Genomic DNA, 144179 nt, shown 5'->3' on the forward strand with positions numbered 1-144179 from the left:
TAAACAAAACTAACAATGACAGACTGATACAGAGAGAAGACGACCCTGCCCTTGCGGGCTTACATTCTACAGGATTATGGAGAAGGAGGCAGTAGGTCGAGACTTGCAGCAGTAGCTCCAATGGTGTTGAAGTGGCGGTGTGGTCTTTACAGGCTGTAAGCTTCCTTGAAGAGGTGGGTTTTCAGGTTTCGTTTGAAGGATCCAAAAGTAGTGGATAACCGGATGTGTTGGGGCACTGAATTCCAGAGGATGGGCGATAACCATGGTCACATTTTATATCTGTACCTCCCCTGGGTGGGAGGTGTGTGTGTGTGGTTAGTCAGACCCGCCCAGCTCTCCAACTAACCCTGCAAGCCTCCCTTTACAAACTGTACAAATACTTGTGGGACTACAGGTCCCAGAACAACAACATTACTGGCTTACAGTGCAGATTTCCTCTGCGACACATACCGGCCATTGACAATAATGCCAGTCACTATTTCATTATCACCATTACAGTTATGCCTCCATGCGTATCCTGAGCAGCACACACAGCACCCCTTAGTTGTAACAGTGGTCACTGCATCACAGAGTATATTATGGATCTGTTTATTATACAGCTTATATATTATGTATATATTACTGTTATGACCTGGTGGTCAGGACAATAATGGACCTGGTGGTTAAGAGCACACGGAATGACCTGATAGTTACTGATAATAAGGACGAGCTCTGGGACGTGGGAACTCTGCTGACCGCAATCCCTAAACCTATCAAACACACTAGAAATAGCCGTGGATTGCGCCTAACGCTCCCTATGCAACTCGGCACAGCCTAAGAAACTAGCTAGCCCTGAAGATGGAAAAATAAAGCCTACCTTGCCTCAGAGAACTTCCCCAAAGGAAAAGGCAGCCCCTACATATATTGACTGTGAGTAAAGATGAAAATACAAACACAGAGATGAAATAGATTTAGCAAAGTGAGGCCCGACTTACTGAACAGACCGAGGATAGGAAAGGTACTTTGCGGTCAGCACAAAAACCTACAAAAAGACCACGCAGAGGGCGCAAAAAGACCCTCCGCACCGACTCACGGTGCGGAGGCGCTCCCTCTGCGTCCCAGAGCTTCCAGCAAGCAAGACAACAATCCAAATAGCAAGCTGGACAGAAAAATAGCAAACCAGAGAAAAACAAGCAGTCACTTAGCTTCTGCTCGGAAGACAGGTCACAAGAACGATCCAGGAGTGAACTAGACCAATACTGGAACATTGACAGATGGCATGGAGCAAAGATCTAAGTGGAGTTAAATAGAACAGCAGCTAACGAATTAACCTAGTCACCTGTGAAACTCAGAAACACCCACCAGAGGAAGTCCATGGACAGAACCAGCCGAAGTACCATTCATGACCACAGGAGGGAGCCCGACAATAGAATTCACAACAGTACCCCCCCTTTGAGGAGGGGTCACCGAACACTCACCAGAGCCCCCAGGCCGACCAGGATGAGCCAAATGAAAGGCACGAACCAGATCGGCAGCATGAACATCAGAGGCAAAAACCCAGGAATTATCTTCCTGACCATAACCCTTCCACTTGACCAGGTACTGGAGTTTCCGTCTCGAAACACGAGAATCCAAAATCTTCTCCACCACATATTCCAACTCCCCCTCAACTAACACCGGGGCAGGAGGATCAACGGATGGAACCACAGGCGCCACGTATCTACGCAATAACGACCTGTGGAACACAGTATGGATGGCAAAAGAAGCAGGAAGGGCCAAACGAAATGACACAGGATTGATAACCTCAGAAATCTTATACGGACCAATGAAACGAGGCTTAAACTTAGGAGAGGAAACCTTCATAGGAACATAACGAGACGACAACCAAACCAAATCCCCAACACGAAGTCGGGGACCCACACAGCGCCGGCGGTTAGCGAAACATTGAGCCTTCTCCTGGGACAATGTCAAATTGTCCACTACATGAGTCCAAATCTGCTGCAACCTATCCACCACAGTATCTACACCAGGACAGTCTGAAGACTCAACCTGCCCTGAAGAGAAACGAGGATGGAAACCAGAATTGCAGAAAAATGGCGAAACCAAAGTAGCCGAGCTGGCCCGATTATTAAGGGCGAACTCAGCCAACAGCAAAAAGGACACCCAATCATCCTGATCAGCAGAAACAAAGCATCTCAGATATGTTTCCAAAGTTTGATTAGTTCGTTCGGTTTGGCCATTTGTCTGAGGATGGAAAGCCGAGGAAAAAGACAAATCAATGCCCATCCTAGCACAAAAGGATCGCCAAAACCTTGAAACAAACTGGGAACCTCTGTCAGAAACGATGTTCTCCGGGATACCATGTAAACGAACCACATGCTGGAAAAATAATGGCACCAAATCAGAGGAGGAAGGCAATTTAGACAAAGGTACCAAATGGACCATCTTAGAAAAGCGATCACAGACCACCCAAATGACCGACATCTTTTGAGAGACGGGAAGATCCTAAATAAAATCCATAGAAATATGCGTCGAGGGCCTCTTCGGGACCGGCAAGGGCAAAAGCAACCCACTGGCACGAGAACAGCAGGGCTTAGCCCGAGCACAAGTCCCACAGGACTGCACAAAAGAACACACATCCCGCGACAAAGACGGCCACCAGAAGGATCTAGCCACCAAATCTCTGGTACCAAAGATTCCAGGATGCCCAGCCAACACTGAACAATGAATCTCAGAGATAACTCTACTAGTCCATCTATCAGGGACAAACAGTTTCTCCGCTGGGCAACGGTCAGGTCTATCAGCCTGAAATTTTTGCAGCACCCGCCACAAATCAGGGGAGATGGCAGACAAAATTACCCCCTCTTTAAGAATACCCGCCGGCTCAGGAACACCCGGAGAGTCAGGCACAAAACTCCTTGACAGGGCATCAGCCTTCACATTCTTAGAGCCCGGAAGGTACGAAACCACAAAATCAAAACGGGAGAAAAACAGCGACCATCGAGCCTGTCTCGGATTCAACCGTTTGGCAGACTCAAGATAAGTCAAATTCTTGTGATCTGTCAAGACCACCACACGATGCTTGGCTCCTTCCAGCCAATGACGCCACTCCTCGAATGCCCACTTCATGGCCAACAATTCACGATTACCAACATCATAGTTACGCTCAGCAGGCGAAAACTTTCTAGAAAAGAAAGCACATGGCTTCATCACCGAGCCATCAGAACTTCTTTGCGACAAAACAGCCCCTGCTCCAATCTCAGAAGCATCAACCTCAACCTGAAACGGAAGCGAAACATCTGGCTGGCACAACACAGGGGCAGAAGAAAAACGACGCTTCAACTCCTGAAAAGCCTCTACAGCCGCAGAAGACCAATTGACCACATCAGCACCCTTCTTGGTCAAATCAGTCAACGGTTTAGCAACAGTAGAAAAATTAGCGATGAAGCGCCGATAAAAATTAGCAAAGCCCAGGAACTTTTGCAGGCTCTTCACAGATATTGGCTGAGTCCAATCATAAATGGCCTGGACTTTAACAGGGTCCATCTCGATAGTAGAAGGGGAAAAAATGAACCCCAAAAATGAAACCTTCTGAACTCCAAAGAGACACTTTGACCCCTTCACAAACAAGGAATTCGCACAAAGGACCTGGAACACCATTCTGACCTGCTTCACATGAGACTCCCAATCATCCGAAAAGACCAAAATATCATCCAAATACACAATCAGGAATTTATCCAGGTACTCTCGGAAGATGTCATGCATAAAAGGACTGAAATACTGATGGAGCATTGGAAAGCCCGAATGGCATAACCAGGTACTCAAAATGGCCCTCGGGCATATTAAATGCAGTTTTCCATTCATCGCCTTGTTTAATACGCACAAGATTATACGCCCCTCGAAGATCTATCTTGGTGAACCAACTAGCCCCCTTAATCCGAGCAAACAAATCAGACAGCAGCCGCAAAGGATACTGAAATTTGACTGTAATTTTATTAAGAAGGCGGTAATCAATACAAGGTCTCAAAGAACCATCCTTCTTGGCCACAAAAAAGAACCCTGCTCCTAACGGTGATGACGACGGGCGAATATGGCCTTTCTCCAAGGATTCCTTTATATAACTCCGCATAGCGGCGTGTTCTGGCACAGATAAATTGAACAATCGGTCCTTAGGAAACTTACTACCAGGAATCAAATTAATTGCACAATCGCAATCCCTATGAGGAGGTAGGGCACTGGCTTTGGGCTCATCAAATACATCCCGATAATCCGACAAAAACTCTGGAACTTCAGAAGGAGTGGAAGACGAAATAGACAAAAATGGAACATCACCATGTACCCCCTGGCAACCCCAGCTGGACACAGACATAGATTTCCAGTCCAATACTGGATAATGAACCTGTAGCCATGGCAACCCTAAAACGACCACATCATGCAGATTATGCAACACCAGAAAGCGGATATCCTCCTGATGTGCAGGAGCCATGCACATGGTCAATTGGGTCCAATACTGAGGCTTATTCTTGGCCAAAGGCGTAGCATCAATTCCTCTCAATTGAATAGGATACTGCAAGGGCTCCAAGAAAAAAAACACAGCGCCTAGCATACTCCAAGTCCATCAAATTCAGGGCAGCGCCTGAATCCACAAATGCCATAACAGAATAGGATGACAAAGAGCAAATCAGAGTAACAGACAATAGAAATTTAGACTGTACCATACCAATGGTGGCAGACCTAGCGAACCGCTTAGTGCGCTTAGGACAATCGGAGATAGCATGAGTGGAATCACCACAGTAAAAACATAGCCCATTCCGACGTCTGTGTTCTTGCCGTTCAGCTCTGGTCAAAGTCCTATCACATTGCATAGGCTCAGGCCCATGCTCAGATAGTACCGCCAAATGGTGCACAGCTTTACGCTCACGCAAGCGTCGATCGATCTGAATGGCCAAGGACAGACCAGCAGGCATGGGAAACCCCACCATGACATCCTTAAGGGCTTCAGAGAGACCCTTTCTGAAGATTGCTGCCAGGGCACATTCATTACACTGAGTGAGCACAGACCACTTTCTAAACTTCTGACAATATATCTCCGCTTCATCCTGACCCTGACACAGAGCCAGCAAGATTTTCTCTGCCTGATCCACTGAATTAGGTTCGTCATAAAGCAATCCAAGCGCCAGGAAAAACGCATCAACATCACGCAATGCCGGATCTCCTGGCGCAAGGGAAAATGCACAGTCTTGAGGGTCACCACGTAACAAAGAAATAATGATCTTTACTTGTTGAACAGGGTCACCTGAGGAGCGAGGTTTCAAGGCAAGAAACAATTTACAATTATTTTTGAAATTCAAGAACTTAGATCTATCACCAAAAAACAAATTAGGAATTGGAATCCTAGGCTCTGACATCGGATTCTAAACCACAAAATCTTGAATGTTTTGTATCCTTGTAGTGAGATTATCCATCCAAGAGGACAGACCTTGAATGTCCATGTTTACACCAGTGTCCTGAACCACGCAGAGGTAAAGGGGAAAATAGAGACAAAACACACTGCAAAGAAAAAAAAATGGTCTCAGAACTTAACTTATCCCTCTATTGAGATGCATTAGTGCTTTGGGCCACCTGTACTGTTATGACCTGGTGGTCAGGACAATAATGGACCTGGTGGTTAAGAGCACACGGAATGACCTGATAGTTACTGATAATAAGGACGAGCTCTGGGACGTGGGAACTCTGCTGACCGCAATCCCTAAACCTATCAAACACACTAGAAATAGCCGTGGATTGCGCCTAACGCTCTTTATGCAACTCGGCACAGCCTAAGAAACTAGCTAGCCCTGAAGATAGAAAAATAAAGCCTACCTTGCCTCAGAGAACTTCCCCAAAGGAAAAGGCAGCCCCCACATATAATGACTGTGAGTAAAGATGAAAATACAAACACAGAGATGAAATAGATTTAGCAAAGTGAGGCCCGACTTACTGAACAGACCGAGGATAGGAAAGGTACTTTGCGGTCAGCACAAAAACCTACAAAAAGACCACGCAGAGGGCGCAAAAAGACCCTCCGCACCAACTCACAGTGCGGAGGCGCTCCCTCTGCGTCCCAGAGCTTCCAGCAAGCAAGACAACAAATTAAATAGCAAGCTGGACAGAAAAATAGAAAACCAAAGAAATACAAGCTGGAACTTAGCTTCTGCTGGGAAGACAGGTCACAAGAACGATCCAGGAGTGAACTAGACCAATACTGGAACATTGACAGGTGGCATGGAGCAAAGATCTAAGTGGAGTTAAATAGAGCAGCAGCTAACGAATTAACCTAGTCACCTGTGAAACTCAGAAACACCCACCAGAGGAAGTCCATGGACAGAACCAGCCGAAGTACCATTCATGACCACAGGAGGGAGCCCGACAACAGAATTCACAACATATTACATAGTCTCCTTTATTATGTATATTGCCGTCCCTTATTATACAGTGCCCTCTCGTTATGTACAGTACTGTCCCTTACATATTGGATTATATAGAGCCCTGTTTTATATTACATACCGTCCTGTCTTGTTAGCTGTATAATGCAATGATGGCTGATGGCGCATGGGAAAGCTTCTTTTCTAAAGGAGGAGTAGATGGACTGGTCGTCTGGTCACCGACTCCTCCATCAGTAGTCATTTTATGTCTAACAAGAGAGGCGACTATGTAATAAAAGAGGGCATTGTGAATAACAAAAATAACAAGAGTACACTATGTAAGAACAGCACTGTACATACCAGCAGGGGAAGCTATAAAATAAGGGAGGGCATCATATATAACTAGAGAGGATGGTACGTAATAAGGGACGGTGTTATACATAGCAAAAGAGGAAACTATGTAACTAAGAATAGTGTTAAACATAATAAGTGAGTACACTATACACTAAGGGACTGTGCTATACATAAGGGAGGACACTATATACTAAGGGACTGTGCTATACATAATTAGTGAGTACACTTTATACTAAGGGACTGTGTTAGACAAAAGCTATAACATCTTCCTCAACTTTCCCCTGTTACTATATCCATTATAAATCCCCCTACCTCCCATCCCAATCCCCCACACCCCTCATTGTCCTCCTCCCCCGCATCCCATTATTGCCCTCTTCACCAAGTCCATTGTTGCTTTCTCCCCACCACCCCATTATTACCCATTCCACCACCTCCATCATTTCCTCCTCCCCACCACCCCATCATTGTCCTTTCCACCGCCATCATCATTGTCTTCTCCCCCACCACCCCATCATTACCTCCTCGCCCACCATCCCCATCATTGCCCTTTCCACCACCACCATCATTGTCTTTTCCCCCACCACCCTATCATTGCCCATTACACCGCCTCCATCATTTCCTCCTCCCCACTACCCCCATTATTGCCCATTCACCACCTCCATAATTTCCTCCTCCCCCACCACTCCTATCATTGCCCTCTCCGTCAACCCAATCATTGCCTTCTGCCCCATCACCTCCACCATTGCCCTCTCCTCCACCTACACACAGACACACACAGCACGATACACCTCTCTGCACACATACACACACACCTGCCTGAGCTTCCTGTCTTGCACAACCATGGTGCTGAATGATGTCATTCAGCTGCTCTGTGAGACAGGAAGTGCGGGCAGGAAGCAGGCGGATACCTGTAGCTCCGCTGCCATTTTCTCTTGCAGGCAGCTGAGCTGCAGGGATTGCTCCCTGCCTGCCGCACATGAGGGCAATCTGGCCAGGGACCCCCCTGGAGCCTCAGGGCTGGATAAACTGGCCAGATTGACCTCATTATTAGCCGCCCTGCAGGGGGCCACAGGAGCCTCCGGGCCCAGATGCAGCCGCAACGGTTGAACAGGCGGTATGTCTGCCCATGCACTACAATAAAGGTCAGGGTTCACCACCACAGGACTAAGGTTAGGCTCCCTGCTGGCTGAGGGCACTGAGGATCAGTAGAGTTTGTCCTTTGCTTAGATGATAAAACAGGATGGGGCAACTGGTTTATTACCATTCCTGAACTATTTTTCCAGGCAACTTGTGCTTATAAACGTATGCCTGGCAACCTGGTGACATCACAAGTAAGTTTCAAAATTATTCGCAAACAAGTGTTTTAGTCTAACATGACAATTCAGCTACAAGACTGGTCATTATCAATCATGAAAAAGTGCACATACTGTATTTATACCAAAAAATGACACGTCTGAGTCACAAACCATAACATCAAAAACCGACCATGGTTAAGAAATAATGAATAAACAAAATAAAGAATAAAATAAAAACATCATCAAATATGGATACATAAGGCTCACAATAAAGAAACACTGCTCCTCCCATCAAAGCTTTTATCCTCTCAACATATTGCAGTCATCATATTATATAGCACTGTGTGCTTCAATTGCTTATTTTTTCCTTCTACCCAGTTAATTGCAACATTTTTGAGTTTTTCACAAATAAAGTCATATCGAAGAAATGTTACCACTATCATGAAGCACAACATGTCATGAAAAAAACAATCTCAGAATCAGTGGGATACATTATTATTATTATTTATATAGCACCATTAATTTCATGGTGCTGTACATGAGAAAGGGGTTACACACAGAGTTATAGATATTTTTTACAGTAAACAAGTTTACAGTGACAGACTGGTACCGAGGGGACAGGACCCTGTCCTTGTGGACTTACATTCTATGGGATAGTGGGGAAGAGGCAGAAGGTAGGGGGTGAGGCGGCAGCTCTGGCGATGGCGAGGCGGCAGAATGGTTATTGCAGGCTGTAGGCTTTCTTGAAGAGATGGGTTCTCAGGTTCCGTCTGAAGGATCCGAGGGTGGTGGATAATCAGACGTGTTGAGGCGTGGAATTCCAGAGGATGGGGGATATTCGGGAGAAATCTTGGAGGCACTTGTGTGAGGAATGAATAAGTGTGGAGGAGAGTAGGAGGTCTTGGGAGGATCGGAGATTACGTGAGGGAAGATATTGGGAGATTAGTTCAGAGATATAGGGAGGGGACAGGTTGTGGATGGCTTTGTAGATCAGTGTTAGTAGTTTGAACTGGATTCGTTGGGGAATTGGGAGCCAGTGGAGGGATTTGCAGAGGGGAGAAGCAGGGGAGTACAGAGGTGGATTAGCCAGGCAGCAGAGTTGAGGACAGACTGGAGTGGTGCAAGAGAGTTAGGGTACCGTCACACTATAACATTTTGATCGCTACGACAGTACGATTCGTGACGTTTCAGCGATATCTTTACGATATCGCTGTGTCTGACACGCAGCAGCGATCAGGGATCCTGCTGAGAATCGTACGTCGTAGCAGATCGTTTAGAACTTTCTTTCATCGCTGGATCTCCCGCTGTCATCGCTAGATCGGTGTGTGTGACACCGATCTAGCGATGCGATCCAGCGATGTGTTCGCTTGTAACCAGGGTAAACGTCGGGTAACTAAGCGCAGGACCGCACTTAGTTACCCGATGTTTACCCTGGTTACAAGCGTTAAACTAAAAAAAAACAAACAGCACATACTTACATTCTGGTGTCCGTCAGGTCCCTTGCCGTCTGCTTCCCGCACTGTGACTGCCGGCCGTAAAGTGAAAGCAGAGCACAGCGGCTGTGCTTTCACTTTCACTTTACGGCCGGCAGTCACTGAGTGCGGGAAGCAGACGGCAAGGGATCTGACGGACACCAGAATGTAAGTATGTGCTGTTTGTTTTTTTTTTAGTTTAACGCTTGTAACCAGGGTAAACATCGGGTAACTAAGCGCGGTCCTGCGCTTAGTTACCCGATGTTTACCCTGGTTACCCAGGGACCTCGGCATCGTTGGTTGCTGGAGAGCTGTCTGTGTGACAGCTCCCCAGCGACCACACTACGATTTACCTACGATCACGGCCAGGTCATATCGCTGGTCGTGATCGTAGGTAAATCGTATAGTGTGATGGTACCCTTAGCGGGGAGGCCACAGAGGAGGGTGTTGCAGTAATCGAGGCGGGAGATGATGAGGGCATGCACAAGAGTTTTGGCAGATTGTAGGATGAGGAAGGAACGGATTCTGGCAATATTTTTGAGTTGGAGGCGACAGGAGGTGGCAAGAGTTTGGACGTGCAGTTTGAAGGACAAGGCAGAGAGTTACCCCGAGGCAGCGGATTTCAGGTGCGAGAGAGAGCGTGATGCCGTTTACCATAACAGATAGATCAGGTAGGGGGGATACGTGAGATGGGGGAAAGATGATGAGTTCGGTTTTGTCTACATTAAGTTTTAGGAAGCGGGAGGTGAAGAAGGAGGATATGGCTGACAGACATTTCGGGATTCTGGATAGCAGAGAGGTGACATCTGGGCCAGAGAGGTAGATCTGAGTGTCGTCCGCATACAGGTGGTACTGGAAGCCATGGTACTTTATGAGTTGTCCTAGGCCAAGGGTATAGATGGAAAAAAGTAGTAGCCCTAGGACAGAACCTTGAGGGACTCCAACAGAGAGAGGGTGGGATTAGGAGGTGGTGTGGGAGTGGGAAACGCTAAATGTGCGGTCGGAAAGGTATGAAGCAATCCAGGACAGGGCAAGGTCTTTGATGCCAAGGGAAGAAAGAATCTGTAGCAGTAGGCAGTGATCGACTGTGTCGAAAGCCGCGGACAGGTGAAGAAGGAGGAGGATAGAGAACTGTCTGTTAGCTTTGGCTGTAAGTCATTAGTAATTTTTGTCAGGGCAGTTTCGGTGGAGTGGTGGGGGTGGAAGCCAGATTGGAGGTTGTCAAGGAGAGAGTTAGATGAAAGGTGGGAGGAAATTTGAGCATGGACATGCTGCTCAAGGAGTTTTGAAGCAAACGGGAGCAGTGATATGGGGCGGTAGCTGGGCATAGCAGTTAGGCCAAGGTTAGTTTTTTTGAGGATGGGTGTGATGGTGGCATGTTTGAAGGCAGAGGGGAAGGTACCAGAAGATAGCGATAGGTTGAAAAGATGGGTTAGGGCGGGAATGAGCATGTTAGTGAGGTTGGGGAGCAGGTGGGAGGTGATGGGGTCAAGTGCACAGGTGGGGAGGTGTGATTTGGAAAAGAGGCGAGTAAGCTCTCCTTCAGTGATGTTGGAGAGGGAGGTTATTAGGGAAGGGCAGAGGTCTGGTATATGGAGGGGTTGGGGCGGTGGAACAGTTTGGGTTTGCCTTGTTTGGTCGATCTTGTGTTTGAAGTAGGTGGCCAAGTCCTCGGAAGAGATGAGGGGAGTTGGAGGTGGCAGTGGTGGGTGGAGGAGGGAGTTAAATGTGCTGAATAGTTGTTTTGGGTTGTAGGATAGTGAAGATACAAGGTTAGTGAAATAGGTCTGTTCAGCGGACGTGAGGGCTAATTTGAAGTCAAATGTAGCTTGTTTGAAAGCAGTGAAGTCATCTGGCAGGCGTGTTTTCTTCCAACGCCACTCCGCAACCCTGGATGCTTGTCAAAGTTTTTTTGTGAGATTGTTATGCCAAGGTTGCCTATTGGTTCGTCGCACTGTGCCATGCATGAGAGGGGCGACTGAGTCTATGGCTGATGTGAGGGTGGAGTTATAGAAAGCGGTGGCGCTGTCCGTGTCGTGAAGATATGGAGGACAGGGGTAGAAGAGAGTCAGAGTCTGTGAATGTCTAGATGTGCGAGGTTTCTGCGAGGATGTGGTAATGGCTTGACATGGGGGCAGGTGAGGAGGACAAGGTGAGAAGGTGAGTAGATGGTGGTCAGATAGGGGGCAGGGAGAGGTTGTGAGATTAGATAAGGAACAGAGGCGGGTGAAGATGAGGTCTAGTGTATGTCCGTCTGTGTGGGTGGCTGTGGAGGACCACTGAGTGAGTCCAAAGGATGAAGTAAGGGCCAGTAGCTTGGAGGCTGCTGGCTGGTGGGTGTCAGTAGGGATATTAAAGTCACCCATGATGGTGGTGGGGATGTCAGCAGAGAGAAAGTGAAGGAGCCAGGTGGAGAATTGGTCGATGAAGGCAGAGGCCAATTGGAGATTGGAGGGAGGGCAGATACGGACAGAGTGACCCTCGAAAGAAGGGAGGATAAGGGAGGGTGGGGGTTGGATAGGGTTGAAGGAACAGTTTTTAGAAAGAAGGATACCCACTCCTCCACCATGTCTGTTGCCAGAGCGAGGAGTGTGGGTAAATTGGAGGCCAACGTAACTCAGTGCTGCAGGCGAGGCCATGTCAGGGGGCATCAGCCAGGTCTCAGTGAGGGCCAGGAAGGAAAGGTTGCGGGAAGTAAAGAGATCGTGGATCACGTGGAGCTTGTTGCATATAGAGCGGGCATTCCAAAGTGCCCCAGAGAGAGGAAGCAGGGGGGTGGGGGGTTAGTGGCACAGGTTTTAAGTGTGAGGGGTTGCGATAGTTTCTCATAGTGTGAGAAGGATAGGGTGAACATTAGTGATGAATGAGGTGGGGAGGGGGCAGGATTGGGGGGGGGGATGTGTCGCCAGTAGTGAGAATAAGCAGAGAAAGAGAAGCAGGTGGGTGAAGGAGAGTGATTGGCTTATATTTTGGTAGTAAGAGGTCTGAGGTTAGAGAGCAGGTCTGCAGATGAAGCGAGGTGGGGGGGTAAGAGAGAGGGGGAGATAGTTATGTGGTTTGAGGGTGCGAAGGTATGGGGTTAGTGGAGGAGAGTGAGGATTAGTGGAGCAAAAACGGTGGGGGAAATGTGAGCATGGTTAAAGAGCAGGGGAGAAAAAGAAAGGCAAGTAAATTTAGAAGACAGTGATTAGTCTTACCGTCTGTGTGATTTCTGGGCTAGTTCTAGTATATTTCAGATGATACACTTAAAATATGTCACTTGAAATTATGACACATCTGACTAAGGTCAGATCTGACCTGCTCCATGCAACTTATACCATTCAAATGTCCAAGAAATGAAGCCATGTGAGAGGGGGAGGGGAGGAAGGAGGTGGAGGACAGTCCACAGCAGGGGGCAATTAGCAGATTGCAGTTAATACAACATTTGACTACCAAAGATGAAGACACAGGCAGGATAAGATCAAAAGATGGGGCTAGGTGTGAGGAACACAGACATGTCAATATACAGTCAGAAAATTTTCAGAAAGATACAGGAATTAAAGTCAGGGAAAAAGAAGCAACGTACCACTTAGAACAGAGGGAGAGAAGTACATGGGATTCAGGAGTGCAGTGGCTATTCCAGAGTAGGAGATAGTTCAGACGAACCATTCAAATGTCCATACATTGAAGTGTTCCACAGCTCATAAAATGACACTGGTCAGAATTGAAATAATTTGGCCTGGTCAGGAAGGTGAAAACAGGCTTGGGGGGTAAAGGGGTTAAATATAATAAAAGATAAACTGCAATAGATGCATAGAACAAAATGAATGCCATCATCATAATGTGCAGAGAGCAGTCATCGCTCCTGATCCATCTTTTTGTGATTTTTCACATGACAAAAACTCGGCATTTTATCAATATATGCGCTTGTTGACACTGTGCACGGTCAGGATGGATGTTGAGACAGCTGTTCAACATAGTGAGCCGCTATAAAAAAAACAACATATACTGCTTGGTATGTTTTTTTGCGGCGTCCCTCTGTGCAGGAAACGGAGAGCTGCTGCACTTTCCTATAGAGTTAAACAACGGTACGTGGCAGGAGAACCTGCCTGCCAAGATCCTTCATAAACTGTGTGTAAGCGTACCGAGAACTGATGTTGTTTTGAAGACAGTAAGAGGTCACAGTAAATATTGATTTCTCTTTTTATCAATCAAAAAAATACAAAGTGAACGAACAAAACATTTACACCATTATAAAAAAGCTATAAAAACACATAAAAATGCATACATTATGCATCCCATCATTTAGAATGCATTCCGCAATTTTTGTGCACATGTTGCGTTTTTTTCCTAAAAAAAAAAAAACGCATTGCGATAAAAAAACGCATCATGTTCATTAATTTTGCGGATTTCTCATGTTTTTCCCGCTATTTAATGCATTGGGAAGCTCCAGAAAAAAAAACGCGAAAGAAAATGCATCAAAAACACAAAAAAAAAACACATGCGGATTTCTTGCAGAAAATGTCCGGTTTTGCTCTGGAAATTTCTGCAAGAAATCTTGAATGTGTGCACATGGCCTAAGGCTAGGTTCACATTGCGTTAATGGGTAACCGCAGGCGGACTCCGTTACATGGCGAAATTGTCGCAATTAACGCCATGCAACGGATCCGTTAGTGCACCCATTGACGGCAATGTGCTAACGGATCTCTAGCGCATCGCTAGCGCATGCCATTTTCGGCACGCGCTAGCGATGTCCCGTTAGTTAGATGTCCCAGCGTCCGAGGTCCGTTCCTCGCTAGCGCAGATCGGGTGTCTGCGCTAGCGGGATCGCCCTTTTTGGACATTGCGTTAGCGCAGTCCGTAGCGCTATGCGCTAAACGGACTGCCCTAACGCAATGTGAACCTAATAGTCAGCACACTACGATTAACGAATACATGAACGCCAATATTGCTATAAACGATAATGTAAGGTACTTGCCATTTTTTTAATCAAAGAATGCAAAAGTCATCCAACCATGTGAAGGTATACCCAACTATGCATGGTTCCTAACCAATAAATGCACTACCTCTCCGAGTCCAATCAGGCCCCATGTGAATGGGGAGGGAAAAGGAAACCAGGCGTAGCTCGCAATAACACCTTGTGTGGGAAAGATGGGAGGATAAGGGTGCAGAGCCCTGGAGTGCGCTGACGCACCATGTATGTATATGTCAATCCTAAAGAACAACAGCTGACAGCACCACCGCTCCAAGGAAAACAACACGTGCCTGCTCACCTGTGATGGGAGTCCTGACCGTCGGATCTAAGGTGCTTTGGCCACCGAACAAGTCCAAATCCAAGCAAAGAAGAAGAAAGAAAAGGCAGCACTCATAGATCCACTCCGAGCGGTAACTTTATTTGTTAAAAGCCATCACAGCCGGGAGTGCCGAACAAACTGTTTGTTCGGCACTCCCGGCTGTGATGGCTTTTAACGAATAAAGTTACCGCTCGGAGTGGATCCATGTATGTATATGTTCCTATATTGGCCACATAGCGGATTTGTGAATCTGTACATTAATTTAATACTAAAGGTGTGAGAGCCCTATTTTTTTCTTTCTTGTGCAGAACATTCTATGCATCATTTTCTCCACACGGTACTGTACAGCAACCATCTTCATCATCAACACGTGGGAATACAAGAGCAGTACCTTCCCACACAATCCCTGATTCTCTACCATCCGACCGTCTGCAAGACTTTTACCAAGTACCCCCATCCTCTGAAAACCTATGTCCCAACACACCTGATTGTCTCCACACTTGGAACCTTCAGACACAACCTGAAAACTCATCTCTTCAGGAAAGCTACAGCCTGTAATGACCCCGCTGCCAACTCCAAAGCTGCCGCTGCCCCCAATTTCCTGTCTCCCTCCCATTACCTTGTAGATTATAAGCCTGTGATGGCAGGGTCTTCTCTCTGGTGAATAAATGGTGCTCCAAAAATAATGAGAATAAAAGAGCAAGGCAAATCAGGGAGGTCATAGTATAGATCCCAGCGACATCAGCTGTCTGCTAAAAAAAAAGTCCTTCTGCAACATAAGCCTGCAGCTGTTGTATACTCCAAGGGAGAAGTTTTAAACAAAGCCAACTCATTTGGTAGTCCTGATAATTTAAGCGCTGGTCTCGGGGTCATAAAGGGTGGGCCAGTCTCGGACAACTCCTTCTCAATCCTTATGTTTCCCCCTTGTAAAATAATAACATCTATACTCATCTCTGGTGCTGTTCCAGTAGTGTCATCTCTGGATCTCCCGGGGGAAGCCCTCACTTCCCCCAGATCTATGTGATTTGTCTGAAAGGGGCGAGAGTGAAGCAGAGCAGGGATTACATGACATAATGTCATACAAGCCCCAGGAGTGCCAGTGCCGACACTGCTAGAACAGCGCTAGAGGGGAGTGTGCTATTATTTTACAAGGGAAAAACATGAGTATTAAGAAGGGGTTGTCCAAGTAGAGGATAATCCCTTTTAGGCTGTGTTCACACGTTGCGGTTTTTTCGCGGTTTTTCCCGATAAAAACGCTATAAAACCGCAAAAAAAACGCATACAATAAGCATCCCATCATTTAGAATGAATTCCGGATGTTTTGTGCACATGATGCGTTTTTTTCCGCAAAAAAAACGCATATCGCACAAAATCCGGACATGCTCTATCTTTTTGCGGTTTTTCTGCGGATTTCCCACTCCAAAATGCATTGGGAAGTGTCCGGAAAAAAACGCGGAAAAAACGCGTCAAAACCGCGGCAAAAACGCATCAAAACCGCGGCAAAATCGCGGCAAAAACGCATGCGGTTTTCTTGCGGATTTCATGCAGAAAATGTCCGGAATTCTCAGGAATTTTCTGCATGAATTCCTGAACGTGTGCACATAGCCTTAATGTTCCAATTTGGTGGTCTGCAATGTTAGCGTGCATATCTCAATTGTCAGAGATTATGAAGAAAAAAGCCTCAGTTGTGTCTGGGGCAGCGTTCAGACCACAGTGCAGTGTTCCTGACTCTGAAGGGGGCATTGATCTGGATTCCTTTTTGTGGATTATTTCAGGAGCCACCAACAACAGTAATGGGGACACAGACATGGTGGGAACCCGGGGGTCTGTCACTTGCACCAGTGTGGTTAATTTTCCACCAATGCTTTAGAGCTCATCAGAAGCAAAACAGAACATAAAGTAAAAAGTTACACAGACACAAAAGCTCAGTGTGACAAGATACAGTGTGAGCACTGATCACATGGGCATAGCGCCTGCACCTATTACACGGCCACAGCTCCTGCACGGATTACACGGCCACAGCTCAGGCACCTATTACACGGCCACAGCTCCTGCATAGATTACACGGCCACAGTTCCCGCATAGATTACACGGCCACAGTTCCTGCATAGATTACACGGCCACAGATCCTGCACCTATTACAAGGCCACAGCTCCTGCACAGATTAGACCACCACAGCTCCTGCATAGATTACACAGCCACAGCTCCTGCACCTATTACATGGCCACAGCTCCTGCATAGATTACACGGCCACAGCTCCTGCATAGATTACACGGCCACAGCTCCTGCATAGATTACACGGCCACAGCTCCTACACCTATTACACTGCCACATCTCCTGCACCCACTACACGGCCACAACTCCTACACAGATTATATGGCCACAGCTCCTGCACAGATTAGACCGTCACAGCTCCTGCACTGCACCTAGGCTACTTTCACACTAGCGTCGCACGACGTACCGACGCATGCTGTGCAAGCGCAGCATAACGGGGGCAGCGGATTCAGTTTTACAACGCATCCACTGCCCCATTGTGAGCTCCAGGGAGGAGGGGGCGGAGTTCCGGCCGCGCATGCGCAGTCGGAAATGGCGGACACAACGCACCAAAAAACGTTACATGCAAAGTTTTTTGGTGCCGACGGTCCGCCACAACACGACGCAACCGTCGCACGACAGTTGCGATGTGTGGCAATGCGTCGCTAATACAAGCCTATGGAGAAAAAACGCATCCTGCAGACAACTTTGCAGGATGCGTTTTTTCTGCAAAACGACGCATTGCGACGGAGGCCAAACGACGCTAGTGTGAAAGTAGCCTTACATGGCCACAGCTCCTGCACCGATTACATGGCCACAGCTCTTGCACTGATGATTACACGGCCACCGCCCCTGCACTGATCACAGCTCCTGCACCTATTACACAGCCACAGCTCCTGCACCTATTACACAGCCACAGCTCCTGCACCTATTACACAGCCACAGCTCCTGCACCTATTACACAGCCACAGCTCCTGCACCTATTACACAGCCACAGCTCATGCACCTATTACACAGCCACAGCTCCTGCACCTATTACACAGCCACTGCTCCTGCACCTATTACACAGCCACTGCTCCTGCACCTATTACACAGCCACTGCTCCTGCACCTATTACACAGCCACTGCTCCTGCACCTATTACACATCCACTGCTCCTGCACCTATTACACAGCCACTGCTCCTGCACCTATTACACAGCCACTGCTCCTGCACCTATTACACAGCCACTGCTCCTGCACCTATTACACAGCCACAGCTCCTGCACCTATTACACAGCCACTGCTCCTGCACCTATTACACAGCCACAGCTCCTGCACCTATTACACAGCCACTGCTCCTGCACCTATTACACAGCCACTGCTCCTGCACCTATTACACAGCCACTGCTCCTGCACCTATTACACAGCCACTGCTCCTGCACCTATTACACAGCCACTGCTCCTGCACCTATTACACGGCCACTGCTCCTGCACCTATTACACGGCCACAGCTCCTGCACCTATTACACAGCCACAGCTCCTGCACCTATTACACAGCCACAGCTCCTGCACCTATTACACAGCCACAGCTCCTGCACCTATTACACAGCCACTGCTCCTGCACCTATTACACAGCCACTGCTCCTGCACCTATTACACATCCACTGCTCCTGCACCTATTACACAGCCACAGCTCCTGCACCTATTACACAGCCACTGCTCCTGCACCTATTACACAGCCACTGCTCCTGCACCTATTACACAGCCACAGCTCCTGCACCTATTACACAGCCACTGCTCCTGCACCTGTTACACAGCCACAGCTCCTGCACCTATTACACAGCCACTGCTCCTGCACCTATTACACAGCCACTGCTCCTGCACCTATTACACAGCCACAGCTTCTGAACCTATTACACAGCCACTGCTCCTGCACCTATTACACAGCTCCTGCACCTATTACACAGCCACAGCTCCTGCACCTATTACACAGCCACTGCTCCTGCACCTATTACACAGCCACAGCTCCTGCACCTATTACACAGCTCCTGCACCTATTACACAGCCACAGCTCCTGCACCTATTACACAGCCACTGCTCCTGCACCTACTACACAGCCACTGCTCCTGCACCTACTACACAGCCACAGCTCCTGCACCTATTACACAGCCACAGCTCCTGCACCTATTACACAGCCACAGCTCCTGCACCTATTACACAGCCACAGCTCCTGCACCTATTACACAGCCACAGCTCCTGCACCTATTACACAGCCACTGCTCCTGCACCTATTACACAGCTCCTGCACCTATTACACAGCCACTGCTCCTGCACCTATTACACAGCCACTGCTCCTGCACCTATTACACAGCCACAGCTCCTGCACCTATTACACAGCTCCTGCACCGATTACACAGACACAGCTCCTGCACCTATTACACAGCCACTGCTCCTGCACCTATTACACAGCCACAGCTCCTGCACCTATTACACAGCTCCTGCACCTATTACACAGCCACAGCTCCTGCACCTATTACACAGCCACTGCTCCTGCACCTACTACACAGCCACAGCTCCTGCACCTATTACACAGCCACAGCTCCTGCACCTATTACACAGCCACTGCTCCTGCACCTATTACACAGCTCCTGCACCTATTACACAGCCACAGCTCCTGCACCTATTACACAGCCACTGCTCCTATTACACAGCCACAGCTCCTGCACCTATTACACAGCCACAGCTCCTGCACCTATTACACAGCCACTGCTCCTATTACACAGCCACAGCTCCTGCACCTATTACACAGCCACAGTTCTTGCACCTATTACACAGCCACAGCTCCTGCACCGATTACACAGCCACAGTTCTTGCACCTATTACACAGCCACAGCTCCTGCACCTATTACACAGCCACAGCTCCTGCACCTATTACACAGCCACAGCTCCTGCACCTATTACACAGCCACAGCTCCTGCACCTATTACACAGCCACTGCTCCTGCACCTATTACACAGCCACAACTCCTGCACCTATTACACAGCCACAGCTCCTGCACCTATTACACAGCCACTGCTCCTGCACCTAATACACAGCCACAGCTCCTGCACCTATTACACAGCCACTGCTCCTGCACCTATTACACAGCCACTGCTCCTGCACCTATTACACAGCCACTGCTCCTGCACCTATTACACAGCCACTGCTCCTGCACCTATTACACAGCCACTGCTCCTGCACCTATTACACAGCCACTGCTCCTGCACCTATTACACGGCCACTGCTCCTGCACCTATTACACGGCCACAGCTCCTGCACCTATTACACAGCCACAGCTCCTGCACCTATTACACAGCCACAGCTCCTGCACCTATTACACAGCCACAGCTCCTGCACCTATTACACAGCCACAGCTCCTGCACCTATTACACAGCCACAGCTCCTGCACCTATTACACAGCCACAGCTCCTGCACCTATTACACAGCCACTGCTCCTGCACCTATTACACAGCCACTGCTCCTGCACCTATTACACATCCACTGCTCCTGCACCTATTACACAGCCACAGCTCCTGCACCTATTACACAGCCACTGCTCCTGCACCTATTACACAGCCACTGCTCCTGCACCTATTACACAGCCACAGCTCCTGCACCTATTACACAGCCACTGCTCCTGCACCTGTTACACAGCCACAGCTCCTGCACCTATTACACAGCCACTGCTCCTGCACCTATTACACAGCCACTGCTCCTGCACCTATTACACAGCCACAGCTTCTGAACCTATTACACAGCCACTGCTCCTGCACCTATTACACAGCTCCTGCACCTATTACACAGCCACAGCTCCTGCACCTATTACACAGCCACTGCTCCTGCACCTATTACACAGCCACAGCTCCTGCACCTATTACACAGCTCCTGCACCTATTACACAGCCACAGCTCCTGCACCTATTACACAGCCACTGCTCCTGCACCTACTACACAGCCACTGCTCCTGCACCTACTACACAGCCACAGCTCCTGCACCTATTACACAGCCACAGCTCCTGCACCTATTACACAGCCACAGCTCCTGCACCTATTACACAGCCACAGCTCCTGCACCTATTACACAGCCACAGCTCCTGCACCTATTACACAGCCACTGCTCCTGCACCTATTACACAGCTCCTGCACCTATTACACAGCCACTGCTCCTGCACCTATTACACAGCCACTGCTCCTGCACCTATTACACAGCCACAGCTCCTGCACCTATTACACAGCTCCTGCACCGATTACACAGACACAGCTCCTGCACCTATTACACAGCCACTGCTCCTGCACCTATTACACAGCCACAGCTCCTGCACCTATTACACAGCTCCTGCACCTATTACACAGCCACAGCTCCTGCACCTATTACACAGCCACTGCTCCTGCACCTACTACACAGCCACAGCTCCTGCACCTATTACACAGCCACAGCTCCTGCACCTATTACACAGCCACTGCTCCTGCACCTATTACACAGCTCCTGCACCTATTACACAGCCACAGCTCCTGCACCTATTACACAGCCACTGCTCCTATTACACAGCCACAGCTCCTGCACCTATTACACAGCCACAGCTCCTGCACCTATTACACAGCCACTGCTCCTATTACACAGCCACAGCTCCTGCACCTATTACACAGCCACAGTTCTTGCACCTATTACACAGCCACAGCTCCTGCACCGATTACACAGCCACAGTTCTTGCACCTATTACACAGCCACAGCTCCTGCACCTATTACACAGCCACAGCTCCTGCACCTATTACACAGCCACTGCTCCTATTACACAGCCACAGCTCCTGCACCTATTACACAGCCACTGCTCCTGCACCTATTACACAGCCACAGCTCCTGCACCTATTACACAGCCACAGCTCCTGCACCTATTACACAGCCACAGCTCCTGCACCTATTACACAGCCACTGCTCCTGCACCTATTACACAGCTCCTGCACCTATTACACAGCCACTGCTCCTGCACCTATTACACAGCCACTGCTCCTGCACCTATTACACAGCCACAGCTCCTGCACCTATTACACAGCTCCTGCACCGATTACACAGACACAGCTCCTGCACCTATTACACAGCCACTGCTCCTGCACCTATTACACAGCCACAGCTCCTGCACCTATTACACAGCTCCTGCACCTATTACACAGCCACAGCTCCTGCACCTATTACACAGCCACTGCTCCTGCACCTACTACACAGCCACAGCTCCTGCACCTATTACACAGCCACAGCTCCTGCACCTATTACACAGCCACTGCTCCTGCACCTATTACACAGCTCCTGCACCTATTACACAGCCACAGCTCCTGCACCTATTACACAGCCACTGCTCCTATTACACAGCCACAGCTCCTGCACCTATTACACAGCCACAGCTCCTGCACCTATTACACAGCCACTGCTCCTATTACACAGCCACAGCTCCTGCACCTATTACACAGCCACAGTTCTTGCACCTATTACACAGCCACAGCTCCTGCACCAATTACACAGCCACAGTTCTTGCACCTATTACACAGCCACAGCTCCTGCACCTATTACACAGCCACAGCTCCTGCACCTATTACACAGCCACAGCTCCTGCACCTATTACACAGCCACAGCTCCTGCACCTATTACACAGCCACTGCTCCTGCACCTATTACACAGCCACAGCTCCTGCACCTATTACACAGCCACAGCTCCTGCACCTATTACACAGCCACTGCTCCTGCACCTATTACACAGCCACAGCTCCTGCACCTATTACACAGCCACTGCTCCTGCACCTATTACACAGCCACTGCTCCTGCACCTATTACACAGCCACTGCTCCTGCACCTATTACACAGCCACTGCTCCTGCACCTATTACACAGCCACTGCTCCTGCACCTATTACACAGCCACTGCTCCTGCACCTATTACACAGCCACTGCTCCTGCACCTATTACACAGCCACTGCTCCTGCACCTATTACACGGCCACAGCTCCTGCACCTATTACACAGCCACAGCTCCTGCACCTATTACACAGCCACAGCTCCTGCACCTATTACACAGCCACAGCTCCTGCACCTATTACACAGCCACTGCTCCTGCACCTATTACACAGCCACTGCTCCTGCACCTATTACACAGCCACAGCTCCTGCACCTATTACACAGCCACAGCTCCTGCACCTATTACACAGCCACAGCTCCTGCACCTATTACACAGCCACAGCTCCTGCACCTATTACACAGCCACAGCTCCTGCACCTATTACACAGCCACAGCTCCTGCACCTATTACACAGCCACTGCTCCTGCACCTATTACACAGCCACTGCTCCTGCACCTATTACACATCCACTGCTCCTGCACCTATTACACAGCCACAGCTCCTGCACCTATTACACAGCCACTGCTCCTGCACCTATTACACAGCCACTGCTCCTGCACCTATTACACAGCCACAGCTCCTGCACCTATTACACAGCCACTGCTCCTGCACCTGTTACACAGCCACAGCTCCTGCACCTATTACACAGCCACTGCTCCTGCACCTATTACACAGCCACTGCTCCTGCACCTATTACACAGCCACAGCTTCTGAACCTATTACACAGCCACTGCTCCTGCACCTATTACACAGCTCCTGCACCTATTACACAGCCACAGCTCCTGCACCTATTACACAGCCACTGCTCCTGCACCTATTACACAGCCACAGCTCCTGCACCTATTACACAGCTCCTGCACCTATTACACAGCCACAGCTCCTGCACCTATTACACAGCCACTGCTCCTGCACCTACTACACAGCCACTGCTCCTGCACCTACTACACAGCCACAGCTCCTGCACCTATTACACAGCCACAGCTCCTGCACCTATTACACAGCCACAGCTCCTGCACCTATTACACAGCCACAGCTCCTGCACCTATTACACAGCCACAGCTCCTGCACCTATTACACAGCCACTGCTCCTGCACCTATTACACAGCTCCTGCACCTATTACACAGCCACTGCTCCTGCACCTATTACACAGCCACTGCTCCTGCACCTATTACACAGCTCCTGCACCGATTACACAGACACAGCTCCTGCACCTATTACACAGCCACTGCTCCTGCACCTATTACACAGCCACAGCTCCTGCACCTATTACACAGCTCCTGCACCTATTACACAGCCACAGCTCCTGCACCTATTACACAGCCACTGCTCCTGCACCTACTACACAGCCACAGCTCCTGCACCTATTACACAGCCACAGCTCCTGCACCTATTACACAGCCACTGCTCCTGCACCTATTACACAGCTCCTGCACCTATTACACAGCCACAGCTCCTGCACCTATTACACAGCCACTGCTCCTATTACACAGCCACAGCTCCTGCACCTATTACACAGCCACAGCTCCTGCACCTATTACACAGCCACTGCTCCTATTACACAGCCACAGTTCTTGCACCTATTACACAGCCACAGCTCCTGCACCTATTACACAGCCACAGTTCTTGCACCTATTACACAGCCACAGCTCCTGCACCTATTACACAGCCACAGTTCTTGCACCTATTACACAGCCACAGCTCCTGCACCTATTACACAGCCACAGTTCTTGCACCTATTACACAGCCACAGCTCCTGCACCTATTACACAGCCACAGCTCCTGCACCTATTACACAGCCACTGCTCCTATTACACAGCCACAGCTCCAGCACCGATTACACAGCCACAGTTCTTGCACTGCTGATTACACGGCCACAGCGCCTGCACAGATTACATGAACACAGCTCCTTTACAGATTACACGGCCACAGCCCCTGCACTGATCACAGCTCTTGCACTGATGATTACACGGCCACAGCTCCTGTGCCTGCAATGGTGGTGACACTAACAACCCCAATCACTGACTGCAGGGATAAACGCAGGAGCATTGTGGTTCCAGCACGTGACAGAACGTAATGGAAGGGCGTGGCACGTGTCTACAGAATACTAGTCAGGGAGTGACCCGGTGTAGTGGGCGGGGTGTCATAGCGCAGAGGGCGGGGTTACATACCTACTCTGTTGCCTTTGGCTGGGCGGGGCTGGACGTCTTGGGGTGTGACTCGCGCGGTGGGCGGGGCACTCTGCGGTTGGAGCCGCCACAGTTGACGCGGTTACGTCGTGTTTTTGCGCGGCTCCGCCCCTCTCGTTCGCTCACAGTCTGTCAGTCGGTAGAGGCTCGTCTGGGTCCGTTCAGTCCAGTGCGCGGTCCGGGCAGCAGGGTTTTTTTGCTTCCTCAATTTGTGACAGGCCGCAGGGCTTCTGTTCTTATCATGCCGGACCGCAGACTTTTCGAGCGGCTCCCCAGCGACGTGAGGCCCGTCAACTATGGGCTGTGTCTCAAGCCCGATCTCATAGACTTCACCTTCGAGGGGAAACTGGAGGCTGCTGTGGAGGTAAAAGCTGCGGGGGCTGTACGCATGCGCTAGTAATGAATGTGTATGGATGGATGTGTGAGCTCTGTGCACAGGTACATCCATCTGTTCTCTGTTATCAGCCCCAGCTGTGGGGTCTCAGCCATGGCCCTCTCCATGTACGTGCTCTGTGTGGGGTCTCCTAGGTGGGTGTGTAAATCATGTATGTGTCCTCTTCTCCCCCCGCAGTGAATCATGTGTTACTCATGGACTTTACACAGCAGAAGTTGTAGGGCAGGGAGTGACCGAGCCTCCACATGGAGAGTCCTGCAGTGCTCTGTGTGATCGGTGCAGCTCCCTCTCCTTACATTGTGAGTGTTGGCTGCCCCCCCCAGCACGCTGATGCCCCCCCCAGCACGCTGATGCCCCCCCAGCACACTGATGCCCCCCCAGCACACTGATGCCCCCCCTGCACACTGATGCCCCCCCAGCACACTGATGCCCCCCCAGCACACTGATGCCCCCCCAGCACACTGATGCCCCCCCCAGCACACTGATGCCCCCCCCAGCACACTGATGCCCCCGCCCCAGCACACTGATGCACCCCCCCAGCACACTGATGCCCCCCCCCCGCACACTGATGCCCCCCCCCAGCACACTGTGCTTTCCCCCCAGCACACTGATGCTTTCCCCCCAGCACACTGATGCTTTCCCCCCAGCACACTGATGCTTTCCCCCCAGCACACTGATGCTTTCCCCCCAGCACACTGATGCCCCCCCCTGCACACTGATGCCCCCCCCCAGCACACTGATGCCCCCCCCAGCACACTGATGCCCCCCCCCCAGCACACTGATGCCCCCCCCGCACACTGATGCCCCCCCAGCACACTGATGCCCCCCCCGCACACTGATGCCCCCCCAGCACACTGATGCCCCCCCCGCACACTGATGCCCCCCCAGCACACTGATGCCCCCGCCCCAGCACACTGATGCACCCCCCCAGCACACTGATGCCCCCGCACACTGATGCACCCCCCCCAGCACACTGATGCCCCCGCACACTGATGCACCCCCCCCAGCACACTGATGCCCTCCCTCCCCAGCACACTGATGCCCCAGTAATTGGGCGGTCAGCAGACGTGTGATCATATTAGGACATCTATTGATCATGTGTAGCCCTACATGCAGGTCTAGTACTGATGGTGACTGGTCTTCTCTGCTGAAGCATCTTACAGGGAACCTGTCCTAAGTATAAAGTGCCTGATGCAGAGGCACATGTCCCAGAGCCTGGCATGTGTGTAAACGGGGAAATGATACCAGTGTCATCCGTGTGTCCTCAGTGGTTTTAGATATAAGTAAATTACTAAGCTTTTTCCTATACTTTACAATGTTGTCCGTCATGCTGTGTCCATGGTTTTTACTGACCCATAGGCATGGCCTTTTTCATTCATGCTGCCAGAAAAATACAGACATGTGAATAACACCATGGATTATAGTGGATAATAGAGAAAAAAAAATCCAGGTATCCCATAAAAACAAACTTACTTGTAAATCATAAAAAATATCTCAATCGGCATAAAGAGTCACCAGCCCCCAATGCATTGCAGTGATTGAAGACCGCATGGATTGAAACATGTCTGCCGCAGTGTATAACACTTTTGGGGGCTCGAGACTCTTTATGCCGATTGAGATCTTTAATGATTTACAAGTACATTTGTTTTTATGGAATACCTGGATTTATCGATTCTTGTTCCTGCTGCACGTGCCTCGGATCCCTCTCTATATTTGGGTGAGCTGACAATACTTTTTCCTTTCTACTTAATAAATCATAGTGGTTACGTGTTGTATCCGAGAAAAAAAACAAAAGCGGATGCAACGTATATGTGCGACAGACATGTGTATGAGGCCTCACTCTGAGATGCCCACTAGGGACCACAGGAAAAGACCGGACTAGTCCAGCCCATCCAGGTGATAGATGTGTCCATGTACTCACACAGGAGAGACCTGTCCGTTACCTGGAGCGGTGTGGGGAGAAGCCGTCTGGGGACCACATTAGTCCAGTCATGTCTCTCCCTACAGTTCCCAGCTGGCATTTCAAACTATTTCCTGTGTTTCTGAGTAAAATATCCCTGGCTGCAATTGTATAGCCAGGTTCTGATTCGTGCTGCCCATGGATCAGGCAGATGGAATGTAATGACCAGTTCTCTTTTAAGTGATTTTCCAGGATAAACTTATATTTGAGCCAAGGCTTGTGAAGGCATTAAGTAACCAACACAGCTGTTAAAGGGGTTGCCCCCCCCCCTTCCAAAAATGTTTCATCTCCAGCTGCTGTATGTTATAACCTAAAAACACTCCTTTACTCACCATCACCAGGTCCAGTAGTGTGTCTCTGGTGTTGTCTGGTATTAGCCACATAACTGTTCTGTCTACACACAGAGCTACCCGAACTCACTGATTGGCTGCTGTGCTGTCGCTGTGACATCCGTGCCGCAGCCAATACTGAACACCATGACTGGTTCCTGGGGATGGTGAGCATAGGTAACATGTTATTTTATAACAAAGTGCAGCCAGGGACAAATATTTTCTGAAATTGAACAACCCCTTAAATCAACCTGTGTCCAGCACCGCCTCTCCTTCACTGCTCCCCAGTACACTGCTACAGTGCTGGTAACCACTGCAGTCAGTCACTGAGCTCATGGCGGAGAGGCAGTGTTGGACACATGGAATATGAGTAACAACTCTGTTTTTTATTCCATGTTCATGACTTTGACGAAATAAATGGGATTTCCAGGATAAACTTAACATTCTCCTACCTCATTGCACACTCATATTGGAATCTGTCTGTCCTACTTGTCTCCATCCACCGCTGATTATACCAGAGAAGCACAGCATTGGGTGTATTAAAATCCGTCACGTCTGATTCTTGTGTGATGACTGTGTTCATTTGGATCCCAATGACATTATCTGATTAGTATAAGCAGCTGTGATTAGTCTCTGTTTTGTTCCTATTAGGGTAAATTTAAAGGGGTATTTCCATCTCTGACAATTATGCCATGTCTACAGTCTATATCATCACTGATACTTGGGGGTCCCACTATTGGGACCTGCATCTGTAGAAGCCTCCACATGGAGAGTCCTGCAGTGCTCTGTGTGATCGGTGCAGCTCCCTCTCCTTGCATTGTGAGTGTTGGCTCCCCCCCCCCCGGCACGCTGATGCCCCCCCCGGCACGCTGATGCCCCCCCCCGGCACGCTGATGCCCCCCCCCCGGCACGCTGATGCCCCCCCCCCGGCACGCTGATGCCCCCCCCCGGCACGCTGATGCCCCCCCCGGCACGCTGATGCCCCCCCCGGCACGCTGATGCCCCCCCCAGCACGCTGATGCCCCCCCCAGCACGCTGATGCCCCCCAGCACGCTGATGCCAGTGGAGACACTTCTGCTCCATTATTTCTTGTCCAGATTTCACACATTTTAGACTTTGGATGCTTGAGGATCAGGGCGTACGTCTTACTTGTTTTGTCCATGTGGTCATAATAGGAGAATGTGTTAGGAAACTCGTAGATGTGGCGCCCTGGAAATGTTGTGGCATGGGCAGCGTGACAAGAAGTGTCTGCTGTTGTCCAAGAGTATAATTGGCGGTTCAGCATGTGCCAGCCAATCGTAGCTATGTCTTTGTAGTCTCAGACCCCATGGCATAGTTTCTCCATAGTAATATGTGCAGGCTCTGACTGATTTCTGTTTTTGTTTTTTTTTGCATAGTTTGACATATGAAAAGGTAATTATCAAACACAAAGATAACCTACGGTGGTCAGTCTGGGCAAAATTGTGGGCAGCCATGGAGTACAGGAAGGACGGCTCTGCCTTGGTCCTCATTGAAATGTCTGTTTTTCAGGTATAGATCTGGTACCTGATATGGTGTATGTGGCTGTCCACATGTCCATGTTTTATTGCAGATCACGGCCTAATTCATCAATACCAGCATTGCTCACCTTAGTCTTGATGAGGGGGCATAGTGCAGTGAGATCTGCCTGATTCAACCAGAGGCACCTGCAGGTGTCGCCATGCCTCACCCCTGTTTTGCCCATTTTGGTCTAGCTGGGCCAAACTAGTATGAAAACTCCATTTGTCACAACTCTGTGGTGCGCAAACATTTTGCAACCTTTCAAAGCGCTTAATGCCAGATTTCTGGCGTAATCAAATTGATGAATTAGGGTCTAAACATCTGCAAAAAAAAAAAAAAGCCCCGAATAAATCTTAGACAGTTACATTCTTGATCCAAGTAAATTCACAGGGTCTATGAGGGAAAAAAAAGTCTGGCAGGACGCAGATGTCATCCTTGTGTCATTTTGGTACTGTCCCTTTTTCACGGTTTAAGGCCTCATTCAGACATCAGTGATTTTTCACATACACCAAAAAAAGAAAATGGTCTGAGTGGTCGTTGGTGTTTCGTTAATGTCAGTTTTTACCAGTTTTGCACATGTCAAACAAATAAATGACAAAATGTCTATCTTTGCAACGTTAAAGGGATTGTCTGGACCTGGGGTACAAGACTGCTGCCGCTCCTTGACTTCAGATTTGTGAATCACACTGGGAGCGGACGGTAACGTGACTGCAAGTAAGTGGTTTGTATACTTCTGGCCACATTCAGACTAGACATGTCTGACCTCACTTATTATACTTGCATTGAGCGAGGCTGTGCACATCTAGTCTGCATGTGACCGCATGTGTGAAAATCACATACTTAGGCCTGCGTCACACTCAGCGTATAAAAATACGGTCTGTAATTTACGGTCGTAATACGCTGAAAAGTCCCCAAAATAGTGGTCCGTATCTCCTCCGTAGGCAGGGTGTGTCAGCGTATTTTGCGCATGGCATCCTCTGTATGTAATCCGTATGGCATCCGTACTGCGAGATTTTCTCGCAGGCTTGCAAAACAGACATACGGACATACAATGGATCCATGTTCTCAAAAAATCGTAACATCATATATACTGTCAGCGCCGCCGGCCGTAAAGCCGTCACCGCTGTGCTCTGCTTTACGGCCGGCACTGACAGGGAAGCTGACGGCGGGGGACGTAACAGACATCGGAATGTGAGTATGTAGTGTTTTTTTTTTTTTTTTTTTTTTTATTTTACTATGGTAACCAGGGTAAATATCGGGTTACTAAGCGCAGCCCTGCACTTAGTAACCCGATGTTTACCCTGGTTACAGGTGAACACATCGCTAGATCGGCGTCACACACGCCGATCTAGCGATGACAGCGGGGTGATCAGCGACCAAAAAAAGGTCCTGATCATTCCCTACGACCAACGATCTCCCAGCAGGGGCCTGATTGTTGGACGCTGTCACACATAACGAGATAGTTAGCGGAATCGTTGCTATGTCACAAAAAGCATGACGTTGCAACGATATCGATAACGAAATCGTTGTGTGTGAAGGTACCTTAACACCGCTGTGTATTTCTCGCAAGTCACACGGTTGGTCCGTGTGTAATCCGTATTTTTCTCGCCCCCATAGACTTTCATTGGCGTTTTTTTTGCGCAATACGGTGACAAACGCAGCATGCTGCGATTTTCTACGGCCGTAGAAGACCGTATAATACGGATCAGTAAAATACGGCAGGTAGGAGCTGGGCCATAGAGAAACATTGTACCGTATGCAATCCGTATTTTCAGCACCGCTCTTACGTCCGTAAAACACGCTATTGTGAAGCCGGCCTTACAGTTACGCACCTGCCGGCACCAGCGAGTTCTGGATAGAACCTGAAGCTTAGAATTTATTTCTCATTTGCACACAAAAATAAATCAGGCTCCATGTGATGGTAAAAACTGCCATGCTGACCGAACTATTGAAAACTGGATCCAGAATGCTGCGGTATTGCTCCAAGCAGGCTATGTGATAAAATATACATGCCCTTTGCCCCAGCAGCACCGCCTTGGTGGGCCCAGCTTGTGTTTATTAGCTAATAAATCTTATAAAGACAAGGAAGCTTATGCCAATTAAAAGCAGATATATTTTTATTTAAAAATTTAATTAAAAGAGCCATCTTGTGCAGCACTAATGCTGCATTCTGTCAAGGTGGCTCTTTAAGTTGGGGTCCCTTCTAATCCTGCAATATTCGTTTTTTTAATTAGGGGCTGAGAGATGGCTGGGAGGCGATTGTGTCCGGGGGGGGGGGGGGGGGGGAAGGCATGCCACGCCTGCATGCGGCCTGCGTACCTATCTTTAACATTAGGTACGCAGGTCGTGCGGCTGTATGCGGATGCTTCCGCATGCGTCGTTTTGACGATGCGGCGACCAGCGTAGGACGCAGCCTGTAGCATTTTTTTTTCTCCACATCGTCAAAATGACGAATGCGGAAGGATCCGCATACAGCCGCACGACCTGCGTACCTAATGTTAAAGATAGGTAGGCAGGGCGCATGCAGGCCTCATGCAGAAGTAGGCAGAGCTAGCGGCGGAGGTGCGGCCGAGGGCGGGGCTTCACGGAGGAAGTCCACAGTCCGACGCAGATCAGGTAAACGCTAGTGTGAAACTAGCCTAAGCTGCCTGCACTGGGAATATACTGAAGCCTAAAATGAAAGTATCAGGAGATATACAAAAACATACAATATAACAAATTCAAATGATATCATGCAATAGCAAACTGCATAGAAATTACAGAGACAGAGGTCTTAATAAAAGGTGCATGAATTTTTTTTTTTTTTTTAAATAAAAAGGCCCGAAAGTTCATATGCATATACACTGAGTAAGGGTTCTTACCACCTGATGGGCAGAATGGCAGTGAAAGAGACATAGTAGCAGCAATGCAATGTGAAAGTCTGATGTCCAAAGATATGAGCCTACAAGTATAAATATAGAGGACTATTTCTAGGAACCACATATAAATAGGGGTAAAAAAATATTGAGTACATTTATGTAGGGCACAATGACTCAATGTGACCAAATAGATAAGCAATAATGCTCCTATTTGAGGCGGTGGACACTATAGAGGTGTATACGTGCAAAGTGCAAAAGGTAAAGTGTCTCTAGTGCATTAGGCTGGAAAGAGTATATTACCTGGCAGTGCAGCGCAGAGACCCGACGCGCGTTTCGTGTGATGCTTCATCATGGGGGGTAGCTCTGCACTAGACACTTTACCTTTTGCACTTTGTATTTAGGCTTGTAATAGGTGGAATTGTGTTTATTAGCTGTCCACCACATCCACCTGACCACTGCAGCTCGTAACTGTTGACAACAGCAATGTCAGCATGGGCGTCACAAAACTGTTGAGGCCAGTGATTGAATGTAGCAGGCACATGGTTGGCATGTCATTGCTGCAGTACAATTAAAGGGATTTACCAGGTGAGTAGTAGCTCTGATTCAATGCAGTGTTGCATAATCATGACAACACCTTAAAATCAGATGAAATGAGGTTTTGTTATGAGAAGTTACAAGTTGTAAACGTCTTAGGATTGTGATAAAAAAAGGCCTTGCAGGTGCCAAAGACCTGAGCCTAAAGCCGTAATGGCACCGATCACTTGTGTGCAGCTAGAATATTAATTTTTCTGGTCATATGTTGCCACATGAAAGTGCAAGGTCACTGAGGTCAATATGTGGCAGCAATCCAATGTTAATCCAGTTGTAATGACTCTATATAATATATGAATTTTAACTTTTTGTATTGAAAAACTGAAATAAATAAAACGGAACCTGTCACCAGGTTTGGCCAATATGAGTTACGGCCACCACCTTTCAGGACTTATATGCAGAATTCTATAATGCTGTAGATAAGCCCCTGATCCAACCTGCAAGAGAAGAAAAATAAGTTTTATCATACTCGCCCAGGGGGCAGTCTGTTCCGATGGGTGTCGCAGGTCCTGGTTTGGCACCTCCCATCTTCTTGCGATTCCACCCTCCTCCTTCTTCCTCGCTCCCCGGCATCACGCTCTTGCTCAGGCGTACTTATCTGCCTTGTTGAGGGCAGAGCAAAGTACTGCAGTGCGCAGGCGCCGGGCCTCTCTTACCTTTCCCAGTGACTGTGTACTGCAGTACTTTGTTCTCCCCTCACGGTATATTCAGACATTGGGTCTGTTACTTCTATTTCCTACATGTTGCGTTTTGTTTCTGCAGTATGCAGACATATTTCTAAACCCCACTGATTCAGAACTATGGAGCAGTCACAGAAAATCTGAACATACCTTCATTAAGCTGTCCTACCTGCAGAGACTAGCCTGGTCATGAGGGTGGTCTCCCTCTGACACCCTCGTTATGCAGCGGGTCAATCATTGAATAAACCTCCCCTTATTGCTAGTAAATTGAGAGCTTGTTCAGTGTGACAGATCCACTTTAACTGGAAATGCCTCTTTCTTACTGGTGACGTTTGGAGAGATTATCAACCAGTCCCTTGAGACTGTATAAAACTTGCTCTGTTCGCCACGAAAAAAGAAAAAAGTCCATTGGCAGCTTAACCCAGAGGATTGTAGCTAGCGTTATCCTAAATGATCATTGTCTGGCTGTCACGTGCAATCTTTTCCCTTTTGTCTAATAAGCTTTTTCCTTCCTGACTTGCGTGAGTCCATTGATCTCCTTCCAGGGTGTAAAGTACAAGGCTCTGTGTACAGGTTTAGCTTCTTGTTTTCTGGCCTTGCAGCCCTGATTGTGCCCCCTACATATAGATTCCTTCTCTGTGCACTTGCAGAACCATAGGTGGCATGTGATGGCACTGGGTGCGCTGTTTGGATATTTGCCCTGTGCAGCAGGTGCAGCCTGTCTTTCAGGTATCCCATCTGTAATTAAGTAGATATTTTGCCGGTGAGAGTTGAACCTTTCCATTTTATATCCTAGTAATCTCTCATTTACAGGGTGCATTGGGCAGGTGCCAGAGTTTGTGGTAGTTTTTTTGGTTGGCTGGTGAGATGTAGCTCTGAACTTTACTTGCATACTTGTGGTTAATGTGGGTTAATTAGCTGTTCTGTCTTGGAGTAGACAATATTTTATAGTTAAAAGGGTTGTCTACTACTCAGACGACCTCTTCTGAATCACCGGTTCTCCCAGTAAAATACTACCTATACTCGCCTTCTTTGTTGGCCCCGTTCCAGCGGTGTAAGCTCTGCGGCTTGTGTGACATGTTTTGTCATGTGATCCCTACTGCCAATTGGCAGCCGCAGGGATCAGCAGGGAAGTGGTCTTGATTGGCCACAGGGATTGTAGAACATAACGATCTCGCATGGGAGGGCCAGTGCCGACTCCGCTGGAACAGCATCGGGGGTGGGTATAGGTGTCATTTTTCGTGGGGAAACATGGGATTTGAGAAGGGGTTGTCCGAGTAGTGAACAACCCCTTTAATGCTTTCCAGCCTTCAAGATCAATTTAACTCTGGCACAAATGTTAGTACGGTAATCATTCGCTAATTGGGGCTTTATGACATAGGATTCTAAAGACTATGATAATGCAGTATTATAGAGGCATACGGTGCATGCAAAGGTCCCACCTACCCCAAGAAATTCAGCTTGTGCCATGTTTTGCCCCTCTACAAGCAATGTATGCCCATAATGTGGTATGAAAGGGGCCTCACATAAACATCATTATTACATGTCGCGCAAGATTTCGCTTTCTAGGTACACAGTAGAAATCACATCTAATTATCGTAAGTCTATGAAGCATTCTAAGATTAGGTAACTCCTCCTGGTTACTTCAGATGCATGCCTGTCCAACCTGTTCTGCCAAACTTCTATGTATACTGCCAAGTTGTCATTGATATATGGCTACGGGTTGCAAGAGTCTGGGATGGTTCCTGCTGATATTGGCATTACTTTGTATTATGCGCTTAAAAGTAACCTGTCACCAGGTGAAAAGTGGGAAGTTTTTGCTCTTTTATTCTTGCTCCTCCCCTGGGTATTCTGTATTTTTATTTTTTGTTTCTTAAATTCACCGTATGGTTCCAGAGATATGGGCTTTTTTATTTAGTTGTAATTTTTATACTCGTTGCCAAGTGGGGGTGGCTCACTGAGTTCTTTTGGGGCGTGTCTTTGGACTGCTTTGCATAATTATTCTCTCAGCACCGCCCTTTTGTAAGGACTAGTGTACTCGTTGCTCTGGTGACCTCCGAGTATTTCTGACTGCTCGGAGATATAGTTTTCATCGCGGCAGCTGAATGATTTACAGCCACTAGCTAGGCGGAGTACATGTGGGGGTTGCCTGGTTGCTAGGGAATCCCCACATGTAATCAAGCTGGCTAATAGCTGTAAATCCTTCAGCTGCCGATGAAAACTAAATCTCCGAGCAGTCATAAATACTCGGAGACCACCCGAGCGTGCTCGGGAAAATCGGTGCAACTAGTATACTCGCTCATCACTAGTAAGGAGGACCTTAACAGCAATAAATAAATAAAATACCCATATCTCTGGAACCGGATGGCAGAATAAAAAAAAACAAACAGACAAAACGAAGACAGATTACTCAGGAAATCAGCTGGTATAAAAGAAGAAACTGCCCACTCTTGACCTTATGACAGGTCCTCTGAATTTCAACATGTCCATACTTTTTCAATGCCAGAATTTTCTGGCACTGGTTTATTTCCTATTGTGAACACATGCCCACTTGGCCGATTTGAGTATGAAACCGTGTATGAGGAAGGGAAGAGGCATGCCAGCTGGTATCTATGGTATATGGACACCTTTAGTCAGACCTGGCCATATAAACACACGTAATAAATGCTACTGTCATGCCCACTGATGGACTGGGGGGAAGTATATGACACATGGACTTAGTGACCACCAAACATGCAACTAATGCCACTATAGGAAGGGAGCCAGTCCTCAGGTTTTACCCCAGACCTTTCTCACTGCTACAGAAAAGAGCCAAAGAAGTCCCAAAATAAAATATCAAATTTATTCAAAATGCACATACATAAAGGAAATAGTAGTAATCAAATTGGAGACAAAGCCAAATAGTGATTCTCACAGGTGTAAAGCACAGGGTCCACCTATAATATAGTGGAAGGGGGGGAAGAAAATAGCAGCAGATAGGATAAGGTGCTTGTGCAACCCAACCATTGGTATCCCTAAGCAAATATAGGTCTGAATGAAGACAAAGACACCCACCTGGTCTAATGCCCAATTAGTGTATAGTAAGTATCAATAATTAATAAAATATGTAACTAGGTTGAGCAAAAAATGGGTGATAGACAACAGAAAGTAGACTACGTAAAAGGGTGTGTATCACTTTAAGGGAACACATAAAGTTTTTAAATGCGCCTGCATCTGCCCTCACTGCTCTGTATGACCTGGCAAAGATCTTTGTAAATGTATATCCGTTAATCACCTTGGACGATGGCTCCCATTTCAGTATGCTAATGTCATATACAGACCTTCCACGGCTTCTGCAGATTTATCACTTATGCAGCCCGTGTACTATTGATTTACATGAATGACGCTGCTCATGCACAGTACTAGCGCCTATATAGGGGACTTCTCTTGATCAGTACATGCTGTGCTCCCACCCCACATTCAGAGTCATTGGCTTTCTTATTCATGGGGACAGACCATGCTCAGGATGACTATGGCCACATAAAGGAAAACAAACTGCATGTGTCAGTTCTCTGCAGGGGCATGTTGGCATCAAGCTAAAAATTAAAAAAAAATCCTTTCTATTTTTTTTTTGTAGAGAGCTTCTTGCCAATGAATGATATGGTGGGTTTACCTACAAGAATGGTTTCACACATCCATGAGACGGAAAACCTGATTAATTGGTTAGGCCTGGTGATCGGAACTGTACACTGTCCATGTGAAAGTGCCACCATTGCCCAGTGTAAACTTGTGCAGAGCTCAACCTGCTCTTCTGTAAATGGGGACAATAATGGGAGCTGTGGGGAGTGACTGACTATGAAAACCCTACAATATATGCACAATGGACTCTGTATTGCCACTTAGTTCTCGTTATGGGGCCGAATATCTGCCAGTGTAAATAGCCAACAAAAGGACATTTTTCAGACAGGTAGGTTTATCGTCTTCAGGTGCCCCTCTTCTGGTTCTATTCTCAAACTGAATGGCAGTATGAAGCCACTGAACCCAAAATATCTGTAAATCTGGACCTCTGACACATTATGTTATATTCACTTCACCTGTTAGGACACGGCTGTCATTTTAGCCATTCTTTTATCTTGCATCTCTAAGGCTACTTTCACACTAGCGGTTTCTGCAATCCGTCACAATGCGTCGTTTTGCAGAAAAAACGCATCCTGCAAAAGTGCTTGCAGGATGCGTTTTTTCCCTATAGACCATGCATGCGCCGCCGGAACTCCGCCCCCACCTCCCCGCACCTTACAATGGGGCAGCGGATGCGCCGGAGAAATGCATCCGCTGCCTCCATTGTGCAATGCGCTAAACGCTAGCGTCGGAATCTCTCCCCGACGCATTGCGACGGGGAGATTCCGACGCTAGTGTGAAAGTAGCCTTACGAATCTGGAATGGATCCCATACCATTCACGTGGTCACACATTCTGGCATTGGTGCACCAGGAAGCTTGTTATATTGGCATATCAGACCAATGGTGTAGATCAATGCAGTGATCAAAATCCACAGAAAAGGGACAAAAAAATGGAAATGATTTTTGCCAAAAAATGTGAATAAGCTGTGGGTGGAAGTAATCACCTTGTTGGTGCACGCATTCAGGTTATTGAGTGAACTTTCCCCAGAAAGGTCCAGACCTTGCTGTGGGTTTTTTTTATGCAGAGTCCTGTTGCTGCATGGAAATTTCCTTAATGACACGGCCTAGTCTCTGTGACTGAATCTAATTAATGTATGACATGCTGGCCCTGCCTGCCCTCTGAAGCCAGAGCAAATCCACTAGATCAATTGCTTGTCTCCTTTGAACTCTGCTTTCTAGTCAGCCTAGGCACTTCATCATGGAGATGATAGCTGGTTTACCCAGCCCTCTAATCACCAGTGGAAAGCGCGCCTGTTGTTCATGCTATAGCATTGTAAGGCAGGCACCACCTTGGGCACTGGATCAAGAAGTGCTGAAGGTATCTTTTTCATGAAAACAAAAATCACCTTTGCTGCACTAATGCCCTTTAAACAATGTGTTACTCAATCTGGGTGGAGCAAGGTCTTCCATTACTGATCATGCATGGGTTTGTAGTTTTCCTATGGCACTGATGGGAAATCTGTATTCTGGGAAGGTCCCTGTGCATGTATAGGCAGATATGCCACTGCGAAGTGTTACCTTGCAGTGAGTTAAGTGCCCACACACAGCCTTGTAGTAATTAATAGTATGTGTATTTTTCTGTGCAGGTTAAGAATGCCACCAATCAGATTGTTATGAACTGTGCGGACATTGACATCATCACGGCTTCATATGCCCCAGAAGGAGATGAAGGTAAGTTACCTAAAGGGGTAATCCAATCCCAACATATAGATGACCTCTCTATATCCGATCATGGTGGATCCCACACCCGGCACCCCTACTGATAAGCTGTTTTTTTTCTCCAGCGGCCGTCATATGTATATTTCTTGAATGGAATTGATGCTGTTGGAGAAAATAGCTGATTGTTGGGGGTTCTATGTGTTGACCCTCTACCGATAGGATATTGATGAGCTGTTCTATGTAATGTGTTGTGATCGGGACCGGACAACAGCTTTAAAAGGATTCTTTTCCCTAATAGCTATGAGTGTTAATTGTTACTAGTTGAGTTATATTAAACATGGGGCAGCATGGTGGCTCAGTGGATAGCACTGCAGTCTTGCAGCGCTGGAGTCCTGGGTTCTAATCCCACCTTGGACAATGTCTGCAGGGAGTTTGTATGTTCTCCCCGTGTTTGTGTGGGTTTCCTCTGGGTTCTCCGGTTTCCTCCCACACTCCAATACACACTGATAGGGAATCTAGATTGTGAGCCCCAATGGGGACAGTGATGATAATGTGTGCAAACTATAAAGCGCTGCAGAATATGTTAGCGCTATATAAAAATAAAGATTATTATTACTGAGGAACAGCAGTGACGCAGTCTGTAACTGCGCCAACGTTAAAGGGCATCTGTCGGCACAGAATGGCTTTTCAAGCCAAGTGCAAGCTCTTGTGCACCCTTGGCGGGGCTGAAAATGTAAATAGACCTCCACATCTGCTTGTTGTCCCTCTTTCTCCACCCTCTTCTTCTTTGATTGACAGCTCTGGCTTAATAGAGCAAGAAAAGGGTGGAGCTAGATGGAAACCAAGCAGGTGAGAAGGTGCACTTAAAAGGACACTGTCACCTGAATTTGGAGGGTACAATCTTCAGTCATGGAGGCGGGGTTTTTGGGTTTTTGATTCACCATTTCCTTACCCGCTGGCTGCATGCTGGCTGCAATATTGGATTGAAGTTCATTCTCTGTCCTCCATAGTACACGATTGGGCAAGGCAAGATTGCCTTGTGCAGGCATGTACTACGGAGGACAGAGAATGAACTTCAATCCAATATTGCAGCCAGCATGCAGCCAGCGGGTAAGGAAAGGGTGAATCAAAAACCCCGCCTCCATGGCTGAAGATTGTTCCCTCCAAATTCAGGTGACAGTGTCCCTTTAAATGATTGGCCCTGCCATGATGACCGTGCCTTTGACCTCTTTGTAGTTTACTGGGAAATTGCAGTTGTTACCCAAAAAACCGCATGATCATGAAGTCATCTTTGAAAACTGCGCCACTCTGCAGTGAAGTATCTCATTGATGCAATTGGTGCTAACATGGGGTAGACCACTGTGTCCATTCTCAGCCTAAGGGCTCGCTCACATGAGCGATGATTCTCTTCTGAGAGAATTAGGTTGAGTATTGTAATGACACTCTGCTCAGTCTGATCAGAGCTTAATTTCTCCATCTTTTCTATTGTCTCCGTCAACGTAAATGGAACTGCACTCGGATGACTTGTATGGGCGCACATGATCCGATTTTTCAGAACCACTCACGGCATGCTGCAATTTTTCTTTTTTTCTCATGCCAAATTGGCATGAGGAAAAAATGCAGATCTGCCCTTCCCCATAGTATAGAATTGGTCCGAGTACTATCCGCTGAACATCGCATAGCACTCTGCCATGTCATGTTTGAGCGAGCCCTAAGGGTATATTAACACATGAAACTATTCTGCTGTGAATTTTAATTTACAAAATGGTCATCATCTGTCACAGATTGGGAGAATTTCAGCATAAATTGAAATGCTGCAGATATAACATCAGCCGCACAGGCCAACAGCTGCTTTTTTTTTTTTCTGCGGGGTGTGGTTGAGTTTTGGGACAATCTTGTCCAATTTGCTTGTCGTTTTCTGGCGATCTTTCTGCCCTCAAAACCAGATGGAAAATCTGCAGCGTAATCACTTTGTGTAACGTACCTGACAACTGTAACTTGTATGGACTCAGTCATCATACTATAAGAATTAAGTGGGGGAAGTGACTACTAATGGTCCCTTTGTATTGTGAAAGCTGATGTTGTGGCACTCCCAAAATAAGCTGCAGTGGTCCTGTGAGGGCACTTGAATATTTCTCTACAACTGTTAGGTCCAGTTTTTTGTCTAGTATTGAACTATTTAGCTGGTACTGATACCCACACTCAGTTTCCAAGTTGAGACCTGATTCCAGTATATGAAATATTCGGCACTGGTAATACTTAATTTTACTGGTGCCCCAGGGTATTACGAGCATTGTCTACAAACCAACATCATCAAAAAGGGCCCAGTGGAGTGCGAGAGAATTCTGAAGGTGGTGATAAACCATTTCTTGTTTTTTGTTTGTTTTTTTGTCTTTGTAATCGTAGATCTAAAAAGTCCTAGTATTACTGAAAATTAATATCTTTCTATAAATATTGGTTGCATAGGGGAAGTCCGTTGAGCCATTTAATGTAGTTTCAGAAGGAAGCGCAGGGCTGATCGTGACATACATGACTTTTGTTGAGTACAGCAAATGACAGATGAGCTTGCCGAGGGTCAAGCGGGGGAAGAGGAAGCGAATCAAGTGACTACTGCGCCTGATGAATTAGCTTTGAAATGCTTGGGAGGAAAGAGCTACTTTAGAATAGGCAAAAAATCTGATGGTACTATGCTTATTAGCAGAAAGTGTATGCAGCAGGTCCCATCATATATTGTAAGTGCAATGTGTGAAGGCTCATTGGCACGGAGGTGACTCCTATGTGATAAAATGTGAGGTTTACATCTGCTTGTGGCATCTGGTGTGTGAGTGGCCTGGGAGGTCCTTGTATAGGGCAGGGATACATCATGGTGTGTGACAGCTCTATTGGGAGAGAATTCCAAGTATGAGGATGGTGAAGGAGGAAGTTCTGATGGAACGAGATCTCCTTGCAGTTATGGGCTTCATGTTGGCACAGTTTAACTCATTCCTGAAAGGATGGCTATCACATCTGTGGGCCATTTGTGATTTATTATTTTTATTTGATAAGTTATATCTGAGGGGTGCTGAGTAGAGAGACATTTAGCATGTGGTCCTGTAATGTACTCTCCTGCGCTATAGCAGTACTACGGTACTTTCCGAAAGCTTGATCTCATTTGGCGATTTGCAAATCAATTGTTATTCTGTCTAACTTGTTGACCACTGCCTATTGCCAAATGTTCTCCGTCTCTAGCAGCAGAGACACAGACTGCTTAGAGGATTACAAGTGTGCACAGCTCTTTGGGTATGTGCACACGATGCAGATTTAGTGCAGAACTGCAGCAGAAACGCTGCAGAACTACACTGTGATTACAGTGCAATGTAAATCAATGTGAAAAAAAGCTGTTCACATGGTGCAGAAAAATCTGCGCAGAAACGCTGCAGATTTCAAAGAAGTGCACGTCACTTCTTTTGTGCTGTTCTGCATCGTTTCTGCACCCCTCCATTATAGAAATCCACAGTGGTAAAAACTGCACAAAAAACGCATAAAAAACGCACAAAAAACACATAAAAAACGCACCTGCAGATTCTGCCAGGAGCTGCAGATTTAGTGCAGAAAATTCTGCACCACATTTCCTACGTGTGCACATAGCCTTTGTCATTTTGCTCCTGCTCTCCTGTCTGATACACTGCATATGAAGAGGAAGGTGGGCTTTTATCTAGGTGCAGGAAAGACATTGGGTAATGCAGGGGCATTGCAAGCTGGAAAAGAAGCAAGAAAGAAAAGGAAGTTCCTGCATCTGTAGTTCTGGCAGAATGCTGATGAAGAGAAACCGCTAATTAATAGTTGGTGGCAAGTTACAGAGCATGAGAATCGGGACAGCTGACGTGTGCACCAAAAGCAATTTCTACTTTATGTGGGAGATGAAATCCAGATTTTATTTTTGATATTCTATCTCTCAATGTTAAAATTAACCTACCCATAAAATGATAGACTGTGCATGTCTTTGTCAGTGGGCAAACTTACAAAAATCAGCAAGGGATCAAATACTTTTCCCCCCACTGTAGATGGAGATATAGGATAAAAATTAATTTGGACTTCAGACCACCCCTTCAATATTGGAAGTGTTATACATCTACAGCCCATAAGTCTGATATGAAGACTGCATTTACTGTAAAATAATTAGAGACTCATCCATTTTATTTTACCGATGGGTGAGTGGGGGGGAAAGGGGGGCTGTTTTTATGGCCAGTCTTGGATTTTTTGGGCAACTGACAACCCTGATGGTGCATCCTTGCCTGCATCATGAGAATGTTGCGGCACATTTTGTTTTCTGATGTATTCCACATGAATCCATGAGAATAAAAACGTAACTATAAGTTCTGTATACATGTATATGGGTGCCTATTACTGCCCTGTGCCACTCTAACCCTAAAGAGAGCTATGATCTGGTTGTGTGCATGAAACCTAAACTTGGCCATACACATTAGAAGGCGGAATCTACCAATTTCAGCAGACTGTGGGTATGGGGCTGGGAGGATAGTGTGTATTTACCTGCACCTAATTTCTACTAGAAATGTTCGGCCATGATCACTATGCTAGACTATATTATACACTACCAGAGAGAACTGTGCATGGTCTGTGTAAAGACCTTGTTGTCTCCGGTTGCATTTACTGTTGTCCTCAGCAATGCTCTTCTATCATTCAATACATTGGATAGCAACTTGGAGCTGATTTTTTTTGTATTTATTTTTTCCTGCAGCTCGTGACTTCAGGTGTAGCTTGTAGCCCTGTGATAAAGCTGCGAACCATGATTGTCACTGTGTATAAATGGAGCAAACCTGCTGAATGACGATCAGATCTGAGCAATTTGACCCTCTGCTATTACAAGCAATGGAGGGATGGGGGATCATCCTTCTCAGTCACTGCCACACCAGTTCCACACAGATCTGACACAGAAGCAAAACTGTTAATTTTCCACAAGCTGTTAGAATTTTTATAGCACTTATATTCTTTCACTCCTTACTTAACAAGACAAGCACATGTTGCACAAGAAATGCCAGGCAGAGATATGTCTTTATGATGCAGATTTTCTCCAGGTGCCCTTTACCCATTGACTCAAAAATTGTCATTGTCCTTTATGTTTAGTGGATCTGTTAACCAGATATCACAATTCAAACTGCATACATTAAGACTTGATGAGACTACTGTACTTACCATAAAATCCATGTCCGTATGGCTGTTTACTCCTTTACAAAAGTTCACCTCAGCCCCCATCTATCTTGCCTGATTGACATCTGTGTCCATCCTCACTGCGGCTGCTGAGATCTCTCTCTGCTCTGTACAGGCTGCATCGGTCACTCAGACTGGGTGGATGCAGACTGAATAAACTTGTACTCATAAGCTATTTAATTCTATAGTTGGATTCTTAAAAAACTCATCTTAAAGGGAATCTGTAACCTCATTTTTCGCATATTAGCTGCGGCCATCGCCATTAGGGGCTTATCTACAGCATTCTATAATGCTGTAGATAAGCCCCCGATGTAACCTGAAAGAGAAGACAAAATAGCTAGATTTTGCTCACCCAGGGGTGGTCCGGGTCGCGGGTCCGGCGCCTCCCACCTAAATACAATGATGTCCTCTCCTTTGCTTCTGTCGCGGCTCCTGTGCAGGCGTACTGATTTGCCCTGTTGAGGGCAGAGCAAAGTACTGCAGTGCGCAGGCGCCAGGAAAGGTCAGAGAGGCTCGACGCCTGCGCACTGCAGTACTTTATGCCGCCCTCAACAGGGCAGACAAAGTACGCCTGCGCCGGAGTGTGAAGACAAGAAGAGGACGTCATTGTATGAAGGTGGGAGATGCCAGACCCACGATGCCCATCGGACCGGGACCGCCCCTGGGTGAGTATAATCTAACTTGTTTTTCTTATCTTTCAGGATACATGGGGGGGGGCGCTTATCTACAGCATTACAGAATGCTGTAGATAAGCCCCTAATGGCGGTGGCTGCAGCTTATATGCGAAAAATGAGGTGACAGATTCCCTTTAATATCAGGATCCTATTTCCTGACATGGATTGTCACGGTACGTACACCAGCCGCAATAGATCTAAGATCTTTTTAATAATTTATGCAGATTCTAATGTGAAATCTGGTGGCTGGTGTCTTTGGATTTGCAAGCTTTTGCGTTTCCTTGAGAAACACGTGGGATTGGAAATAAGGGGGATGTCGAGATGTACTCTTGAGATTATTATTATTATTATACATTTTTATAGCGCCATTTATTCCATGGCGCTTTACATGTGAATACGGGGCAAATATAGACAAATACATTAAACATGAGCAGATAACAAGGCACACGAGTACATAAGGAGGGAGGACCCTGCCCGCGAGGGCTCACAGTCTGCAGGGGGTGGGTGAGGATACACTAGGAGATCAGAGCACTGCTCTGTATAAATGACTGTGGAGTATCGCTAATGCCTGCCATCATTGTCTAAACTCTGAATGATAATTTATCCCACTCAAACAGGCACACACATCCAGGATATCTAATGCATCCTGCCTAATACCCCATCCCCTTCCAACACTCCATTTTTTTCAGATTGAAAATATACGGAATACTGAATGTAAGCCAGATGTTGCTGGCCCGGGAAACCGGACGTGTCCTATGAGGGAGTTGAATGAGATGAAGAGGTCACTGAATACACAATCGTTTCTGTGGTTTATAAAAGCCCATGCAAAGAGCGAAGATATAATGGCTTTGTATGAGTGCAGCGTGCATTTCTGATTATTTATTATGCTTATTTATATAGCGCCATCATATTCCACAGACATTATAATCCCTCTCCCATTGGGGCTCACAAAATGGACTCCCTATCAGTATTGTCCTTGGGGTGTAGGAAGAAACCCACGCAAACACGGGGACAGCATAAAAACTTGTAAATGTTGTCCTTGGTGGGATTTGAACCCAGGACCCCAGCGCTGGAAGGCTGCAGTGCTATCCACTGAAACAATGTGGTACTGTATCATTAGTTAATTGTACGAACTCCAGGTTTATGGCACTGTCTACATCCATGGTGGATGACCATTTTTTTTCCAGCTTGTACTAGTTTCAAGGGTCTTATTAAAACTTAAAGGGGTTCTCTTATGAAGACAGCCCCTGCCTATAATGATTTATCTGCAGTAGTGGCTCCCATTCCATTAGAGGACTACAAGGATGGGCATATAACTGAATGGCCGCCAGTTCATACAGCTGCAGGGCATATGCCTGGCAGACCACAGCTTCACCCGGCATGATCGGCTAATCGCCCTGGGGGCTGCATTCTGAAAGTGGCTTTTTTTAGTGAGACCACTCATTTCAGTGACAATTATGGCACATCAGCCACCTCCACTCCTCCTTTCTCAGGGCCAGCAGAAAATCATACTATCCATAGTCCCCCCATTAGCGTAAGACAGCAAATCTAGAATTTGTTGAAGAATATTTCTGCAGAAAATTTGCAGGAATACACAGGGATTTTTGTAAAATTTCTTCCACATTCCTGCTGCTGTAATATGGTGTGGATTATCTGTGCTCCAGTGCTATCTAGTCTCTCTGAGGGTCCTCGCGTGTCCTCCGAGTATTGCCCCTATATTCATGTTAAGTGCAGGAGGCTGTGTCGTCACCTCATTGCAGTCTCCACATCAGAAGGATTCTGCTTCCCTTTGACCGCCACGTTTTTCTGCACCATCAGGCCTGTGTCCTGGTGGTTGGTCGTGGTCCACTACATTGTGGCCCCCGGCTGCAGGTTTCACGCACTTGGTGTCGATAATAAAAATGGGTTGCATATGTATAGCGGTTTGAGATTGGTTTTCAGATTGAAGCCAGCAAAGATCAGCCATGTCTCTTACACCATCTTCTGTGACCGAGAGGTAACCATTTTGGATTTGATTATTTTGATCTGTGCTGTAATTTACAAGCCATTAGTGCATCAGGTTATTAAGGAGACAAATGCACTAATGGAGCTTTCTGGCCGTGCCAGAGAGCAGAGCTAAGCTGGATTTATACTGTCAGTGCTGGGGGAGGAGGGTGCAGGGTTGTGTGTCTGCAATCCGCAGTATACAGGCATGCACCTCCTGCACAGCGCTCACAAATCTAAAGGGCTGGAGTGGACAGACAAACCCACATCTGCCAGTAAAGGGCTGCCTGTCAATGGCCAGTCATTCTGGTTAATAAGCATCACGTAAAATTGGCTTGGTTCCCCTACATTTTTCCATGCTCCTCTCCTACCAGCACATCACAGGTTTAGTCTTGCCACGGACATTCCTTGGTCGGCTGCCAAATGGCTAGGACGCATCAGTGAAACATTTCCAGCATACTATACTAACCCGATAGACGTGCTAACCCCTGTCATGCCATAAGCTGCATTGCACTGGGAATGCTGGTATGGACTTGGAACAGTACAACCAGATATCTGCTGCCACAGCTAGCCTTCTAGGGACTATTAAAGGACTGATTGTCGAGGACAGCTTTCCATGCTGGTGCCAGTTGTGCACCTGTGTAGCGCATGGTAGCTCTATATCCAGTGTGGTCCTCGTTGGTTGAGTCTCAGAGAATACATTCATCATTATAGAAATGGTGTGCACATTTCCCCCAGGGGCCCGCTCATTGACCGAGGATTACAGTTCCTGATGTATCTGCCTAGTGGGAACAGCCTGGCACCATGTGAAGGTGAGCAGAGAAGCCTCCATAGACGGCCTGTAGATCACATCATACACATTGCTGCCCGCTGTGCCCTGCTGTCATCGCTCTCTGACTCGGTGTCAGAATGCCATCTGTCGTCTCCTCCAGCCACAGCCAGGAGCAAGGTTTAATGCAGGAGAATCTTTCAGAATTATCCAACTCCCCAACTGTTTATATGGTCAGGCTTCTCTTTGAAAGATAATGTCATCCACACCTTAATTTATGCAATTTGTTGCACGAATAAGCTTTAATGCATATGCAAATGAGGCTTAAGTGCTCTAGGCCTGTTCAGAGCATTTCCCAAGCCTCTGCTTCTCTTGCTCTTTTCTCTGCCCAACCCCACTATTTTCTGCTTGACTGACAGCTCACTATCTTGACTACATAGCTGGTGAGTTGTCAGTCAAGCAGAGGAAGGTGGATGTTGTCGGAAGTAAAGCAAAGGCGGCAGAGGCTTGAGACGTATGACAAAGCGATTAAATCAGCGATTATTTCATCAAGGAACTACAGATTGCACCAGTAAAGGTGTGGATGACAATATCTTTCAAGGAAAAACATGACCATATAAACAGTTTGTGGGTGGATCGCTCTGACAAATTCCTTTATGCATTTCATTGCATTTGTTACAAGTATTAAAGGGGTTTGTCCGGCCTTAGGCTACAAGTCTGCAGTCACTCTGTGAGTGTAGCTGTGAATCCTTACATCCCGCGTGCTGTGAAGTGAAGATTCTCCGGTGCTCATGGTGAGTGTGTGACCACAAGTATGTGGTTTGCTGGGTTCAAGTGTATTGAGCGAGGCTGGATACAGTCTAGTCGGAATGTGGCTGGGAGTATGCAAATTGCATGACCGCCCGCTCCCAGCGCCGTCACTAGAGAATACTTACAGCGCTCAGTGCGAATATTAAAGTAATGGCATGGTCACAACAAAAGGAAGACGAAAAAAGTGGTTTGGTACAATGTTAGCCTGTAGAAAAAAAGATATAGAAGGCTCTCAGTGGGAGAAACAAAATAGGAATCTTGTGGGTGTGATACCTTTTAATGGCTAGCAAAATATAGTGAATGATGTTACAAAACAAGCTTTCGAGACTCCTTACGTCTCTTCATCAGGCTGATTTGACAAGATATTTGAGGAAACCCAATTATATACAGTAACGAGCACAGGCATGGTGTGATACATGGACAGTTAAATAAACAAACTTCAACACAGAAAAAAAGAGGAAAATCATCGTGTACCTCAGGTAGTGACCTACAACCCACAGCTTGAAATACTGAGAAAAACAGCTAAGAAACTTCACCATATCCTACACAAGGATGACCGGTTAAAATATTATTCATACACCCCCCCCAGCCTTGCTATATTACAGGCAAGCTCCTAATTTAAGAAACATCGTGATCCGAAGTTCAATGCCCTCAGATTCACCAAGAGGGACACATCCTTGCAATGGGAGGAGATGCAAAACCTGCATTCGTATAGAGACCAACGACAAGATCCAAATCCCCAACACACAGGAGGACTATAAGATCCCCGGGACATGCACACGTTCCTCTTCCAGTGTGGTGTATGGTGTATGTGGAGGCTGAGAGCAAGGATGAGGTCTCATTGCCATACAATTATGGACAAAAATAACTCATTTGCCTGTGGCCAAACATTTCTGTGGTCCAGTACACAACATAGACAATGTGAAAGTTGTTATTTTGAAAGGCAATTTCAAATCACAGAAACATCGCAGGGTCTGGGAATATAAATTCATTACCAGCTTTGATTCTGTTCACACAGGACTCAATTTGTCAGGAGGATTTATGGCCCACTACCAAATCTGAGCAATTTCTTCCAAAAACAATGAAGGCACCACCAGCCCTTTGATCTCCCATCCATATGGGGTCCATAACTTTCACACCACTTATCTAATCTTACCTAATTAAGGATTCTCTCTTTAAGCTCAGTGTTTTGTTTATTTAAATGTCTATTATTATTATTTATTTATTATAGCTCCATTAATTCCATGGTGCTGTACATGAGAAAGGGGTTACATATAGGGTTATTTAGATATCGTTTACAGTAAAGAAATTTTACATTGACAGACTGGTACAGAGGGGAGAGAACCCTGTCCTTGCGGATTTACATTCCACGGGATAATGGGGGAAGAGACAAAAGGTTGGGGGTGCAGCAGCTCGGGTGGTTGGTGAGGCGGCAGAATGGTTATTGCAGGCTGTAGGCTTTCCTGAAGAGATGGGTTTTCAGGTTCTGTCTGAAGGATCCGAGGGTGGTGGATAACTAGACGTGTTGAGGAGTGTAATTCCACAGGATGGGGGATATTCGGGAGAAATCTTGGAGGCGGTTGTGTGAGGAATGAATAAGTGTGGAAGAGAGTAGGAGGTCTTGGGAGGATCAACGATTATGTGAGGGAAGATATTGGGAGATTAGTTCAGAGATATAGGGAGGGGACAGGTTGTGGATGGCTTTGAAGATCAGTGTTAGTAGTTTGAACTGGATTCGTTGGGGAATTGGAAGCCAGTGGAGGGATTTGCAGAGGGGAGAAACGGGAGTATCGAGGAGAGAGGTGGATTAGTCGGGCAGTAGAGTTATTAGTCAGGCAGTAGAGTTGAGGACAGACTGGAGTGTGCAAAAGAGTTAGCGGGGAGGCCACAGAGGAGGGTGTTGCACTAATCAAGGTGGGAGATGATGAGGGCATGCACAAGAGTATTAGTAGATTGAGGGCTGAGGAAGGGACGGATTCTGGCAATATTTTTGAGTTGGAGGCGACATGAGGTGGCAAGAGTTTGGACGTGCGGTTTGAAGGACAGGGCAAAGTCGAGAGTTACCCCGATGCAGCGGATTACAGGTGCCGGAGAGAGCATGATGCCATTTACCATAATAGATAGATCGGGTAGGGGAGATGCGTGAGGTGGGGGAAAGATGATGAGTTCGGTTTTGTCTACATTGAGTTTTAGGGAGCGAGAGTGTATGTATGCCTGTGCTCGTTACTGAATATAATTGGGTTTCCTCAAATATCTTGTCATATCAGCCTGATAGAGACGTAAGCAGTCTCGAAAGCTTGCTTTGTAACATCATTCACTATATTTTGTTAGCCATTAAAAGGTATCACACCCACAAGATTCCTATTTTGTTTCTCCCAATGAGAACAAAAGGAAGGAAACATTCCCAAGAAATGATAAATGATGATAAAGAGCCATGCATGTTCGGCTATCTCTCCGTTCACAGCTGCCACAAGACTGGTTGGGGCCTTCTGGTCTGAAGATGGCTCTTGGTCTAGGACCTGTATTTATCCGATATCTCTAGCATTTATTGCATACAGTCATGGCCAAAAGTATTGACACCCCTGCAATTCTGTCAGAAAATACTCCGTTTCTTCCTGAAAATGATTGCAAACACAAATTCTTTGGTATTATTATCTCCATTTAATTTGTCTTAAATGAAAAAACACAAAAGAGAATGAAGAAAAAATCAAAACATTGATCATTTCACGCAAAACTCCAAAAATGGGCCAGACAAAAGTATTGGCACCCTCAGCCTAATACTTGGTTGCACAAGCTTTAGCCAAAATAACTGCGACCAACCGCTTCCGGTAATTATCAATGAGTTTCTTACAATGCTCTGCTGGAATTTTAGACCATTCTTTGGCAAACTGCTTCAGGTCCCTGATATTTGAAGGGTGCCTTCTCAAAACTGCCATTTTTAGATCTCTCCACAGGTGTTCTATGGGATTCAGGTCTGGACTCATTGCTGGCCAATTTAGAAGTCTCCAGTGCATTCTCTCAAACCATTTTCTAGTGCTTTTTGAAGTGTGTTTTGGGTCATTGTCCTGCTGGAAGACCCATGACCTCTGAGGGAGACCCAGCCTTCTCACACTGGGCCCTACATTATGCTGCAAAATTTGTTGGTAGTCTTCAGACTTCATAATGCCATGCACACGGTCAAGCAGTCCAGTGCCAGAGGCAGCAAAGCAACCCCAAAACATCAGTGAACCTCCGCCATGTTTGACTGTAGGGACCGTGTTCTTTTCTTTAAATGCCTCTTTTTTTCTCCTGTAAACTCTATGTTGATGCCTTTGCCCAAAAGCTCTACTTTTGTCTCATCTGACCAGAGAACATTCTTCCAAAACGTTTTAGGCTTTTTCAGGTAAGTTTTGGCAAACTCCAGCCTTGCTTTTTTATGTCTCGGGGTAAGAAGTGGGGTCTTCCTGGGTCTCCTACCATACAGTCCCTTTTCATTCAGACGCCGACGGATAGTGCGGGTTGACACTGTTGTACCCTCGGACTGCAGGGCAGCTTGAACTTGTTTGGATGTTAGTTGAGGTTCTTTATCCTACATCCGCACAATCTTTCGTTGAAATCTCTTGTCAATTTCTCTTTTCCGTCCACATCTAGGGAGGTTAGCCACAGTGCCATGGGCTTTAAACTTCTTGATGACACTGCGCACTGTAGTCACAGGAACATTCAGGTCTTTGGAGATGGACTTGTAGGCTTGAGATTGCTCATGCTTCCTCACAATTTGGTTTCTCAAGTCCTCAGACAGTTCTTTGGTCTTCTTTCTTTTCTCCATGCTCAATGTGGAACACACAAGGACACAGGACAGAGGTTGAGTCAACTTTAATCCATGTCAACTGGCTGCAAGTGTGATTTAGTTATTGCCAACACCTGTTAGGTGCCACAGGTAAGTTACAGGTGCTGTTAATTACACTAATTAGAGAAGCATCACATGATTTTTCGAACAGTGCCAATACTTTTGTCCACCCCCTTTTTTATGTTTGGTGTGGAATTATATCCAATTTGGATTTAGGACAATTCTTTTTGTGTTTTTTCATTTAAGACAAATTAAATGAAGATAATAATACCAAAGAATTTGTGTTTGCAATCATTTTCAGGAAGAAAATGAGTATTATCTGACAGAATTGCAGGGGTGTCAATACTTTTGGCCATGACTGTATTCACAAATGTGTACCCCTTTATTATGGATAACTGGATAATGAGGCTAATTCTCACCTGATCCTTGTGTGCAACTTTCCCTTGCCCTCTTCCACATATGCTAGAAATGGGGCACACTGCAAGATGGGGATGTCGATTAACAATGGGCAGGGGCTTATATATGCTCCTCCCAGCTGACTTTTGTGGAGTTTCCTGGCCATGAAACGTTTGTGTCATGTAAATATCAGCTATTGTATAAAAGATATGCCATAATGTGGAATAGCAAACAATGCAAAGTTAGAGAATGTGTAAAAGTAGCTGATGTATCATAAGTAGGCATGAGCGCACTTGTGGAAGTTTGGGTTCTGATACCGGACCTTTAGTTTAGTCGGTGTCCTACCCCCACCTCTCTCTCCTAAACTAAACCCTTAAGTTCTGGTTCTCTCATCTCTAAGCATAGGTAATTGGAACTGTCCTATAATGTATGTGATAATAATTGCTTCCCCATATTTAAATCTTCGTGTTCCCTTTGCTTCTACATGTAATACTGAATATTTCTGTATGGTCCGCGTCCGCCACATAGCCGTGCCGAAACCGTTGCCCTGGCCGCACAACCGCTTGGATTACAATGTCGGCTGTGTATAAAGAGAGCTGTCTGTCTGCCGATTTGTGCTGACATAAGTCTGTAGTATGCCCTAATGTGCCAGGTATGAGCTCAGCTCTGCTCTGGATGCCAGCTTAGTCCACTGTCATCGGCGGGCTCAGTGCCAGTCTGACAATGCCCCTATTGCAGAGAATTAATCCATTTAGTCCATGGGTGCAAAGCTTTCATGGAATTTGTTTCCCTTTTTTCCATTTTCTGTCTGGGGACTTGGGCTGTGGAGATAGCAATAGAGAATGAATAGAGGCTCTCCGCTCCTAGCTTTGCCTCCGCCAGCAGTGTTATTGGGACGATTGCCCCCTCTCCGAGCAGCACTATTAAATACTTATCTGAATTCATGGTTTCCCTGTTAGAATAATTTCTTGGGCTTCAGAGAAAGCTACAAATGTACACACGCACTAGACTTATTTAAAGGGACAGTGAACATAAAGGCAACATGTATAGTAATATCCTTGTTCTACTTTTGTCTCACATTACAATCCCTAGGTGTAAAAAAAAAAAAAAAAAAAAAACATCCTAGGAGACATCTATTATGCATTTTTTGTTGTTTTTACGGATATTAAACCCTCTCACGTCCCCTCTTAAAGGGAACCTGTCACCCCGTTTTTTGAGATTGAGCTATAAATACTGTTAAATAGGGCCTGCGCTGTGTGTTCCTATAGTGTATGTAGTGTACCCCGATTCCCCATGTATGCTGAGAAATAACTTACCAAAGTCGCCGTTTTCGCCTGTCAATCAGGCTGGTCAGGTCGTCGGTGGGGGCGGCCATCTTCCTGGGGCCGCGCGTGCGCAGATCGAGTGCTCTGCTGCACGGGGCTTCAGGAAAATGGCCGCGGGATGCCGCGCGTGCGCATTAGAGATCGCGGCGGCCATTTTCCCAAAGCCGAGATGCAAAAACGAAAGGGATGACAGCGCAGATCGCGCGCTGTGTCTTCACCACTACGCCACTACGCCACCAACGTAAAGCTGAGGAAGAACCAGCGATGTCACCACGCCCTCCCGACCTGACCAGCCTGATTGACAGGCGAAAACGGCGACTTTGGTAAGTTATTTCTCAGCATACATGGGGAATCGGGGTACACTACATACACTATAGGAACACACAGCGCAGGCCCTATTTAACAGTATTTATAGCTCAATCTCAAAAAACGGGGTGACAGGTTCCCTTTAATATAGATTAGATTAGAGGTGAAGCCCTATTTTTTTTTTTTTTTGTCTTCAAGACTGTGTTCTAGGAGCTTGCAAAAAGGTTTGCAGACTGACTCATAGACTTGCAGGCTCATCTGGTTCATAAGCACTGACACCTGCATATGTGTCATGGGAATTCACGTGGGTGTTGAGAGAAGGTAGGAGGGGGTCTGTGGTAATTGGGCTATCGTCACCCTGTATACCCCCAGGTATCTCTATTCATATAGCTGCATGCTTGTCAAAGGAAAAGGGATCATAGCAGACACTAGGAAAACCATCTAGATGATGGTAAAGGTAATCTGTCCTCAATTTTTATTAACCAAATTGGACTGCTACCACCCCTGTATAGTGCCCTGATAATTTACTTTAGAATGAATCTGTCAGCAGGCTTTCTATGTAACATGAGCGCAGCATGATGTAGGGGCGGACTTAGATTCCATCTATGTATTATTTACTGGTCTGCATGCTGTCGTTTAGATACAATTACTGTTTTCTCATCTGGAGAGCTCTAAATGATGAGCCCTATATTACCCAGCCCCCACCACTGATGAGTAGCTTTTGGTCAATCAGTGGTGAGGGCAGGAAGTAGTTGACTAGGAGTAGTTGACTAGGAGGCACGAGGCGGCTAGACTGATAAACACTGATTTTATTGAAGCAATAACACACAGCCTAGTAAGTGACACATCACTGGAATTAGGGTCTCAGCCACTACATTATTCTGCTATCAGATTACAATCTGCTGACAGATTCCCTTTAAATACTCCAAAGTCTCTTTCCACTGGTGTTGATCGTTGTCAGGGCGATGATTGTGTATGATTTGGAAGAAGATGTTCTATGTCGCTGGAGGCAGAGTATCGACAGTCAACCTAAGAGGGTTGGAGGGGTGTAGAGAACGAGCGCACCCAGCAGACACTGCTTTCTCAGTTATCATTAATGTATGATTGATAACATATATGTATCCAGTACACATGGCTCCTGGCCAGCTATCCTGCTGCATGGTAAAAACTATAGCCGGGATAAAAGGTGGCAAGTGGCAGATAAATTCAATGCTATTCCAATGGTTTTATAATTACAAAAGGAAATTGTTATCAAAAAGAGTGCAAGGTTGATCCATAATGTCTGTCTGTTCGTATAACCGGAATTATTTTTTTCTCTAGAGATCCACGCCACAGGTTTTAACTACCAGAATGAAGATGAGAAAGTGACTCTGTCCTTCCCCAGTACATTACAAAAGGGTAAGAAATCCGCTGATCAAAAGTCTTTGCTGTATTGTACTTCTGGTGCCTGGTGTGATTAGCTGAGCGGCCCCTTAAGGAGTCTCCTCTGTGGTGCCCCCCGGCTAATCCTGCTCAGAGGCGCCCTAGTAAGGCTCACAAGCGGGCAAATTATTCTATATGTTCTCCCTCTAGGTGTCATGTGTATATGTGCTAGTCCTCTTCTGGGATCACAGGTCTTTGGTCAGACTTAATTGTGGTTTTAGATTTGGAATTTTACTTTCATGTTTCCCAGACTCCTCCTGATGGCTGTAACATTAAGGCTGTGTGCACACGTTGCTGATTTTTTGCGTTTTTTTTTTCCTCTATAAAAACGCTAAAAAAGCAGCATACATTAAGCATCCCATCATTTAGAATGAATTCCGCAATTTTTGTTCACATGATGCGTTTTTTTTCTGCTAAAAAAACGCAGGATGTTCATTAATTTTGCCGATTTTTTTTGTGGATTTCCCACTATATAATGCATTGGGAAATGTCCGGAAAAATCCGCAAAAAAAACGCACCAAAAACGCATGCAGATTTCTTGCAGAAAATTTCAGGTTTTTCTCAGGAAATTTCTGCAAGAAATCCTGAACGTGTGCACATAGCCTTAGTCCTGTCCATGTACGTGCTCTTCTTCTGCACCCTGGTTATTGAGATCCCGCTGTTCACCATCTAATGGTATTAGGGCTGTGCAGGGAATCTCCCGCCTCTGGTTTATGCTTTATGTATGTTAGGTACCGGGATGCTGAAGATTGATTTTGTCGGAGAGCTGAATGATAAGATGAAGGGTTTCTATCGCAGTAAATATTCCACAGCATCTGGAGAAGTTCGCTATGCTGCCGTCACTCAGTTTGAGGTAAGGAAATATGTATCCTTGGTTGGATTACTGGAGTCACAGTATGGTTCAGCCTGAAGGGGTATTACGACTAAGCTCCATTACCCATCGGAATGGCCGGTAACATCACGTCTGTTACTACCTCTAATATACACACTTCGCGTCAGGTATCGGTGGGTGTGACATCACTGGCCCCGCTAATCTGATGTGGAGGCAGAATACTCCTTTAATGAGGTGTTTGTACTGGTCATAGAATGTAATAGGCTGCAGTAACTTGTAACATTTCTAATAGGGTTGAATAGAAGGAAACAGTCTAAAAGGATCAATGTTCTCATTGTACAGCAGTGGCCACACAGTGTTTAGTGAACGCACGGACATAGCCATAGTAATGAAGAAAAGGAATCCAGTAATAGACTAGATTCTGATAAAATACTGCATTGAATAGAAATATTAAATAGAAGACTCAGTCAGTCCTAGGCCCAAAAGAATGCCCATATGATCTCTGGCAGGGTGGTGGTACTCAGCTTTGTTTTTTGTTTTTTTTTTTTGTTCTTTTTTGTGATTACTTCTTTCTGGTTGTTGTGATTCCATTTCCCTGGTGATGAATTTGTCATGATACAAGACCTTGGTTAAGACTAAAATACTTTATAATGTAGGTATGGTCATTTAATTAAAGAGAACTGACTGTCAAAAGTTTTACATATACTATTTATTGATCACAACACAGATAGTATTCATTGATCACAATGCCATAACTTAGTATTTTGTAGCATAACCTCTTGCTTAAATTAGTACACCACACAGACGGGGCATTGAAACCCATAGCGTCTCCATTTTTCGGGATTTGGGGCTGTTTAAGGGCTTATTTTTTGCGCACCGAGCTGACATTTTTATTGATACCATTTTGGTGTAGATACGATCTTTTGAGCTCCCATTATTGCATTTTATTGCAATGTTGTAACAACCCAAAATAAATTGTGGTGTTTTCTATTTTTTTTTCTCGCTACTCCCAATTCCAGCCATGCTGAAGCATCCCCAGACCAACACCTGGTCGTCTAATTGATAGACTGAGACCTGGAGAGGTGTACAAGTGTCTTGTACCCACTGTGAAAATTGGTGGAGGATCGGTGATGATCTGGGGATGCTTCAGCAAGGCTGGAATTGGGCAAGTTAATCTTTGCGAAGGATTTAGGAATCAAGCCACATACAAGGTTATCCTGGTAAAACAGTTGATTCCTTTTGCTCAGGCAACCAACTCTGAGGACTGCTTTTTCCAGCAGGACAATGCGCCATGCCACACAGCTAGGTCAATCAAGGTGTGGAAGAAGGACCATCACCTCAAAACCCTCTCATGGCCAGTCCAATCTCCAGATCTGAACCCCACTGAAAACCTCTGGAATGTAATCAAGAGGATGGATAGTCACAAGCCATCAAACAATGAAGAACTGCTTACATTTTTGTACCAGTACTACCCAAAAGCAGAGTGAAAGACTGGTGGCAAGCATGCCAAGACGCATGAACGCTGTGATTAAAAAATCATGGTTGTTCCACTAAATATTGATTTCTGAACTCTTCCTGAGTTAAAACATTAGTATTGTTGTTTATAAATGATTATGAACTTGTTTTCTTTGCATTATTTGAGGTCTGCAAGCAATGCGTTTTTTTATTTTGATCATTTCCCATTTTCAGAAAATAAATACAAAAAGTATTGTTTGGAACTTCAGACACATGTTGTCTATGGTTTATAGAATAAAATATTTTACTCAAAAGTATACCTATAAAGAGAAAAATCGGATAAACTAAAAAATTTTGCAGTGGTCTCTTAATTTTTGCCAGAGCTGTGTGTATATAATATAATATTATATACCGGTATGTTATTTATAACTGTACTATTATCCTTCCTGTGTATTGCCACCTCTCTATCTTATTAATACTGCCCTATTCCTCCCCTTAATGGCATGAAATCTCCCTGTTTTTTCTTTTCCAGGCCACAGATGCACGCAGAGCTTTTCCCTGCTGGGATGAACCGGCTATCAAGGCAACCTTTGACGTTATTTTGATTGTCCCCAAAGATCGTGTAGCTTTGTCAAACATGGTAAATTTTATGTTAACTCCTCAAGTGCATCTTATAAAGCCAAATACATAGTTTTTTCTATTTTGCCTCAGTTTTATTCATGGTTTTTTTATCAGTGCTGTAAAATTGTGACCTCCCCCCTATCTCACCTGTTGACTCGAGTATTAGGAAAACAACAAAAGATTATGTGACGCTACTCCCCATTGCTCTGCCCTCATGAGACTAGGCTGTTCACAGTGGGAGGCCGCCATCATACCAAGATCAGGAGCAGCTAAAGTAAAGATCTGTCCAAGGGTTTTGAGGCTATTCAGGCATTGTTTTATTTGCATTGCCTTCAAAGGGGTTTTCTGGAATTTCACAACATTTGCTGATGATTAGGAAATGTTCCAAAATATCTAGGCACTGCCTACCATTCAAATCCATAGCTGCTCAGTGCCACCTTTCCAGTGGTCTCCTCAGTCCTGCATCATTATGTACAGAACCAGTGGGGTCCGCCGGAACAGCGGTGCTGAAGCAGGAGGGGATTCCACTTGGGTGAATTCTTTTACAACTTTTCCTACTCTTCCAAAACCTGGGTAATGATGTAGCCAAATCTTGTTTTTGTGATTTAGTTTTTTCCTCTTTGTTCCAAAAGCCATAATTTTGTTTTTATTTTTCCATTGACATAGATGTATGAGGGCTTTTTTTTATAGGTTTAAAATAAATCCATAAATGCTACCATATAATGTACTATAAAACGGAAAAAAAATCAAAGGGGAGTAAAATGGTGGAAAAATTCTGCCTTTTGTTTTTTTGGGGTTTTGTTTTTGACACCATTCGTTGTGTAATTAAAAATTACACGACAACATGTTTTTCCAAGTTAGTAGGATTATGACAATATTATATGTAAACAGGGTTTTTTTTAATTAACCCCTTTCTGCCATTAGACGTACTATTCCGTCCATGTGGGGTGGGCCCTACTTCCCAAGGACGGAATAGTAGGTCCAGCGCGATCCCCCATGAGCGCGGCCGGGTGTCAGCTGCTTATCGCAGCTGACATCCGGCACTATGTGCCAGGAGAGGTCACTGACCGCCCCCGGCACAATAACCCCTGGCACACCGCGATCAAACATGATCGCGATGTGCCGGCGGTGCAGGGAAGCATCGCGCAGGGAGGGGGCTCAGAGCAGGCACTTGGTAACGCTGCAGCGCCATTTGACAGATTGCTGCGAGGGTCTCCTCACGTTGCTGCGAGGGTCTCCTACCTTCCTCCCTGCAGCAAGGCCCGAATCCAATATCGCCGCGGCATCCGGGTCCTGCAGGGAGGGAGGTGGCTTACCAAGTGCCTGCTCAGAGCAGGCACTTGGTAACGCTGCAGCGCCATTTGACAGATCGGTGATCTGACAGAGTGCTGTGCAAACTGTCAGATCACCGATCTGTATTGTCCCCCCCTGGGACAAAGTAAAAAAGTTGAGAAAAATTTTTTCCAAGTGTGTAAAAAAAATTTTTTTTTAAAAAAATCCTAAATAATGAAAAAAAATATATATATATTCTTCCCATAAATACATTTCTTTATCTAAACAAAAAAAAAACAATAAAAGTACACATTTAGTATTGCCGCGTCCGTAACGACCCGACCTATAAAGCTGTCCCACTAGTTAACCCCTTCAGTAAACACCGTAAGAAGAAAAAAAAAAGGCAAAAAACAACGCTTTATTATCATACTGCCGAACAAAAAGTGGAATAACACGCGATCAAAAAGACAGATATAAATAACCATGGTATCTCTGAAATCGTCATCTTGTCCCGCAAAAAACGAGCCGCCATACAACAACATCAGCAAAAAAATAAAAGTTATAGTCATCAGAATAAAGCGATGCAAAAATAATTTTTTCTATGAAATAGTTTTTATCGTATAAAAGCGCCAAAACATTAAAAAAATGATATAAATGAGGTGTCGCTGTAATCGTACTGACCCGAAGAATAAAACTGCTTTATCAATTTTACCAAACGCGGAACAGTATAAACGCCTCCCCCAAAAGAAATTCATGAATAGCTGGTTTTTGGTCATTCTGCCTCACAAAAATCGGAATAAAAAGCGATCAAAAAATGTCACGTGCCCGAAAATGTTACCAATAAAAACGTCAACTCGTCCCGCAAAAAACAAGACCTCACATGACTCTGTGGACTCAAATATGGAAAAATTATAGCTCTCAAAATGTGGTAACGCAAAAAATATTTTTTGCAATAAAAAGCGTCTTTCAGTGTGTGACGGCTGCCAATCATAAAAATCCGCTAAAAAACCCGCTATAAAAGTAAATCAAACCCCCCTTCATCACCCCCTTAGTTAGGGAAAAATAAAAAAATTAAAAGTATTTATTTCCATTTTCCCGCTAGGGCTAGGGTTAGGGCTAGGGTTAGGGCTAGGGTTAGGGCTGGGGCTAGGGTTAAGGCTACAGTTAGGGTTGGGGCTAAAGTTAGGGTTAGGGTTTGGATTACATTTGCGGTTGGGAATAGGGTTGGGATTAGGGTTAGGGGTGTGTCAGGGTTAGAGGTGTGGTTAGGGTTACTGTTGGGATTAGGGTTAGGGGTGTGTTTGGATTAGGGTTTCAGTTATAATTGGGGGTTTCCACTGTTTAGGCACATCAGGGGCTCTCCAAACGCGACATGGTGTCCGATCTCAATTCCAGCCAATTCTGCGTTGAAAAAGTAAAACAGTGCTCCTTCCCCTCCGAGCTCTCCCGTGTGCCCAAACAGTTTACCCCAACATATGGGGTATCAGCGTACTCAGGACAAATTGGACAACAACTTTTGGGGTCCAATTTCTCCTGTTACCCTTGGGAAAATACAAAACTGGGGGCTAAAAAATAATTTTGAGGGGAATTTTTTTATTTTATTTTCACGGCTCTGCGTTATAAACTGTAGTGAAATTCTTGGGGGCTCAAAGTTCTCACAACACATCTAGATAAGTTCCTTGGGGGGTCTAGTTTCCAATATGGGGTCACTTGTGGGGGGTTTCTACTGTTTAGGTACATTAGGGGCTCTGCAAACACAATGTGATGCCTGCAGACCATTCCGTCTAAGTCTGTATTCCAAATGGCGCTCCTTCCCTTCCGAGCCCTCCCATGCGCCCAAACGCTGGTTCCCCCCCACATATAGGGTATCAGCGCACTCAGGACAAATTGCACAACAACTTTTGGGGTCCAAGTTCTCCTGTTACCCTCAGAAAAATACAAAACTGGGGGCTAAAAAATAATTTTTGTGGGAAAAAATTTTTGTTTTATTTTTACGGCTCTGCATTATAAACTTCTGTGAAGCTCTTGGTGGGTCAAAGTGCTCACCACACATCTAGATAAGTTCCTTAGGGGGTCTACTTTTCAAAATGGTGTCACTTGTGGGGGTTTTCAATGTTTAGGCACATCAGTGGCTCTCCAAACACAACATGGCGTCCCATCTCAATTCCTGTCAATTTTGCATTGAAAAGTCAAACGGCGCTCCTTCCCTTCCGAGCTCTCCCATGCGCCCAAGCAGTGGTTTACCCCCACATATGGGGTATCAGCGTACTCAGGACAAATTGTACAACAACTTTTTTGTTCCAATTTCTTTTCTTACCATTGGGAAAATATAGGTGGTTAAACAGCAGTAGGTCTGATGTACATCTAATATATAAAGCTGAATGTGTGTGTGTGTGTGTGTGTGTGTGTGTATGTATGTGTGTATGTCCGGGATTGGCATCTGCACCGTCGCAGCTACAGCCACAAAATTTTGCACAGTCACACGTCTGGACCCCGAGAGCGTCATAGGCTATATTGTGAGGCGAAATTTTAACCCCGCGCGTTCCAATTCACCAAACAATTTTGCCCCTATCTACATAATGGGGAAAAAAGTGAAAGGAAAAGTGTTGGAAGCGTCGCAGCTACAGCAACAAAATTTTGCACAGTCATACGTCTGGACCCTGAGAGCGTCATAGGCTACGTTGTGAGGTGAAATTTTAACCCCGCGCTTTCCAATTCACCAAACTTTTTTTCCCCTATCTACATAATGGGGAAAGGTGAAAGGAAAAGTGTTGGAGGCAAATTGACAGCTGCCAGATGTGGACAAGGGGGACTTAAAGAGTGAGAGCGATGGCGCCAAAGAGTATATACCGTACAGTTGCTAAGGTGGGACCCCGACATGGGATACTCACCACACGGGGATATGAACACACACAAAATGCGCCACACACTACCACGTGCTTGAACACATATACCACCCTCAGCACACATTTCACCACACATACACCAACCTCGCCACATAAAAGTCGAAACACAAAAGTCGCCGCTCAAAACTCACCACGCGCAAAACTCGCCACATGCAAAAAATAGGCTCACGCAAAACTCGCCACAAGTGCAAAACTCACCTCATGGAAAACTCGCCACACGCAAAACTTGCACATGCGGAAAATTTGCCACATGCACAAAATTTGCAACACATGCAAAAGTTGCCTCACACAAAACTTGCACATACTCAAAAGGCACCAGACATAAAACTCACCACGCGCAAAACTCGCCATGCGCAAAACTTGCTGCACACAACTTGCTACACTAACCTGTCACATGCAACTCGACACACAAAAAGTTGCTACACGCATGTTGCCACACAAAACTCATCTCACAAAAGTCGCTACGTGCATGTCGCCACACACAACTCAACACACACAACTTGACAAACGAAACTCGCCCTAAAACACACACAAGTCTGGTATTAGCCTTCAAAAATAAAAATCTAATTAATAAGCAGACAAACTACAAGAGCAACAAATGTACCATATAGGAAATACGGCAGCTGTCAGTCACATGACCTGTCTATTATGTGTATGTGTGAGCTAATATATACTGCCAGGGGGAGGGCTTCCTGTTGGCTGGGGATTTATCAGGCTGCCAATTTATCTTACAAATACTGAGGTAAAAATACTGAGCAAATAACGTGTTAACGAGGTCTAATACAGGAGATCACACAGGTATATACTATATACAGGGGAGATGACACACAGATATATACTATATACAGGAGAGATGACACACAGGTATATACTATATAAAGGAGGAGATGACATACAGGTACATACTATATACAGGAGGAGATGACACACAGGTATATACTATATACAGGAGCAGATTACCTACAGGTATATACTATATACAGGAGGAGATGACATACAGGTATATGCTATATATAGAAGATGACATACAGGTATATACTATATACAGGAGGAGATGACACACAGATATATACTATATACAGGGGAGATGACACACAGGTATATACTATATACAGGAGGAGATGACATACAGGTATATACTATATATAGTAGGAGATGACATACAGGTATATACTATATATAGGAGGAGATGACATACAGGTATATACTATATATAGGAGGAGATGACATACAGGTATATACTATATATAGGAGATGACATACAGGTATATACTATATACAGGGGAGATAACACACAGCAGGTATATACTATATACAGGGGAGATGACATACAGGTATATACTATGTACAGGAGATGACATACAGGTGTATACTATATATAAGGGAGATGACAAACATGTATATACTGAGGTGAAAATGAGAGGTGTGAGTGCAAAATGAGAGGAGTGAGGGAAAATAGTGTAGTGATCGGAAAATGACAGATGTGAGGTCGAAAGGACAAGTGTTAGGGGGGAATGAGAGGAGTGAGGGAGAAAATGAGGTGTGAGGGAGAAAATGAGAGATGTGAGGGGAAAAATTAAAGATGTGATTGGGAAAATGAGAGGCGTGATGGGAAAATAAGAGAAGTGACGTGCTATAACTAACCACAGATATTTACTATGCCCAGGCAACGCCGGGCTCTTCAGCTAGTATAATATAGCATTCACCATTCCCTGTGTAATATTACGTTTAACTGTTTAGGCATTTAAATCCTACAATAGCATAAAATGAAACCTCAAATATATTAAAGGGAACCTGTCACCAGAAAAAAACACTATTAACATTCAGATATGGGGTTAATCTTCAGGCTAATAGTGTTACTAACCTGCCCGGCACCTGCACTCAGCCAAATGCTGTGGGTAGAAAATAAACCTTATTCCTCCCAGCAGCGTTCCAGTTTCAGGCACTGGTTCTGTAACCGTGCCCCGGCTCTGCACTGGCTCTGCTTTAGGGTCGGCTGATAGTGAGTACCCGGGGCACATTACAAACGCACCTCTGTATACTCAGAGCAGTGACTGAACTAGTGCCGGCACTGCCCTCGTGACTGAAACCGGAATACTGCCGAGAAGAATAAAGTTCATTTTCTACTAAGTGCGAGCGCCAGGCAAGTTAATAACGCTATTAAGCTGCAGATTAACTCCATATTTGCAGGTTAATGGGATTTTTCTTGCCGCACATTCCCTATTAAAGGGGTTTCCTGGAAACTGATATTGAGGAGCGATCATTAGGATAACAGATTTGTGGTGGCCCAAAACCTAACAACCTCATGTACCAGCTGTTTGCAGGTCCAGCACAGCTCTGTGCACTGTGTAGTGGCTGTTCTCAGATGCTGTCATGTGCAGATATTTGTCTTATGGTTGTTGATTTACATTTCTTTTACTTCTTAAATGATTGTGTAAACTTCTTTTTAATTTTTTAAATATTACATTGTTTAGAACCTCATTGAGCGTAAGCCATACCCAGATGATGAGAACCTGGTGGAAGTGAAATTTGCACGCACCCCTGTCATGTCTACCTATCTTGTGGCCTTTGTGGTGGGGGAGTACGACTTTGTAGAGACTCGATCTGCTGATGGAGTGCTGGTCCGGGTTTACACACCAGTTGGAAAAGCAGAACAAGGAAAATTCGCCTTGGAGGTAGATTGTTTGGCTTTGGTAAATGTATATACTGTGGAGAAAATAAGTATTCGAGCTTAAATGTAATGTTGCCCAGCTACCATCCCGAAACGTTAAAGTTCCGTAGAAGATCTGTATGGAGGAGTGGGCCAAAATCCCTGCTGCAGTGTCTGCAAAATTGGTCAAGAAATACAGGAAATGTCTGACCTCTGTAATTGCAAAGGTTTCTGCACCAAATATTCAAGAAGTATCGTGTTTCCTTGCGGAGAGTGACATGATAAGCATGTCGAGGTGAGGAGACTTAAAGCCGCAATGCTCCTCTGGGAAATATGCAAATTGTCTCTTCAGAGAGGAAGAGGACTAGAACTCTAGTGCCACCTATTGGAAGTAGCAATCCTAACAGTCAATAAAGGGTCGACATTGACTGTTAGGATTGCTACTTCCAATAGGTGGCACTAGAGTTCTAGTCCTCTTCCTCTCTGAAGAGACAATTTGTACCAAATATTAAGTTTTGTTTTTCTATTGGATGAAATACTTATTTCATGCAATAAAATGCAAATAAATTATGTACAAATCATACAATGTGATTTTCAGGATTTTTTAAGATTCTGTGTCACAGTTGAAGTGTACCTACGATAAAAATTACAGATTTCTCCATTTTTTTAGATGGTAAAACTTGCAAAATTATTATTTATTTATACAGCAGCATTGATTCCATAGTGCTGTACATGAGATGGGGATACGTACATAATCCAGGTATCGCTTACAAGTACACAAGCTAACAATGACAGACTGGTACTGAGGGAAGAGGACCCTGTCCTTGCGGGCTTACATTCTACAGGATTATGAGGAAGGAGACCGTAGGTTGGGGGTTGTAGTGGTGTTGAGTTGGCAGAGTGGTCAGTGCAGGCTGTAAGCGTTCTTGAAGAGATGCATTTTCAGGTTCCGTCTGAAGGATTCGAATGTGGTTGATAGTCAGACGAGTTGGGGCACAGAATTCCAGAGGATGAGGGATATTTGGGAGAAGTCTTGGAGGTGATTGCGTGAGGAACTAATAAATGTGGAGGAGAGAAGGAGGTCTTGGGAGAACTGGAGATTTCGTGAGGGAAGATATCCGGAGATTAGTTCGGAGTTATACGGAGGAGAAAGGTTATGGATGGCTTTGTAGGTCAGTGTTAGTAGTTTGAACTGGATATGCTGGGGAATTGGGAGTCAGTGATGGAATTTGCAAAGGGAGGAAGCAGGGAAGTAGTGCCGGAGACTGTTGAATTAGTCGGGCAGCAGAGTTAAGGATGGACTGGAGCGGTGCTAGAGTGTTAGAAGGTAGGAGGATGTTGCAGTAGTTCAGGTGGGAGATGATGAAGGCATGCACAAGAATTTTAGTAGGCTGAGGATAGAACAAATTTTGGAAATATTTTTCAGCTGCAGGTGACAGGAGGTGGAAAGAGCTTGGATGTGCGGTTTTAAGGACAGGGCAGAGTCATGGGTTACTCCGAGATGGTGGATTTTCAGTACAGGGGAAAGTATGATGTCAATTATTGTGATAGATAGATCAGTTAGGGAAGATACTTAAGACAGAGGAAAGATGATGAGTTCAGATTTGTCCACATTGAGCTTGAGGAAGCAAGAGGAGGAGGATATGGCTGGTAGACACTGGGATTCAGCAGAGAGGTGATGTCTGGGTCAGAGAGGTATAAATGAGTGTCATCAGCGTATAGATGGTTTTGGAAGCCATAAAACTTTGAGTTGTCCCATGCCGATGGTAAAGATCGAGAAGAGTAGGGGTTCTAGGACAGAACCTTGAGGGACTCCCAACAGAGAGAGAGTATGATGAGGAGCTAGTGTGGGAGTAGGAGACTCTAAATGCGGTTGGTAAGATATGAGGAGATCAAGGATACGGCAAGGTCTTTGATGCCAAAGAAAGAGAGGATCTGTGTCGAAGGCAGAGGACAGGTCAAGAAAGAGGAGGATAGAGAATGGTCTGTTAGCTTTGGCTATATCAAATGCTTATTTTTATTTAAAAATGGTCCGTGTATCAAATACTTATTTTCCCCGCTGCATGTACATATATAATTTTTATTTATATAGTGTGGTACTTTCTCTGACAACAAACATTTTTGTCTGTCACTCATTTTAGGTTGCTGCTAAAACTCTGCCTTTCTATAAGGATTACTTCAATGTTCCATACCCTCTTCCCAAGATTGACCTCATCGCAATCGCAGACTTTGCAGCTGGTAACATTTGCACTGTGTGGCCTACTATACTGGTGACACCTTCATTTGGTGTACCTCTTCCCTCACTTTCTATTTATTTTTCACAGGAGCTATGGAAAACTGGGGTCTGGTTACATACAGGTGCGAATGTTGATTCTATGTCCCCCTATCTTGCTAATCTGGTCATAGGTCAAGGTATCTCCATTACACTGTGGTAGCGTTAAGAGTCTGAACATCTGCTCATGATCTAAGCCATATTAAGCTACTTTATTATCTTAAGATCCCCTTAGAGCTCGGAGGAATGCTGTTTTGCATCTTCAAAAATGAAGTCCTCTTTTGTTTTCTATTTTTTTTTCTCTCCCACAGTTGTATTATTGCTATAATTATTTTTGTGGATATGTTGATGTACAATGGCCTGGGTGAAGTAAATAATAAAAATGGAATAGGATAGAAATCAAGTCAAAGCCCTAGTTTTATGGTTTTTGCTGTGGATTACCTTTACTTTGCAGAAAAATCTTCAGCTGTGGAAGATTCTCTGAAATAAGACAAAAAAAGTGGTAAAACTCTGGCATTTCTGTGCTGACATTTGCCTAGTCCCTGCTAGTCTCAAATTATTGGCCTCCAGCAATCAGACGTTGCATTAGTTAACGTATATACTCGAGTATAAGCCGAGGTACCTAATTTTGCCCGTCCTGGTATGCATGGCTCCCCGATCCCCGTCCTGGTATGCATGGCTCCCCGGGCCCTGTCCTGGTATGCATGGCTCCCTGGGCCCTGTCCTGGTATGCATGGCTCCCCGGGCCCTGTCCTGGTATGCATGGCTCCCCCCCCCCCCTATCTTTGTGTGGTTCCTATGAAAAAAACAAACAAACAAACATCCTACTCACCTTCCTGCGCGCCCTTGCAGCAACCTGTTCCATCCCCATCAGCTCTTCCTGTGCCAAGTGATCACTTGGCTCTGCTCATTAAGGTAATGACTATTCACTCCAATGGAAGTGGAGATGCCTGCATATTCATTACCTTAATGAGCAGGGCCACGTGATCGCTCGGCACAGGAAGAGCTGCTGGCGCCAGAACAATGGAGATGCAGCGAGGGCGTGCAGGAAGGTGAGTAGGATGTGTGCTGGCAGCTGGCGGCTGTGGGTGTCACTGTGCGCTATTACAGGCGGCACAGGCTTTAGCCACAGCCGCCGGCTCCTGCCTTTGTAACCCTCTGCTCCCCCTCCCCTGCCGGCTTTCTGGGACAATTGACTCGTGTATAAGCCGAGGGGGGCGTTTTCAGCACAAAAAATGACGCTTAAAAACTCAGCTTATACACAAGAATGTACGATATATGTCTATGTGCCATCACTAGATGTTGGGGGACAGGCACTGGTTTGGCTATGAGACAAGCATAGCGAGTGCCAGAGGATCACAAAGATTAAAAAGCTTGGCTTACTTAGACGCTGATTCTTTTATAAACTATTTGTTACTTTTATTAATTTTGTAGGGAGACTGCACTGCTTATCGATCCCAAGAACTCATGCTCTTCCTCTCGCCAGTGGGTAGCACTAGTTGTGGGACATGAGCTGGCACACCAGTGGTTTGGGAACCTAGTTACTATGGTAGGTGCTGCTATTTTTCTGGCTTTTAGTTAGTTTTTCTTATGAAGCAAAATCCTTGTGGGGGGGGGGGGGGGGAATATTAATTTGTTAATGATCGTGTTCCTGGAGGTGATGGATGTCTTTAAAGACACAATTTCCATCTAAGGCCAGTTTCACAAGTGCTACAGACCAAGGTATCTGGATCAGCCATCAGAAGACCCGTACTCATGAGATATTTTCTCCTGAGTTTGGTCTGGAGACCCTCAGCTGGTCTTGACATTGCAGTCCGTACTATATAAATGTCAAACATGTAAAAACAGCCTTAAGTGCCGAGGACTGGTTATTAGAATAATAGGAAAGCGCCAAACAGTCTGTCAATTTAGCAAACAACAGAAGGGAAAGTATTAGTTTTCCATAGCAATTTGAGGTTTGGAAAAGCCAAACGTATAGGTTAGAAATACAGTCTCTGGCTGCAATACCTGTGCAGTAGATTTTACATGGGCTTTTGGAGCTGCACAAATAAATGTAGTCAGCTGGTAAATCCTGCCGCTCTTTGGTCCCATATAGGACTGCATTTATAGACTGAAATATGTCTCTTCTCTGTCAGGAATGGTGGACCCATTTGTGGCTGAATGAAGGATTTGCCTCCTGGATTGAATACCTCTGTGTGGATCATTGCTTCCCTGAATATGATATATGGACACAATTTGTTTCTGCCGATTACACTCGTGCTCAAGAACTGGATGCCCTGGATAATAGCCATCCAATCGAGGTACTGCCATTCACTTCATTAATGTTTTTTTTGTCATTTTGATGTAGGTGGCTTCAACCAAAACTAATCAAAAGGACCCTCTGAAGCTCCCCTTAAATGCATATCGGCCTGGCATACCATCCAATACGTATGTGGACCTCCTGGTTATCCCCCAGCAGCATATGTCGGGGGATCGGGCATTGTCATTTCAGCTGCTGCATCCTTTTATTCTTTGGAGATATTTCTCTCTGAGGATGCTTAAACCCCTCCTAATGAGAATTCGATCGGAAGTTTGGGACCAATATGCCATCCAGAAGAGACTTCAGCTGACCGCTTTCTGTTTTGAATGGTCAGCCAGAGCTCATTCATTCCCCTAAGCATATGTGTACACTTCATCATCCTCTTTCTCTGATGAATTCGTAATATGTGGTTTTATAGTCCTTTTGTGCTGCTTTGTGATCTCCACTGTACCCAAAGTACTAGAATCCATGGTGGAGTCCATTGGTATTCAGCATGGATGTCTGAGTCGTGAGATAAGCCACAAACCACTTCTGGGGGATCCACGATGTAGGAAGGGTTTTACTTTACTTGTTTCACCATTGATCAGATCTGTGGCTGGATGAAATTACTACGCTCTGTTGCCTGAATGTGACATTAATACCATTATTCCTCATTCAGACATCTGTTTTTCAAGTATGTTATAGCCATGGTTTTCATGGATAGAACACGTACTCCAGTATTTGGAGCTGTTCATATGTCTTCTTTTTTTTTATTTGCATCAAGGAGGACAATCGCCCATTCAAATCTGTGGCTCCTTTAAAATCACAGGCAGCATACGGATACAGTCTGTGCTCTGTCTGTGATTAGGTAACTTGTAGTAGATGGGAAACTCGGAAGAGAAACTGACACTTAGGCCATTTTTTGCAAACGTGAGAAATTGCTAATGTCTAAATGAAGTCCTGTTTGGGAAGTGTTAAGTAATTTGCCTTTATTATATTTGTATTAATTTTAAAAAACTATGCATGGTTTTTATTACATTTTTCAATGTAGGTGGATGTTGGCCATCCCTCTGAAGTGGATGAAATATTTGATGCCATATCATACAGCAAAGGAGCATCTGTTATCCGTATGCTGCATGATTATATTGGTGATGAGGTAAATATGGTGTAAATTAACTCCTTAATTACTCATTAAAATGGATGACTAAAGGTACCGTCACACTTAGCGACGCTGCAGCGATACCGACAACGATCCGGATCGCTGCAGCGTCGCTGTTTGGTCGCTGGAGAGCTGTCACACAGACAGCTCTCCAGCGACCAACGATCCCGAGGTCCCCGGTAACCAGGGTAAACATCGGGTAACTAAGCGCAGGGCCGCGCTTAGTAACCCGATGTTTACCCTGGTTACCAGCGTAAAAAAACAAACAGTACATACTTACATTCAGCTGTCTGTCCCTTGCCGTCTGGTTCCTGCACTGACTGCTGGCCGTAAAGTGAAAGTGAAAGCACAGCACAGCGGTGAGTCACACAGCGGTGACTCACCGCTGTGGCTGTGCTCTGCTTTCACTTTACGGCCAGCAGTCAGTGCAGGAACCAGACGGCAAGGGACAGACAGCTGAATGTAAGTATGTACTGTTTGTTTTTTTACGCTGGTAACCAGGGTAAACAGCGGGTTACTAAGCGCGGCCCTGCGCTTAGTTACCCGATGTTTACCCTGGTTACCAGTGAAGACATTGCTGAATCGGTGTCACACACGCCGATTCAGCGATGTCTACGGGGAGTCCAGCGACGAAATAAAGTTCTGGACTTTCTTCCCCGACCAGCGATCTCCCAGCAGGGGCCTGATCGCTGCTGCCTGTCACACTGGACGATATCGCTAGCGAGGACGCTGCAACGTCACGGATCGCTAGCGATATCGTCTAGTGTGACAGTACCTTTAAGCTGGCTGAACTTCTGTGGTAATAGCTTTGGATTTGCCCTTTTTCAAACTATCCCACTAGATAGACATAGACAAGCAGCAATGGATGTTGTATAATTTAGGGTTTTGGTGTGTTCCCATTTCGTGGATGAAATCCACTGACATGTTTTGAGATTCTGTTTCTATCTCTGTACTACAATTTTCTTTAATGTTACCAATATGTACATTCATTCCTGGTGATGATTTATTGGACATCAGAACTTGTCTGTTTGCTGTATCCGTAATGTAGCTGAACCTCAATAAACTTTAATTGGTTAAAAAAAAATGGGCTAAAGCTGGCCTTACACTATAAAAAGAATCTATCTCCAGGTTTTTGCTACTACGTGAGAACAAATTAATGTAAGAGCTGAGACCCCGATTCCAACGATGTCTTGCTGGGCTGCTTGCTGTAGTTTTGAAAAATCAATGTTTTTATCTGCTACAAATATACAAACTCTCTGAATTCTGAGCTCTCTATAATCCATACCTCTAATTGGCAACTATCTGTTATGTACAGGGTACATACAAAGCTGTCAAACAGTGATGGGGGTGACTTATCCAGAGCTCATGGGTATGGGAGGCTACGTGGCAGCAGGTTTAGTAGTCCTCTAGTGATGATCTGATGATCTACTGCTGATAAAATGGTGATTTTATCCAAACCACAGCAAGCAGCCCAGTAATCGACACATCAGTGATGTCAGGGTCTCTGTTATGTTGCTTTCAAATTAAGTGATAAAACCTGATGACTGATTCCCTTTAAATAAATAGTGGGAGAGAGGGAAAAAAAGTTAATCCTCCACAGGAACAAAAAGCTCAGACATGTTGAAATCTAACATGGCTGATACAATTTTTCGACTAAGTCCGCCATCTGATGAGTTTGACCTCCTGGGTGAAAAGTGGCATAGATGTATAACGCTCGTCCGGGAGTGGGTGTATTGAGCAGGCTCAGGAGCTGATTCTGCACCATTCCTAGGAGATGATGGGTATTATTTAGCCATCATCTGTTTCTGGCAGCAGCTATTGGAGCTAAGCCCTACTTGCTGCTGTTGAACTATTGCTGATAGCTACGTTTATAGCACTAGGCACCCGGTAACGCACTGATGCTGAAAGGCCCCCCACACACACACACCCCGTGCTTGCCATTCAGGGCTCCTATGAAGACCAGCTTGTGGCAATCATTCATAGTAGACTGTGACTACATGGTCATCACATATTCAAGGATAGCATGTCATGCTTTCTTTGTTCTATTTGAGAACACCTCTCAACGTTGACTGCAGATCGTCCAGGAACTTGTGTGAAGGTGCTGCCCAGCGTAAACACCTCTTTTCATTTTCTTAGCATTACTAATACAAATCCTTGTTCTCCTCATGTAGGACTTTCGTAAAGGCATGAACCAATACCTCACTAAATTCCAGGAGAAGAACGCTGCCACAGGTATTTCATGGCCCCGTCATTTTGCTGACCATTAATAACTTTATAGTGATGCCTCCACCCAAACCTACCTTCCCTTTTCCACTCAGCTCCCCCGCACAGCTGTAAAATGAGTGCTCTTTTCTACAGAGGACCTATGGGAGTCTCTTGAGCAAGCCAGTGGGAAGCCAATTGCTGATGTAATGAGTTCATGGACCAAGCAGATGGGTTTCCCATTGATCTATGTGGAATCGGAGCAGGTACCTGCATGAAGCTCCCTGTTACATGACACTCAATGTTCTCCCATGTAAAGAGTGTAATAGGGCATGTAGGACTACTTCATGAGTATAATTTACTGTTTTTCAGAAAGATGAGACAAGGATATTAAAGCTGTCACAAAGGAAGTTCTGTGCTAGTGGGCCACATAATGGTAAGACTTGCCCAGCTTCATTTTTTTGCCCCTTCTAGCCCTCAAGCAACCCTAAACATGGCTATAGTAGCAGACTCGCCCGATCACATTTTGCAGACAATGCTGCTCACCTGTACAGTGTTGTCATTGTAGTCTCACTTGTGCTTTTCTGGAGCTGCTCAAAGCTATCCTACCTTTCTTTCTTCCTATTTCTCTTATCTCCTTTGTTCTCCCGATGATAGGTTGGCTGGTAAGCCTCCAGCCCCTCTCTCCATATAACATCCTCCTATTGCCCTCGCTCAGGTGAGGAGAGCCCCCTTTGGATGGTACCGATCAGCATCTGCACCAGTGAATCCCCAGCCTCCGCTAAATTGAGATTACTAATGGACAAGCCAGAGATGACTGTTGCTCTAGAAGGTGTGACCTCAGACCAGTGGGTTAAGGTGAGCCTAAATATCCTGCATAACTGGACCAATGTATATATGTGTTAGCCGCAGGTCGTGAAAGCCTTCTCCTGCCAGTGATGTTGCCCCACCACTGTCCACTGATGGTGCGACTTTCACACTTTTCACGGGTTTTTTTGTTTTTGTTTTTTTGCACTCATTGTAGACCATCATAAAAAAGGAAAATAGATGCCTCCTGGAATTTTTGTAGCTCATGTTTGCAAACTGCCTAATGTCTTGAGTCTCTGCATAATTTCTCAAGTCTTTTTTACGTGCTTAATTCTTCTCTCATCCGCCCTAGTTGAATCCGGGCACAGTTGGTTTCTACCGCACCCAGTACAGCCCTTCTATGCTGGACAATTTACTGCCTGGCATTAGAGATCTCTCCCTTCAGCCAGTGGACAGGCTAGGCCTGCAGAATGACCTGTTTTCCTTGGTACGTATGGAAGTGAAATAAAAATACAGTCTGTGCACAATTTGCCCTCAATATGTGTTGCTACAAATGGTGAAAGCTTTGAACTTTCCCAGTATTATTAATGTGTGTCCCTCCTTCAGGCGCGAGCAGGCATCATCAGCACGGTTGAAGTCCTTAAAGTCATGGAGGCCTTTGTGAATGAACCTAATTACACTGTATGGAGCGACTTGAGCTGTAATCTAGGGATCCTGTCCACACTCTTATCTCACACAGAGTTCCATGAAGAAATTCAAGGATTCATCAGAGATGTCTTCTCACCGATTGGACAGCGCTTAGGCTGGGATCCCAAACCTGGCGAGGGTAGGTGATCATAAATGTGTTTGGCCCAAGAACTTCAGTGTTTACTCATCTTTTCTCATGGCTGGAGACAAACCAAAAGCAAAAGTGTTTCCATTGATATACAGGAAAGATATATATCTTGGTACCGTGTTAGCCAGTAGATAGAAAAATATTTAGAATTGAGAGTCCTCAGTGGTTGATAACCATTTTTTCCATTGATATAAATATGCATGATCATCCTAGTTGAGCACGCATCTTGATGAGGATGGATATCGAAGACTGAAGTTCACATCTGGAGGCTCTGTTAGCAGAACTGTTTTTCACAAAGGGAAAACACTGGTCACAGCTGTGACATTTTTTGGACTGCATTCAATGTTCCTGTAGTCCATTGACGTCCATCAGACAATATGTTGTGACTTTTGCTTTGATTGTAGCCAGATGATGCAGATGTGAACAGTGCCTAATGTGTGTGGCCATGTAAAAAATAGCAGTTTTCACATGTGCTGACATCTAGTGGCAGAGCAAAAAAAATCTCATTTTACAGCTTTCAGTGGAATTGAATCAGTGGCCCTATTGGGGAGTGACTTAAAGGGAATCTGTCAGGAAGGTTAACCCTCCTAAGCCGTGTTTATGGGCATGGATGTCATAGAAAGTCAAATGAAATGAGATCTTGATATATTATCTGATGTCTTATGCCAGGGAAATCCATGTTTTTCTTAAAATGCAAATGAGCTGTTAAGTTCTGTGTTGGACACTGATCTGAATCTGCCTCCAGAGCTTATGAAATAGAACGTTACCCGTTTGAGATATGTAAAGACTGACAATCTGCTCTCCTGATCTACATGTCTCACAATGGTAATGACCCTTTCATTTGCTCTGGAGGTATAGTCTTAGTGAGATCTATGTCCCGTCCATAGATCTTGACAGCTCATATATTTTTTTTAAGAAAAACTTTGAATTCTCTGGAATAAGACATCAGATCACAGATATCAAGGTGTCATTTTATTCACCTTTGTGTTATCTACATGCCCATATAGACTGTTTGGGAGTGTTGAGCCTTCTGACAGAATCCCTTTAAAGTGTAACTTCACTTAAAGAGAAAAAATGTGCTCATACATTGCATAGCAGAATCTACTTGTAAATGGCAACACAAAGTGCTCTCTCCTGGTGCATCAAGATGAACAGCATGGACTGCATCTGGTTTGTGAAGCTATTTAATAGCAGTCTGCCATGAAGTCTATAACTGCAATAGTAATAAATGTGTACATTCATTCACTATAATAATTCTTCTATTGTGTGTTATGGCATATCCCGTGCCATAAATGTGTGCTATGAGACATCTTTAAGGAAGCAAAATGAAATATTTAATTTTCATTAAACGGCCATTATCTCTACTTTAGGAAGTTTCTTTATTTAGGTGTATATCCTTTTCTTTTTAGGACACTTGGACGCACTGCTGAGGGGGCTAGTTTTAGGGAAGTTAGGAAAGGCTGGCCATAAACCCACCCTGGAAGAGGCACGTCGTAGGTTTAAGGACCACGTGGAAGGAAAGAACACGCTGAGTGCTGACCTTAGGAGCCCGGTTAGTTGTTTTTTTTTAATTGGAGTGTTTTTTTTCTTTCCCAATATCACAACATCTACCTATACCAAAATCTATATTCCCAGGTTTATGTGACTGTCCTGAAGCATGGAAACGCCACAACTCTGGATACCATGCTGAAGGTTCGTGCCACCTGTAATGTTATAACCTTAAGACTTGGTATACATATAAGTTTTTGCATGGTGTGACTATATCAAAAACAATACAGATGTACAGATAAACCATGCTGATACAGGTAGTCCCCGGTTTACGAACTAGATTAATTCTGTGTATGTTTGTAACCCAAATATGTATTTAAGTTAGAACAGGGCAGGGATTAAAAAAATACTACTCACTGCTGACCACTCCGGCTGCCCCGCTGCTCGCCATCTGAGCCTATTCCATCATGTCACACCACATGTTCGGGCTTTTTATTACATACCAGGACTTCAGGCCGTCTGCAGGCTTCGGAGGTTACTGCATGTCATAAGATTGTGACGTCATCGCCGTGGTGTTAAAACGCACAGTGACCTTCGGGGCTTAGACGTGACCTCAGGTCTTGGAAATCAGGCATGCAACTGCGTAAATAAGAGCACTGGAAGATGGCCGGAGAGGTCAGTGGTGAGTATAGGTTGTTTGGTTTTTTTTTTTTTTTTTTTTTTTAAACATTTCACATTTGTAATGCCAGCATTGCAGCAAAGCTTGGGAGCGCCACTATCCAAACCCTTCAGACCAGCAGGTCACCCAGCAACCTTCACTCCAACCATTATCCAGCTACCTCATTGTGGATCCCATTGGGAAATCCTACCTCTTTCCTAATACCACTGTGATACCTTGCTCTGTTATCTTCAGAAAACAGCGACTTAATGATTAAGACCCAGGATGGGTCGAAACGTCTATTATAATTTTTAGTCGCTTTTCTCTACTACCATTTTGACCTGCTCCCATTTTGTCTGCTTTGTTCACGGACTTGAATAAATAAACGTTTTCACCATGAACCCAGGAGTTTGCGGTGAATTCTGATAGTCTTTAGAGTCTAGGGCTCTACAGCCCGTTCCACCAGCGCCTCATCTTTTGACAGTGTGCACACTAATTACTACTACATTATAATTGCTTATGGTCAGATCTGAATGCTAAACAGTGCTAACCACTGAGCCAACTTGTTTATAACATTCACAGGTCAAGGGGGTTAAGATTCTTCTTATCATGCAAGGAGACTTGTAGGTCAAGCAATGCTCAGTGGGAAAATGGTATGCAAATTATCCCTCTTCCCCAAATAAGGTAGCCACCCTTTTGATTTATTGAGGGGTCACCTCCAGTATTTGGCACTACTAGAGAGCTTTTTTCTCTTGGATGATGGTTGATTTGCTACCATTCACATAGACATACACAATACCAGACCATTATCAGAAATAAATGTAGGGTAAAAAATGCCAAACTAAAAGAAGCCCTGTAGCAGGAAACTTGAGGAAACAGGAACAATGATTGATTGACAGGCAATTAAGGAAGCTTTATGGTGTTCTCAGCAGCCATCACCGGACTGAACTTCCAGGGAATCACATGTTTTAGAATTGATCCTAATCATTTGGGTTACCATAAAAATCTCAATGGACATGGTCAATTAATGAAAAGCTGTAAGGATCATATACCTAAGACCTTCCTGTCTAGTGCACGACTCCGTGATTCCTATTTCTCACTTGTAAATCTAAACAAAATTGCACACATTTGTGGTGGGGGGGGGCAACTTCAATATTACCTAGCTATGCACATTGCCTGGCATCACACATTACCGTTATCTTCCACTTTAAACTTTCAGCTCCACAAACAGGCTGACATGCAAGAGGAAAAGAACCGAATCGAAAGGGTTCTTGGAGCTATTCCTTCCCCAGAGTTAATCCACAAGGTGTTAAGTTTTTCACTTTCGGTAAGTTTGTGGTTGCGCACCCACATGTACTCACAATGACTTTGTCTCCATAATCATTGGTTCCTTCAAACTTTATTGGGTTTAGAGGTACTTTCAACAGTAAGCAACTGATGCTAACACAAACATCCCTGTCTGCCTGTCAAGCGAGGTTGTTCTTACTATCTTACTAGAGTAAAGGTACCGTCACATGTAGCGACGCTGCAGCGATCTAGACAACGATCCCGATCGCTGCAGCGTCGCTGTGTGGTCGCTGGAGAGCTGTCACACAGACAGCTCTCCAGCGACCAACTATGCGAAGTCCCCTGGTCACCAGGGTAAACATCGGGTTACTAAGCGCAGGGCCGCGCTTAGTAACCCGATGTTTACCCTGGTTACCAGCGTAAACGTAAAAAAATAAACACTACATACTTACATTCCGGTGTCTGTCCCCCGGCGTTGTGCTTCTCTGCGCTGACTGTGAGCGCCAGCCGGAAAGCACAGCGGTGACGTCACCGCTGTGCTCTGCTTTCCGGCCGGCGCTTACACAGTGCAGAGAAGCACAGCGCCGGGGGACAGACACCGGAATGTAAGTATGTAGTGTTTGTTTTTTTTAACGTTTACGCTGGTAACCAGGGTAAACATCGGGTTACTAAACGCGGCCCTGCACTTAGTAACCCGATGTTTACCCTGGTTACCAGTGAAGACCTCGCTGAATCGGCGTCACACACGCCGATTCAGCGATGTCTGCTGGAGATCCAGCGACGAAATAAAGTTCTGGACTTTCTGCTCCGACCAACGATGGCACAGCAGGATCCTGATCGCTGCTGCCTGTCAAACTCAACAATATCGCTAGCCAGGACGCTGCAACGTCACGGATCGCTAGCGATATCGTTCAGTGTGAAGGTACCTTAATTGTGTTCATCACATCCTTCCGATCGTTATGCTTCTCTTTGCTTTCTAGGAAGAGGTACGTCCTCAAGACACAGTGTCTGTAATAGGAGGTGTCGCTGGAGCCAGCAAACAAGGCAGGAAATCGGCATGGACCTTTGTGAAGGAAAATTGGGAGGAATTGTATAACCGGTACCAAGGTGGCTTCCTTATCTCACGACTCATTAAAGTATGAAAGCTTTTTCTGTGAGATTACATTACTTTATCTCATGCCCATGACATTGACAGTCTTTTGCAGCTAACACATTTATTTTTGTCCTTCAGCTTTCTGTTGATGGCTTTGCTAGTGACAAGATGGCTGCAGAGGTCAAGGTAAGCCATTGGTATAATTTAGTGATTTCACACTGATCTCATCTTTTTATGTTCTTTTTTGTTGTATGTGAAAATTATTCATGAACCTTAGTTTGTTGGTATATAGGAATAATATTGTGTTTCTGTTTTTTCTCCCCCCTTTCCTGACCAGACATTCTTTGATGCTCATCCAGCGCCCTCTGCTGAGCGTACAGTTCAACAGTGCTGTGAAAATATCCTACTGAATGCTGCTTGGCTGAAGAGAGATGCAGACGCCATGCATCAGTATCTACTGCTGCGCAAGTCGCCCTCCTCTACAGTGTGATTGTGCGCAGTGATTCCCATCCGCCTGCTCTCTCACCGCCCCAACAGGCTAAACCCTAGGCCCCCTGCTATGGGAGGCTATGTACCCGTCCTCCCTTACCCCTCAACACCCTTTACACCCACTGGGAAGCTGGTGCAAAAAAATAAAATGAAAGCTCCCATCTGATCCCTGCTCAGTCCCCAATCAACTCCTTAGGGATTTTATTCAATTGCTCAGTCAAATCTGTATATATGATAGAAGTAGCATCAAGCTGCTAACTGTGAATCTCCCAGATGGCCTTTCTGTGCAAATTCTGCCTGAAAGTAGACGTGGAGAAAGAATGTTTCTATTGGCTCCTGTGAGATAAGAGGTACCAAACACCAGTGTAGAGGGTTATCTTTAAGTAAGGGGGCCGCAACTTGACGAGTTATCACAGAGTGTGCATTAGCCAAGGCCATTAATGGAAGGTGGCTGGGTTTAGATGGATTTTTTTCCCTTTATTTTCTGGTGAGGGCTTTTCACTTCATGTTTGGTCCTTTAATTACTTCTTGTATTTTCCCACATCAGAAAACTGTACTTGTTGGCTGCCTGTTTTGTTCTGACGTCATACCCCTTGTTCTGAAAGGAGTATCTAATCAGGGGTTGTGTGCACTCACACTAATCCTCTGCCCGCCACTCTTTCTGTGGCCAGGGCCAGTACTGCAGAGACCTCCATTATGTAGGTCTTTCCAGTACTAATAAGCATATCTATACTGTATACTTCTTTTCTTCCCTGTGCTGGAAAGAAAAAGGTGCAGGCACTGTTTTCATGTTCTTGATGTTTTCTTCCTTTTCCTCCCAAATTCAAAATTAATTTCTAGGTTACACCCTTGTTCTGGTTTGTATAGTCTAATGGTTTAGTGGCAGGGCCATGGGCCTTGGTTCTGAGACTTGCTTACCTGGGTTCTCTTTGTGCTATTGTTTTAAAACAAGAAAAACCATAATAAAGAATTGAAGAAAAAAAAAGACAAAAAAACCTAAACAGTTGGAGTTAATAAAAACAAAATGTGAGTGTGTAATGAATGTCTGGTGTTGAGTTTCTCTGTTTTATTATTGTTAACGTTCCCAATATTAATTGATAACATTGTCACGACACTGTCGGGTATACCAGGACCAGGGGCTCCTTGCCTGTCCGTAATGTTAGGGGAGCCCTAGCTTGCCCTGTTCCCCAAATTACTTCTGATGGTGAAGACGCCGGGGCCACATGCTTTGCCTTGGCTCCTGAAACCGCCCTCAGCCTGTACCCTTCCCCCACCCACGGAAGAAGGAAGTAGTAGTGTAACATAACACAACAACCTGACTAACAAGGTAATATGAACAGGAATAAAGGAAAATACCAATCATACAAATGTACACACATAAACAGAGGTAAACATCGGGGAGTGGAGGATGGGGTTAAACCAAAGTAGGAGAAGAGAGGGAATTATCACACACTCAAAATCTAGCAACAGTCACAGTTAAATCCGGCAAACACCATCTTCTATAATAACCAAGCACAACTTCCAGCCATGCCAGTGAGTGCTAGCCAGGACCCAGATTATATAGGAGATGGGAGTAGCTAACGGTGCACAGATGAACCTTAACACATGAAATCTTCCAGAAGCTCTCAACAGCAGATTAACCCCTGCACTCCTAAAATAAATGTACACGGTTTAATATGAAGGTGAAGTGTTTCTAATCAGTGCAGGTGTAGGAGAAATCAGACGCTGCGGTTTTCTGGTTCCGCTGTCATGGTAAACCATTGACAAACATTTTGTTAACTCAAGATAAGTTATTAACAATTGTATAGGTGATAATTTCCAGTGGCACATAAAAGTTTGGTCACCCCTGCTCAAAACTATTGTTCTTGTGAGCAGTTAAGCAAGTTCAAAATTAAATTATCTCAAAAAGGCTTAAAGTTTACTTCTTTTCATCTTCTACATTTTTAAAACTACAAAACGAATAATGGGCTGATACAAAAGTTTTGACACCCTGCATGGTTAGTACCTAATAGCACCCCCTTTTGAAAGTATCACAGCTTGTAAATTCTTTTTGTAGCCAGCCAAACGTTTTTCCCTTCACCCATGACAGCACACCTGAGAGAGAAGAATCTGCCTAGCCAGGACAGGAAACCTCCTGAAATAAAAGGGCGGTATCTCTCTCCTACTTCAGTTGGGTTTCCTGTCCTGACAGAAACCCTCGTGTTGAGACCTGGGCGGGTTGAAGATTTTATTTGTTTTATCTACTTACCCACTCCTGTCCCGGCACTGGAAGAACAGGCAGAGCGCCTGTATGCCGGCCTTCAGGTGTTGGTACTGACCGTGGGTCCAGTGAGCTTTGGCGCACATGTGGGTGTAGGTGGCACAGTCAAGGGCCAGGTGGCTCTAACGTATCCGCTGCGCCCCTCTTCCTCCCCTACCTTTGGACCACAGCTTTGTAGTGAGCCTTGCTTCTTGGGGTGCGTGACGTCAGCGGAGCAAAGCATGCTGGGAATGGGCATGCCCGCGTGACTTCGGAGGGGGTGTGCCCTGGGCGAAAGACTGCCGGGATACGTGGAGACTTGGTGCGTCCTGGAAGGGAGGCGTGAAGCTCAGTGGATCCCTCTTATAAGGAGGGATGACCACAGAAGAAGCGCTTATGTCCAAAGCTCCCCTTTATGGAGGATCACAGAGGACAACAGCTGCAGCAATCTCCAGTATATGTGCCTGGTCACCATTTTGGGCGCACTAAAAGGAGAAGCTGCTCGAGTTGCAGGAATGGCAGCCATCCCAATCAGAGGTCACCGGACTCCAGGAGGGATGTTGTATGTAGCCCTGATCAGCCTCTGAATGTGGTACTCTTGATATGACAGCAGGTGGTGAGTGATCTACAAGAATGTCACCTTTTTTGTTAATAAGGGCCATTTTCTGCTTTAAATTACTAGGGGCCTTGGAAGGCTAACTCCAAAAGGAAGAATAGGGAATGTGCCCTTTCTAGGACATTGGCAGAAAAATCTCTGCTATGACTGCATTCAAAAAAACTATGGGATGAGGCCCCCGACTTCACCACTTGCCTTAAGTCCATGATCAGGGCAGAGGTGCAAGGTTCCCTTAAGATGGTTAAAAAAAGTGAACAAGAGAGCTCAGGATGTCGTTACAGAATCGGAGGCCTATCTACAATCCGTTGGAGAATATAGTGAATCGGACAGTGATATAGGTGGCCGACTTTGCTTTCCGGCGGAGGGTAGACTCGTTAGGCCAGTCAGGTCAACAATGGGCCTGAAGGAGGAGAAAGCACCTGAATCCCTAGAGGATATTATGTGTTTGGGGGCCTTGAGGAAGTGCACCTTTCCTGTTAATTCCAGGATAAGGGCGCTCATAGAGTGGAAGAAGCCAGAGAGATCTGGTAGCCTGCCCTCATCTTCTAAAAAGAGATACCTCTTTGAGGAGAAAGTTGGGATAAAATCTCTAAAATTGACGGGGCAGTAGCAAAATCCTCTAAAAGGTCGTACCTGCCCTTTGAGGATTCCGGTGCACTTAGAGACCCATTGGGATAAAAAAGCTGTTTCCTGAGGCACACCTGGGAGGCAGCAGCAAGAGGTCTGAAGCCGGCAATAGCTGGGACTTGTACTGCCCGCTCCCTTATGGTCTGGCTGCAAAATATGGAGGAGCAATTTAAGAGTAAGGTCCAGAGAGATGAGATCTTGGCCAATATGACTGTTGCAGGGAGCAGCGGCTTTTCTGGCAGGCAGCTCAACAGACTCTGTGAGGTTAGCGGCTAGGTCGGCGAGCCTATCCAATGCAGCTAGACAGGCCTTATGGCTGAAGGGGTGTCTGGAAGATCTGCCTTCAAATAAAAGATTCTGCTCCATCCCATGTGATGGCCAGTTTCTCTTTTAACAAAAGCTATAAAACATTTTGGAGAAGGCAGGTGACAAAAAAGGGATTCCCTCGTTTCCCAGTGGAAGCTAGGAGGCCTTCTTTCGAAGGAGTAAGGTTAATAGGCGACGTCCGCTGGGAGTTCAAGGATAGAAAAGGCTCCGGATAGATGTTCAGAGGGTCCTCTACATCTTCTGAAAAGCTCCCCAATGGCGTCTGGTCATAGTTAGGGGGAAGGCTCTCCCTCTTTCTCCTCGCCTGGGTGAACATCTACCCCAGCCACTGGACCTCCATTGTCATCAAAGACGGTCTGAAGATAGACTTTGTCCATCCACCTTGCCAGACCGTTGTATTATCCCTGCAGGAAATCACCAAAACAGCTGGCCCTGGAGGCAGATATCTTTGGACTCTTACAAATGCGGGTTCTGTGCGAAGTCCTGGTGGAAGAAATAGGAAGGGGATTTTATTCCCATCTTTTTTGGATAAAGAAGCCAGATGGTTCTCTAAGCATTCTCATCAGCCTGAGGAAGCTCGGCCAACTGGTAGAAGGAATAGGAAGGGGATTTTATTCCCATCTTTTTGGATAAAGAAGCCAGGTAGTTCTCCAAGGACTCTCATCAACCTGAGGATGCTCACCCAATAGATTTTGAATTATTCCTTCAAGATGGAGTCAGTGAACACAGCTATAAAGCGGTTATTCCAGGATTGCTTCATGGCAGTCATCGACTTAAAAGATGCCAATTATCACATCTCAATCCATAGGGACCATCAGATATTCCTGAGGGTGGCTCTGTATGTCCAGGGACTGGTCAGGCATTACCAGTATACAGCCCTTCCATGCAGACTGTCAGTTGCTCCAAGAGTATTTACCAAAGTAATATCGGATGTGATGCCTACCTTTGTTCTTGGAACACCGTTATCATCCCATACCTGGACGACTTCCTTATAGTTGGAAAGTCAGAAGATCACTGTGCAGAGCAGGTGTGGGAGATGACGTTGGCACTGAAGGAGCTGGGCTGGATGGTGAATACCCTCAAATCAAGACTAAAACCAGAGGGGATACAATCAATCCTGGTGTTGGTGTTGGACTCCCGAGTACCAGATCTGTCTTCTACCAGAGGACAAAGTAGCCAAAATAATAGCTCTGGCACGGTCAGTCCCATTTTTGGCTGATGTATTACTAAGAAAAGTGATGTCCTTGTTAGGATCCCTAACATCTTGCATTCTGGCAGTAAGATGTGCCCAATCTCACCTGAGGCAGCTACAGTAGGAGGTCCTGTCTGCACAGAGATTAACAGGGTATTTAGAGGGAAAGTTACATCTTTCTTTGGCAATAAGTGATTTCCTGTCTTGGTGGACAGTAAGGCTACTTCACACTAGCGTTGTTTGCTGTACGTCGCAATGCGTCATTTTGGAGAAAAAACGCATCCTGCAAATGTGCTCGCAGGATGCGTTTTTTCTCCATAGACTTGCATTAGTGACATATGCCCACACGTCGCATCCGTCGTGTTTTGGCGGACCCTCGGCACAAAAAAAAAGTTACATGTAACGTTTTTTTGTGCGTCAAGTCCACCATTTTCGACTACGCAGCTGCTGAAACTGCCCCCTCCTCCCCGGAACTCACAATAGGCAGCGGATGCGTTGTGAAACTGTATCAGCTGCCCACATTGTGCTACATTAATACTGTCCGTCGGGCCGACGGTTTGCGACGGCCCGTACCGACGGACTAGTGTGAAAGTAGCCTTAGGAAGACATCCTGTGCAAATTGTAAAAAACTGATGCACTGGATCTGGGGTTTTTTACGGATCTGTCGAAGCATCTGCTGCAGGAATTTAAAGGAACAGAATTCTAGAGATTCCCTGAATGGAAAATTATCTAATATATAATTGCCTAGAATACTACTTCCTGCAATTTGTGCCAACTTCCGTGGCTTTGTCCGGAGCTAATGTCCGGAGCTAATGTCCGGAGATTAATTGCCTAGAATACTACTTCCTGCAATTTGTGCCAACTTCCGTGGCTTTGTCCGGAGCTAATGTTCGGAGCTAATGTCCGGAGCTAATGTCCGGAGATAAGTGACGTCAACAGTGTCCGGTGTCTAATTGGTTGCCGCCTGCTGCGAGCGACCAATCAGAAACGTGCCGTACTGTGACACACTCCGCCCGCCATTTTGTTGTGATTTTTGAATTTTTACCTCACAGCAAGTTTCTACTGCGTGGAGGCGGGCCCAGTGACGTTGCTCTTCAAGCTCCTGCCGAATTTCGTCAAAAAAATGATAATACCATTTACCAAAACTATATATATTTAGTTGTGAAGTGGTTCAGTGACATTTTCACACCAATTTTGAACTTTTGTTTGGTGTTTTCTCCATATACTGCCTATTATTTTTGTTCTTTCTTACTATTATTTATTAATTGTATTATTCTTACATTTGAATAAATAAAGTATATATGGATTCTAGACTCCCGATTCTTTAGAATCGGGCTGCCATCTAGTTTAAAATAAAGGAATAGAAATTATTCCAGGCATACTCCGTTTCAAACAACGGAATCCATCGCTGGATTCCGGACAGTGACTGATCCTGCGCCCATAGGCTTCCATTATAGCCAACGATGGCCGGCTTAGAATCCGTCGCTGTCTGACTTTTCGACATACACAAAAAACATTACTTTGTCCGTTGTCTCCAGCCGATGGACAAAGACTTTAACCCCTTCCCGACCTGTGACACAGCGTATGCGTGATGAAAGTCTGTGCCAATCCGACCTGTGATGCATATGCTGTGTCACAGAATGATCGTGTTCCTGCAGATCGGGTGAAAGTGTTAACTCCAATTTCACCCGACCTACAGGAACAGGGGGTTCCGATCGCTCTAAATGGCTGTTTCACTTTCAACAGCCAATCAGAGCAAATTGAAATATTTCACCAGTCAAACTGCTGAAATATTTCAATCCAGCCATGGCTGATGCTGCAATATCATCGGCCATGGCTGGAGACCCCGATCCACCGACTGACAGCGGCGATCTGCCACTGCCGTTAGCCCTCCTCTCCCCTCCGTCCTTTCCTCCATCTGACCCTCCCCCCAGTCCACCTGCCTGTTCTCCATCCCCCACGCTGTCCAATTTCACCCCTTCTGTGCCTCCCGAGTCCTGGCGTCCCTCCAGGTGTTGGCGGTCTTCAGCGATGGGTGCCGCCTTCCAAAATGGGCGCATGCGCAGTGCGCCCGTCGAGTCTGCCAGCCGGCAGATTCATTCATTCATTCATTCAATGCCGGTACATTTTCATCACTGTGATACAACCTATCACAGTGATCAAAATCAAAAAATAGTAAATAACCCCCCCCTTTATCACCCCCACAGGTAGGTAACATAATAAAATAAAGTATATTTATTTTTATTTTTCCACTAGGGTTAGGGTTAGAACTAGGGTTAGGGTTAGAATTAGGGTTAGGAATTGGGGTATGTGCACACGGTGTGGATTTGGCTGCGGATCCACTGCAGATTGGCCGCTGCGGATTCGCAGCAGTTTTCCATGCATTGTACAGTACCATGTAAACCTATGGAAAACCAAATAGTCTGTGCCCATGGTGCAGAAAATACCGCGTGGAAACGCTGAGTTGTATTTTCCGCAGCATGTCAATTCTTTTGCAGATTCCGCAGCGTTTTACACCTGCTCCTCAATAGGAATCCGCAGGTATAAAACCGCAGGTAAAATGCAGTGTATTTTACCTGCGCTTTTTAAAAAACGGTGCTGAAAAATCCGCACACAAATCCGCAACGTGTGCACATAGCCTTAGGGTTGGAATTAGAGTTGGAGTTGGAATTAGGGTTAATATTGGGTTAGGGGTGTGTTGGGGTTAGTGTTGGAGTTAGAATTGAGGGGTTTCCACTGTTTAGGCACATCAGGGGGGTCCCAAACGCAACATGGTGCCACCATTGATTCCAGCCAATCTTGAGTTCAAAAAGTCAAATGGTGCTCCCTCCTTTCCGAGCCACGATGTGTGCCCAAACAGTGGTTTACCCAAACATATGGGGCATAAGCGTACTCAGGAAAAATTGCACAACAACTTTGGGGGTCCAATTTCTCCTGTTACCCTTGGGAAAATTAAAAAATGGGGGCTAAAAATTTATTTTTGTGGGGGGAAAAAGTGATTTTTTATTTTCACTGCTCTATGTTATAAAATTCTGTGAAGCACTTGGGAGTTCAAAGTGCTCACCACACATCTAGATAAGTTCCTTGGGGGGGTCTATTTTCCAAAATGGGGACACTTGTGGGAGGTTTCTACTGTTTAGGCACATCAGGGGCTCTGCAAACACAAGGTGACGCCCGCAGACCATTCCATCAAAGTCAGCATTTCAAAACGTCACTACTTCCCTTCCGAGCCCCGACGTGTGCCCAAATAGTGGTTTACCCCCACATATGGATTACCAGCGTACTCAGGACAAACTGGACAACAACTTTTGGGGTCCAATTTCTCCTGTTACCCTTGTGAAAATAAAAAATTGCTAAAAAATAATTTTTGAGGAAAGAAAAATGATTTTTTTATTTTCACGGCTCTGCGTTATATACTTCTGTGAAGCACTTGGGGGTTCAAAGTGCTCGCCACACATCTAGATAAGTTCCTTGGTGGGTCTAGTTTCCAAAATGGGGTCACTTGTGGAGGGTTCCTACTGTTTAGGCACATCAGGGCCTCTGCATACGCGACATGGTGTCCGCTAACGATTGGAGCTAGTTTTTCATTCAAAAGTCAAATGGCTCTCCTTCCCTTCCGAGCCTTGCCGTGTGCACAAACAGTGGTTTACCCCAACATGTGAGGTATCGGTGTACTCAGGAGAAATTGCCCAACACATTTTAGGATCCATTTTATCCTGTTGCCCATGTTAAAATGAAAAAATTGAGGCTAAAAAAATTTTCTGTGAAAAAAAGGACTTTTTCATTTTTATGGATCAATTTGTGAAGCACCTGGGGGTTCAAAGTGCTCACTATGCATCTAGATAAGAACCTTGGGGGGGTCTAGTTTCCAAAATGGGGTCACTTGTCGGGAAACTCCAATCTTTAGGTACACAGGGGATCTCCAAACGCGACATGGTGTCCGCTAAAGATTGGAGCCAATTTTTCATTGAAAAAGTCAAATGGTGCTCCTTCCCTTCCGAGTCCTGTCGTGCGCCCAAACAGTGGTTTACCCCCACATATGGATTACCAGCGTACTCAGGACAAACTGGACAACAACTTTTGGGGTCCAATTTCTCCTGTTACCCTTGTGAAAATAAAAAATAATTTTTGAGGAAAGAAAAATGATTTTTTTATTTTCACGGCTCTGCGTTATATACTTCTGTGAAGCACTTGGGGGTTCAAAGTGCTCGCCACACATCTAGATAAGTTCCTTGGTGGGTCTAGTTTCCAAAATGGGGTCACTTGTGGAGGGTTCCTACTGTTTAGGCACATCAGGGCCTCTGCATACGCGACATGGTGTCCGCTAACGATTGGAGCTAGTTTTTCATTCAAAAGTCAAATGGCTCTCCTTCCCTTCCGAGCCTTGCCGTGTGCACAAACAGTGGTTTACCCCAACATGTGAGGTATCGGTGTACTCAGGAGAAATTGCCCAACACGTTTTAGGATCCATTTTATCCTGTTGCCCATGTTAAAATGAAAAAATTGAGGCTAAAAGAAATTTTTTGTGAAAAAAAGGACTTTTTCATTTTTACGGATCAATTTGTGAAGCACCTGGGGGTTCAAAGTGCTCACTATGCATCTAGATAAGAACCTCGGGGGGGGGTCTAGTTTCCAAAATGGGGTCACTTGTCGGGAAACTCCAATCTTTAGGTACACAGGGGATCTCCAAACGCGACATGGTGTCCGCCAAAGATTGGAGCCAATTTTTCATTAAAAAAGTCAAATGGTGCTCCTTCCCTTCCGAGTCCTGTCGTGCGCCCAAACAGTGGTCCCCCCCACATATCCACATATGGGGTATCGGCTTTATAGCTGTGTTCACTGACTCAATCTTGAAGGAATAATTCAAAATCTATTGGGTGAGCATCCTCAGGTTGATGAGAGTCCTTGGAGAACTACCTGGCTTCTTTATCCAAAAAGATGGGAATAAAATCCCCTTCCTATTCCTTCTACCAGTTGGCTGAGCTTCCTCAGGCTGATGAGAATGCTTTAGAGAACCATCTGGCTTCTTTATCCAAAAAAAGATGGGAATAAAATCCCCTTCCTATTTCTTCCACCAGGACTTCGCACAGAACCCGCTTTTGTAAGAGTCCCAAGATATCTGCCTCCAGGGCCAGCTGTTTTGGTGATTTCCTGCAGGGTGTTAATACAAAGGTCTGGCAAGGTGGATGGACAAAGTCTATCTTCAGACCGTCTTTGATGAAAATGGAGGTCCAGTGGCTGGGGTAGATGTTCTCCCAGGCGAGGAGAAAGAGGGAGAGCCTTCCCCCTAACTATGACCGGACGCCATTGGGGAGCTTTTCAGAAGATGTAGAGGACCCTCTGAACATATATCCGGAGCCTTTTCTATCCTTGAACTCCCAGCGGACGTCCCCTATTAACCTTACTCCTTCGAAAAGAAGGCCTCCTAGCTTCCACTGGGAAACGAGGGAATCCCTTTTTTGTCACCTGCCTTCTCCAAAATGTTTTCTAGCTTTTGTTAAAAGAGAAACTGGCCATCACATGGGATGGGGCAGAATCTATTATTTGAAGGCAGATCTCCCAGACACCCCTTCAGCCATAAGGCCTGTCTAGCTGCATTGGATAGGCTCGCCGACCTAGCCGCTAACCTCACAGAGTCTGCTGAGCTGCCTGCCAGAAAAGCCGTTGCTCCCTGCAACAGTCATATTGGCCAAGATCTCATAGTACACGCCTGCGCAAGGCAAGATTTCCTTGTGCAGGCATGTACTACGGAGGACAGAGAATGAACTTCAATCCAATATTGCAGCCAGCGGGTAAGGAAAGGGTGAATCAAACACCCAAAAACCCTGCCTCCATGGCTGAAGATTGTTCCCTCCAAATTCAGGTGACAAAGTCCCTTTAAAGGGACTCTGTCACCTGAATTTGGCGGGACTGGTTTTGGGTCATATGGGCGGAGTTTTTGGGTGTTTGATTCACCCTTTCCTTACCCGCTGACTGCATGCTGGCTGCAATATTGGATTGAAGTTCATTCTCTGTCCTCCATAGTACACGCCTGCGCAAAGCAATCTTGCCTTGCGCAGGCGTGTACTATGGAGGACAGAGAATGAACTTCAATCCAATATTGCAGCCAGCATGCAGCCAGCAGGTAAGAAAAGGGTGAATCAAACACCCCAAAACCCCGCCCATATGACCCAAAACCAGTCCCGCCAAATTCAGATGACAGGTTCCCTTTAACACAGAAAGATTAACTCCTCCTCTGCAGTATACACCCATCCACTGGCCAGGATTCAACCAGTTCTTGCTTAGAGTCTGTAGGAGGCACTTGGGTCTGTTTTCAGACCTCAACTTTCTTATTTTTTAGTTTTCTGTAAATTTTTATTTAACGGAGCAAAGAGGGCGACGGATTCCTTTTATAGGGTCCGCTCTCCCCCAAACCATCAACAGGGGAGCACGGCAAGTATACTTCCCCATCCCTCCTGCGACGTCTGGGACATGCCGAATTTTACTGAGGTGACGGTTCCTCCTTGGTCCCGATCTTCCCCCCCCCCCCCTGCAAGACGGCGAGCACGTAGAGCCCTGCTCTCATGTCCCTCTCCGGGGCCTGACAGAGGAGGATGTACCACCTGAGACAAGGCCCACATCGGATGGCGTCACACAGCCCCAAGACAAAGCCCCCTTAGAGGACAGACGAAGATGTATCAGGGGCCTCTCCATCCCCCATCCAGAGTGCATGGATTGAGCGCGCACCCTCACAGTGACAGGAGGGCCTGCAACACTGTGAGTACATACCCTCCCTGTGCTCCTATCTGTGGCAGAGATGCGGTTCGGGTCCCTGGGGAGAGGCCGTTGGCCGGGGTCAGCGGTGGTCAGCAGCGCTCCATCGCGGCCGCGCATCGCCGGCAGGGCCCAGAAATTTGGTCCCCAGGATTTCAGCCGGACCAGGCCGCAGTGTGCAGATCCGCCCATGGCTGTAACCCCACCCCCTATATCAGCACTTCTCGTCTGGGATGAGAGGTGCCCTGCAGAATCTCGGAGGCCATATTGCCACTCATCTGCGGGGATGACAAGACCCCGAAGGTGGCTCATGCTGACTGGCACTACCAGGACCGCCACGGCTACATTCCTCCCCGGGGACACAGGCACAGGACCGTGAGTAAGCTGCTTCAAGAAAGCTTAACCCCTTCCCTGCACCACAGTGCATATCCTGTCTCTAAAGACACTGTCTCAACCTAAGGAGACCAAAAAGGGTAACAAGAAGCACACTGTGTTTTTCACTTCATGTGGCCACTTGCAATACAGTCCTGCCCCGAGCTCACAATACCCCATTATGTGCGGATTGTGACTCGACCTCTGCAGCCGCCTCCCGCCACCTCCAACCCTGCAGAGCCTAGCCCCCGAGTGGGCCACATCCCTGTCACAATCTATGGCTTCCCTAGCCAAGGCAATTGACTCCCTCCGAGGTCCCTCTTTAAATCTGCCCGCGGAGGACTCTGGCGACGGTACGGATCCGTCCACCGGCAGGGGGCGTCCTCTGTCCCTAAGAGCTCGGGGTGCCAGGAAACGTACCCATGTCTCACCCCCCCCCCGAGCACGGGCGTGTTTGTTTTTCAGCATCTGCGAGTTCAGTCTCTTGTTCCCCTTCTTCGGAGAACCTAAATGACTCTGAATATGAGTCCGAGGACTCTTACGTCCAGGATTCCTCTACTTCCCAAGAGACACTGGATTCTCTCATTGAATCAGTCAACAAGACCCTGAAAGTGGACGAGGAATCTTTATCCACACCGGAACACGCGGTGTCTTTTAAGAAGTGTCCAAAAAGTTTTTGTCACTCATCCTGAGTTTAAAGAAATCGTGCAAAAACACAGGGACTGCCCTGACAAACGCTTCATGGGGCAAAAGCCTATTGAGGCCAAATACTCCTTTGCTAAGGAACTAGCCAAGGACTGGCTACAGTCTCCCTCAGTGGATCCTACAGTATCGCATCTCGCTTCCAAAACGATACTATCACTGTCAGACGGTTCCTCAGTCAAGAACCCCTCTGACCGCCAAATTGACAACCTGGCTCCGTCTTTAAAGCCATAGGAGCGTCTCTCTTTCCATCCTTCGCCGCTTCTTGGGTGGCTAAGGCTATGGTCGCTGGGGCTGAGGTGCTTACCACGACCATCCAAGACAGTAATCTCCCTCCTGAGGCGATCAACCTGGCTAACCAGATAGCCCAGGCCGGGGACTTCGTAGTTAACGCCTCAATAGACGTGGCCAATTGCACTGCTCAGGCAGCCGCAAATGCAATTTCCATCAGAAGAGTCCTGTGGCTCAGAGATTGGCGAGCAGATTCTGCTTCCAAGCGTTCATTGACATCTCTACCCTATCAAGCCGGTCGCCTATTTGGAGAAAAATTAGACTAAATAATCTCGGATGCTACCGGGGGGAAAAGTAAATTTCTCCCCCAACAAAAGCCTACCCGGCCGTTTCGGTATCAACAATGATCTCGATTCCGGCCTTTTTGCAACAATCCCAATTGGTCATCTTCATCCTTCTCCCCCGCATCAGGACGAGGTGCGTGTGGGGACTGAGGCTCCCAGGTCCCATACAGACCCAACCATAACTGGAAACCCAGACCACGGTCATCTGGGGCTAAGGGATCCAGATCCCTTAGATCCTTCACCCAATGACTTATTACAACATCCGAAGGACATCAACAAAGTAGGAGGTCGCCTACTTTCTTTCCGTCAAGCCTGGCTCTCGGTCGTCTCCGACGAGTGGGTCAGGGAACTGGTGTCCTCCGGATACAAAATAGAATTTTCTTTCCCCCCCCCCCCCCCCCCTTCCCGACATGGTTTTTCCAGTCGTGTCCTCCCAAACCAAAGACAACGGCCTTACTCCAGGCCATACGGGCTCTACAAAAGGATGGAGTCATTCCGATTCCCCAAGACCAAAGGTTCAAAGGGTTTTACTCGAACCTATTCGTGGTCCCAAAAAAGGACGGATTACGTCCGATTCTAAACCTAAAACTAAACTTCTGAAAAATTTGTCAAAATTCGGCGTTTCAGAATGGAATCTCTCCGCTCTGTCGTCGCGTCCATGGAAAAAGTAGAGTTCCTAGCATCTATAGACATCAAAGATGCTTAACTCCACATCCCAATTTTTCCTCCTCATCAACAGTTCCTTCGCTTCGCATTTCGCGAGGAACACTTCCAGTGTGTGGCCTTACCTTTCGGCCTCGCCACCGCTCCCAGAGTCTTCACAAAGATCATGGCGGCTGCTATGGCCATTCTTCATTCCAGGGGAGTGATGGTACTTCTGTACCTGGACGACCTACTGATAAAAGGCCCATCAGACCCAGCCTGCAAAGAGTCCATCAATCTCACGGTGGATACTCTTTCTCGCCTGGGTTGGAAGATAAACTTCGAAAAATCCTCTCCGATCCCGACTCAACGGATCTCCTTTCTGGGAATGACACTGGATACTTCCCGCAGTCTGGTCATTCTACCTCCAGACAAGACCTTGGCCTTGCAGCGGGGAGCACGGAGTCTTTCCCATCCAGTCTCCCACTCCATTCGTTTCACCATGCACATTCTCGGGCAGATGTGTTATGATTAGGTAATTCAGTACCACAATGGACATAGAAGTCAGAGCACATACAGTGACCTGACAATAACCCAAAAACATAGAACGAACTCTGAGGCCGGCTTCACACTCGCGAGTTTTACGGACGTAAGAGAGGTGCAGAAAATACGGATTGCACACGGTACAATGCATCTCTATGGCGAAGCTTCTATCTGCCGTATTTTACGGATCCGTATTATACGGCCTTCTACGGCGGTAGAAAATCGCAGCATGCTGCGTTTGTCACCGTATTGCGCAAAAAAAATCGCCAATGAAAGTCTATGGGGGCGAGAAATATACGGATTACACACGGACCAACAGTGTGACTTGCGTAAAATACGCCAGACATCTCCAGACATCGCCAGGTGCAAGGAATTGAGCCAAGCCCTCAATCATGAAACTCAGACATGCTAATTAGCTCAAAAAGCCACACAGACATCTCGGAAGTCTGGGGCTCGCCTCCACAGAGTTCCAAGCAGCATGGCAAACATCATCAATGTTGATATGCTCCTCATCCTGGTCCAAGAAAGGCCTGAAATATGGGACCAGCGGGATCCTAACTATTCTAACCGGGCCAGGAAAGAGGCAGCTTGGAGGGCCATCTGTGGGCTACTATTCCCTGATTATGCCCAACGGCCACGTGCGGAGCAGACAAGTCTATGTAAGTACACTCATGTATTCACAAGATTTTACTTTAAAAGATGCTTTCCCTACTTGATTACTTGAGCAATCATTTTTATCTTTATATGTCATTTATGGCCTTATTTGTCATTTTCAAAAGCTGAGTAACATGCCAAAGTGTTTCTGGACATAGTTCATGTTCATCTTGCCCTGCTAAATATTTTTCTTGGCCTCATACTCCGTCCTGAGGGTTGTTGTCCCTTGTCTTATTTTTAGATAATTTTGAGCATTATTCTCATTATAGCACAAGCCATGTAGCTTGAAATGGTATGCCACATTATGATGTGTCGTGATAGTGTTTGTTACATTTGTGGGGCTCTCCAAGACAAATCTTGGATATTCTTGTGTGAATATGAGATAATAGGGGAGTAGAGAAGGAGATGTTGTGCTGCTGTTTTTTTTTTTTGGTTTTATTTTAATATTGCACACCGATGTCTAATTAAACAATGTAAAAATAATAATTTTATTTTATTGTTTTCTTTACAGAACACAGTCAAACCTCACAGAGAGGGAAACCGGATCAGAATCAGACCCTATCATTGATCCTGTAAGTGTTGAGGAAGAGGTTGCAGGACCATCTGTGGCTGCATCAGGATCCATCATTGAGGACCCATCAGCACCATCATCACTGCAGGCAGCAGCAAGTGATGAAGATGCTGCACCACCTCCCTCAGCAGCACATGTACCAAGGCCTGTGGAACATGGGCACAGCAGCAGCCCTACAGGCCCACTGGTGTCATCCCCACAGGCAGCTAGGCCTTTACGGAGATCCCGGCGAAGGAGAGAGCTTGAAGGCAGAAGAAGTGAAGTTGATGCTGGGGTCCTCAACTATTTGGCCAGGGCAGCCACAGATGATGGCGAGGAGGCCTTTGCCCGCAGCCTTGCCCGATACCTTAGACCCCTTCCCCGTCAGGTGAGGCTACGTGTGAGAGGGTGTATGCAAATCCTGATTGATTTAAGCACCCCTCCAAATAACCCCTATGAGGTTTTTGAATACCTGGAGCGAAGGCAGCTTGGCCAAACAAACCTCTTGCGCCTTCATTTCCCTCAACAGTAGCCAAATCAATCAGGATTTGCTGCACCTACTCCACGTATGCCTCCCCTTCAACCACTCCCATCCCAAAATCTACAAAGGCCATTAGAGTACCAAATGGCAGGCTTCAACCCCCAATCCCAATATGGCCACTTCTCCAGACACAGTGATGTTGGCTGGTCCCAACCTGGGTTTGGACAACATGGCCATTTTGGGTTGGGGTATGATGCAAGGCAATCTGTACCTCAGCATGATGCCCAGAGCCAAATGGCTTTTGGTCAACACACATCTGGCCAATATGGACAAGGCCAGTATTCTGGGCCGCAAGCCACTGCATCCTCACAGGATGAACTGCCATCGGCCCAACAAAGGCCACCAGACCAGGACCCAGAGCTGCCAACATCTCCCCCACCAACTTACAGGGATCTGTAATTTAGTTTTGTTTTTTTTGTTTTGTTTTGGTAGCTGGCTACCATGTTAATGTTGTGTTTTCAAAACATTTCCACTTTGTTGTGGATCCTTGGTATAAAGCAACCCATAAAAAAGGCTTATCAAAACCATATGGCAAAAATATGGGGTTAACAAAAAAAAAGGGTTGCAAAGTTAGTAAAAAGTTTACAAAAAAGCCAATTGATGTTTGTAGACTAATCATTTTTGCATCACACACATATTCAGAAAACAGAAACATATGGTCATTAAGGAAAAAAACACACACAGTGCGTTTTCAGTGGTTGATAATAATATATTACAAAAACATATCTTTAAAATAACAAAAATCACAACTGAGAAACAGCATAATCTTGCCAGGGAGTAGAACCCTGAGGAGAAACAAAATAATTGGTCAATACATCCCTAACTTTGATACCAGAAAGGGGACGGCGCGGAGGTGGGCCATGTGGTGTTGGACTACTGACACTACGCAACATGTGTTCATCATTACCATCTGAGAAGCAATCATGTATGCGGGTATAGTTGTGCAAAATTACAGATGCTTTGATTACTTCATTGACTGTAGCCTCACTGAGCTGCATGGCAGTCTGTAGGACACGCCATTTGGCCACCAGAATACCAAAGGCGCACTCCACCAGTCTGCGCGCCCTAGAAAGGCGCAAATTAAATATCCTCCGACGGTGATCCAGGTTGCGCCGGGGATAAGGCCTCATGACGTGTCTGGTGAGTTGGAAGGCCTCATCTCCAACCAAAAAAAAAGGCAGTGCTTCTGCAGTGGAGCCTGGGAGTTGTTGTGGTGGGAGGTCTAACTGGTTTTCACGTAGCCGCCGACCCATTATAGACGAATTGAAGACCCTAGAGTCTCCAGTTCGTCCATAGGCCCCAATGTCTACAATTAAAAACCTGTAGTTACTGTCAACTACAGCTAACAGAACTACAGAGAAAAACTGCTTATAGTTGTAGAATTGGGAGCCAGAGTTCGGCGGCTTACGTACCCTAATATGTTTCCCATCCACCACCCCAATGCAGTTTGGGAAGTCACAATTGACCTTGAACCCACGGGCTATTTTGAGCCAATCAACCTGTTTGGGCTCAGGCATCACAAGGTCCTTAAGTCTATCCCATATTTGGCGACAGGTTAACCGCACAATGCCAGAAATGGTGGAGCGGCCAATCAAAAATTCAAGGTGGAGACCCGCAAAGGACAATCCAGTGGACAGAAATCTGTAAGTGAAACAAACACAATAAATTAGGTTTGTATCAAGAGTGCACACAAAACATGAATAAGCACAATCATATTTGCATTTGTGGCCTACTAAATTAACACTGAAATGGGAAAAATGGCCTTAAGGGGCTGAAATATAACAGTTACGTCACGTTGTCACATCTGCTTTGGCCTTAATGTACACATATTATGGGTAAAAATTTAAAAAAGAAGAAACATTTATAAAAAAGATCATCAACATACAGTATGTGAGGATGGCGAATACATACCGTAACGTGAGGAGAAGACGCTCCTCAGCAGAGATGGCTTTGCGCAGCCTTGTGTCCTGAAATGTTATTCCTGGGCGTAATATCTCCAACAATCTGTCAAAGGTTTGTATAGACATGCGACAGTACAGATAAAACTTGTCTGGATGTTCCCGCAGAGCTGTATATAGCCGATGAAAATGGCCTTTAGTGAGGCGTTTAGTCAGAAGAGGATGCACCCACATACTTCTGCTCCTCCTTCGCGGATCCACAATCACAGGGTATGGGTGCCCAAACCGACGAGACAATAGCCAGTTAAACAAAACACGCTGCGTTGGGGTGAACTGCAGGTGGTCAGACATGGTCAAAATGTTACAACAACACTCCAACAGTTGCAAAACCACAAAATGACCATATGGGAGTGAGAAACCTGTTGTAGAGGCCTTAAATAGGGTTGATGAGGGTAATTTAAATCAATTTCAGCCTCCAAAACCGTTATATGTCCATTTTGTCAGGTTGCGTGAAAAATACGCATTACGGTGGGCATACGGATTACATACGCAACATTACATGCGCAAAATACGCGACCACACCTTGCCTACGGAGTTCTTACGGACCACCGTATTTCTAATTTTGGAGCGTATTACGGCCGTAAAATACGGACCGTATTTTTCAACGCTGAGTGTGAGGCCGGCCTGAGACGTGGGAACTCTGCTGACCGCAATCCCTAATCCTCTCTAACCACACTAAAGGCAGCCGTGGATTGCGCCTAACGCTCCCTATGCAACTCGGCACAGCCTGAGAAACTAGCTAGCCTGAAGATAGAAAATAAGCCTACCTTGCCTCAGAGAAATACCCCAAAGGAAAAGGCAGCCCCCCACATATAATGACTGTGAGTAAGATGAAAAGACAAACGCAGAGATGAAATAGATTTAGCAAAGTGAGGCCCGACTTTCTGAACAGAGCGAGGATAGGAAAGGTAACTTTGCGGTCAACCCAAAACCCTACAAACAACCACGCAAAGGGGCAAAAAGACCCTCCGTACCGACTAACGGTACGGAGGTACACCCTCTGCGTCCCAGAGCTTCCAGCAAGCAAGAAAAAACCAAATAAGCAAGCTGGACAGAAAAAACAGCAAACAAAAATAACAAAAGCGGAACTTAGCTATGCAGAGCAGCAGGCCACAGGAACGATCCAGGAGGAAGCAAGTCCAATACTAGAACATTGACTGGAAGCCAGGATCAAAGCACTAGGTGGAGTTAAATAGAGCAGCACCTAACGACTTTACCACATCACCTGAGGAAGGAAACTCAGAAGCCGCAGTACCACTTTCCTCCACCAAAGGAAGCGCATAGAGAGAATCAGCCGAAGTACCACTTGTGACCACAGGAGGGAGCTCTGCCACAGAATTCACAACATAACCCCTCTTGAGGAGGGGTCACCGAACCCTCACCAGAGCCCCCAGGACGACCAGGATGAGCCATATGAAAGGCACGAACAAGATCGGGAGCATGGACATCAGAGGCAAAGACCCAGGAATTATCTTCCTGAGCATAACCCTTCCACTTAACCAGATACTGGAGTTTCCGTCTTGAAACACGAGAATCCAAAATCTTCTCCACAATATACTCCAACTCCCCCTCCACCAAAACCGGAGCAGGAGGATCAACAGATGGAACCATAGGTGCCACGTATCTCCGCAACAATGACCTATGGAATATGTTATGGATGGAAAAAGAATCTGGAAGGGTCAAACGAAAAGACACAGGATTAAGAACCTCAGAAATCCTATACGGACCAATGAAACGAGGTTTAAACTTAGGAGAGGAAACCTTCATAGGAATATGACGAGAAGACAACCAAACCAAATCCCCAACACGAAGTCGGGGACCCACACAGTATCTGCGATTAGCGAAACGTTGAGCCTTCTCCTGGGACAAGGTCAAATTGTCCACTACATGAGTCCAAATCTGCTGCATCCTGTCCACCACAGTATCCACACCAGGACAGTCCGAAGACTCAACCTGCCCTGAAGAGAAACGAGGATGGAACCCAGAGTTGCAGAAAAACGGCGAAACCAAGGTAGCCGAGCTGGCCTGATTATTAAGGGCGAACTCAGCCAAAGGCAAAAAGGACACCCAGTCATCCTGATCAGCAGAAACAAAGCATCTCAGATATGTTTCCAAGGTCTGATTGGTTCGTTCGGTCTGGCCATTGGTCTGAGGATGGAAAGCCGAGGAAAAAGACAAGTCAATGCCCATCCTAGCACAAAAAGCTCGCCAAAACCTCGAAACAAACTGGGAACCTCTGTCAGAAACGATATTCTCTGCCATGTAAACGAACCACATGCTGGAAGAACAATGGCACCAAATCAGAGGAGGAAGGTAATTTAGACAAGGGTACCAAATGGACCATCTTAGAGAAGCGATCACAAACCACCCAAATGACTGACATTTTTTGAGAGACGGGAAGATCTGAAATAAAATCCATAGAGATATGTGTCCAAGGCCTCTTCGGGACCGGCAAGGGCAAAAGCAACCCACTGGCACGAGAACAGCAGGGCTTAGCCCGAGCACAAATCCCACAGGACTGCACAAAAGAACGCACATCCCGCGACAGAGATGGCCACCAAAAGGATCTAGCCACTAACTCTCTGGTACCAAAGATTCCAGGATGACCAGTCAACACCGAACAATGAACCTCAGAGATAACTTTATTCGTCCACCTATCAAGGACAAACAGTTTCTCCGCTGGGCAACGATCAGGTTTATTAGCCTGAAATTTTTGCAGCACCCGCCGCAAATCAGGGGAGATGGCAGACACAATTACTCCCTCTTTGAGAATACCCGCCGGCTCAGATAAACCCGGAGAGTCGGGCACAAAACTCCTAGACCGGGCATCCGCCTTCACATTTTTAGAGCCCGGAAGGTACGAAACCACAAAGTCAAAACGGGCAAAAAAACAGCGACCAACGAGCCTGTCTAGGATTCAACCGCTTGGCAGACTCGAGATAAGTCAAGTTCTTATGATCAGTCAAGACCACCACGCGATGCTTAGCTCCTTCAAGCCAATGATGCCACTCCTCGAATGCCCACTTCATGGCCAGCAACTCTCGATTGCCAACATCATAATTTCGCTCAGCAGGCGAAAACTTCCTGGAAAAGAAGGCGCATGGTTTCATCACCAAGCAATCAGAACTTCTCTGCGACAAAACAGCCCCCGCTCCAATCTCAGAAGCATCAACCTCGACCTGGAATGGAAGCGAAACATCTGGTTGACACAACACAGGGGCAGAAGAAAAACGACGCTTCAACTCTTGAAAAGCTTCCACAGCAGCAGAAGACCAATTGACCACATCAGCACTCTTCTTGGTCAAATCGGTCAATGGTTTAGCAATACTAGAAAAATTGCAGATGAAGCGACGATAAAAATTAGCAAAGCCCAGGAACTTTTGCAGACTTTTCAGAGATGTCGGCTGAGTCCAATCATGGATGGCTTGGACCTTAACAGGGTCCATCTCGATAGTAGAAGGGGAAAAAATAAACCCCAAAAATGAAATCTTCTGAACACCAAAGAGACACTTTGATCCCTTCACAAACAAAGAATTAGCACGCAGGACCTGAAACACCGTTCTGACCTGCTTCACATGAGATTCCCAATCATCCGAGAAGACCAAAATATCATCCAAGTATACAATCAGGAATTTATCCAGGTACTCTCGGAAGATGTCATGCATAAAGGACTGAAACACTGATAGAGCATTGGCAAGTCCGAATGGCATTACTAGGTACTCAAAATGGCCCTCGGGCGTATTAAATGCAGTTTTCCATTCATCGCCTCGCTTAATACGCACAAGATTATACGCACCACGAAGATCTATCTTGGTGAACCAACTAGCCCCCTTAATCCGAGCAAACAAATCAGACAACAGCGGCAAGGGGTACTGAAATTTAACCGTGATCTTATTTAGAAGGCGGTAATCTATACAAGGTCTCAGCGAACCATCCTTCTTGGCCACAAAAAAGAACCCCGCTCCTAATGGCGATGATGACGGGCGAATGTGCCCCTTCTCCAAGGACTCCTTCACGTAACTCCGCATAGCGGCGTGCTCAGGCACAGATAAATTAAACAGTCGACCTTTTGGGAATTTACTACCAGGAATCAAATCGATAGCACAATCACAATCCCTATGCGGAGGTAGGGTATCGGACTTGGGCTCATCAAATACATCCCGGTAATCAGACAAGAACTCTGGGACCTCAGAAGGGGTGGATGACGAAATAGACAGAAATGGGACATCAGCATGTATTCCCTGACAACCCCAGCTGGACACAGACATGGATTTCCAATCTAATACTGGATTATGGACTTGTAGCCATGGCAACCCCAACACGACCACATCATGCAGATTATGCAACACCAGAAAGCGAATAACCTCCTGATGTGCAGGAGCCATGCACATGGTCAGCTGGGTCCAGTACTGAGGCTTATTCTTGGCCAAAGGCGTAGCATCAATTCCTCTCAATGGAATAGGACACTGCAAGGGCTCCAAGAAAAACCCACATCGCCTAGTATACTCCAAGTCCATCAAATTCAGGGCAGCGCCTGAATCCACAAATGCCATGACAGAATAAGATGACAAAGAGCAGATCAAGGTAACGGACAAAAGAAATTTTGACTGTACCGTACCAATGATGGCAGACCTAGCGTACCGCTTAGTGCGCTTAGGACAATCAGAGATAGCATGAGTGGAATCACCACAGTAGAAACACAGCCCATTCTGACGTCTGTGTTCTTGCCGTTCAACTCTGGTCAAAGTCCTATCGCACTGCATAGGCTCAGGTTTATGCTCAGATAATACCGCCAAATGGTGCACAGATTTACGCTCACGCAAGCGTCGACCGATCTGAATGGCCAAAGACATAGACTCATTCAGACCAGCAGGCATGGGAAATCCCACCAGGACATCCTTAAGGGCTTCAGAGAGACCCTTTCTGAAAATAGCTGCGAGCGCACCTTCATTCCATTGAGTGAGTACGGACCACTTTCTAAATTTCTGACAATATACCTCTATCTCATCCTGACCCTGACACAGAGCCAGCAAATTTTTCTCTGCCTGATCCACTGAATTAGGTTCATCGTACAGCAATCCGAGCGCCAGGAAAAACGCATCAATATTACATAATGCAGGATCTCCTGGCGCAAGAGAAAATGCCCAGTCCTGAGGGTCGCCACGTAAAAAAGAAATTATGATCCTAACTTGTTGAACTGGGTCACCAGAGGAGCGAGGTTTCAAAGCCAGAAATAGTTTACAATTATTTTTGAAACTCAGAAATTTAGTTCTATCTCCAAAAAACAAATCAGGAATAGGAATTCTTGGTTCCAACATAGAATTCTGAACCACAAAGTCTTGAATATTTTGTACTCTTGCCGTGAGCTGATCCACACATGAAGACAGACCTTGGATGTCCATCGCTACACCTGTGTCCTGAACCACCCAAATGTCTAGGGAAAAAAAAAGGCAAAACACAGTGCAGAGAAAAAAAAATGGTCTCAGAACTTCTTTTTTCCCTCTATTGAGAATCATTAGTACTTATGGCTTCCAGTACTGTTATGATTAGGTAATTCAGTACCACAATGGACATAGAAGTCAGAGCACATACAGTGACCTGACAATAACCCAAAAACATAGAACGAACTCTGAGACGTGGGAACTCTGCTGACCGCAATCCCTAATCCTCTCCAACCACACTAAAGGCAGCCATGGATTGCGCCTAACGCTCCCTATGCAACTCGGCACAGCCTGAGAAACTAGCTAGCCTGAAGATAGAAAATAAGCCTACCTTGCCTCAGAGAAATACCCCAAAGGAAAAGGCAGCCCCCCCACATATAATGACTGTGAGTAAGATGAAAAGACAAACGCAGAGATGAAATAGATTTAGCAAAGTGAGGCCCGACTTTCTGAACAGAGCGAGGATAGGAAAGGTAACTTTGCGGTCAACACAAAACCCTACAAACAACCACGCAAAGGGGGCAAAAAGACCCTCCGTACCGACTAACGGTACGGAGGTACACCCTCTGCGTCCCAGAGCTTCCAGCAAGCAAGAAAAAACCAAATAAGCAAGCTGGACAGAAAAAACAGCAAACAAAAATAACAAAAGCGGAACTTAGCTATGCAGAGCAGCAGGCCACAGGAACGATCCAGGAGTAAGCAAGTCCAATACTAGAACATTGACTGGAAGCCAGGATCAAAGCACTAGGTGGAGTTAAATAGAGCAGCACCTAACGACTTCACCACATCACCTGAGGAAGGAAACTCAGAAGCCGCAGTAACACTTTCCTCCACCAATGGAAGCTCATAGAGAGAATCAGCCGAAGTACCACTTGTGACCACAGGAGGGAGCTCTGCCACAGAATTCACAACACAGATGGTAGCAGCCATGGAAGCGGTTCAGTTCGCGCAATTTCACCTCCGTCCCCTACAACATGTGCTGCTGTCGGCGTGGAAAGGGAACCCGTCCTCTCTCGACTGCCGTTTCATTCTATCCCCACAGGTCAGAAAGAACCTCAGGTGGTGGATGCTGAAGTCCTCCCTGAGCCAGGGAAGGTCTTTTCTCCCAGTGCAGTGGCTGGTGGTGACCACCAATGCCAGCCTCATGGGCTGGGGGACGGTTTTCAATCACCACACAGCACAGGGGCGGTGGTCCACTCGAGAGTCTCGTCTCCCCATCAATATCCTGGAAATACGAGCTATCAGGATAGCGTTGTTCAGGTTTCACCATCTTCTGGCGGGTCACCCCGTCAGAATCCAGTCCGATAACGCCACAGCTGTGGCATACATTAACCGTCAGGGGGAACCCGCAGCAAGACGGCCATGCTCGAGGTGTCCCACATTCTCCGTTGGGCCGAAACCAACCATTCGCTCATCTCAGCGATCCACATACCAGTTGTGGAGAATTGGGCGGCGGACTTCCTCAGTCACCAGGGTCTCACATCAGGCGAGTGGTCCCTCTACCCAGAAATTTTCCAACAGATTTGTCATCGTTGGGAGATCCCGGACGTGGACCTCATGGCCTCCAGGCTAAACAACAAGGTCCCACAGTTCATTGCCCGATCCCTCGACCCACATGTCGGAGCAGATGCCTTGGTCCTGCCGTGGCGTCAATTCCGCCTCCCGTAAATTTTTCCTCCTCTCCCCCTGCTACCGAGGGTCATCAAGAAGATCAGAGCAGAAGGGCCACCAGTGATCTTCGTGGCACCGGACTGGCCGCGCCGAGCATGGCATGCGGAACTGGTTCAGCTTGTCGCCGACGTCCCCTGGCGTCTTCCAGATCGCATGGGTCTTCTCTCACAGGGCCCGATTTACCACCAGAACTCAGGGCCCTGTCTTTGACGGCCTGGCCGTTGAATCCTGGATTCTAGACCAAGTGGGTTTCACTCCCAAGGTGTCCTCCACCATGATCAGGGCTAGGAAACCCGTGTCCATGCGCAGTTACCACCGTATCTGGCGAATTTTCTTCGCATGGTGCGACGCACATGGACGATCGCCTCTGGCTTTTTCCATCCCTTCCATATTGGAATTTCTCAAATCAGGACTATAGTCGGGTCTCGCACTTAGCCCCCTCAAGGGACAGGTGTCAGCATTGTCAGTCCTGTTCCACCGAAAAATTGCCAATAGATTACCGGTTAAGACGTTCTTTCAGGGAGTTTCCCAATGCAAGTCAATGGGGAATCAAAGTTGGCAGGGAGTGCATGACAGGAAAACACCTACAGTGCCCATTTTAATGCCAAAAACATCAATTCGTATTTCTTAAGCTTGTCAATCTTAATTTACTTTATAATAATAGTTAGGCATTGAAAACAGGGGCTCATTTGGCTAAAGTTGTGGGGGGGTAGGGCTGGCTCAAGATTTTCGTGGGCCCAGGAAATGCAAAATACCGTATATACTCGAGTATAAGCTGACCCGAGTATAAGCCGACCCCCCTAATTTTGCCACAAAAAACTGGGAAAACTTATTGACTCGAGTATAAGCCTAGGGTAGAAAATGCAGCAGCTACCGGTGAATTTCAAAAATAAAAATAGATGCTCCATACCGTTCATTATTGCCCCATAGATGCTCCTTATAAAGCTGTGTCATATAGAATGCTCTGCACCGTTGATTATGGCCCCATAGATGCTCCTTATAATGCTGTGCCATATATGATCTGCACCTTTGATTATGGCCCCATAGATGCCCCTTATAATGCTGTGCCATATATGCTCTGCACCTTTGATTATGGCCCCATAGATGCCCCTTATAATGCTGTGCCATATATGCTCTGCACCTTTGATTATGGCCCCATAAATGCTCCTTATAATGTTGTGCCATATATGCTCTGCACCTTTGATTATGGCCCCATAGGTGTTCCTTATAATGCTGTGCCATATATGCTCTGCACCTTTGATTATGGCCCCATAGGTGTTCCTTATAATGCTGTGCCATATATGCTCTGCACCTTTGATTATGGCCCCATAGATGCTCCTTATAAAGCTGTGCCATATATGCTCTGCACCTTTGATTATGACCCCATAGGTGCTCCTTATAATGCTGTGCCATATATGCTCTGCACCTTTGATTATGGCCTCATAGATGCTCCTTATAATGCTGTGCCATATATGCTCTGCACCTTTGATTATGGCCCCATAGATGCTCCTTATAATGCTGTGCCATATATGCTCTGCACCTTTGATTATGGCCCCATAGGTGCTCCTTATAATGCTGTGCCATATAGAATGCGGCTGCAATAAAAAAAAAAAATCACATACTCACCTCTCTTCTCAGGACGCCAGCGCTTTCAATAATTACCTGCTCCTCATGCGGCTCCGTCTCCAGCACTGACGCTCAGCAGAGGGCGCGCACTGACTACGTCACAGCGCCCTCTAACCTGAGCGTCACTGCTAGAGGACGCTGCAGACGGAGCCGCACCGGAGGAGCAGGTAATTATAGCGCTGCGCTCCCCTTACCTGCTGCGGCGCGGTCCCTGCAGTCCCTGGCTTCTCCGGCGCTGCAGCTTCTTCCTGTAATTGAGCGGTCACATGCTCATAATGCCCTATGGGGGTGGAGCCGCCTATTCATTTCTGTAATGAGCGGTGCCATGTGACTGCTCAGTACAGGAAGAATCTGCAGCGCCGGAGAAGCCAGGGACTGCAGGGACCGCGCCGCAGCAGGTAAGTATGACTACACAGCCCCCGCTCCCCCTCCCCTGCCAACACCCGGGTATATGACTCGAGTATAAGCCGAGAGGGGGACTTTCAGCCCAAAAAAATGGGCTGAAAATCTCGGCTTATACTCGAGTATATACGGTACGTCACGGCGGTGGAGCAGGGAGAGGTAAGTATTTCAACTTTGCAAGTGCTGCGATCCTGAGCAAGCAGGGGGGCCCACTAATTGGCACTGGCACAGGGCCCCTCATAGTACGGTGGTGTGTTTGACGGCGGGCGGCGCCTCCCATTGCCAGAGACTTTTGTGTACTATGAGGGGCCCTGTGCCAGTGCCAACGAGTATGCCCCCCCACCTGATGAAGGATCCTGCACTTTCATCTGCACCTTCCTCTTTGTCCCTGTGTAAGGTGGTATAGTATGCGGGAAGGGGAACCTGACTTTCAGCAGGGTCAGATTCTGGCTGTGTAGAGTGCAAGGGGAATGTAGTGGTCTGGGTCAATGTACCAGCAGACTCATCTAGCAGTGGCTGGCCAATGGGCAGGATGAGGAAGAAACAGATATAGGCCCAAATAAGAAAGTAGGCTAAATGCAGTTCAAAATTGCTAAGAGGACTAAACTGGCGGCATTGCTTTGTTCAGCGGAGGACAACTGTAAGGAGTGGCTGACACAGTTACTAGGCCCAAATAAGTAAGTAGGCTAAATGCAGTTCAAAATTGCTAACAGGACTAAACTGGCGGCATTGCTTTGTTCAGCGGAGGACAACTGTAAGGAGTGGCTGACACAGTTACTAGGCCCAAATAAGTAAGTAGGCTAAATGCAGTTCAAAATTGGTAACAGGAATACACAGGCGGCATAGCTTTTTTCAGCGGAGGAGGACAACTGTTATGAGAGGCTCACACAGACTTAGTAGGCCTAAAATAAAAAAGTAGGCTAAATGCAGTTCAAAATTGGTAACAGGAGTACAGAGGCGGCATTGCTTTGTTCAGTGGAGGACAACTGTAATAAGTGGCTCAGACAGACTTAGTAGGCCTAAAATAAAAAAGTAGGCTAAATGCAGTTCACAATTGGTAACAGGAGTACACAGGCGGCATTGCTTTGTTCAGTGGAGGACAACTGAAATATGTGGCTCAGACAGGCTTAGTAGGCCTAAAATAAAAAAGTGGGCTAAATACAGTTCACAATTGGTAACAGGAGTACACAGGTGGCATTGCTTTGTTCAGTGGAGGACAACTGTAATAAGTGGCTCAGACAGACTTAGTAAGGCTAAAATAAAAAAGTAGGCTAAACGCAGTTCACAATTGGTAACAGGAGTACACAGGTGGCATTGCTTTGTTCAGTGGAGGACAACTGTAATAAGTGGCTGACACAGTAGGCCAAAGTAATAAAGTGGGCTAAATGTCAGCCCAAAAAATGTTCATAAATAAACTGATAGCATAGCTAGGTACAGGGGTGGGCTCATCTGCTGAGTAGCAGACAGTGGTAGTTAGCGCAAAGTATTAACTGCTCTAAATGGAGGCCTTGGCCCCTGTATATTTTTACTATCATCTATCATTTCAACAAATTTGTATTGGCAGTGCCATTGAAGGATTTAACAGCACAGACTACACAGTGGTGGAGCAGGGAGAGGTAAGTTTTGCAAGTGGTAGAGCACTGTTCGAGCTGGGGGGGAACACTCTCATGGGCGGCGGTACAGGCCCAGGGCCCCTCATATTACGACGGTGTGTCTGACGTTGGTTGTGCACCACCACCATCAGAGACACTTTATTGTACTATGAGGGACCCTGTGCCAGTGCCGTCCCAAGAGTGGGCACACCCACCTGTCCAGGCAAACGGCACTCGCACTGGTTCTTGCACCAAGTGGTGACCACGGCCCTGTGGGGGGAGTCAGCTCATTTTGTGAGGTATAAAAATGGCCTATGGTGGACATTCAGCAGCTGCAAATGGAGGAATTGGAGGAGTCAGTAAGATGAGGCCAAAAGCAAGACATTTTTCAGGCAAGCTACGTGTCAGCAGGGGAAGGTGGGACAAAATAATTTGAAATCCATGATTGGTTCATTTTAATGAAGGTTAGATCATCAACATTTCGGGTAGCCAAACGTGTCCTTTTTTCGGTCAGTATTGAACCAGCAGCACTGAAGACTCTTTCTGATAGCACACTAGCAGCTGGGCAAGCGAGCTCCTGTAATGCATATTCTGCCAATTCAGGCCAGGTGTCTATTTTAGATGCTCAGTAATCAGGGGGGAATGACCTGTGAGGAAGAACATCGATAAGGGAGGAAAAATAGTTGGTAACCATACTGGACAAATGCTGTCTCCTGTCACTTTGAATTGATGCAGCAGTACCTGTCGTGTCTGCGGTCATTGCGAAATCACTCCACAACCTGGTCATAAAACCCCCTCTGTCCAACGCCACTTCGGATTTGTGCACCTCTAACACCTCTGCCCTGTTGCCCCCTACAGCTCGTGTGAGAACCATCACCGCCTCTGTGTGCTGGGAATGCCTGAACCAAACGGTCTACAAGCGGTGCTTGTTTGTAGCCAATATTTGCTCCAGGTTCTCATGTGGCATGATATTTTGTAATTTTCCTTTGTATCGTGGATCCAGGAGGCAGGTCAACCAGTAATCGTCATCGGTCATCATTTTGATAATGCAGGGGTCCCTTTTTAGGATACGCAAGGCATACTCTGCCATGTGGGCCAATGTTCCAGGTGTCAACTCACTGCTTGTGCTGGGTTGAGGAGCACTTTCTTGCAAATCATAACTTGTGGTCCGCAAAAACCCTGTACCTGAGCTTGCAAAGCCACCAGTTTCTATTGCCCCCTGAGAAGCATCCTCCTCCCATAAATATTCATCCCCATCATCCTCCTCCTTTTCGTCCGCCACCTCATCCAGGAGCGTTCTCTGACCAGACAATGGCTGACTGTCATCAAGGCTTCCCTCCTCCTTGACTGAAGACGCCTGCTCCTTGATGTGCGTGAAACTTTGCATCAGCAGACACATTAGTGGGATGCTCATGCTTATGATGGCGTCGTCTGCACTTACCAGCCGTGTGCATTCCTCAGAACACTGAAGGACTTGACAGAGGTCTTGGAGCTTCGACCACTGCACACCAGACAACTCCATGTCTGCCATCCAACTGCCTGCCCGTGTATGTGTATCCTCCCACAAATAAATGACAGCACGCCTCTGTTCGCATAGCCTCTGAAGCATGTGCAGTGTGGAGTTCCACCTTGTTGCAACGTCAATTATTAGACGGTGCTGGGGAAGATTCAGTGATCGCTGATGGTTCTGCATAAGGCTGGAGTGTACGGGCGATCGGCGAATGTGCAAGCAAAGTCTTCGCATCTTCAGTAGCAGGGCTGGTAACTCTGGATAATTTTTCAGGAAGCACTGCACCACCAGGTTCAAGGTGTGAGCCAGGCAAGGAATGTGTTTCAGTTCTGAAAGGGCTATGGCAGCCATAAAATTCCTTCCGTTATCACTGACTACCTTGCCTGCCTCAAGATGTACACTGCCCAGCCATGACTGAGTTTTTTGCTGCAAGTACTCGGCCAGTACTTCCGCGGTGTGTCTGTTGTCGCCCAAACACTTTATTTGTAGCACAGCCTGCTGACGCTTACCACTAGCTGTTTCATAATGGGAGACCTCGTGTGCAACACTGCCAGCTGCGGATGGAGTGGTCGTGCGACTGCGCTCTGTGGACGAGCTTTCACTTCTGGAGGAGGAGGAGGGGTGGCGAACTCCTACAGCCAACTGTTTCCTAGACCGTGGGCTAGGCAGAACTGTCCCACTATGGCTGTCCCCTGTGGACGCTGCATCCACCACATAACCCAGTGCGCCGTGATGGACACGTAACGTCCCTGGCCATGCCTACTGGTCCATGCATCTGTTGTGAGGTGCACCTTTCTACTTCACGGTCTTTGACATGCTGATGGAGGGCTGGGATGGCTTTTCTTGCAAAGAAGTGTCGACTGGGTAGGTCATAGCGTGGTACTGCGTAGGCCATCAGGGCTTTGAAAGCTTCACTTTCAACCAACCGGTAGGACATCATCTCTAACGAGATTAGTCTAGCAATGTGGGCGTTCAAACCCTGTGTACGCGGATGACAGGATGAGTACTTTCTTTTCCTAATGAGAGTCTCTTGTAGGGTGAGCAGGACTGGAGAGCTGCATATGGTGGAACTAGCGGGGGTGGTGGTGGACATGGCAGATTGAGAGAGGGTTGGTGATGGTATTCTTGATGTTGGCCTACCTACAGTGTTTCCTACCAAGAACCTTGTGATTCCCTGACTGCTTTGGCCTTGCAACGATACCTCCACATTTGCTGCTGGTGGTGTCCTAACCGGTCGGCTTACTGTGAGGGAAGCAATGTAGCGTTGCTGACTACCTTCATTCTGAGCAGGTGCACCAATGGTACTGGACGTTTGGTAGTTAGTCCAGGCTTGCAAGTGCATGCTGGTTAAATGTCTACGCATGCACGTTGTATTTAAACTTAGGAGATTCTTCCCTCTGCTAAAGGTCTTTGAGCACTTCTTACAGATAACTTTGCACTGATCATTCGGATCTTGGTTAAAAAATGCCCACACTGCACTCTTCCTACTATGGATTACCTTTTCAGGCATTGCACGATGTGCTACTTTCACCGGATGGCCACGGTGTCCTAAAACTGTTTTTGGATTTGACAAACATTTTTGGCCAGATACGGGTCTGCCAGATGAAAGCTGTTGCGCTGTAGATGGCTGCTGCGGATCATCCTCCTCTGCTTCTGAGCCTCTGGCAGCGGCACCCTCTTCCCCCAATGGCTGCCAATCTGGGTCAACAATTGGGTCATCTATCACCTCCTCTTCAATTTCATGTGCACCTTCCTCTGTTTCACCGTGTAAGGTGCTATAGCGTTCGTGACGGGGCACCATAGTCTCATCAGGGTCAGATTCTGGCTCAGTACACTGCCAGGGCAATGTAGTGATCTGAGTCAATGGAACAGCATAATAATCTAGCTGTGGCTGTGCACTCCATGTCCGATTCATCTTGTAATGGGCTTTTAACAATTTCCCTCTCTAACCCAGGCATGGTATGTGTAAAGAGCTCCATGGAGTAAACTGTAGTTTCTCCTGCCGCATCCTTCACTTTTGGTTCGGATGAAGGACACAAGGAGGCGACTTGTTCCTGACCGGGAGCATCCACTGATGACTCGCTGCTTTTAAATTTCGAACCTTCTGAAGCAAGGAAAGCCAAAACTTTTTCCTGCTGCTCCGGCTTTAAAACCTGTTTTCGTACTTCCAGACAAGGGAGCCTTCGATGCCTTGTGTAGCCAGACGATAATGCTGGCTCAACACCTCGAGCCTTTGGTGCTATTTTGCTTTTCCCACTACCACCAGATGCTCCACCACCACCAACACCACCATCAGTACCAGCTGGCAACGCTCGCCCACGGCCTCTTCCACCAGACTTTCTCATTTTTGGAAAAATGTAACCAAAATAACAACCGTTATATGGTACTGTGAAACAAGGTAGAAGGTGTATATAAACTTGTGGAGAATTTTAATCTCACTTTTTTGGGGGGAGGAGACTGCAACAAAACTCAGGCGTAGTGTATTACACTACACAATGTAAGTGGCAGAACATGGCTGGAAGATGTACGACAAACTAACAGAACTGTGATGTAGATCCACTTAGTGCCAATTTAAATCTCCCTTTTATTTGGGGGAGACTGCAACAAAACTCAGGCCCAGTGTATTACACTACACAATGTAAGTGGCAGAACGTGGCTGTAAGATATACAACAAACTAACAGAACTGTGACGTAGATCCACTTAGTGCCAATTTAAATCTCCCTTTTATTTGGGGGAGACTGCAACAAAACTCAGGTCCAGTGTATTACACTACACAATGTAAGTGGCAGAACGTGGATGGAAGATGTACGACAAACTAACACAACTGTGACGTAGATCCACTTAGTGCCAATTTAAATCTCCCTTTTTGGGGGGGGAGACTGCAACTAAACTCAGGCCCAGTGTATTACACTACACAATGTAAGTGGCAGAACGTGGCTGGAAGATATACGACAAACTAACACAACTGTGACGTAGATCCACTTGTTGCCAATTTAAATCTCCCTTTTTTGGGGGGGAGACTGCAACTAAACTCAGGCCCAGTGTATTACACTACACAATGTAAGTGGCAGAACGTGGCTGGAAGATATACGACAAACTAACACAACTGTGACGTAGATCCACTTAGTGCCGATTTAAATCTCCCTTTTATTTGGGGGAGACTGCAACAAAACTCAGGCCCAGTGTATTACACTACACAATGTACAGTGGGGCAAAAAAGTATTTAGTCAGTCAGCAATAGTGCAAGTTCCACCACTTAAAAAGATGAGAGGCGTCTGTAATTTACATCATAGGTAGACCTCAACTATGGGAGACAAACTGAGAAAAAAAAATCCAGAAAATCACATTGTCTGTTTTTTTTAACATTTTATTTGCATATTATGGTGGAAAATAAGTATTTGGTCAGAAACAAACAATCAAGATTTCTGGCTCTCACAGACCTGTAACTTCTTCTTTAAGAGTCTCCTCTTTCCTCCACTCATTACCTGTAGTAATGGCACCTGTTTAAACTTGTTATCAGTATAAAAAGACACCTGTGCACACCCTCAAACAGTCTGACTCCAAACTCCACTATGGTGAAGACCAAAGAGCTGTCAAAGGACACCAGAAACAAAACCTGACAAAATGGACATTTAACGGTTTTGGCAGCTGAAATTGATTTAAATTACCCTCATCAACCCTATTTAAGGCCTGTACAACAGGTGGCTCACTCCCATATGGTCATTTTGTGGTTTGTCAACTGTTGGAGTGTTGTGATAACATTTGTACCATGTCTGACCACCTGCAGTTCACCCCAACGCAGCAGGTTTTGGTCAACTGGCTATTGTCTCGTCGGTTTGGGCACCCATACCCTGTGATTGTGGATCCGCGAAGGAGGAGCAGAAGAATGTGGGTGCATCCTCTTCTGACTAAACGCCTCACTAAAGGCCATTTTCATCGGCTATATACAGCTCTGCGGGAACATCCTGAAAAGTTTTATCTCTACTGTCGCATGACAATCCAAACATTTGACAGATTGTTGGAGATATTACGCCCAGGAGTAACATTTCAGGACACAAGGCTGTGCAAAGCTATCTCCGCTGAGGAGCGTTTTCTCCTCACGTTACGGTATGTATTCTACATCCTCACATACTGTATGTTGATGATCTTTTTTTTTTAACCTTTTTTTTTTTAATTCATTTTTTTCCCGGAATATGTGTACATTATGTCCAAAGCAGATGTGACAAAGTGACGTAACTGTTATAGTTAAGCCCTTTAAGGACATTTTTCCCTTTCCAGCGTTAATCTAGTATCAGACAAATGCAAATATGATTGTGCTTATTCATGTTTTGTGTTCACTCTTGAAACAGTCCTGATAATTTTTTTATTTTTCACTTACAGATTTCTGTCCACTGGATTGTCCTTTGCGGGTCTCCACCTTGAATTTTTGATTGGCCGCTCCACCATTTCTGGCATTGTGCGGTTAACCTGTCGCCAAATATGGGATAGACTTAAGGACCTTTTGATGCCTGAGCCAAAACAGGCTGATTGGCTCAAAATAGCCCGTGGTTTCCAGGTCAATTGTGACTTCCCAAACTGCGTTGGAGCGGTGGATGGGAAACATATTAGGGTACGTAAGCCGCCAAACTCTGGCTCCCAATTCTACAACTATAAGCAGTTTTTCTCTGTAGTTCTGTTAGCTGTAGTTGACAGTAACTACAGGTTTATAATTGTAGACATTGGGGCCTATGGCCGAACTGGAGACTCTAGGGTCTTCAATTCGTCTATAATGGGTCGACGGCTACGTGACAACCATTTAGACCTCCCACCACCACAACTCCCAGGCTCCACTGCAGAAGCACTGGCTTTTTTTGGTTGGAGATGAGGCCTTCCAACTCACCAGACACGTCATGAGGCCTTATCCCCGGCGCAACCTGGACCACCGTCGGAGGATATTTAATTTGCGCCTTTCTAGGGCGCGCAGACTGGTGGAGTGCGCCTTTGGTATTCTGGTGGCCAAATGGCGTGTCCTACAGACTGCCATGCAGCTCAGTGAGGCTACAGTCAATGAAGTAATCAAAGCATCAGTAATTTTGCACAACTATACCCGCATACATGATTGCTTCTCAGATGGTAATGATGAACACATGTTGCGTAGTGTAATTAGGCCAACACCACATGGCCCTCCTCCGCGCCGTCCCCTTTCTGGCATCAAAGTTAGGGATGTATTGACCAATTATTTTGTTTCTCCTCAGGGTTCTACTCCCTGGCAAGATTATGCTGTTTCTCAGTTGTGATTTCATTTTTTTAAAGATATGTTTGGGAAATATACTATTTTCATCCACTGAAACCGTACTGTGTGTGTTTTGTTTCCTTACTGACCATATGTTTATGTTTTCTGAATATGTGTGTGATGCAAAAATGATTAATCCACAAACATCAATTGGCTTTGTTGAGAACTTTTTACTAACATAGCAACCCTTTTGTTTGGCTCCTTACACCATATTTTAGCCATATGGTTTGTATAACCCTTTTTTATGGGTTGCTTTCTAACAAGGATCCACGACAAAGTGGAAATGGTGTGCAAACACAAAATTAACATGGTAGCCAGCTACCAAAATAAAAACAAAATAAGCAAAAAAACCAAAATATTACAGATCCCTGTAAGTTGGTGGGGGAGATGTTGCCAGCTCTGGGTCCTGGTCTGGGGGCCTTTGTTGGGCTGATGGCAGTTCATCCTGTGAGGATGCAGTGGCTTGTGGCCCAGAATACTGGCCTTGTCCATATTGGCCAGATGTGTGGTGACCATAAGCCAATTGGCTCTGTGCATCATGCTGAGGTACAGATTGCCTTGCATCATACCCCAACCCAAAATGGCCATGTTGTCCAAACCCAGGTTGGGACCAGCCAACATCACTGGGTCTGGAGAAGTGGCCATATTGGGATTGGGGGTTGTAGCCTGCCATTTGGTAGTCTGATGGCCTTTGTAGATTTTGGGATGGGAGGGGTTGAAGTGGAGGCATACGTGGAGTAGGTGCTGCAAATCCTGATTGATTTTGCTCCTGTTGAGGGAATTGAAGGCGCAAGCTGTCTTCGCTCCAGATATTCAAAAACCTCATAGGGATTATTTGGAGGGGTGCTTAAATCAATCAGGATTTGCATACACCCTCTCACACGTAGCCTCACCTCTCGGGGAAGGGGTCTAAGGTAACGGGCAAGGCTGCGGGCAAAGGCCTCCTCGCCATCATCCGTGGCTGCCCTGGCCAAATAATTGAGGACCCCAGCATCAACATCACTTCTGGCTTCAAGCTCTCTCCTTCGCCGGGATCTCCGTAAAGGCCCAGCTGCCTGTGGGGATGACACCAGTGGGCCTGTAGGGCTGCTGCTGTGGCCATGTTCCACAAGCCTTTCCGCATCATGTGCTGCTGAGGGTGGTGGTGCAGCATCTTCCTCACTTGCTGCTGCCTGCAGTGATGATGATGCTGATGGGTCCTCAAGGATGGATGCTGATGAAGCCAAAGATGGTCCTGCAACCTCTTCCTCCACACTTACAGGATCTATGATAGGGGCAGATTCTGATCCGGTTTCCCTCTCTGTGAGGTTAGACTGTGTTCTGTTAATAAAACAATAAAAGGTAATTATTTTGTGGACATTGTTTAATTACACATCTGTGTGCAATATTACCACAAAAAAAACACAACCTCAGATCAGCACAACATCTCCTTCTCTACTCCCCTCTTATCTCATATTCACACAAGAATATACAAGATTTGTCTTGTGGATCCCCACAAATGTACCAAACACTATCACAACACATCATAATGTGGCATACCATTTCAAGCTAGACCAAAACCATGAAGAACCACCTCTTCAAACAATCAGATAACATGCAGTAACAACCCATCCCACAAAACACTGCATGAACATCTCTAAACTTGCATACTACATTCTCACCCATCCCTTGTTGAAGCTTGGGATGCTTGACGGCCAGTGTCCTCTCTCCTCCAGGACACTTTTTGAATTTATGCTTGTTTACATTATTGTTTGCACTATATTGACACATCCTTACATGTAATTTGCAATGTCATAACCCTATTCCACAAAACAGACTAAGATTTAGTTTCATTACAAATGTGTTGAGTGGTTTTTACTTACTGCCTAAGATCCATACTGACATCCAAAAAGGAAAGACGGTCATAGTATATATATTTCCGCTTCTTCAGTGGGGCTGCTGACCCACTTCTAGCCCGCTGCTGTCTTTCCCGCCGGTATTGGTCCCGGATGCTGCGCCATCGTGTCATAACATCATCCACTGCAATTACATGGTCAGAAATATTGTTCAATATCATTCTGAACATAGCTTATTCCAGTTGTCAGTCATATTTTTTATTTTTGTTTAAAAAGTTGGTAGAGCACCATAATTTCCATGGTGAGGCAGATGATAAAGGGGTTACATGCAGAGGTCTATATATCGTACACAGTTAATAACTTGACAGTATCAGACTGGTAGAGAGGGGAGAGAACTCGGTTCTTGCAAACATACATTAGGTAAGATAGGATAGGATAGTACAGGAAAATGCCTTGTGCAATAATGAGACTACTGTGCGAAATTATGTAAAAATAAGACAAGGGACAACACCCTTCTGGACGGGTTATGAGGCCAAGAAAATATTTAGCAGGGCAAGATCAAGATGAACTATGTCCAGAAACACTTTGGCATGTTACTCAGCTTTACAAAATGCCAAAAAAAAGCCATAAATGACATATAAAGATAAAAATGATTGCTCAAGTAATCATGTAGGGAAAGCATCTTTTAAAGTTAAATCTTGTGAATACATGAGTGTACTTACATAGACTTGTCTGCTCCGCACGTGGCCGTTGGGCATAATTGGGGAATAGGAGCCCACAGATGGCCCTCCAAGCTGCCTCTTTCCTGGCCCGGTTGGAGTAGTTGGGATCCCGCTGGTCCCATATTTCTGGCCTTTCTTGGACCAGGATGAGGAGCATATCCACGTTAATGATGGATGCCATGCTGCTTGGAACTCTGTGGAGGCGAGCACCAGACTTCCGGGATGTCTGTGTGGCTTTTTGAGCTAATTAGCATGTCTGAGTTTCATGATTGAGGGCTTGGCTCAATTCCTTGCACCTGGCGATGTCTGGAGATGTCTGGCGTATTTAACGCAAGTCACACTGTTGGTCCGTGTGTAATCCGTATATTTCTCGCCCCCATAGACTTTCATTGGCGATTTTTTTGCGCACTACGGTGACAAACGCAGCATGCTGTGATTTTCTATGGCCGTAGAAGGCCGTATAATACGGATCCATAAAAAATACGGCAGGTAGAAGCTTGGCCATAGAGATGCATTGTACCGTGTGCAATCCGTATTTTCTGCACCTCTCTTACGTCCGTAAAACTCGCTAGTGTGAGGCCAGCCTCAGGGGTTCAAGGTGCTCACCACACATCTAGATAAGTTCTTTGTGGGGTCTAGTTTCCAAAATAAAGGCACATGAGGGGCTCTCCAAATGGGACATGGCATCTGCTCTCGATTCCAGCCAATTTTGCGTTCAAAAGTCAAACTGTGATCCTTCCCTTCCGAGCACACAGTGTATTTCCCACACGTATGCGGCATCTGCATGCTCAGGAAAAATTGTACAACAATTTTGGGATATATTTTCTCCTGTTGCCCTCGTGAAAATAAAAAAAAATGGGTATTAACATTTTCGTAAAAAAAGTAAAATGTTTATTTTCTCCTGCCACATTCCATTACTTCCTGTGAAGCACCTGAAGGGTTAATAAACTTCTTGAACATGGTTTTGAGCACCTTGAGGGGTGCAGATATTAGAATGGTGTCACTTTGGGGTATTTTCTGTCATACAGACCCTTCAAAGTCACTTCAAATGTGATGTGGTCCCTAAAAAAATGTTTTTGTTTTTGCTTTTAACCCTTCTAACTTCCTAATAAAAAAAAATAATGTTTCAAAAATTGTTATCATTGGAAGTACATGTGGAAAAGGTTATTTATTAACTATTTTGTGTGATATAACTGTAACATTTTCACAAATAAATGCAAATTGTATCAAACAAATTTACCACTCTCATGAGGTACAATATGTCACGAGAAAATAATCTCAGAATGAGTGGGATCTGTTGAAGCGTTTCAGAGTTATTACCTCATAAAGTGACACTGGTCCGAATTGAAAAAATTGGCCTGGTCAGGAAGGTGAAAACAGTCTCTGAGGTGAGGGGGTTAAAGTATGTTTCGCCATCGCCACATTGGGGGACACAGGACAGTGGGTGTATGCTGCTGCCACTAGGAAGCTGACACTTAAGTAAATACAAAAAGGGTCAACCTCGCCTCTGCAGTATACACCGCCCACTGGCTCCTGATAGAACCAGTTTAAGCTTAGTGTCCATAGAAGGCACAGTGGGGTCTGTTATTCAGACCACATTTTCTTTATTTTGATTTTTAACAACCTTTTGCACAAGAGGAAGACTGGGGTGACGGACCCTTTCAAGGGGCTGATCTCCCCCAAACATCAATAGGCGAGCACGGCGAATGTCGCCTCCCCGTACCCTCTCCTGCGACGTGGGATGACACAGCCCTGTGAAATCCTAGGGGATCGAACCTTTAGGATACACAGAGGCCCCCCTTGACATGGCGTCCGGCTGCTCCCCTCTGCACCACCACTGTTTTAACAGCGGTGCTGCATGGCTCTGGATGGTCCCTCTCCACCTCCCCAGCAAAGGGGATGATGAATCGAAGGCTCCTGCATCGTCCCCCCTCTTACTATTCCCAGTAGACCAGCTCCAGCAGTGAGTTATCGGCACGGGGTGGGGGCTCCTGAGCGCACCGGCGGCCGGACTCTTCTAAATTAGGCCCCGGCTTCGGCCTTACACTAGGCCGCAGGCCGGAAAAACGCCACCCACTGGGCTTCTCGGACACTGCGAGAAACGCCTTCAAACTCTCGGCGGCCATCTTTGGTCCTCCTAACGCCGGTAAAGCAACTCTGCCGGGGCACAGGACCTGGATAAGTGCTATGCCACCCTACCGCAGGTCCCCCCTCCATATAGCCTACTCTGACAGCTGCCCACAAAGTGCTCTGTTAATTTTCAGCCACACATAAAGTGCTCCGTTGATCTTTTCTGCCGCAGCATCCCTGCAACTCCTTTTGGAGGTTAACGAGGTTCAACATGTCTCTATCTAAAACCTCCAAAAAGTCCTCTAAAACACATACAGTGTTTTCACTTCTTGCTCCTCCTGTCAAGCAGGCATACTGCTCCGCTCTGTCATGCTTGTGACCCTAAATGGGCTCAGGGGCCCCCTACCGTGACCGATCCCACGATGACCAGTCCCCTTGAGTGGGCTTTGTCACTCTCGCAATCTATGGCTTCCTTGACTAAAGTGATCGAGTCCCTCCAGGAGCAGGACTACTGATCCGCCTGCCCAAGAAAATTCCCCTACAGCAGGGGAATCTTCGGCCTGCAGGGGCCGTTCTCATTCTAGACACAAGCGGGCATCTACACTGTGTTCCAAATTATTATGCAAATTGGATTTAAGTGTCCTAAAGATTTAATTGTTTTGTTTTTCAAATAAACTTGTGGATGGTATTGTGTCTCAGGGCTCAATAGATAACTGAAATCAATCTTAAACACATATGATAATTAGTTTTCCAGGTGATTCTAATTAAAGGAAAACTACTTAAAAATGATATATTCCACATTATTAAGCAGGCCAAAGTTTTCAAGCAATATGAGAAATAAAAAATTAGATACTTTACAAAAACTTTGTAACAAATTCATTGGATTAAGAGAGCAGCTGCCAAAATACCATTACAAAGCAGCAAACAGTTATTGGAGCTGCTGGTGCCTCTGGAGTCCCTCGAACCTCAAGGTGTATGATCCTTCAAAGGCTTACTGTGGTGCATAAACCTACTATTCGGCCACCCACAAACAGTTTTCACAAGCAGAAACGGTTGCAGTGGGCCCAGATATACATGAAGACTAATTTTCAAACAGTCTTGTCGAGCAACCCTGGATCGTCCAGATGGATGGAGTAGTGGATGGTTGGTGGATGGCCACAATGTCGCAACAAGGCTGCGACGTCAGCAAGGAGGTGGAGAAATCATGTTTTGGGCCTGAATCACGGTGAAACAGCTGGTGGGGCCCTTTAAGGTTCCTGGAGATGTGAAAATGACATCAGTAAAGTAAATATCGTTTCTGACTGACAACTTTCTTCCGTGGTCTAAAAGCAGAAACGTGCCTTCAGGAGCAAAATCATCTTCATGCATGACAATGCCCCATCTCATGCTGCAAATAATATCTCTGAGTCATTGGCTGCTATGGGCATAAAAGGAGATAAATTCATGGTGTGGCCACCATCTTCCCCTGACCTCAACCCTATAGAAACCTTTGGAGTATCATCCAGCACAAGATCTATGAGGGTGGGAGGCAGTTCACATCAAAACAGCGGCTCTGGGAAGCTATTCTGACTTCATGCAAAGACGTACAAGCAGAAACTCTCCAAAAACTCAAGAATGCAAGAATTGTGAAGCTGATATCAAAGAAGGGGTCCTATGTTAACATGTAACTTGGCCTGTTAGGAGGTTTTGGAGTTAAATAGCTTTTTGTTCAGTGAATGTGACCTCCTAATGCTGCAAATTCCACAAATGAGCATTTTCAGTTCTTTAAAACATATTAAATGTTTAGAAATTCTACTGTGCTTAATAATTTGGAACAGTGCATTTTGAGTTTTTATTCATTTTGGAGATTATACTTTTATAATTGTGAGGTTTCTTCAATAAAATTCGATGTATACTCTAACGGGTGATGACTTTTATTAGACTGACTGTCATTTGCACCGACTATTTAGGAAACTCCGAGAAAAATGTCATCTGCATAATAATTTGGAACATAGTGTAGGAAGCGGGTTCATAGCTCGTCCCCCAGGCCTTCTGGTGCCCCGGAGTCCGTTAGCTCTGCTTCCCACTCTTGCTCTCCAGGCATCTATAGCGACCAGGATTCTGAACCTGAGTGTGATGGACCCCTTGATCTAGAGTCGCCAGGTTATCAGACTACTATAGATAGTCTCATTGAGGCCAATAACCAGTCACTTCAGGTTGCTGAGGAACCTGCAACCTCCCATACAGATAATTTGTGTCCTTCAAAAGGGCCCAGCGTCCTCACAGGATGTTCGCCAATCACCCAGAGTTCCAGGACATAGTCAGCGTCCAGACAAATGCTTTGCAGGTCAGAGATCTCTGGAGTCCAAATGTCCTTTTTCTCCTGACCTCTGCAAACCATGAACAGAATCCCCTCCTGTGGATCCCCCTGTTTCACGTTTGTCCTCCAAAACTCTTCTATCCTTGCCGGACGGATCTTCCATCAAAGATCCCACGAATCGCCTAGTTGACAGCCTCGCCCATTGAGTTTTTGAGGCATCAGGCTTGGCCCTCTTTCCCTCTTTTGCCGCTGGGTAGCCAAAGCCGTGACTTTTTGGGCAGACTCTTTGCATAAGGCCTTACCGAACAATGATCTCCCCTCTGACATAGCGGAGTTAGCTAATCAAATTTCCTTGGCAGGCGATTACTTAGAAAACGCTTCCCTGGACGCGGCTAATTGCTCTGCACTTACAGCTTCAAATGCTGTGGCAATTAGAAGGGCACTATGCCTGAGAAACTGGCGAGCGGACTCTGCATCTAAAAAGTCCCTAACGTCCCTTCCATATCTCAGTGGCCGCTTATTTGGTGAAAAGCTGGACCAACTGATTTCAGACGCTACAGAAGGGAAAAGTACTTCCCTTCCCCAGCAGAGATTGAGACAACCATTCTGCTGACAGCCATAGGCTCATTTTCGGTCCTTTCGTGGCCGAAAGGGCCGAGGGCAGAGCAATGTACTGCAGTGAGCAGGCGCCGGGAAAGGTCACAGAGGCCCGGCGCCTGCGCACTGCAGTACTTTGCTCTGCCTTCAACAGGGCAGACAAAATACGCCGGAGCCGGAGCCACAGCGTGAAGACCAGAAGAGGAAGTCATCAGATGAAGATGGGAGGCGCTGGACCGCAACACCCATCGGACCGGACCGGGACCGCCCCTGGGTGAGAATAATCTAACCTTTTTCTTATCTTTTAGGATACATTGTGTAAGGATTTGGACTGTACATCTGTTCCTGTCTGCTGTTGCCCTCAGTTCGCTTACTTTTGCCCTTACCTAAGATGGAGTCACTGGCCTCACGGGGGCCATCTTGCTTCCTTTCAGACTTTCCTTGTTCCTGTCTGTGGTGTATATAAGGGAGCTCTGTATATTACTCATTGCTTGAGTATCTTGTTCCTGGACTTGTGATCAAGCTGGAAGAACTGCTATCTTGCTGGTTTCTTCGTTACTTTGGGATACCCCATCTGTCTCCGGATCTACATCTCTTCATCATAAGACTTGTTTCCCTGGATCTGCTCTGCACTCATCTCTGCTGCTGGACTGTTCCCTGCTAGGAAGCCTGGCCTGGTCTCCAGGTCTCTGGATCTCACATACTTGGACTTCCACGGTCTGTACACGTGCTTACTGCTTATCCAGCTCTGTCTGCTACTAACTTGCTGTGTCATAGCTGTTTACCTGCATACTATCATAAATATTATTGAACTCTTAACCTGTTGTCTCTCGGCCTCTTTTCTGACCCATGATACTGATCTCCACTGCACTTAGCACTAAGTTTATAACAGAATACTCAAGCCCAAAAAAATGGAGATCTCTGGGTCAGATTCTATGGAGGTGCGAATGAAAAAACTTTGCTCTTTTGTCTCTGGACTTCATGGGGAGCTGCAGGCTATAAAAACAAAACTGGGGACATTAGAATCGCAAACTAATCATAATGCGAATGTGGCCGATACGTCTATTCAGGCCTTAGCATCTCGACTTTCAAATGTGGAGACTACAGCTGCAAACATGGTATCTGCTCCAATCCCGGCTCCTGGTCCGGCTTTTCCTAAACTCCCACCATTCAGGTTTGGTGGTGAAAGAGACAAATTTCGGGGGTTTTTGAATCAATGTCAGCTGTATTTCTCTGCACGTGCGGCCCAGTTTGCAACTGATCGGGATAAAGTGTTGACTATAATTATGTTGCTAACAAACAAAGCGTTAGCCTGGGCTAATCCTCTGATTGAGACTAATGATGTGTGCTTGAATTCCCTGAAAGACTTTACTGCAGCAATGTGTCAAATGTTTGATGACCCTAATCGGAGTATCACAGCTGAAACTGCATTACTGACACTACGTCAGGGGAAGCGTCCTGTTGTGGAATACGCAATGGAGTTTCGGAAATGGGTGCTGGATACTACATGGTGCGATTCAGCGAAATATGCAGTGTTCAGGAGAGGTTTATCTGCTTCCATCAAAGATGAACTAGCTCGAGGTGAATCACCTACTAACTTGGCTGACTTTATACATCATTGTATTCGGATTGATATTCGTCTCACCGAACGTCGTCAAGAAAAATAGGCTGATGCTTATCGTAATAACGTTATGCCTTTTCCATCCCCCACCAAGGAGGCGCTGACTAAGACTTTATCTCAGACAGAGCTGGAACCTATGCAGGTTGACGCAGTACGGAGGAAACCCATCGATGCACGTAAGGAATATCGTTTCAAGGAGAATCTATGTTTTTACTGCGGTAAATCGGGTCACTATATTTCAGAGTGCCCTGGGAAAAATCGCAAGTCAGCAGCTGCAGTAACTGGACTTGACTTTTCGGATGTATCTTCAGTGTGTTCTCTTCCGCACAAACAGGAAATATCCGCTGATAACTTTGATTTTCCTGATGATTCATCATTAACATCATCACCTGTGGACATAGCCTTACTTTCTGTAACTTCTACCATGGCGAGGAGGGATTCGCTCTGCTGCGTTTCCATCAAAATTTGGGTGTGTTCCTGCTGGATCACCTGCTCCGCCATGATAGACTCTGGAGCTTGCAGCAATCTCATGGACATCTCCTTTGCTGAAAAACATGGCATACGCTCACGAAAAAGAGACTCTCCGGTGTTTATGGAGACCGTGGACGGGTCTCCACTAATATCTGGGCCTGTGAAACTCGTAACAGTCCCATTAAAGATCCGTATGGGCGCGGATCATTCTGAAAATATGTCCTTTTTGTTGATTTCTTCTCCTAATTTTCCTATTATTTTAGGTTTGCCCTGGTTGCGGCTGCGAAATCCGACTATCAATTGGACAACGAAGGAATTACAGTTTCCAAATGAATCAGCGTTGTCCGGAGAGCTGGCTCCAGTGAAGACAGCAGTCACGGTCGACTCGACATTGCCAGTAGAGTATCGGGACTTCAGTGATGTGTGTGACAAAAAAAAAATGCGGATAAATTACCGCCACATCGGCCATATGACTGTCCCGTGGAATTATTGCCTGGTGCCGCGATTCCTTTCGGTAGTATTTATCCATTGTCTGGGCCAGAATTAAAAGCTCTCAAGGAGTACATAGATGAAAACCTAGCTAAGGGGTTTATACGACCATCTTCCTCCCCAGCAGGTGCTCCAATCTTCTTTGTAAAAAAAAAAAGATGGCTCACTCCGACCATGCATTGACTACCGGGAGCTCAACAAAGTCACAATCAGGAACTCTTATCCACTCCCACTAATTCCCGAATTACTTGAGAGAGTGCGACACGCCAAAATCTTCACAAAATTGGATCTTCGTGGAGCGTACAATTTAGTACGGATTCGTCCTGGCGATGAGTGGAAAACGGCTTTTCGGTCACGTTATGGACATTTCGAGTACCTCGTTATGTCTTTCGGTCTCCGTAACGCACCGGCTACATTCCAGCACTTGGCGAATGATGTTTTCCGGGATATACTCAATATTTTTGTTGTGATTTATTTGGATGACATCTTGATTTTTTCCAGCAACATCGAGGACCATCAGCGACACGTGAAAATAGTTTTGGATCGTCTACGGCAGAATCATTTATACATCAAACTGGAGAAATGTGAGTTTCACAAAACAGAAATTCAATTCTTGGGATATGTTATTTCTCCCCAGGGTCTCAGCATGGACGCAAGCAAGACACAAGCCATTCAGGAGTGGCCGACTCCCAAGTCAGTGAAGGAAGTACAGCGATTCATCGGATTCGCCAATTTTTACAGACGCTTTATTAAAAAATTTTCAGCGATCGTTGCACCCATCACTCAGTTAACCCAGAAGAAGACGCCATTTGTCTGGTCTCCCCAAGCTCAAACAGCATTTTCTACATTGAAATCTAAATTTACGACAGCTCCCATTCTTATCCACCCTGATCCAGACAAAGCCTTCATAGTGGAAGTGGATGCCTCGGACTGTGCTGTAGGGGCCATACTCTCACAAAGAACAGGTGAGAAAGATCTCTTGCATCCGTGTGCCTTTCTCTCGCAAAAATTGTCACCCGCAGAAAGGAATTACGACGTTGGCAACAAGGAACTGTTAGCCATCATAACCGCATTTAAGGAATGGAGACATCTGTTACAAGGAGCATCCCAACAGATTGTTATACTCACAGATCATCGGAATCTCGAATTTATGAGGTCGGCAAGATGTCTGAAACCTAGACAGGCTCGATGGAATCTTTTTCTTAATCAATTTGATTTTGTCATTTCCTATAGGCCGGGCTCTCGTAATAAGAAGGCTGATGCACTATCCAGGATTCATTCAGATGAAGCAACTTCGGCTTTGTCTTCAAGGACCATTCTATCTGAGAAAAACTTTGTAAGCGTCTTGCATAATCAGGATCTTCTAACTGAGATTAAGGAGGCTTATGCTGCGGATTCACTTTTGAGTCAACCACCCACTCGGGTAAATCTGACTTTCAAGAATGGACTTTGGTTTCAAGGACAGCGTCTGTATATCCCAGAAACAGTAAAACTGAGTGTGTTGAAATTAATGCATGACTCCAAGTTTGCCGGTCATAGGGGAGTTCAGAAGACTCAGGAATTTCTGTCTCGTTTTTTCTGGTGGCCGACTTTTCGGAAAGATGTTCTTCGGTACGTGTCATCGTGTGAGGTATGTGCCAGGTCAAAAGTCCCTCGTTCTTCACCTACAGGACTGTTGCAACCTCTGCCTGTTCCATCTCGTCCCTGGGGGTCTATTTCAATGGATTTTATTGTGGAGTTGCCTTTGTCACAGGGAAAAACCACGATTCTTGTAGTAGTTGACCGGTTGACTAAAGCTGCTCATTTTATTCCCTGTGCTGGTGTCCCAACAGCTATGCAAACAGCGGATCTTGTTGTGCAAAATGTTTTTCGTTTACACGGAGCTCCGGATGAAGTCATATCTGATCGTCGAGTTCAATTCACCTCACGGTTCTGGCAAAGCTTCTGTGCTGCTCTGGACATCAAAGTAAAATTATCATCTGCTTTTCATCCACAGTCTAACGGCCAAACAGAGCGAACCAATCAAACCTTGGAGCAGTATCTGCGTTGCTACGTGTGTCATCTACAAGACGATTGGGTGAGTCTACTGCCGTTGGCCGAGTTCACGTATAACAACTCTCAGAATGCTTCCACCAAATTATCTCCATTCTTTGCTAACAAGGGATATCATCCCAGTATTCTCCCTCGACTCCCCATAGACATGTCTGTGCCTGCGGTTGCTGACTGCATTGCATCTTTACAGCAAAATTTGGACGTTCTAAAAAACACCTTAGTTTCAGCACAGGAAAGATTAAAGAAGGCAGCAGACAGATTCTGTAAGCCAGCACCAACGTACAAGGTAGGAGACATGGTCTGGCTCTCAACAAAAAACTTAAAACTCAGAATTCCAACTTCCAAGCTGGGGGAAAAGTATGTTGGCCCATATAAGATCAGCGGTATTGTGAGTCCTGTAGCCTGTCGACTCAAGTTGCCTAACTCTTTAAAAATTCATCCTGTTTTCCATGTTTCCCTGCTTAAACCAGCAGTGCCTAATTCTTTTCCCGGACGCACCTCTGCTCCTCCTGATCCAGTCTTCATTGATGGGCAAGAGGAATTCGTCGTGGAGAAAATCTTGGATTCACGGATTCATAGGGGACGTTTTCAGTATCTGGTGAAATGGCAGGGATACTCGGTTGAAGAAAATTCCTGGGAACCTCTGGAGAACATCCATGCTCCCCATCTGATCAGACTGTTTCACAGCAGATACCCCAATAAGCCAGACTTAAGATCGTCCAGAGGACGTCTTTTAAGAAGGGAGTAATGTAAGGATTTGGACTGTACATCTGTTCCTGTCTGCTGTTGCCCTCAGTTCGGTTACTTTTGCCCTTACCTAAGATGGAGTCACTGGCCTCACGGGGGCCATCTTGCTTCCTGTCAGACTTTCCTTGTTCCTGTCTGTGGTGTATATAAGGGAGCTCTGTATATTACTCATTGCTTGAGTATCTTGTTCCTGGACTTGTGATCAAGCTGGAAGAACTGCTATCTTGCTGGTTTCTTCGTTACTTTGGGATACCCCATCTGTCTCCGGATCTACATCTCTTCATCATAAGACTTGTTTCCCTGGATCTGCTCTGCACTCATCTCTGCTGCTGGACTGTTCCCTGCTAGGAAGCCTGGCCTGGTCTCCAGGTCTCTGGATCTCACATACTTGGACTTCCACGGTCTGTACACGTGCTTACTGCTTATCCAGCTCTGTCTGCTACTAACTTGCTGTGTCATAGCTGTTTACCTGCATACCATCATAAATATTATTGAACTCTTAACCTGTTGTCTCTCGGCCTCTTTTCTGACCCATGATACTGATCTCCACTGCACTTAGCACTAAGTTTATAACACATTGGTGGCTTATCTACAGCATTACAGAATGCTGTAGATAAGCCCTCGATGCTGGTGGGCTTAGGTCACCCCTGATTTTGGGGGTGACAGGTTCCCTTTAAACAGATTTGTCAAGGTCTGACATTTCAGGATGGAGTCCCTCCGTTCCGTCATCGCCTCGATGGAGCAGGGAAAGTTCTTAGCCTCCATCGACATTCGGGATGCATATCTTCACATCCCAATCTTCCTGCCTCACCAAAGGTTCCTTTGCTGTCCGCGGGGAACATTTTCAGTTCAAGGCCTTATGTGATGAGGGAGCAGCTGCCATCTTGGATACGGGCATACTAACAGAGATTGGCGTGACTGCATTTTGTCTCCTGGTCACAGGTCTGCAGAGATGAGCACTCCTGGCCCCCACCTTTTCTCATGAATAAAGTTCCTTTTAGCATGGTAATGGAATTAAGCTCAGTGTAGCAGGCAGAAGGTACTTCAAAGCTTAATGAGGAAGCCACACCAGCAGGGGACAAGGAGGTGCCTGGGAGCTCAATTAAAGCACGCATGTCAAGTGGCCACAGGATACACATCTATTGTGGCCTTCCAGTCGAACCGTCTTCAACATGGAATCATGAATTATGGACGCATCGTCCGAGGTACAGGCTCATAAAAAATATCCCCCTCGCCCTAAGGAAATTGTGCATCTGACAGTGCAACTCCCGGGTCCGTGGGAGTTCTGGTACCTGAGATATGGAGATCAGCCTACCACAGTGACCGAATGGGTCCAGGTTTGGTCCCTGGGCGACAGGCAGAACAAACCTTGTGCGCTCATACCCAACGTGTGCTGATCCGATCATCCTGAGAGAAGTTATCCCATTTATTAGATATTGGATACAGATCTTGCAGGGAAGCTGAGGGGTGGAGATTCTTATCCTGCCCAGGTACAGGGGGGAGGGACACACCAGGGTTAATAGCTTGGACTCTTGGAGAGTGGGTCAGAACAGAGGAAGATTACTAACTAAGGAACTAAGGGAGAGGGTATGCCAGCCAGAGGGGAGCAAGCACACGCTTTCTGGGGGCTACCCGGCAACTAAGTCTTGGACCTGCAGAACGCTGAGCCCCCCGGCTTCCACAAGCGACCTTCAACCTGGTAAATTGACCTCCAGCTTTATACCTTTAAGCCTTGTATTATTATTGTTATATTTTACTCTGACTGTAACTCTTGATATATTTTGACTGTATATTTCTTGTAATTACCTAGTGCGCCCTTAAGGCAATTAAATCATAAATTAATTTTGGGCTGGTCCTTTTACTCTGATTGCGAATCTTAGAATACCCAGCGTGGGTAACAGGGCAGTCTCACCGGCGGTCATGTGCTCTAGGTGCAGTTCCCTTATTGACCTGAGAGACCAAGGGGGCGTCGGAGAGCTGTGCCTGTGTAGTTACGTCACAGATTGGTGACATGGGAGGAATCGGGTTTCCTTCACATTGGTGGCAGCGTCTGGGATCAGAGTAATAGTGTGCGTGGGACCCCTACTCCCAGACACTAAAGAATACCAGCGGTAATTTTCATTGCTGGGGTCTTAAGGTCAGCCCAGCACTAGACGGTCAGATTGTAGATATAATAAGTTGTGTGCAAGGTCAGGGTTACAGCTGTGTCAGTAACCAGAGGTTCCAAAGATGGCGGATGGCACCAGGAGTGCAGTGAGGGCGCAGGCCAGTGCTATGGTCTATGAGGAGGTGGTGGTGGATGGTACTGTTCAAGGCGAGGGGGAGCTCAGCCCAGACTCCCCAAGGAGCCAGCCACCCATGCTTAGTCCGGCAAGGGACTACCCACCACCTACCCGCCCTAGCCTGTCCACATCAGAGGCCCTTGTTGCAGCTGCGGTGGCACGTCTCGAGGCGGGTAATGAAGATGCCTATATGAGACTCATGGCAGCTGCAGAGAAAGCAGCGGAGGCTGAGTGTGCAGAACGCCGTGAAGCGGTGGAGAGAGAGCGTGCAGAACACCGTGAAGCAGAGGAGCGAGAGCAGGCAGAATGCCGTGAGGCAGCGAAGCGGGCAGAGAAAGCTGCAGAGCGGGCAGCGGAGCAAGCACTGGCAGAGCAGCGGAGCGCCAGCACCAACGGGAGATGGCTCAACTCGGGCTCCCGCTGGATGCCGCAGCACCACCAGAGTCCAGGGCTTCCAAAGTCCGGGCCGAAGACTTCCCTCTGCTTGAGAAGGATGGAGACCTGGATTCCTTCTTGCTGGCCTTTGAAAGGACCTGCCTTCAACACCATCTGGCCCCGGATCAGTGGGCAAGATACCTGACCACCCCCCCCCCCCGTTTGAGGGGTAAGTTTGAGGGGGAAGTTTTGGGGGACTTACTTGTCGAGGCGGAGCAGGACTGCAGCAGCATCAAGCGGGCCCTGATCCAGCACTACAACCTCACCCCGGAGTCCTACCGCAAGAAGTTCCGGAGCCTGCAGCGGGGCCCAAGGGACACCTGGACCGACCACATGCAGGCGTTGCTGAGAGCTGCAGAGCACTGGACCTCGGGTCTAGCACTCACCACCCACCAGGAGGTCCAGGAACTGTTCATCACGGAGCAGTTCTTGTGGAACTGCCCAGAGGACCTCCAGCAATTCCTCCGTGACCGGAAACCGAAGGGGGCTTCTGCTACAGCCGCCCTGGCAGACGAGTATGCCAATAACAGGACGCCTGAGCCGAAGAAGCCTGCCAGCAGCACCTGGAGAGGGGGTAAGCCCAATCCTGCCCCTGTTTCCCCAGCCCCCAGAGTGCAAGGGGTGTACCCCCCTGCTGCCTATCCAGGCCAGGCGCAGAACCCAGACGTTGTCATCACTGCAACCAGCTGGGACACTTTAATGCTGTATGTCCCCAGCGTCTTAAGGCCCCATCCCCGTCCCCAAAACCGTCCACTGTTTTATGTGTGGGAGGGGGTGGTGGGAGGTCCCTGGACAATTACCAACCTGTCACCATCGGCCGCTCAGCGGTCATGGGCTGCGGGACACAGGTGCTGAACGAACCCTGGTACATCCTGAGGTGGTGTCCCCTCAAGACTTGGGAAAACCCGTTCCGTCTCCGGAATTGGAGGCGTAGAACCGGCGCTACCTGTCACCAAGGTGTTTTTGGAATGGGGCGCCGGGAGGGGAATGTGGGAGGTGGGAGTAACGTCAAATATTCCTGCCAATGTATTACTTGGGACCGATTTGGGGCAGCTAGTGTCTCAGTATGTGGCCACTGAACCCCCAAGTTCGGCTCCCCAAGAATGTCATGACTCTACTGAGAATGTTGATGTGTTGAATGTGCCTCCAACAGTGGAGGAGGGAGTGAAACCTGAGGGTAATCCATGCACTGACACCACACACACAGGGCTCACAGGGAGGACAGGTGAGGAGACTAGGGGAGAGCTCAGAGGTGGAGGGAGGGGCTGCTATGGGCAATGTAGGGCCCCTAAGTGAATCCAGCCTGCCGAGTCTAGGGCCTCTGCAGGAAGAGGAATGGCCCATGGGGGGAGGGGGCGTTCTGGGAGAGGAGACACCAGGTAAGACCCCAGGGCAGGAGTTCCCCACACCTGGGATGTCTGGAGTGCAGGGAAGTCTGTCTGACCTGGCGACTTGGTCAGGAGCCGGGGGGAAGCAGGCGCTACCCGTGGGCACAGCAGTCATGGCCGCTGTCACCAGGAGTGGGAGCACCGGAGCCCAAGGAACCTCGCAGAGGTCTGGCGGCTTCCCCCTTTCTGACGAAGTGGCTGCCGAGTCAGACAGCAGCCAGGAGACAGATCCCGGGGAGTTGACAGCGGATGTGGCAGTGTCGTCCATTCTCGCCACATCGAGTCAGGGATTTCAGGCAGCATTAGAAGCTGACGCTAGCCTGAAAGCTCTCAAGGAGCAGGTGGCACAGCCTCCCAGGGAGTCAGACCGCGAGCGGGTGGTCTGGGACCAGGGATGGCTGTACCGGGTAACGGTCCAGCAGGGTTCACCGGAGGCGTGGCACAGGGACCGACAGTTAGTGGTACCCTATCCGTTCGGGGCAGATTTGTTGCGGATAGCACATGAGATTCCCATGGCCGGACACCTAGAGATCGCTAAAACCAGGGCCAGGCTAGGGCAGCATTTCTACTAGCCTGGAATGAGGACAGAGGTAATTGCCTACTGCCGTTCGTGTGACACCTGTCAGAGGGTGGGGTAGGCGGGGCAGCGCCCCAAAGCTCCACTGGTAACTCTGCCCATCATTGAAAAACCTTTCTCGAGGGTGGCTGTGGATCTCATTGGACCTCTGTCCACTAACAGCCGCTCTGGAAAATGCTTCATATTAATAGTGGTGGACTATGCCACTCGGTACCCGGAGGTGGTAGCTTTGTCGTCCATTCGGGCTGACAAAGTGGCCACTGCCTTACTGGAGATCTTCTCCAGAGTGGGGTTTCCCCAGGAAATGCTCACTGACCGAGGGACCCAGTTCATGTCACAGCTGATGGAGTCTCTCTGTAAGTAGATACAGGTGCAACATCTGGTAGCCAGCCCGTATCACTCACCGACCAATAGCCTGTGTGAGCGGTTCAATGGCACCTTAAAGCAGATGCTTAACATGTTGGTCGACTCCCATGGGAGAGACTGGGAGCGGTATCTCCCACACCTTCTATTTGCCTACCGGGAGGTTCCACAGGCCTCAACTGGGTTCTCCCCCTTTGAGCTCCTGTATGGGCGATGTGTATGAGGGCCCCTTGCCCTGGTGAAGGAAGCATGGGAAAGAGATTTGGCCACCCTTGGAGTGTCGGCCATTGAGCATGTTGTGCGCTTCCGGGACAGAATGACCGCCTTGACACGGCTGGTGCATGACAATATGGCCCAGGCCCAAGCTGACCAGAAGCGGTGGTACGACCAGAATGCTTGTGAGAGGACCTACCAGGTGGGTCAAAAGGTGTGGGTACTGGTCCCCATCCCACAAAACAAGCTTCAGGCGGCCTGGGAGGATCCATACCTCGTGCACTAGCAGCTCAACGCCGTCACCTATCTGGTCACCCTGGACCACGCCCGTGGAAGGAGGAAGGCCTTCCACGGAACATGATGAAGGCACATCATGAGCGGGAGGCTTGTGCCCACCCAGTGTGCAACCTCCCTGAGGAAGGTGAGGTAGAAACCCCCCTGTATCTGCTCACCCAAGCCAAGGCGGGTGGATCCATTGAGGATGTGGGGGTTGGCCACCAGCTCTCGGAGGACCAACGTTCCCAGCTGGGGGTCACCCTACACCCCTTTCGGGGGCTGTTCAGTAGCCTGCCCGCGAAGGACCGAGGCAGCCGTCTATGAGGTGGACACCGGCAATCACCCCACGATCCGGCGTTCAGCATATCGGGTCTCTCTCAAGGTGCAGCAGCACATGCGCCAAGAGATAGACGAGATGCTGAAGCTGGGGGTGATCCAAGCGTCCAACAGCACGTGGGCTTCACCTGTAGTCCTGGTCCCTAAAAAGGACCGAACTACGCGGTTCTGTGTGGACTACCAGGGGCTCAACGCTGTGACGGTCACCGATGCGTACCCAATGCTGCGCATCGATGACCTGCTCGATCAGCTGGCCAGGGCCAAGTACCTGACCATCATGGATCTGAGCAGGTGATATTGACAGATTCCCCTGACCCCTAAGGCACGGGAACGCTCTGCCTTTATCACCCCATCTGGACTGTACGATGCCCTTCGGCATGAAGAATGCCCCTGCCACTTTTCAGCGAATGGTCAACACGCTGCTCGAGGGACTGGAAGGGTATGCGACGCATACCTGGATGACGTTGCCATCTTCAGTCCCACCTGGGAGGATCACCTACAGCACCTAGTGCAGGTGTTAGGGAGTATCCAGAGAACAGGCTTGACCATTAAGCCAGATAAGTGCCAGCTGGGTATAAGTGAGGTCCACTACCTGGGACACCAGGTAGGTGGGGGAGCTCTGAAGCCAGAGCCCAGGAAGGTGGATGCCACCACCTCCTGGCCTTCCCCCAGGGCCAAGAAGCAGGTGATGTCCTTCTTGGGGACTGCCGGGTACTATAGGAGGTTTGTTCCACACTATAGCATCCTGGCCAAGCCCCTGATGGACCTCACCAAGAAGAAGCTGCCTGTCGCAGTCGACTGGACAGTCGCCTGCGAGACAGCCTTCCAGGCGCTTAAAACCGCCCTTTCTTAGCTCTCCCGTACTACAGGCAGCCAACTTCACGTGGCCGTTCGTAGTACAGACCGACGCCAGCGACTTTGGCCTCGGTGCTGTGCTCAGCCAGGTTGACACTATGGGACATAACACCCTGTTTTGTACCTCAGCCGGAAGCTCCTGCCGAGGGTAGTGGCCTATTCCACGATGGAGAAGGAATGTCTGGCAATTGTATGGGCCCTGCAGCGTCTGCAGCCATACTTGTACGGATGCCACTTCACCGTGGAAACAGACCACAACCCCCTCAGCTGATTACACTCTGGGATGAATGGGAGGTTGCTACGCTGGAGCCTCACTCTCCAGCAGTATCACTTCACCTTTCGCCACCGAAGAGGCAGTGACCATGGTAATGCTGATGGGTTGTCCCGGGAAGGAGGAGGTGGGGAAGGGTGCATGAGGGAACACAGGAATGTGATGCCCCCTAGCGCCCTCTAAAGCAGGGAGATGTGATGAGGGAGCAGCCGCCATCTTGGATACGGGCATACTAACAGAGATTGTCTCCTGGTCACAGGTCTGCATGGATGAGCACTCCTGGCCCCCACCTTTTCTCATTAATAAAGTTCCTTTTAGCATGGTAATGGAATTAAGCTCAGTGTAGCAGGCAGAAGGTACTTCAAAGCTCAATGAGGAAGCCACACCAGCAGGGGACAAGGAGGTGCCTGGGGGCTCAATTAAAGCACGCATGTCAAGTGGCCACAGGATACACATCTATTGTGGCCTTCCAGTCAAACCGTCTCCCACATGAAATCATGAATTATGGACGCATCGTCCGAGGTACAGGCTCATAAAAATATCCCCCTTGCCCTAAAGAAATTGCGCATCTGACAGTGCAACTCCCTGGGACATGGGAGTTCTGGTACCTGAGATATGGAGATCAGCCTACCACAGCGACCGAATGGGTCCGGGTTTGGTCCCTCGGCGACCGGCAGAAAAAACCTTGTGCGCTGGTACCACGCCCGTGTGCTGATCCGATCATCCTGAGAGAAGTTATCCCATTTATTAGATATTGGATACAGATCTTGCAGGGAAGCTGAGGGGTGGAGATTCTTAGCTCGCCCAAGTACAGGGAGGAGGGACACACCAGGGTTAAGAGCTGGGACCCTTTGAGAGTGGGTCAGAACAGAGGAAGATTACTAACTAAGGAACTAAGGGAGAGGGTATGCCAAGCAGATGGGAGCAAGCACACACTTTCTGGGGGCTACCCGGCAACTAAGTCTTGGACCTGCGGAACGCTGAGCCCCCCGGCTTCCACAAGCAACCTTCAACCTGGTAAATTGACCTCCAGCTTTATACCTTTAAGCCTTGTATTATTATTGTTATATTTTACTCTGACTGTAACTCTTGATATATTTTGACTGTATATTTCTTGTAATTACCTAGTGCGCCCTTAAGGCAATTAAATCATAAATTAATTTTGGGCTGATCCTTTTACTCTGATTGCAAATCTTAGAATACACAGCGTGGGTAACAGGGCAGTCTCACCGGCGGTCATTTGCTCTAGGTGCAGTTCCCTTATTGACCTGAGAGACCAAGGGGGCGCCGGAGAGCTGTGCCTGTGTAGTTACGTCACGGATTGGTGACATGGGAGGAATCGGGTTTCCTTCACACCTTACCTTTCGGCCTTGCCACCGCCCCCAGAGTTTTCACAAAGGTAATGGTGGCAGTCCTGGCCATTCTGCACGCTCAGGGTTTAGTCGTGCTCCCCTATCTAGACGACCTGCTAGCCAAAGGTCCATCCTTTCAAGCCTGCGAGGAGTGCGTCCGCATTTCCTTGGATACTCTTTCTCGGCTGGGCTGGTTGATCAACTTAAAAAAGTCATCTCCTGTTCCAGCTCAGCGGATCTCTTTCCTGGGCATGACTTTGGACACTTCCCGAGGGTTCGTGCTTCTCCCTTGGAACAAGGTCCTAGCTCTTCAACAGGGGGTCCAGAGGCTCTGTCAACTGTCGCCCTGTTCCATCCATTTCGGCATGAAGATTCTCGGGAAGATGGTGGCTGCAATGGAGGCAATTCCGTTTGCGCAGCTACACATTCGTCCCCTTCAGCACGCATTGCTGGACGCATAGGACGGGAGTCCTTTTTCCCTCGACCGACTGTGTCCTCTGACTGTGTCCTCCCTCGGGTCAAGCAGGCACTCCAATGGTGGATGCTCCGAACCTCTCTTCTCCAAGGGAGGTCCTTTCTCCCAGTCCATTGGCTCGTAGTCACTACCGATGCCAGCCTACTCGGCTGGGGAGCGTTTTTTCGTCATCACACTGCACAGGGGACCTGGAATCATTACGAGTCTCGCCTTGCAATCAATATCCCGGAGATCCGTGCGATTTGGCTTTAACTGAGGCGGTTCCATCATCTCCTAGCAGGCCGCCCCATCCGTATCCAGTCGGACAATGCCACGGCTGTGGCTTATATAAATCATCAGAGGGGCACCCGCGGCAGAACTGCAATGCGCGAGGTCGAGCACATCCTTCGCTGGGCCGAAAACAACCACTCGGTCATATCGGCCGTTCACATTCCAGGAGTGGAAAATTGGGCCACGGACTTCCTCAGCCGTCAAGGTCTTGTGTCAGGAGAGTGGTGTCTCCATCAGGACGTTTTCCAACAGATCTGCCTTCCTTGGGGTACTCCGGACATAGACTTGATGGCTTCCTGGTTCAATGCCAAGGTACTTCAGTTTGTAGCCCGGTCTCAGGACCCGAGAGCAATCGGAGTGGACGTGCTGGTCCTTCCTTGGAGTCAGTTTCGCCTTCCTTATCTGTTTCCTCCCCTGCCCTTGCTTCCGAGAGTCATCAGGAAGATCAGGGCGGAGGGCGTGCCGGTGATTCTCATCGCTCCGGATTGGCCTCGCCGGGTGTGGTACGCAGAGCTGGTCCAGCTCATCACAGACGTTCCTTGGCGACAACCAGATCGTCCGGATCTGCTTACTCAGGGTCTGATCTACCACCAGAACTCGGGCCCTGTGTCCTGGGTTCTGACTCAAGCAGGTTTTTCCCACAAAGTAGTTTCCACCTTGATCAATGCCCGAAAGCCGGTGTCATTGCGCATCTATCATCGGACAAGGAAGACTTTCTTTGAGTGGTGCAGAAGTAGAGGTCGCCCTCTTTTCAACATCCCTACCATCCTGGAATTCCTGCAATCTGGTCTGGACTTGGGGCTATCGCTGAGTTACCTTAAAGGACAGGTCTCTACCTTGTCAGTCTTCTTCCAGTGAAAAATTGCTTCAAAACCTCAGGTGAGAACGTTCTTTCAGGGAGTCGCCCACATGGTGCCTCCCTATAGAGCACCTCTAGAGGCTTGGGACCTTAATCTGGTCCTAGGTGTCCTGCAGGAATCTCCCTTTGAGCCATTGCAGGACATCTCTCTATCCTTTCATGGAAGGTGGCTTTTCTTGTCGCTATTATGTCGATCAGAGGAGTCCCGGAGTTGGCTGCACTTTCCTGTCGGACGCCGTTCCTTACATTCCACCTAGACAAGGTGGTCCTCAGACTGTCCCTTATCTTTCTTCCAAAGGTGGTGTCTTCCTTCCACCTCAACGAGGATATCGTACTTCTGTCGTTTTGTCCTGCTCCGACGCACCACGTGGAGAAGTGTTGTGAATTCCGTTCTTGGGCTCCCTCCGGTGGTTGTAAATGGCACTTTTGTGAATTCTGCCCTTGGGCTCCCTCTGGTGGTTTTGAGTGGAACTGCTGCTCCTTGGGTTTAGCTTTGCAGCTGCTTTCACTAATCGTCTCTCCTGGCTCTGCTATTTAACCTGGCTCTAGTCTTCAGCCTATGCCACTTGTCAATGTTCTCTGGCTGAATTCACATCTCTGCTTGGATTCTCCTGGTTTCCTGACCAGTTCTGCAAAGATAAGTTCTGGCTTTGCTCATTTCAGTCCACATGTTGCGGACTTATTGTTCTATGCATTCTATTTTTGTCCAGCTTGTCATTATGGATTTTTTCTGTTAGCTGGAAGCTCTGGGAAGCAGATTTACCCTCCACACCTTTAGTCAGGTGTGGAGATTTTGTAAACTCTGTGTGGATTGTTTTGTAGTTTTTATACTGACCGCACAGTATCCTTTCCTGTCCTATCTATCAAGCTAGACTGGCCTCCTATGCTAAATCTGATTTCATCTCTGCGTATGTTATTTTCCCCTCCTCTCACCGTCAATATTTGTGGGGGGCTATCTTTCCTTTAGGGATTTTCTCTGAGGCAAGATAGGCTTCCTGTTTCCATCTTTAGGGGAAGTTAGATCTTAGGCTGTGCCGAGGGGGTCTAGGGAGCGTCAGGTACCCCCCACGGCTATTTCTAGTTGCGCTGCTAGATTCAGGGTCTGCGGTCAGTACAGATACCACCTCCTTCAGAGCTTGTCTCATGTTGTTCCTAATCCACCAGATCATAACAGAGAAGGCTCTTCACTCCCTGGATCTTGTAAGAGCTCTCAGGAAGTACATGTCTAGGACGGCAACTTTTCGACAGACGGAAGCTCTGTTCATGCTCCCGGCAGAACACCGGAAGGGACTGGCCACTTCTAAGTCGACAATCGCCAGATGGATTCGGTCGACTATTCAAGAGGCTTATCGCGTCAGGGGCAAGCCTATCTTAGCGGGTATCAGGGCACACTCCACTCGGTCGGTGGGTGCTTCCTGGGCCATTCGGAATCAAGCATCTGCAGAGCAAGTTTGCAAAGCTGCGACCTGGTCTAGCCTGCACAGTTTCTCAAAGCATTATAACGTCCATACTCAGGCTTCTGCAGATGCAAGCCTGGGTAGGTGTGTTCTGGAGGCAGCGGTAGCGCACCTTTAGACAGCAGGTGCAATGAGTTTACACTGTTATGTTATTTCCCACCCAGGGACTGCTTTAGGACGTCCCACGGTCCTGTGTCCCCCAATGTGGTGATGGAGAAATAGGGATTTTTGTGTACTCACCGTAATATCCTTTTCTCCGAGCGACTCATTGGGGGACACAGCATCCACCCTTCTTTGGCTTGTTGCCTATGTTGAGCATTATAGTTTTGACATGTTGTACCTACGGTTAAATTTTTTTTAATCTGCTTGGTCACTAAACTGGTTCCATCAGGAGCCAGTGGGCGGTGTATACTGCAGAGGAGGAGTTAACTAAGTGGCAGCAGCATACACCCACAGTCCTGTGTCCCCCAATGATTGGCTCGGAGAAAAGGATTTTACGGTGAGTACACAAAAATCACTATTTTTCTTTGAAACACCACAGCTCTTTAGGGTATGTGCACACCTTGAAGATTCTATTGCATATTTTTCCACGCAGATTCTGCAGAATCCACAGGTAAAGTGACCTACGTTTTACCTGTGGATTTTATGCGGATTTCGCCTGCATTTTTACACCTGCAGATTCCTATAATGAAACAGGTGTAAAACGCTGCGGAATCCTCACAAAGAATTGACATGCTGCGGAAAATAAACCGCAGAGTTTCCCCGCGGAATTTTCAGCAGCATGGGCACAGCGGGTTTGGTTTTCCATAGGTTAACATTAGTGATGAGCTGTGGCACTGAAAACTAAATCTCCGAGTACTTACAAATACTCGGAGGACTCCCGAGCGTGCTCGGGAAATCTTGAGTAACGAGTATATTCGATCATCAGTGGTTAACATGGTACTGTACACTGCATGGAAAACTGCTGCGGAACCACAGAGCCAAATCCGCTGTGGATCCGCAGCCAAATCCGCAGCGTGTGTACATACCTAACACCTGGCTATGCATGCTGACCATGAATCAGGCAGCATGTATCAGCTGTCAGATTCACTTCAAAAGGAACCTGTCGCCAGGTCTTACCAAAAAAAGGGAAAATACAGGATGCCTTGGCCGATACTCTGCTGTAAGAAATGTTGTTTTGATTGGGGAAAGAGATTTTATTTATATCTATGGAAAGTTATACTGGATTATCACAGATATTCAGAAAATGCACAAGTGTTCCTGGTCTATGTGCTGTGAACTTCATTAATTTGCACATGGAGCAGAAGTTAACCCCTTCATGACGAAGCCATTTTTCGTTTTTGCGTTTTCGATTTTTGCCATAACTTTTTACTTTTCCTTCAATATGGCCATGTAATTGCTTGTTTTTTTGCAGGACAAGGTTAATTTTTGCACGACACCATTTGTTTTACCATATCATGTACTCGATAACGGGAAAAAAATTCCAAGTGCAATGAAATTGCAAAAAAAAAGTGCAATTCCACAACTTATTTTTTTTTTTACCATGTTCTCCAAATGCTAAAACTGACCTGCCATTATGATTCTCCAGGTCATTACGAGTTCATAGGTTCTTTTTTATTTAACCCCTTCATGACCCAGCCTATTTTGACCTTAAAGACCTTGCCGTTTTTTGCAATTCTGACCAGTGTCTCTTTATGAGGTAATAACTCAGGAACGCTTCAACGGATCCTAGCGGTTCTGAGATTGTTTTTTCGTGACATATTGGGCTTCATGTTAGTGGTAAATTTAGGTCAATAAATTCTGCGTTTATTTGTGATAAAAACGGAAATTTGGCGAAAATTTTGAAAATTTCGCAATTTTCACATTTTGAATTTTTATTCTGTTAAACCAGAGAGTTATGTGACACAAAATAGTTAATAAATAACATTTCCCACATGTTTACTTTACATCAGCACAATTTTGGAAACAAAATTTTTTTTTGCTAGGAAGTTATAAGGGTTAAAATTTGACCAGCGATTTCTCATTTTTACAACGAAATTTACAAAACCATTTTTTTTAGGGACCACCTCACATTTGAAGTCAGTTTGAGGGGTCTATATGGCTGAAAATACCCAAAAGTGACACCATTCTAAAAACTGCACCCCTCAAGGTACTCAAAACCACATTCAAGAAGTTTATTAACCCTTCAGGTGCTTCACAGCAGCAGAAGCAACATGGAAGGAAAAAATGAAAATTTAACTTTTTAGTCACAAAAATTATCTTTTAGCAACAATTTTTTTATTTTCCCAATGGTAAAAGGAGAAACTGAACCACAAAAGTTGTTGTCCAATTTGTCCTGAGTACGCTGATACCTCATATGTGGGAGCAGGGCCGGCTCCAGGTTTTCGAGGGCCCCGGGCGAAAGAGTCTCAGTGGGCCCCCCCCCTTTAACACATACCCCGATTTATGATGCCCAGATACGGCAGAGAAATGTATAGTACAATGCCAGATTTCACTTCTTACATGAGTGACAGCTATTGTAGATTCTGCAGTGTATATATACAGGATAGGTGCTTTTCTGTTTTGAGTTTTTCTATGAAACAAAGACTTTTCTACATAAACAACTTTGTTTGGTTTTGCGGCCCCAACAGATCTGTGCTACAAAGTAACAGGCGGCTCGGGCATTAATGAGGGACCTGATGCTGAATCCTTTCCACAAACCCTAATGACCCAATTAGTGCCCCGTCATTAGAAGCTCATTAAACGCCTCCCTGTCCTGAGTAGTCATGTACAGTATGGGGAGATCCTGCAGCCCACGCCCTGACTGCTCCATACCATACACTGCCCTCTGTCGCTCTCACTATTATCCTGTGCATTTCTCTGTCATCGTTACCCCATGTTACACTTGTCACCCCCCACTACAGAGTAGAAGGGCAGCCAATGTCACCCCCTCCCGGACCCTAATAGCAGCAGGAAATGTCTGCTCCTCTATTGGGTTGGAACCTGATTTAATCAAGGAATGATGTGGATTTGTTGCCGGTGGCTGCAGGGGAAGGGTTAAGTGATGCCATGTCCTTGGTGGGAGCAGTGGCAGCTGCTGGGACCTGGACAGACACAACCAATGTTGCTGTGACTGCACAGTGTGACCTAGAGGAGAGAAGCTGAAACTCCGGAGCAGAAATCACCCACATGCCAGCACTGGGCAGAGTCCCTCCAGTCACCAGCCTGGGGCCACGGGGCCCCAATGTACAGCCCACAGCTCAGTTTTATCCATGGCAGCAGCTCCCCTTCCTCCTGGCATCTGGTTAACCCCATTTATGCGGGTCGGATTGTTATCTTTAAGGTTCAGCAATAACCTTCATACAGATGGGAAGGGGTTAAGCTTCTTCCTACCCCACTGGTGCAGGTTTGGTGCAGCATGCATGTATTCTGGGTGAGCTGGGCGGCTACAGGCTGCACCCCACCAGCTGCTCCTCCACACATCACCCACATTTTTAGGCAGCGGAGACAGACAGCAGCAGACTGAGCCACAACTGCAACCACTGCTGGATACCTTTGCACTCACTCAGTCACTAGTAGGACCGAGCTCCTCTGGAATCTGCCTGATAAACTTCAGCACTGTCTGCAGCCACCCAGGGGGGAGAGCAGAGAAGGTGCTCTCTCCGCCCACAAACAGTCACACTGGCTGCCTTCTGTTAACCCCTATGTGTGCCTGCCTGGCTGCACTGACTGAGTGAGAAGATGCTTGTGTCAGAGCTGGCACATAGGGGTTAAGAGAACGCAGCCAGCAGTGACTTTGTGGGGGGAGAGAGCATGTTATCTCCTGCTCTGCTCTCCGCGGCCCCCCCCCTCTCCCCAGGGCCCCGGCATTTGCCCGCTGTGCCGGGTGCTGACGCCGGCCCTGTGTGGGAGTAAACCACTGTTTGGGCGCACGGCAGGGCTTGGAAGGGAAGGAGCGCCACTTGACTTTTTGAATCAAAAATTGGCTCCACTCTTTAGCGGACACCATGTCACGTTTGGAGAGCCCCCGTGTGCCTAAAAATTGGAGCTCCCCCACAAGTGACCCCATTTTGGAAACTAGACGCCCCAAGGAACTTATCTAGATGCATAGTGAGCACTTTGAACCCCCAGGTGCTTCACAAATTGATCCGTAAAAATGAAAAAGTACTTTTTTTTCACAAAAAAATTCTTTTAGCCTCAATTTTTTCATTTTCACATGGGCAACAGGATAAAATGGATCCTAAAATTTGTTGGGCAATTTCTCCTGAGTACACTGATACCTCATATGTGGGGGTAAACCACTGTTTGGGCACATGGTAAGGCTCGGAAGGGAAGGAGCGCCATTTGACTTTTTGAATGAAAAATTATCTCCATCGTTAGCGGACACCATGTCGCGTTTGGAGAGCTCCTGTGTGCCTAAACATTGGCGCTCCCCCACAAGTGACCCCATTTTGGAAACTAGACCCCCCAAGGAACTTATTTAGATGCCTAGTGA

At 46.7% G+C, this 144179-nt stretch overlaps 1 protein-coding gene across 1 annotated transcript; it reads left to right on the forward strand.

Moving 5' to 3' along the window:
• Positions 1-24989: 24989 nt before the first annotated feature.
• NPEPPS (aminopeptidase puromycin sensitive) lies at positions 24990-80629 on the forward strand. Its single transcript, XM_069751710.1, has 23 exons — positions 24990-25260; positions 38492-38576; positions 55182-55259; positions 56015-56136; positions 58103-58210; positions 64844-65044; positions 67161-67257; positions 67344-67377; positions 68726-68840; positions 69427-69591; positions 70621-70725; positions 72900-72960; positions 73087-73196; positions 73303-73366; positions 73649-73788; positions 74090-74224; positions 74344-74563; positions 75982-76124; positions 76208-76264; positions 77938-78045; positions 78986-79141; positions 79237-79284; positions 79436-80629. Exons 1-23 carry the CDS (start codon positions 25138-25140, stop codon positions 79586-79588), a joined length of 2628 nt encoding a protein of 875 aa, XP_069607811.1. The 5' UTR covers positions 24990-25137; the 3' UTR covers positions 79589-80629.
• Positions 80630-144179: the final 63550 nt, after the last annotated feature.

Source organism: Ranitomeya imitator, chromosome 2, assembly GCF_032444005.1.
Source record: "Ranitomeya imitator isolate aRanImi1 chromosome 2, aRanImi1.pri, whole genome shotgun sequence".
Taxonomy (NCBI): domain Eukaryota; kingdom Metazoa; phylum Chordata; class Amphibia; order Anura; family Dendrobatidae; genus Ranitomeya; species Ranitomeya imitator.

What these genes read in the sequence shown, in the direction of transcription:
- NPEPPS (XM_069751710.1), top strand. Translation starts at nt 25,138, where the DNA reads ATGCCGGACCGCAGACTTTTCGAGCGGCTCCCCAGCGACGTGAGGCCC. An exon ending in TCTATGTGGAATCGGAGCAG is followed by an intron (nt 73,197 to 73,302) that starts GTACCTGCATGA and finishes ACTGTTTTTCAG; the next exon opens with AAAGATGAGACAAGGATATT. An exon ending in GGATCCCAAACCTGGCGAGG is followed by an intron (nt 74,564 to 75,981) that starts GTAGGTGATCAT and finishes TTTTCTTTTTAG; the next exon opens with GACACTTGGACGCACTGCTG.